At 36.2% G+C, this 102,150-nt stretch overlaps 4 protein-coding genes across 4 annotated transcripts; 3 read left to right on the top strand and 1 right to left on the bottom strand.

Moving 5' to 3' along the window:
- The first annotated feature begins 8,393 nt into the window (after nucleotides 1-8,393).
- On the top strand, nucleotides 8,394-23,909 carry LOC139117537 (testis-expressed protein 9-like). Its single transcript, XM_070680743.1, is given in 12 exon segments — nucleotides 8,394-8,526; nucleotides 9,634-9,722; nucleotides 12,432-12,495; nucleotides 13,599-13,745; nucleotides 15,537-15,622; nucleotides 16,364-16,533; nucleotides 18,133-18,215; nucleotides 19,635-19,644; nucleotides 19,647-19,807; nucleotides 20,981-21,115; nucleotides 21,508-21,642; nucleotides 22,222-23,909. Coding segments are annotated over 12 exon segments (1,188 nt in total). The 5' UTR covers nucleotides 8,394-8,493; the 3' UTR covers nucleotides 22,297-23,909.
- Nucleotides 23,910-31,166: 7,257 nt separating this feature from the next.
- On the bottom strand, nucleotides 31,167-36,977 carry LOC139117531 (protein CDV3 homolog). Its single transcript, XM_070680733.1, has 5 exons — nucleotides 36,614-36,977; nucleotides 34,526-34,611; nucleotides 33,052-33,197; nucleotides 32,211-32,388; nucleotides 31,167-31,851 (listed from the first exon to the last, which is right to left on the bottom strand). The coding sequence occupies exons 1-5, from the start codon at nucleotides 36,848-36,850 to the stop codon at nucleotides 31,728-31,730; spliced, it is 771 nt and encodes a 256-aa protein (XP_070536834.1). The 5' UTR covers nucleotides 36,851-36,977; the 3' UTR covers nucleotides 31,167-31,727.
- A 250-nt stretch (nucleotides 36,978-37,227) lies between these two features.
- On the top strand, nucleotides 37,228-85,084 carry LOC139117530 (DNA-binding protein RFX7-like). The gene is made up of 7 exons (XM_070680732.1): nucleotides 37,228-37,687; nucleotides 67,359-67,392; nucleotides 70,807-70,901; nucleotides 81,921-82,046; nucleotides 82,757-82,873; nucleotides 84,047-84,128; nucleotides 84,605-85,084. The coding sequence occupies exons 1-7, from the start codon at nucleotides 37,602-37,604 to the stop codon at nucleotides 85,070-85,072; spliced, it is 1,008 nt and encodes a 335-aa protein (XP_070536833.1). The 5' UTR covers nucleotides 37,228-37,601; the 3' UTR covers nucleotides 85,073-85,084.
- Nucleotides 85,085-85,190: 106 nt separating this feature from the next.
- Nucleotides 85,191-87,422, top strand: LOC139117736 (uncharacterized). The gene has a single exon (XM_070680977.1). The coding sequence runs from the start codon at nucleotides 85,191-85,193 to the stop codon at nucleotides 87,420-87,422; it is 2,232 nt and encodes a 743-aa protein (XP_070537078.1).
- Nucleotides 87,423-102,150: the final 14,728 nt, after the last annotated feature.

Below are 102,150 nucleotides of genomic sequence, written 5' to 3'. Positions count from 1 at the left end.
AAATATTAATAACTTAGTAAAGTTCGCTGACTTTTCATTTCACAGAGACGCATTGGTTTGCCTTACAAATTACTTTATGTTATCAAGATAAATATCAGATATCTCGTCTAGGACGAGATTAACAGTATTTCTCGTGTAACTGAACGTAGATCGAAAAATCGATGGAATGTAAATTATGAACAGAAAGGAAATTGCTCTTGAAAGTTGACTTGAACTGAAACACCGACTTGATGACGCAATTAATTTTCTTTGGAGGTCATTTCATATCTAGACAAAGGCTGTTCTGAAAATTCGCATAGAGTTCTAGGAGGACTTTTGGTAGGAAGTGATCATAAACCTTATTGATTTAGTTTAGTCGTTGGCAATGTACGACCGATGTTTGCATTAAATATACTTGATCTTATACAGGGTAGGAATCAGGGGTCAACACGAGACTCAAAGACTACCCATCTATTCTTATCTATCTATCTATCTATCTATCTATCTATCTATCTATCTATCTATCTATCTATCTATCTATCTATCTATCTATCTATCTATCTATCTATCTGTCTGTCTATCTATCTATCTATCTATCTATCTATCTATCTATCTATCTATCTATCTATCTATCTGTCTGTCTGTCTATCTATCTATCTTTCTATCTGTCTATCTGTCTATCTGTCTATCTATCTATCTATCTATCTATCTATCTATCTGTCTTATATACCCCATACATGTGAACCACAATAATTAAATAATTCATTCATTCATTCATTCATTCATTCATTCATTCATTCATTCATTCATTCATTCATTCATTCATCCATTCATTCATTCATTCATTCATTTAGTTATGTGTCTATCCATTCATAGGTTCATCCATGTATCCATCTGTTTATTCAATTATTATTCATTCGCTAAGCATGGGACAACCTTACCTGCAGACTGAGAGTGGGAGATTGAGGAAATTTTCCCAGTTGAAATAATGTTATGGCGGAACTCGTGTTGTCGTGATTTCAAGTTTCACGGTTCGTGTATTTGAATCAATATACAATATACAATTACAATGGGCACAATCATGTATTAATTTCTTTGTGAACACGCACATGAATTTAGGGACACTCACATGCATACGCATGTACATGTATATGTAGGATGATTGTCAACACACAGTAGGTCAATTCAATGTCTGTACTAGTTTAATTCTATAATTCACCCGATGTTGACTGTACCAACTTCCCTGTAGGAGCCAACGTCAAATCTCTGAAACACCAAAACAGTGCAAAACTGCCATCTTCATCAGAATCGACAATGGCATATAAATACCAAATGTACCGACGGAATAAGGGAAAGTTGAATGGGAATAGAGTCTTTCTGTGCAGCAACCCGCTCCTAACGAGCAAAACCAATTTGCCTCTAACTCTTTGTATTTCATTGAAAGCCAGGAATGATTCATCACACATACTGTATCAAAAGCTTAATTCCCAGGGCATTATGGAAATGTCTTTACTTTCTGATATTATACCTTTCTAAACCTACACAAAGCGGTTTAATGCGTCATAGTTTGGTCACAACACGCTAACTAGAAAGTCAATCTTTTGTGCGCCCGTCTCTATTTATCCTGACGCTATAAATTACTTGTCCATTTAGCTCCATGATTGGCGTCGACATGCACTTTCAATGTCTATTACTTAAATATATATGGAAATCTACAACCCCATGTATCTCGTGTTTAATTTCTTCCTCCCAGCCGATAATCGAGAGTGCGGCGAATGGCAATTCCCTCGTTGGTCTAATAAAAACCCTGTTTCTCATGTCCGTGTACACAGGACGGACATTAATTGCATCTGAGTAATATGACTTGAATTCTCACAGGATTCGGTGAATAACAATCCTTCACAATTTAAATGCTAAGTGTGTTTCTGATTGTTGTTGTTTGGAAATCGGGGGTTTTGAGCGAGAAGCATTCGAGGAAAGAGGAGAAATGCCGCAATATGCAGAAATTTAGAGTCAGGGTAGATGGAACTGGTGAATGGTGAAGTGGAGTAGAGAGACACAACAATAAACAAACACAGAATGACAGGCATTATAGTTCTATTGGGGTGAGCGGTATCATTGTTAAAAATCACCAGCCAACAATATCATAAAAACAAACACAATTATCCTGCCTGGAAGTTGTTGGTTGTTATTCTGTTCGTCCAGGGTAAGAAATTGAAAAGCATTCCTAGATATCAGATACGGAAATTCATCGTACGGTATGTTCTTTATGATAATTCTGAAAGCATTTGAACATCGAATTCGCCGCTTTGTTCATTTAATCTTTTCCGTATACTCTGACTGGTTTCCACATTAAATTAACCTTTGAAACGAACAGCTGAGAACTGATTGGACCGCGATGGGGCAGAGTAGTCCGAAGTGGAACTACATGGCCCAGTCTTTCCAGTACATTACTGCCAGCCAGACTCCATAAATAATACACAACCTCTGCAAAGTTACCGAAGAACAAAAGTCGAAGACAGGGATTAAAAAATTTTCATTTGGTTTTGCGTTCTCTCTAAGTAGCAAATACATTAAATACACGACAGATGCCCGTAACGGGTTTCAGTTATTGATTCAGATTATCTGTTTTAGCGCCACTAATTATTTGAGTAGGACCCCTAGCAATTAGTCTACACGAAATCAACAACATATTTATTTATCCTGGAGAAAAAATGCTTCACTACGCCTAGCCTGTGATTACTCTGGTAACATACCATTATAGGATTGGTGATTCTACATTACAACTTATGATGCAGTTGGACATTTCCGAAGTATTCACAGCATATTCCGGGTGTAGCTCTCCCTTCCACCTTTAGTCGGCGCCGATTCAACGGATGAATCAACCAATCAAACCAGTCGACGTAACCTACATCAACTGGTTGATGTTTTCATCGGCATACTGTGTTATCAACATGGACACTACACTTTACCTGATCGATTCACTAGCATACATCGAAAATGTAGTTTCTGATGGGTATTTCAAACACACGCACACACAAAGACTGAATTTACCTATCTTATCCAACATGCCTTACTTTTGAAAGTAATCTGCAGACTGTGAAGAAAGGGTAAGTTTTCGGGGACATTAGTCTAACCTGAAACCTGTCATGGTCTAATCATAGGGAATAGAGTAATCCAGGTGTTTAATATTGTTGTGGGAATGAATCAACAAAAAGACAATACTTGTGTTCTTCAGTGTTATTACTCAATAACAACATAAACAACAACAAAACAGCAACTTTTATTACAGCCAGATTATTCTTTTCCCGGTGGTCTAACTCTAAAAGTACACGCATTGATTCGATTATAATTTTCCTGTGAGTACGTGAGTATTCGTAGGAAGGAAAGCAAGGAGTTTATGCGATTTACAATCACAGGATTAGCTGCAATAATTGTAGCATTGGTGTCGTGCACTAGCTTTTTACAGGCCTGGCCAGCACAAAAACAGCCAACACGAAGCATACAATCACAGTCGCTTGTGGTCCTCACCTTCTTATGCTTACAAGGACTCTCGCCTTGTATCGAACCACAAGCGACTGTATGTGGCTACAACAATCATCGACATTAGAGGGGGGGGGGGGGAAGCTGGAATGAATCACAGTCGCTAGAGTCGCCTGTTTCTAAAATTCCGCTCTGTGCCTACGAGCCTTACGAGCCTACGAGCCCATATACGTGTGTACATATGTCTGAGAAGAGACGAAACGAGTGTTTTCGATCAGATTATTATAAGTATATTTGTGGAGGGACCGTGGTATCAGGTGTGAATTTTCAAAATGATAGGGAACGATCAACGGCTACAAGATAGATAAACTTGCTCATTTTCACTGTAAAATCGAACGCGGAAGATGACATGGCACAGTCCTTTATAGCCATTTAGTTTCATGACTATCTTCTTCTCAGGCATAGACACACACGTCTATAGGGTGGGATTTTAAGAAAACAGGTGACTGTGGTGAATAGCAGCTGTGGGTATTGCTGGGTCCATAGTTGTGCTGGTGTTTCCTGGTCGGTTTTCTTTCTTTTACGGCCTACCACCAGGCGACAAGTCGTCGAAGTCAAAATCAGCTCGTAAAAGACAGAAAACTTGTCAGAAAGCTTCAACCAGTGCCGCTTTAAGGCTGCGTTCACAAATAACGATTGGGGGGGGGGGCTGGAGGAATCTCGATTGAAATCTTATTTTTTTTCAGATCCCCCCCCCCTAAGTACCCTAAAAAATTTTCAAATGCCCCCCCTCTATATGGTCAATTTTTTTCAAGTCCCCCCCAACTATCACAGGCCCGCATATTTGTAAAGGATGTGAGCGCAGAAAAAATAAACATGTATTGCGCCGTTCTGCTCACAGGTGTTCAACATTACCTGTATTAGCATTTTGTATAGTCATATTCCAAAGGCAAGTTCTTTAAATGCATCAGTTAATTTTTTAGATTTATTGGTCTAAAAGCCAACTTGAGTTATGCCAACTCTGGCCAGGTCAATTGCTCCTGTTGAAGAGCACACAAAATGACAATCATGAGAGAGTAGGAAAATTGTAAATTCTGGCTAATTGGCGTATTGCACAGTGACCTCCCAAAAAATTGTTTCAAAACTACAAGACCTATATGAATTAGATGCTACTCAAAATTGACAATACCGAAAGGTTAAAATATTCCATCAAATAAATGTTTTAATCTCTGAAATTTTGGGTGTGATAATTGCAAATTTGGTTAAAAAATAAATAATTCCATTTGGTCACATATTTTTTCTTTTAGTCTTTACTATTCAAAGTTTTACTTCTGTATCATTTATAAGGCCAAAGTAAGTAAATTCTTTGTTTTGCGTCCACTCAAAATCCTAAAAGGTACGCGGGTAAGCGGTTAAAAAACACACACAGAAAATTTAACACAAAATCTGTTTGCCTTTATTGGACAATTTTTCTCAAACAACATGAATACTCCTGTCACAGTATGACATACTGTATGATCACTGTATGCATTTTCATGACAAATGGATCAAAATTAACAGTCATTCTTTGACGTTTGCTTTTCTTTTATTAGTTTTATATTTCTTTCTTGTGCATTCAAAGTGTCAACATGTCAATACCATTGCACAGCAACTTGACAGCCTCATCAAATTACTTAAATATGGACAGTTTGAGGAATGGGTACACTATAACAGTATACAGTAGCAGTCTTTTGTCCTCAAGTTCTTGTACGTTTCTTTCAAGTTTCTTGTAATGTTTATGCTGATGGGTGTCTGTTTTGAAAGAAAACACCAAACAGATTGGGTAACTCGTAGCCTCTGCATTCAATTTTAGAAAGATGGGGCATCAGAGAGAACAAGACATTGGTGATATAATGACAAAAGCATTCTCTGTAGCTTCCCTGGGACCATCCGTAAAACCAACACCTTTCCTTTCCATCAAATAAAAGAAATCATTTCGCAATTGTCAGTCTCCACACACAGACTCATCAGACCCAAATTTAAATGGACGCTTCACATCTATATTCCTTGCACTTTCAAAGTACCACACTCCAGATTGATTGAAAAGATGGAGTATCATGGCATAAATGGAAATATTCAACAGTGGGTCAAAGCTTGATTGACAAATATAAAAGAGCGAGTAGTCATAAATGGAGCATCATCTGAATGGAGAATACGTCACAAGTGGTGTCCCACAGGGTTAAGTTCTTTGACCATTACTCTTTCTAATCTACATCAATCATACTGGCGGTGAAATTAGTTCTGAACTCAAAAATTTACTGACAATACCAAGACATATAACCCCTTGCGAAATTGTATTGATCCTGAAATTCTACAAGCTGGTTTGGACAAGCTACAAAAAATGAGTGAACACTGGCGAACGCATATTGGCTACAACACTCCCTTCCATAAATTCTCAATGAACAACATTTCACTGGGACGTACAACTGAAGAAAATGACTTCGGCGTCCTACGATTCTACCTTAAAACATTCAAGCAAATGTGATAAGTTTGCAATAAAGCAAACAGAATGCTTGATCTCATCAAATGATTATTGTCGATCAAATAAAAAAAATGTCATTCTTCGTCATGATTATTGTCGATCAAATAAAAAAAATGTCATTCTTCGTCTTTACAAGCAACTTGTGAGACCACACCGCTTAAATATGCAGTACAAGTTCGGTTACCATGGCTACAAAAGGACATAAAAATCTTAGCACGGCAAATAATACCTAAACTCCAACACTACAATTATCAAAATAGAATTAAACAGCTTGATTTAATTGAACTTGAACAAAGAATTCGCGGCGACATGATTCAACTCTAGAAAGTTATCAAAGGCCATGACCACTGTAACCTTTCACTTGAGTTAGCAGCAGACTCGAGAACTCAAGGACACTGTCCCAAACTTCATAAACTAACCGTTCGACTTAACACAAGGAAGTTCTTTTTTCAGCAAGAGTTGTGCACATTTGAAATAAATTGCCAGCCGATGTCATTAATGCAGAAAGTGTGACCTCCTTCAAGAGCAGCTACGGACCGCCTGCTACAAGTTTGAACTTTCACACAGGGATTCTAATATACTTTCCCTTACCCAAACTGAACAAAAAAGTACGTAAAGGCCTTTCGTTTATAGGCCTGATCACTGGTTTGTTTTGTGTTTCAAGTTAAAATGGACGAATGAACCAAATTTTTGGCAAACCTGGAAGACCGATAAACTAGGATAGGCTTCAACACTTTCCGATTTTTCCGTCTGCTATATTCTCCGTGTCGTGGTACCCAAGTCTAAACGGCCGACTTAATCTCTCTCTGTTCAAGTCCCGAATGCTCGCAATGACCATGCCTTCAAGTTACCGTGCAAAGGTTTCCTGTTTTTTAACTTCGATTATTTCCCTGCTTCCATCCATTTTTTATCGTGACGGCAAAGCCACAACAGGCAAAGCCACAACAGACAGCGAGAACGTGAGGCCCCGGCGTGAGGCAGAGAGGATCGACAGGGGTAAATGTGTATAGAGTACTGTTTTACGTCACCGCACGGTCTGTCAGTGAAATCTGACTGCCGTAAAGGAGTATTTCATCGCAAAGTTAAAAGACACGACTTGTTTTTGCGACAAAATGGCGCCACCAACGGCGAAATTTTGAAAGGAAAGTTTGTGTTTTTTTTCCGAAAAATCTCCAAAAACCTAGGCGCGCGCGGACGCAAAACAAAGAATTTACTTACTTTGGCCTAAATGAATAGTGTGAAAATTTAGAAAATCAAGCATGGTGACCCCATCTTTTTTCTTTAATATTTGATTAGTCTCATATGCCAGAATTCAAACATTTCTATGTTTTCTTCCATGTGTTGCTCTCTGGCCTGATCTTGTGTACAAGTGAGTTTCACTGTCATGAGTGTCATTTGACCAAAACTCTTCTTCAACTACCATGTACATCAGAGTCAGAGCTGTCTCTGTCACTGTTCAGGTATGCAGTGACAGTGACACTGCAGTAGCAGGGTAGTATCTGATAGTGACACTACCCATAGGCAGTAGCTGTATTAACTTTGATAATTTTGACAATATTTTGTTCAGTTTTACGACTGCGTTCTTGTTCTACTCTTACAGCATGTTGAATTGTCCAGTATTCAGCTTGCTATCACAGCCTATGTATGTGTACCATCCATTTAAATCACTGACAACTGACTGTCAGTCTGGACTCCAATTAAATTATCACCAAATACATATTTATATTTATATATACAGGCTTGTCGACAAACTAAATATTGTGTGTTTGAGCATGCTGTAGGGAGATAGCAAGAAACTGCAGTTGCTATATTGCATAGAAATATTGCAGAAATCATTAACAGTCGCAGCTTCTGCCCTGTTACAAGGCTCAAGTTTGTTTTTTACGACAAATAACACGTTAAGATTTTTTCGAGATAAAAGTCATATGTGACAAAATGGTTCTAGATTTTGTTAAATTATTACTAACATTACAACATTTTGATGACATAAAAAATGGTATTCATTTTTCATGAATTACCTACAAAAACTTGGAATTGGAAAATGTAAAACTCAAAAGGGACCCAAAAATTTTCAAGTCCCCCCCTACAGGTAGAGCAAAATTTTCAAGTCCCCCCCTCCACTACCCCAAAAATTTTCGAATCCCCCCCCTGAATTCCTCCAGCCCCCCCCCCCCAACCGTTTTTGTGAACGCAGCCTTAGATCCACTGCTTCAATTATGCAGCTAGCAAAGGAGTTGAGTCGCAAAGCACAGTCGCTTGTGAACACGGCGGCCACTGTGTGGTATCCATTAACTAGAGGATGATGCAAACATACCACGCGACCGCTGCCGTGTATCAGTTGACAGGTGACTGTGGTGCAGAGAGTTTTACCAGGGCACAAGGACTCACATGCTCATCACTTTCAACTCGTTAGCGCCCCCACACATATATTGGATAACGTTATATTTTGCACAAGCTGCGCGGTCTTTCGAGTTTAAATTTCACGAAGATAGAGGATCATAAATAGCAAAATGGCGGAACGCTCGAGCAGACCATCTTCCCAGGTAACGTAGTTTTTTCATACTCTGCTTACTTTGTTCAGTTTATATATCTTTCGAAGACCGAAAGTAAGTTGGAGACGAACTGATGAAAGAACCCTGTTCTCTTTTCAAATGAAAGCTTAGGTGTTAAAGCAAGGATGCAAATGTTCACTGATGATTACGAACAACTGGATACTGTAGACAGTGTAGTACACACTGAGCGTTTGACAAGTGCTTGAAGTACATTAGCTCTGCATGGCAGGGCTGTGTGTTTACCGGCGTTATACGGCCTCCCATCACATATGGTGGGAGGGGAGGCCGCATAACGCCGGTAACACACAGCCCTGCCATGCAGAGCGAGAAGTACATGTACCATTCGAAAGGGGCGAGCACAGACACGTTTTTTTTTCACGTCTTGTCATCTATTGTATTCCCTTCTGTACGGTACGTACATCATTGTGATGGTACAAGGAAAAGAAGTCGTGAACCGAATGCCTCGTTTCAATTCATTCAATCTGCAATCTCATTGTCCAACCACAATCAGGCAGCTTGGCAGGCGCGTGACTCCTAGCGTTGCGAAGCCCTAGCCCGGCGTTGTTCGGTCTTGGTGGTGGGAAGCCGTACAACGCCGGGAACACACAACATTGTACGCAGGGCTACGCCACAGTCCCTCTATCCACTGTGTCTACGCGCGAAGCCGCTGCACTGTGCAGTCCTGTAACGCGTTGTTGCCTTACAGAGGCTTCGCGAAACGACGAGTTACGCACCTGTGCTGTTGCTTGTGCAATCAAAACTTCGCGCTTTTGCTTGGACTAGATATTTCTTGCCCTCATCAAACTTTGTGTACATTTTTAGCTGGTTCAAATTATATTCTTACCAGTGATACATCTCCAGACTCCAAGAACATTTTCATTTAAATAATGATATCCATCTTGGGAATGATAGGCTTTCCCTATGTTTTTGTATGTAATTAACTTTCACCCAAACAAATGGATTTTAGAATGAATTTACATGTTACATGTACAATCTGTTTATGTTTGTACCATAGCACTTTGAAAACCATTTTTAATCATTAATGCTTCTTTAATACTGAAGTCTTTGTAAATTAATATATATTTTTACCATTTAAAGGCTCGGAGACCTGGATCAGGCAGGCAGTCAGCAAACAACAAGAACAAAAGCCCAACACCTGACCTTCTCAGCAGGGAAGAAGAATACAAGTGAGAAATCTTTGTTCTTTTTTGTCATAGCCACAATTAATGTTACACATGCGATAAGATGTTGATAGGGTTTTTTTATGATTTGTTGACTGGTTGTGTAGCTTCCTTTTGATAATGAACAAATCTTAGTCAAATTAATATAAGGTTCAAATTAATATGAGGTTCTATTGTTCTTTGATGCAAATATTAAAGAGGCACTCCCATTGGTAACATTTTAAAAAACATTTTTTTTAATGCCAACGGTCGATATTTCACATGGCGACTGTGCGCGGATCGCGAGATATCGATAAAAACATGTCCTCAAAAAAGTTAAAGTTTGAATTCCGGTGGCCCACCTGAATTCAGCTTCCGAACATAGAACGTTCAGCACTGGGGCCATTGTCAACTAAGCTATGGAGTACAAGTCTACGCTGACGCTGCTGTACGCCACAGCAGTACCACTCGCGTCGGTGAGCGGTCATGTCCCATGGGAGAAAGCCGAGTCCTACTGACTCGGTAAAAAAACAAAAAGCAAAGTTTGCTTATTCCACCAGAATTCGCATAGGTGACTAGCACAGATAGGTGCGGTTGATACATAGTATGCATAGTGGTCGCCGCGTGGTATGCGCGCATACCACACGCGGCGGCCGCTATGTATCGAACCACGCGTAACTGTGTGGCAGACGACAAAATGTAGTCATCAGAGGCAACTAATATTTTACACGTAAAAACTGATATCTATGTGGTATTGTTTAAAAATTTAATACAACTGATTGAGAATAATGAAAACGACAAAAACTAAGGAGAAGTTTTAAAAAAGAATTACCAGAGGTAAAGGCATTGATAATGATGTATATAAAGTCATCGCAGTAGGAGGTAAATTAATTGTGTCATTCGAACGTTTTTGGACTCCTTAGAATATCGTCAATCAGCACAACAACACACTTTCGGGCGATTTCGGGTCATAACCAGAAATGATCGTAAAACTTTGGGATGTGAAAAATACGCTCGGGAAATGACATGTTTTTATCGATATCTCGCGATCCGCGCGGAGTCACCACGTCAAATATTACCGTTGGCATTAAAAAAATGCGTTTTAAAAATGTTACCAAGTGGGAGTGCCTCTTTAAAGTGAAATTTATTTATTACACTTTATTGGCAGTGGTACTTTGATACAAAAACAATCAAGAAATGGGAAATACAGTATAAAAGTATGAGGTAAAAAATAACAAAAATGCCAACTCAAATTCCATCCGGTCAGTGGTGGAAAAAAGACGATGAAAAGCTCCTTTGCAGTTGTTCCAAGTTGTTTAAACAACATAAAATATGAAAAAAAGACAAGTAGCTTACAAGTACAAAAAGTAGTATTGATAACAAATCTGAAAGCATTTAAAATTAGGAGTATACTTGTAAACTGAAGATCTGTTGCTTGAGGCAGGGCTATAGTCTACCTTTCACATGTGGTTACCTAGACTGTCGACAGTCCCTCGTGCCTTTTCTGTCTCTTATTGGTGTAGTCTCTTGCACCTATGACGGTGGAAAAAATCGCAAGCGTAGCGCTGAAGGCATGAGCTGCAAGTGCCAGGGACTGTCCTCTCCCGCTGCGCCCTCATGAACAACAACAGGGAAAACCCTGTTGTAACCTAACGCAGAGAAAATGATTGACAGCTAGGTGAAGCAGGTCCTTATGTCAGCCAGTCATGGCATGGCGTGGAGCCAGCTGAAAATAATACACAAACACAACATACTATAGCAAAACCTTGAAGGATATTCTCGCTGAAAAGACTTTCAGAGACAAGTTACTGACGGCTATGCTTTCTCTTCCGTAAAAGATGTCTTTCCCAGTGCACCTATTAGGGAGTGGCACATCCAAGTGGCTCTGCCAAACACAGCATTTCCAACTCAATTACCTCTTACACGTGGTAGTGACATGCTGTAACCTATATGTGTTTATTACAGAATCTAATAAAGTCATACATTTCTGATAGTAAAAGGATCAAAATGAAGTTTTGAAATGTGACATTCTGAGTTTAGGAAACAAAGTTGTACATGCAAGTGGTTCCAAAGTGAACAATTCAGTAGTAATACAAACATAAAAGCCAATTTGTTTATAAAATATTTATGTCTACCGTACGATGATCAAGTTCACAATTATGAAGAAGTAAAGACTTCTACTATTTTCCCATCTTATTGTTGGCAAATGATTTTGCCAGTTTGAACTGTTGACTAATGATTTCAGTTCAGCCTGCAAAGTCACATATCAAGACATAAATTCAGAGCAAGTGTTGACTGTTCAAGTACTGAGATCATGCCTATGGTACTTCCCTATCATTGTGTAATACACGCAGAGTGCATACTTATGGTACTTCCCTATCATTGTATAATACACGCAGAGTGCAAACTCATAGCAATGACACTACCAGGTAGTTTAAACTTATAAATGCAAAACAGACTATCAAGTCTTCTAGCATTCTCCTATGAAGATTTAGTGTAATCACAATGCTCTTACCTCAAACTATTTTTTAAACCTTGTAAAAGGTCATAAATGGCAAATTTTTCTGTTTTATGAACATAGTATGTCTTAGCTGTGCAAAACACCTTTTCAATGCACTACATGCCAGGCATGGCAAGTTGTGTTTCTCAGTCCTCAGTTATCAGAGGAGTAATAAGGTTTATTATTTCTGAATGCGGTGAACAGAAGTATATATGTTTGTTTGTGTGTTGTTTCAGACGTCTCAATGCTGAGTTGGAAGCCAAGACAGCTGGGTTAATTCTACAAGCAGAAGAAGTCATGGTAAGTGGCAGAAAAGATGGCAATGAAAAGTATATTTGCTTCAAAGCCTGTATGTCATTCTACTGTATTAGGGTTCTCAATATTACACTGTGCGCTAGAGATTGATGGATTTCAAGAAATGACAAGAACTTATCTGAAACAAACTCCAAAACTGAGAATCTTGTGAATCAAAGCTACATAGCTACACATGTCAGTGTTATAAGAGATGGTGATATAAAAGAAGATGGATAACAAGGAATGGAGCCAATTGTTTTTTGCTGTAAATGTTTTCTTTCATCCATTTACTGATTATATCATGTGATCACTGAGTGGATTGTGTAGATTACAGTATTCATCCGACTATAGCACTCGGTTCAGCAACATGAAATGGATGTAATTATAAGGGGGGTTTTATAATCAAGCAATCTCCATGTCTTCCGCCCAAAATTCTAGCTGATCGGCAACAGTTAACATGGTGTGAACATGCATTTGCTGCACATAAAAATTACCAACCTTTCTGAGGTCAAAAGGTCAGTCTCAGGTAAAATAACGACATGATAGTGGGATTCACCAGTCAGGATTCTTCTGAGATAAAAAATTAATAACTGCAAACAATGAAATGGAATCCCATTTATCAAGCAGCAATGCAAACATCATGGAGCAGCAGAATAGAAAGCAAAACTTATCATTGTTCTCACTGCCTTTCCATCCCTGAATGGGAGTGTCAATGTGACATTATTTTGGTATCATTAATGATTTACTTTTGTCTGGAAGGAAATTTTATCCACTCAGTACTTCACAACACCTTGTTCCCATTGATACTCCCCTTACAAAACATAATATTGCCATTACATCTGTCCATGCTCAAACACAGACCACATGACCTTTTTGCATGCAAAGTGTTTGAAGGCATACCAATAAAACTATCATTGTTCAAAACATGGTCAAGTGAAGACTCTTCTAAATGTAAATCATTATTCAAATATTTTTGTCCAATTGTTATCATTATCAAATAATGATCATGTGTAGATATTAGGTCTCTCATAAGATCCAGTCTTGTACAAAACACATGATTAAATAACATGACTACCAAATTTATTTTGATCTGTTTCATGTCTTGTCAGCGAGAACAGGAGAGTATGCTAACCAAAGCAAGTCGCTCAATGTTATCTGATGATGATGAAGATGTCAATATAAATGACGTTGATGATGATGACGAGTTACCTCTGTATGAAACAGAACCACCTCTCATCACAAACAATCTGGCAAAGGTGAGTTGAAATGTATCAAATGTTCTGTCCCATACTATCAGTAAAATGAAACTCAAGCTAGTGGTAGTGGATCTTACTGAATACTGAAAGTAATCAGTATTACTCCATACACACTCTGGGCTGTCACCAGCAACAACGGTGAATTGTCTGATGTGAAAATTTTATGAACCGTGTCGCGTTTTCTGCTTTTCAAACATTCTGAACAAAGGAATAAATGAAGATCACACACTTTTCAAGAAGAAGTATGTTCACGTTTCACAGAATTCCTTTTCCCAGTTTTAACACTTGTGCATGTTTTTACCCTCCACTTTCATTAAGTTAATCTGGAAAGTCTTTAGAAAACAAACAGGGCTGAGCAAAAGTCAGTGGAAAATGGTTTAGGATATATTTAAAGCAACTTAGACAAGTCAATGTTGAAGAAAGCCATCTCATCTATTATCATGGTATAACTTTTACCTGTGAAAAATCACTGAGGGAAACTTAATTGGAAAGAACAGAATAGCTTTTTGACATATTGTGCCTTTAACATTCACAACAGACAACTTGATTTATCCACTGATTTAGACTACAGGAAGTAGTGAAAGCTGTCTCTAACTCATGTGTTATTGTGGTTAAATTTTTGTAGCGAGGATAACAACTTTCAAATTATGACACAAATTAGAAACTGAACTCAACAGAACAAGCACACTACAACAGGTTTTCTGAGGATCCCAGCATAGACTTTAACTGGATCCAAAAGTTTTATTGAGGTCATCAAAATAGTTTACAATCTCAATAGTTGGAGGGTACATAACGTCTATTACAAAAACTACAATGCAATGATATCAATAAATGTCAGTCAAGATGTCTCAGAGACTACATATGAAAAAAAAAAATAGAATTATAAGATTTTCCAACTACATGTAATAAATTCACTGTGTTGTGGTTGCAGGAATAAGAGTTTTTAGAATACTACAGTGACCCCATTTCTTGTTGTGTAAAGTCAATCTGGTTTTTTTTCACTGCTATACAATATTATACTTTCTGTGTCTTTTGTAGTCATCTTTTGAAAATCAAATGATTTGGTTTTCTGATTTTCAAGCTTTGTCAGATAAATATGACGTTTGTCAATCAAAATTAGAAAATTAACCAATGTGGAGAGGTTCTTATCGACAATAAGTATTTGTTTTGCACTAGGAAAACTTTATGAAAAAACCATACCAAAACTCTGTTGTAAATTCGCAATCATAGAAAATAGGTTATAATGTTTCAACTTCATTTTTACAAAAAGTACATTTATTTGATGGAACCCTTGGTGGTGTCATTTTAAACAGAACACTATTGGTAGGTAGAATGTTATGTAGAATTTTAAACTGGAATTCACAGAGTTTGATATCGATTGTAACCTTGTATTAGTAATCTATAATGGATTTCGTGATATTTCTTGTAGTATATTATGCATTTGTAGCAATTTCCATAAATTAACTTAAAAATGATCTTTGATCTGGCAGAGTAAAATTCCTAATGGAATCATTGTTCTTCCACTTGCTTAGAATTGCTTTCATCAAACCAAACCATTTGAGAATGGAAGACTGGGGAACACCCCTGTCCTTCAACTCATCCCAGTTCAAAAAATTACCATTTCATTCAACTGGATCCAAAAGTTAATAACATTTACTAATAATTGCTTTTTTCCGCTTGGTACACAGTTCTTAATGCTCAGTTTAACAACACAAAAAAATCATGGTTAGTAGAATGACTTCTCATGTTGCATGAAATTTTAGATTATGATATCCATGCATTGTATTGCAGGAAAGATCTGAATCTGTAAAGGAAAGACGACCTCCATCACAAGGTAAAACTCCATCCAGACCAAATTCCAGAACCAGAAAACCAAGGTAGGAAAATGGTGTTATGTTGTTGATAAATAAAGTGACTGGTTTGTCAAATTGTTTGTCAAATTGTCCTACTGAGGAAGCTATTAGAGTCCATCTGAACCCACTTCTGTCTGTTACAGTAAACTATTCTTGTAAACTTGTTAGAATCTACTTCTGTCTACAGTTCCAGAGGTCATGTGACATAACATTGCCTTCGTACTTTCCAACACTGCTGAACTATCAGTGTTATCAGTAAAGTGATATGCTTAGTGATAAGTAAGCATCTGCTACTGTGTTCCTTTCCAGTGCCTGGAGCTCAATGAGATTAGGTGCATCACTGATAAATTCCCTGTAGTATTAGTATTACTATACACACTAAAGGATTAACCAATTGATAATCAGAAGGGAAGTAAATGAGTTAAGTTGAGAGTGAGGACAATCCAGTGAGTTTGCAGTTAAGTTTATTTGATCTCAAACTGGTTGTTTATTCTTAAAGCATCAAAATTATCCTTCATGTTGATTGAATATGAAGTTTTTAGAGTTGTCTTGGCTGAAAATAAGTGCTCAACAAGATTCAACTCATCCACATTAGTATTATTTATTAATGTCCATCACAATAAAGAAAAGTTGCTGATCTAGCCAATTTAAGGATTTTAATATTATTTATAAGCTATTAGTGTTTTATGCACATTCATGTTTATTGTTTTTATTTGCAAAAATCGTCCTGCTACAATCAAAATCTGTTATTGTTACTGATTGCAGTTCAAGAGCCAGATCTAAAGCCAGCAATATAAGTGATGATGTTGCAGTTCCAGATCTGTCACTGACTCAGACAATTACTAACATAGAGGGTCAAATTGACAGTGGACAACTGCATGCTGATGATATTGATGATGATATACTACCACAAGCTGCCCAAGATATGGGAACAGGTAAGGATAAACTAGAGTAGATCCATGGATCAACTTGTGTGTATTCTGGATCAATCCATGGTACCAGTAGTGTTACAGGCACAGTTCTGCTTCTTGTCAGCATTACCATCCTATCATATAGGCTGCTCACTGATTAGCCTCCCAAAACAATACCCTTCATTATAGAAATAACGAGCGACGCGCTGACCATTAATGTTTATTTGTGGGCAAGGGCGAGAGGAAAGCCAAAAATTAACAGGCGAGGCTTGCCAAGCCCATTAATTTTGCTTTCCTCGAGCCCGTGCCCATAAATAAATGTTAATGGTCAGAGCGGAGTCTGTTATTTCCATTATATTATCAGCGAACCCATGAAAACTGTCAAAATTTCCGAAAATTTCAAGAGCAAACGACAACTGGGCCCCAGAAACTGAGCAATACATGTCATGCGTGCTGTAAAAAATTGACAAATCTGGAGATGTTTTCAGAAAAAAGTATCTCAACTTGACCTACAAGTGCTCCATTTTATTTTGTGATTGATTATGATTATGATTACGATACTTTGAGTTGTTAATCTTATTATTCATATTCATGGGCATGTAAACAAACCATTACTGCATATTTGTTGTCAGTCACGTGGTTCAGCTGGACCAATCAAAATGTGACGGGCAGGGCATGGTAATATAATCCTGAATAGCAAGCTTTTTGGCAGTGTATGAAATTCATAGAAAATAATAACCAACATGTGGGCAGGTAACAGAAGTCCCTTCTCTGATCAAAATAATGCATGATCTAAAATTATGTCTTTTATAATGCATACCTGGCATATGCATGGCTTACCTCTAAGCAAACCAAAAATCAGGAATTATTTCCACCTCCAGCTTCTCAATCTATCCTAAAATTTCACCTGCCTAACAAAAATGTTTTTTTTCTTACTCTGCCTTCAGTACCTACCCGTAAACCATGTAGTACCGTACAGTTATGAAATTGTGTAAACTCAGTGTTTTAGGCAATAGAACAAATATACAAAAAGCAAGCTTTAGATATGTGGGATAATTCATAATTGTCAACTTGACTGAATGTTAAAGTGTCCTCTTTGCATTGCCTTCTAGAAAATAAGCTCAATGTAATAAAATGACATATTATACATTCAAAAGCCTTTCTATTCAAGTTTATTTGAGTCCTGTGTTCTTTAATCTTGGTGTTATGCAAGATAGGACAAGTGGTATTCCTGAAGTGACAACAGTGTAGAGTGTTTGAAGACATCCGTCCCCAAGATACCCAACAAAGTAATAAATTCAAGTTTGAAACAAGTTAATCATGTTATGTATGAACTTCATATTTCGAAAAAGGGAACTAAATACATTTTGATTATTAATGGAATTCAGACGGGTATGATCTCAAATCAAACGGAACTAATTACACTGTAATTTCATAGAGCGTCAGATTCACCTTTTAAAGTGAACTGTAACCTTTGTGTAAAGAGGGATAATTTTCTCATGTAGTTGTAGTGTGTACCAGTACAATAAAATGTCAAGATATGCAATGTTTGGAAATCTACTTTTATATGTTTAGTGTGATATCATCTTCAATCCGAAATTGTCGGTTATTTTCGTTTTTCAGAAGCCACAATTCGATTTTTAAAAGCAAAGTTACGGGTTATGCAAGAAGAGTTGGACAGACTAGCTCATGAATGCAGTAAAAGGGTAAGTTGAACTGTATGGGTCAGCTTATAAATGCAGTAACGTGGAAACTTGAACTTGACAGATTGGCTTATGAATGCAGTTATGGGCAGATTGGCTTGTAATTGCAGTGAAAGAGTAAGTTGAGCTGTACACAAATATAAATTGGCTTATGAATGCAGTGAAGGGGTAAGTTGAACTAGACAGGCTGGTCTATGAATGGAATAAAAGGATAAAGTTAATTACCAATCCCCTGTGGAATTGAGATGACATTTCCATTGTCACTTCCCTGCACTCTGTCATTCCAGAAGAATTACTGATACAATCGTTCCAATGATGATGATTATTTTGTACAGTCTAAAAACTGTCTTCAGGGACAGAAACATTTGATGAGGTACGTAATACTATATCAGTTTTACCCATGACCAACCATTGAAAATCATTGAATGGAAAGTTTTAATCTACTGTAGACAAAGCTGTCATGAAAGGTCACGTCAATCAATTCTATCAAATAAATGGTAGGTCAGCCCATCTGTCTGTATTATCAGTCAAATTGTCACACTATTTTCTTTTTCTATTATTATCTCTTAAAACTAATCAATTTTTTATTCAACAGAGTATTGCCAGTAGGGAATTTTTGAAGGCTTCTGTATGTTTATATGTGGTTTGTACTGATACATGTGGATTGCTCAATTTAAAATCCTTTAAGATCATGACATGATATGATGAATGAAACCTAATTATCTAATCATCTTACGGTAACAGCTGATAACTCTCAAGAGTGTCATGATAATTATTAAAGTCAAATGTGAAATAGCACTGGATAGTGAATATATGCATATCTGATATCTGAGAATGTATTTGTCTTTTTATAAATTGATAATGTTAAAGTAATTGCGATGCAGACCAGTTAAGTGATGATGGTTATTACTGCTATTTAGTAAAACACTCCACAGTCAATTACTCAGCGCTGGTGAGAAAGACCGATCAATGTAGGCAAAGATGCAGTCATCGCCTGGGAAACAAACTCCTGTGTCATACAAGGTTGACATGAAGTCTTTCCTTGTACAAATCAGTTTTTGTTGTCTTAGTGTCATTTGACTCTATAGACTTACAAACATGATTGAATAAAATATAAAACAATTCCTATCTTTGAAAAGGTAATGTTGTCTATTTTGGTGCTCTTTCTGTCCAACTGATGTAAATTCATTATTTTTTGCATATTGAATGTCTGAAACCATGAACTCTTAGGAACCCTGAAGAAATGACTGCACGACATTGTATCAGTGTCTGCATCAGTTGTAACGTAGTAAAGTGTCTTGCTGAATGCAAAGTGTCAGTGAAGTCACAATCTGCTGTCAAATCCCTACCAACAAAACTTCATCAAATTTGAATGAAGGAATGTGAATCATGTTTTGGTCTCTTTCTCTTGTCTGTATCTAGGATGATGAGAACAAAATCTTGCAATGCACATCAAAGATGTTGAAGATGAGAGAAATAGACTTCAGAGAACAAACCAAAGTCAACAAACACAAATTGAAAAGTATAAGAGACTATCAGAAGAAATCAAAAGTAAAAGTGATGGCCTTGAAAATCAACTTAGTGCTGTGAGAAAGGTATGTAAGGGTGACATTTTTTATTTTTTTGTTTCTCATCTCCCGACCGACTATAAATTTCAGCTCCGGCATGAAAATAAAAAAAAAACTTTTTTATATTCGCCGCCTCTGAGGCGGTCATCCTAGCAACAGCACCACCATCATCAAATTGTGAGATTGCAGCGACTCAGACTGAAAGGACAGAGAGTACAGAACACTGAACTGAAAGACAAGAATTTGCAGTGACTGAATGGACAGAACATTGAATTGAAACAAGTACACATTTTTCTGTACTTAAAAATTGTAGAGACTGAATGGACAGAATATTGAACTGAAACAAATAAATACAATTTTTTTGTACTTAAAAATTGTAGAGACTGAATGGACAGAACATTGAACTGAAACAAAAAGGTTTTTTTTTGGTACTTGTTTTTTTTATTGCGACCGCCTGCCCTGCCCGAGTATTCCTCTTGAGATGAGAAACAAGAAAAATAAAAGGCTCACCCTAAAGTATATTTGTATTCAAACATTGAACTGCAAAAGCACACTATCGATTTTAAGGATCTCTGAATGTTTTCTGAATTGCAAATATGTTTACCATCGCGAACATAATTTGTCACAAAATTGACATGTCCTAATACAATGAATGACAAGTCTTCTTTTGTGAATATTTGATTATTATATTAATTTCCAAATTCTAACTTAGTGCAAGTGATATACACACATTTGTAACCTGTTTGAAAAGAAGGACATTTTGTTTTAATTATCTGACGCTGTTTCGTTTGTGGTTATTTAGCCGATTACAGTAGCTTATTATTTCTCAAAGTGTTATTCTGTTTTATTTTGTAACTTATTGATATTTCATACATTAAAGAAAAACATAATCAGAGTAGAAAGTGAGTGTGAATTTGACCAACTTCTGACAGAACTGCAGCTTTTACTCTCACTATGGTCAAGTTTTTCAAATGCCATACAGCAATCCAGTAGATGGCACTTCCATTCACAGGATTATCATCAAATATCCAGTATACAGTTTGTGTTTGTAAGTTTTACAACGACAGTTCCCAATTACTTTCATAGGAAGTACAGGTACAAAAAAGACAGTAAACAGTGATAAACAGAAATGGAAACAATGGTCATCTAATGAGTGATCTGTTTTAACAACTATCTTCTGTAAAATTGTTGACTTTCTAGGAATTGGATTCATTGAAAAGAGGACAGAAGCAAGCATCGGCTACCCAGAATGCAAAGGAAGTTAGATTGAACAGAGCTTTGGAAGAAATTGAAAAACTGAAATCACAACTCAGTAAAGCTAAGCAAACATCAAAGGTAGGTTAATAAATTATTTTGTTTTCCAATGGTTCTACTCCGGAATAAGAAGGACGCGATGCGTTCTACACACTCAGTACGCCAAAATAATCACGTGATGCCGGTATAAACAAACCCACATGTGTACTAACGCGTATGGAAATACACGTACGTCTATACGCGTTTGCGCACATGGCTTTGTTTGTACCGTGGTCGATTCGAATTTCGGGTTTGGCCAATTCTTGAAAATTTGGATTGTATATTTTGATCCATGACTGTTGAAGAATTGTGATGATTGGTGTCCACATCCTGAATTATTGAAGTATAACTACCATTGTTGTGTGTTTCCTATCAGGACACCACGGTAAAAATCATTGTATTTAATAATTTTCATGATTTTGTATGAAATACAGGACTCAACAGATCAAGACAGAAAAAGGATTGAACAGTTACAAGCTGAAAATAAACGTCTTGACAAACAAAAATCAGAGTTGATGACTGGATTTAAGAAACAATTGAAATTGATTGATATTCTTAAAAGACAAAAGGTAAGTATCGAGTGTTCAAGAAAACTAACACACATGAATTGTAAGTAGATATTTTTTTGAACAGAATTACTTGTACTATTTCCCAACTGTGCAGTATTTCATGTATGTCACTGGCTCTGATGAATTATTTTAAACGTGCACACAAAAACAATAGTTTCTTTTGATCATTCTCATCACACTGATTTCAGTGATGGGAAGAAGATGCAATTCTTTGAAAACTGCAGACAAAATAACCAGGTTCTATGTCTGGTGGAAGGAATGAACAAATAATGGAAGAAGATATCGAAATGAACAAATAAGTTGACCTTACATAGAATGAATGGACCTTTTAGTCTGATCTGTGTAAACTTAAAAAGAATTATTATTGAAATTTTATCAATTAGATATGTTTTCTATGTAAATGACAGTTATTCTGCCCAGTAAACAGCAAATGTAGACATCAAAATAAATGATTTTCAGTTTACAATGATATTGTTGTGTTGTATATAATCAAACATACGCTATATTATTGACATGGCATTTCTGTTGTATTTTCTGAGGGATTTATAATGATTCATGTTTGTATTTTGTCTATAACAGATGCACATAGAAGCAGCCAAGATGTTATCTTTTACTGAAGAAGAGTTTGTCAAAGCCTTAGAATGGGGAAATTAACAACATGTTGTTTCTTGTAAATACTTTTATATATATATATTCCTGTTGGACAGAGTGATCGTTTCAAAGGAGATATCATTATTTAGCCGAGCGGTTCTCTCTGTGGCCTCTCCGCTAGGCGACTGATGCCGTATGTTGTGGGTTCGAACCCAATTAAAAACTAGCCGTATATTATAAACTCCACAAAAATATTTTCACAGAATTGAGACATTTTGTAAAAGTGTTTGACAAAGATCCTGCACATCCACATTGTGTAAGACTTTTACATGACAATGGACAGGGAAACCAGGTGGTATGTTTACATTAACCAATCAGTGTCTAGTATGATATTTGTAAGTCTATGCAAAGTTGAGAAAGCCAAGTTGCAGCATGCCTTTTATGTAATATAGGTTATTTTGTGCTCTTCTACCAGTGGTTGTACCTGGACTCACACTGTTGGTAAGCTTTTCCCTTATTCATTCATTTTACATAGCATGTCCGTGAAGGCATCAAGTAATTCTTTCCTTTGGGACAAAGTGTTTCCTAAAACCAATAGGCTTTTTTTCTTGAAACACAACATTACCTTTTTATGACAACCTCTTATAAAACTGCAATTCAAGTCTGTTTTGTGTCTGAGCTGAGGTAGATGAATGCACAACATTGAATACTTACTGAGTAATGAAATACAGTAAATGAATACCATCATGTTACAGTGCATATTTGAAATACTCCATATGAATGACACGTCCATTTATAGGATGTATCTTTATTGTCAAAATCTAATGAGTATTTATTACATCAAGTGAATGGTTGACATGAATTGTAATCTTTCACATTTGACATTATTTTGTAATTAAATGAGACAACTTGATGTGTCAGTGTGTATTGGAATTGTTATACATGTAATTGGAGAATAATGAAAAGCAGTGGAATTTTTAAACCATGAAACAAAATGTTTTGTACAGGCTTTGTAAGCTTGCAGTTTTTGTAATATTGAAAGGGATTTTTCCCTGTAATTGGCAAAATTGAGAAAAAAGATATCTGAAGCCACAGAGACTTTTATGCACTATGCACTTTTGCCAATTTTTGTACTTTGAGATTTTCACCGTCAGAGGGATGATGTCAAACATGAAGCCAGGCAGAATCAATATATATATTGAAATTCATGTCTTTCTGTATATTCCTTCAGATGTTACAGACCAGCAATGTCAATATACTGTTAGATAATTTTGATATTTAGCTTCCAACACAGCTGTCAATGTAGTTTTGTTCATGAATCACAATGATACTCGTGATGATGTTTTTGTGAAATATCATGAAGTATGCATAAATATATCTGCCAATAGGGCAAGTAATTTCAAATACTATCATGCATCATGTCAATCTGATAGTGTTACATTGTGCAGTATTTGCTTGATGAGGGAAAACCTGGTACTGGTAATCATTCAAAAGTATATCCCTGAAATTCCATTGAGCACAGACAGTTACGGTATTCATCAACAGGTTATATCAGGAATGGATAAAATGTTTAAATGTCATGTATAGTACTGTCAGACAAATTAACATTTTTTCTTAAATGTGAAAAATCTCAACATTTTTGTAAAGTAAATATACCAGTGTGTATTGTTATATAACTCTTGCAGTTTATATTTGTTATTTGCTCGTGTGTAATGCATCAGTGATTGGAAACCCCTTGAACCATATGAAGGGATGTCAGTGACATTTCACTCATGGCATTGTGTCTGAGGGTGAATTAGGTACCTTGAAACTGTCCATTTATGTTCTATTAGGGTATGGTGACTTCCATTCTATTAGGGTATTGTGACTTCCATTGTTTCTGACAGTAAATGTCAAGAAATGATATACTTCTCAATAAAGTTAAAATATTGTCTAGTCTTGTCTCTTTCCGTTTACAATAAATGTTTTGTTCACAGACTGACCTGTGCTTTTATTGTAATGGCAGTGAAGTAAATACACTTCGTACATTTAATAAATCAAACATTTTCTTACTGTCAGTCAGAAGACAAAAAGGATAAATGTTCATATTAAAATTTTTATTGTGTACTAACATTTCTATTTGATTGTGATACCAATTCACTGCATTTATTCTTATACTGCAGCTGTTTTCTGTACCATGTTTAATATTTATGAACCAGACATGATTTGATGATCAGGATGTTTGATAAAGGATTTCTCAGGATTTCAATTGTATATTCTGTGGTTAGATACGGTGTGAAGGGACTTGCTTTCCCAAATACAGAAACCTTATTACATGCCTCAATGTGAGTGAAAATTATTACATGCCTCAATGTGAGTGAAAAACCTTATTACATGCCTCAGTGTGAGTGAAAAACCTTATTACATGCCTCAATGTGAGTGAAAATGAGTGCATGATTTGAATAGGAACATCTGCCAGTTAGACGGCAGTGTGAACGATATACAGACCGGTTTCCATAGTTACCCAGTCTGGTGAAGCCCTTTCATGTTTTCAATGTCAAACTAGACACTTCAGGCTAGATGTAAATATCCATGTGCGCACTGCTATTTTGACTTTAGTTAAAATCTGTTTGATAAAATAATCGCTATCATACCAATCCCTAATCCAATAACACTAGGTTAAAATTTGTAAGACAATAGTTGTAAACATAGACACAAAACAGCACAGAACAGACAGTAAATAGACGGTACAAAAACAAAGTCAAATTCATGAGAGAAAGATATATGGACCTCTGATGTTGGTCGATAATTTTAAAATTGTTTGAGAATGCCCTGCATGTAACTAAATGTCATATAGGGTTAAATGTGGAGAGGCATGTAATAAATTATTATTGCCTGAATACATAGGTTTATGTGCTCTCACAACAGGAGACAATTTGCCCTCCTGGCGTTGCGCAAATTGTCACCTTCTCTGAGGCACATAAACCCATGTATTCAGGGAATAATATATAATATTATTAATTTGATCATTTCAATGTGACAGATATTGACTAACAGCACATAAAGTTGTAATATCTAATTTAAATTTTTTGTTTCGTTTACTTTGTTGTTAGACTGGTTGGTATTTCATAATTTGTTATAAGGTTTAAGGACCAGAGAAAGTGTAAGATGTATGATTAAAGGGAGGAGGTTGTCCCGTCTGCATCTGTGTGATTTTTGTTTTGATAAACATTGCCTCTTTCCAGAAATATAATTAATGTCAAGCAAATGTGAAGCAAATTCAGCACTTGATGCATGTTCATAGCTCATTCCTTTTGTATTTTTGTATCTGCAGTCACCAGTTTCATATAGCCTGCATTTAAAAATTTTGGATATGCTTAAGGGATGTTTGGATATGTTGTGTGTAGCAACAGACCAGTAGTGTAGATCCTGTATGCACAGCTGCAGATTGGATGACCCCTATGGATTAACTTGGTCTTGATCTAAGATCCATTGAAGTTCAAGTCCAAGATGAGCTGACCAAACATGCATGCTAATTTGTTCTGCTGGCCATGGTCCTAGCTAGAGATTGGCCATATTGTTATTGTTATTGTTAGCATGGTTATTGTGTCATTCCTTGGGCAGGCACTAAAATCAAGTGATCAAGTATGAACAGCATCCTGTTCATTAAAGAGGATAATTTGATCCTTGCTAAGTCCCAGTTGAGTTTTTGCAATATGAAGAGGTCTGTAGTGACAGCTGGCATTTGTATATCATTCCATTACCTGGACCACCAACAATTCAAGATGTAGCAAAACAAAGACAATGCTCTGCAGGTTAATACACAAACAATCAATTCTCTGATGTCTTCACATAGACTAAACATTTTACCATCTTGTCTTGTATGAAGTGTTTTACAAAATGTCCGAATTTAAAGGGCATCTTACGTGGATAAAACGGTTCATTACTAAACTGAAAGACCAGCATAAAAAATATCTTTCAAAAACTATTTGTAAACCATGCATTTTAAAATGATGTATGATTAAATGCTAGGATTAACTGCTAGGATTTGTCATGAGTCCTCATCTTTGATGCTCATATGTATGTGCATCTTTTCCTAGACAGAGTGCCAGAATGTTACAGGAATGTTTGAGAAATTTTCTGACCACAATTGTGAGACACGTACATATGCATGTTAATGAGATGATTTTTCTCTGTATGGAATTAATTTTTCCATGACGAGTTGAAAATGGGATAGGGTTTCTGATGTAATCGTTACCAAAAAAGTGAAGTAGTAAAAAGATAGTGAGGTTTTAGTTCTGAGAATAAATGATCAATCTGTGATGTACGTCAATTCTGAAACTTACAGAAATCTTGTATTGAGAATCATGTGTAACAATTTTGGAGACAGATTTCAATCCATCATATAACTTGTACCATAAAATTTGGTATTTGACATTGAGATTTTGCATATTCAGCTGCTCTGCATTCCATCATTAAGGTATTAGTTCACAACTTGACGATTCAAACATATCCTGCGGAGTGTCAGAGACTGATCATGTTATGACCATAATAATAAAACTTATTTTCTTAGTGTTTGAAAAAAGCCGTAATGAAAGTATGCCGTGAAAGACTGCATGTTGGAACGAAAGAATGGAACACGTCATGCAGATGTGACATGAAGAGCTATGTTGTAGAATTGTTCAAGTGAAGTTTTTATCAATTGATTCTAACACGGTACAATTATGCACATTACCATTGTATTGATAACATGGTCAATCGATACCGTAAAAACCCTATCAATTCGACCACCCTTTTAATTCGACCACCCTATTTTTTTCTCAAAACATAATTTTATTTTGCCCCTATCAAATCGACCACCGACGGAAACTTGGACTTTCTCAATCCCTATTAATTCGACCGAATGACATACCCTTCAAAAAATTCCTTCAGTTGGTCGAATTGATAGGTTAATACAGTAACCCAATCTGATATCTATACATGTTCATTCAAAGTTATTTTTTAAATGTCAGAACTAAGAATTCAGTGACTGATTGGAACACAATTCTCTTATGAAATGTCTTTAGTTAGTTACCATTTATTGTTGTAACCAGTGTGAAAGTTGTCATGGAAAAGACATCAGGTCCTGTCGCTATGGAGACAAAGGTAATAAACCACTTGAACAGCCTGATAGAAAAGTTTGGTTTTAACTTGTAATTTACATATGGGCACACTTCTAATCTAACACTCACTTTTCATTCTTGGGGGATGGGAAATTGACTGTTAGGTAACTTTTGGTAACTTCTATTTTCAGCCAGGCTTCTTTTAAGTTCACTTCAGTTCAGTTGCCTTTTTCAGTTTCCATGTGGTGCATGACTTTTATGCAATCAGTGCTTTTTCTTGAAGTATAATGTAAATGATATGTTCTAAGAATGAAAGCTTTATTTCCAATTCAGTGTACTGGCAGCAAAAGAGATCTGTGCTCAATGTATTTTTGGGGCCGCCTGTAGAGGGCGCTGCCAATAACACTTCCCTCACATTCCCGTGGCCCCTAGAATACAACTACAGTGGGTATTGATTGTGGTTTTCCTGAGGTTGTACTCTATCTGATATGAGTTACAGTAAAATTTTACTCATCACAAGTACATGTATCATGCCTATCTGGAGATGAATAATAAATACAACTATTTGGTTTTCAACAAATGTAACTTTTACCGCAACAATTATGAATTTCACACAACACACATCCTGCATGTACACAAACTCTTTGTTCCTTGACAAATTAGATACAGTTAATGAGGTACAGTTAAGCATATTGTCCTACATGATAATCATCCTGCTTATGTTCTGGTGGTATCACAGAATATGTTAGATCAAGCAGTGTTTAATTTGCATCAGTCTTTACATGAAGAATTAGAGATTTCTTTATAACCAAAGTCTGAAAAACAAAATATGGGACCAACAGAATCCCTGAAATTGACCAATTTGATGTTCAAAAGATTTTACCATTTGTAAACACAAAAGAAACTTGATTCCGAGACATGTCAGTTTTTTTTCTCTGAAAGTTTATTTCTTTGTAATCAAAGCCACTATTTATATCTCCCATTTAGCTCATGATGTTCTGTTAAGAATGTAGAATGTACACAGAGAGAATAATACAGGAAGAATAATCATAGATGTCTGCAGGAATTCCTTTTTTGTCTTAAGCAAAAAATTCACACAGCCATGGCAAAGTGAAAACACAAACACTCTACACAGTGATTTTGTTCAGAATGACTTCAGTGTTTAAAGTTTGTATCCACTCCATTGTGAGTTCCATTCACGTATTTCACAACCCCCCACCCCCAACCTCTCTATCAGCTTGGTATATCCAACTCACTGTTATTGTGAGTTCCATTCACGTATTCACAACCTCCCACCCCAAACCTATCTATTGGCTTGGTATATCCAACTCACTGTTATACAAATTGGGACTAAACATTTCCCCCAGTGGGTAGATGCCTTCAAACAAGGTACATGAAATGTTACATTACTCATGTTTGGAAATGTCCTGTGACGTTAGTGGAAAATTGTATGAACCCTACTGACTTGATAAAGCCTCACTCAAGGAGGTGATATACCAGGAACTACAAGTTAAGTCTCTATTACTGAGAAAATGGAATTCATACAGAGGTCCACTGACAGCAAATCAGCAACATGTTCAAAATATACCAAGGGAAACTCTGTTTGACCAATCAGAAGTGAGAATCTGTATAAGTGAGAATGTACAAAACATCAGGGCAAGCTTTGGTTGTATTAATTTGTAATTGCAAATTACAATAGGATTACCACAGAATGGACAATATCTGGCCAGCACCAGTGCATTATGGGAGTATTTTCTTTGCAATAGGTTATTGTACGCGAACAAACCCGATGTTTCATAGGTCCAAATGTGGAATGATGACAATGGAATTTCTAATATCCATACAAAATATTGCTGCTATCAACATACAGATTCTGACCTCTGTTCTGAAGAAATCTTTGATATGCATTTTTACCACAATTTAAACTTGAAGAAAAGCTTCCACTTTGACAATGTTAAGAATGGATCTTGCAGACTCAATTTTCTCTAACTACTGATGCTTGTAGTACTCATTGGCTTTTCAGAAAGATCTGCTTTGTAACAAATGGTTTTCTGGTAGCATTTTCTTGTTCTTTAACTGCAAAGTTTGTTGTTTTGGCTTAGGAACTCTTACAGATGGAATTGTGGCCATAACAAATCTTTATCTCAGTATACACTGTAATTGACAACGTCTCATTCTATATTGATATGTTCAAAATATTGAACAGGGTTCCCTCGTTATCTAACAATGATAGTAAAACTCTGATGAGGAGAAGGATTCCATAAAGCTATATTTCATAGTTAATATTTGTAAATAAAATGTGTTCATAAACTAATAAAAATTCTGACTCTCTCCTTTTTGTTATCACGATATGCACTTTTATGGTGCAATTTGCTCTTGAATTTTGTATCACCTGAGCAGTTCTAGAAGGATGGGTCCGACTGATTTGTTGAAGTTGCTAATTATGGAAGGCTAAATTTGATTGGTTGGTTCAAGTGGCAACAAACCTATTTGCCATGAAAAGTTGAAGGTTTGATAGCAAAAATAAATATGCCCTTGTTGGAGGTATGTCCTCAAATTCTTGAATTTGTCAGGTAGCTGTGTGCTACTGTATATTACTGCCTCTTTGATAAAGCCTTATCACCTGCAGACTTTGGCCATTCTATTGATTTCAAAAGGGTAGGTGGGATGTGTAGGGATGGGATACGAAGGTTAAACATTGGCCCACTTCCCAAAACTGATCCCCTGTATTGTACCAAAACCTTTACACACGTATGCTGGCCTCAATCTAATAAATTTAAATATGTTGAACACATACGTTCTATCTTTTGATAATAAGTGCCTACTGCAACAAGAAAGGGAACAAAGGAAAGAAAAATGAAATCAAACTGGATGCCCTTCAAAGTCTAGGAATATTTGCAAGACCTTTTACAGGTTGAAGTGGGTAAACATTATATTCATACCAGCAAAGTCACTACATATCTGCTCGCTATTTCCAATGCAGAATGACAGAATGAAATGAATGTTCCACTGGGTAACTATATCTGTAGCATTGTACTCTTGCATGTAACCAGTTAATTGCTGCTATTCATTTGATATTATTTACTTGAAATCATCATGCACCATCGCCTCTGTAATATTGTGAATGCTCTATCTAGAAATTATCCCAAGATATTTATATCACTTTAGCATGTAGGTGAAGAACATGCATAAAATATCAACCTTACAGTGGCACAGGTACCCAGCAATGTTGGTTGTTCACATTTTTATCCGTCTTCTAATCTTCATTCTAGGTGTCCTTGAAAACAAATACGCTGTCACCACAGCTGAAACAAAACACCTATGATTGGATGAAAGTCAGAACCTTGATAAGGTTTTTGAGCTGATCATACTGGTATCATATACTGTATTAGCAACCTTTAAATAAAATGCATCTTCATTTCAAAGAGATTTTGAGGCATTTGAAAACTGAGTTTGGACATATATGTATAGTTGCCTTTTGTCACTATTTATCCAACATGACAGTCTCAATATCAATTTATGAAATATTTTCATATATGAAACAGTGATAAATCTATAATGCCACGTAGAGAATATGACACCAGCTGTCATATGCTTCTTTGATACTATCTTTGAATATAATTACATTTATTACCAATAGCTGGAGAAAATCTGAGATCACTGTTTTCTATACAATGCAAGATCCGAGGTACATGAATATTCCACATTGATTAAGGGTCATTAGCATAGAATTTAATACCGAAACAATGCTCATTAATGTAATCTGCATATTTGAATATCATTATACCTTGCATCTTGCACTAATAGATCACTGTTTTCTTAATTAATTCTAATTGGGAAATTGCAAATAAAAGTGGTTGTATATTTTTAATACAAATGCATGTACTGCTGTACAAGCAGTATTACATTTCTCAGCCAGGATTATGAAGATTGTATGAGTTAGCCGGAGCAACAGACATCTATATGTATACTATTCACTGTTAACTATAAAAGGCAAATACGGAAAAAAATACAAGTTATTCTGTGGAAGTATCGGTGTCTTTTCAGATAGTAAATCTACTGTTGTTGTTCAACCCTACCTTACACAGGAATTAGTAATAGCAACAATCTTTGTCTAGGACTATTCTATTCCGCAGAAAGGGGTGAACATACAACAAAGAAAAGACAACTGTTATGATATGGACTGCACAAATTACACTGCTATATGTTGTGATGGATGATGTCAATCTGCTGGATAAGCTGGTCAATTCAAATCATCTAGTGCAGATTATCTCACTCTCTGTTTACCACTTGTAGTCAAATCAAAGTTCAACAACACATCTCTTCCAGTTTTTAATTCCACAAGAATTGTTTCTTCAGTTCCTTGTTTTGGTGATCATCACATTAATGTTCAAGTTCCGAGATATCCCTGTCTCAGTGTTTACTAAGAGCTGCATATTTGTTTTCTAAATCCAGTTTAGGGCCTTGGCTTCCAGGAATATTGTCTGTTGCTCTACCTCCTCTTGTAACTCTTTCAAAGTATTTATCAGAAGTATCACTGGAAGTAAGTAAAAGAAAAGAAAGCAATAGATATTTTGTTGTTACAAGACAGACATACATGCTGTAAAATTCTTCCAATGACAATACTAGGGAGTGGTTAACTTCAGTGTTTGGGTTGTACAGGATGTAAAATGTGCCTGTTTTTAAATTTAGAGAGTACATATTATAGAATAAATTCATGGATGTTCACAGCCTTTATTGTTCACCTAGGTCAGGAGATTAGATGTCATCAGTAGGTTATTGTTACACATTGTGAAAATAAAACTCAGTTTTGAATATTCTCATTGTCTCCTGAATCAGCAAATCCTGCACATCTGTGTATTGATGTTAAGGATTTATAATGTTTTCATTTTTTACCTTGGTTGTTTTTCTAGACTAGCCAGTAATGTTGGAAATTGTTGTTCACTTTGAAGATCTGGTGCTTTAGCCTTTACTCCCCTCCTTGGTAGTGGCATTGGTTGACTTGCTGCTAATCTTGCACCTGGTGGCCTGTATACACCACTGGGTTTACTGACTGCAGGTTCTGGGGCTGTTTCTGATGGGAAAGACAGCATGTCAATAATTATACAATTGGTTGAGTTATGACTAGAGAGGCTAGCATTTATCTATGAGTGTATGGGTGTACAAAAACACCTACATCTGAACATTTGTAGAAAATGGTCATGACAAATGGATTGTATGGTATGATGGCCAGTGTGCCCTCTAACAAACTATCTTTCTGAAAACTTTGCATGAATTTGCCAAATTGTGGAAAATTTTTTGTGTCCGCCCTATATTTTTACAAATAAAAAATTTGCTGGCGTCACAGGCATTTTGTTGCATCATGGCAAGTCATATTGGCTTAGAGAGCACACTGATGATGGCAAGTCTAGTTTTTTATTGTGATTTGTGGAAGTGGTGATTGTCTTGGTTACAGCTGTACTATTTTTGCTGTCTTGTCACATGATTGGTTATTACTGTTATTGCTACTTGCCAAGAATTCAAATACACTGACTGGGTATACCAACAGACAATTCTTATGACAACATTGTATGTTACACTTTTATAAAATATTCCAAATGAAAGATTTCATAATTACCTGTCGCACTGATGGTACTAATTTATGAATATGAAAACCGTACAATTTCCTAGTTCAATCGTGACATCTTGCTGTGTCTTACTTAACAATGAGAAATCAAGACATCATTACACATATTACCTGTTGGTGTAGCTGGTGCTGGAGCTGATGTAGCTTCAACCATTTTCCAAGGTCCAGTAGCTGTGTCTTTTGGTTTTACAATCAATTCTCCTTCTTCATCGTATTCTTCTGGTTCTGCTGCATCTTCATCCTGCTCTGCACCAGCACTATGGAAGGAAAAATCATAAATATTCTTGATTAGCAGACCATAAGAACATTTGTTTTGCTTCTATATTTACAATTTCTATTCCAAACGCAATATTTTTAAGAATCAGATGTTATAATAACATATCACTGGGCAAACACAATAAATTAGATTCTATTCAATCTGTACCTGTTACTGTATCGTAACAGTCCCATGCATTGTGCACACTGTATGTCAATTTATGTGCTTGATGAAATAACATTTTACATATTTAATGCATTGTGCTCAAAAGAAATTGAGAAAAACATTCTACACTGACGAAAATAAAATGAAGGAATCTCAGTCTACATATTGTCTGCCTTTTGCATTTGCTATTCTGTTTTCCTACCAACCTAATACAGCAAAAAGAAAGTAAACAATCTTTACAGCTCATTTTAATCAGTCTATTGATTGAGTTTCATAGATGAATTTATAAAATTAGCTGTACCAGTAGCTGATGTAAGATTACATATGATTATCATATCTTTTGTAACATAGAAAATAACTATTATGTAATAACTTCAACATAATCTCTGCATTTGGAGGCAATGGTTACTTTCTATTGTTTAAAAAACATGTTAGCATATTTCAGTTGTAAGTCTTTCTACTTGTACATAACAATTTTTCAATATCATGAAATATTACCGGAAATTATCATAAATGCAATACCTGTATTGCCATTCTCCCATTGTTAGAGAGTATTTTATATTGATATAAACCAATATTTTGACATGTTAAAATATGAATCATATTTTCACTATGATGAGAACTACTTGCAGCCAGGTGTACATGTTGTCACATTGGTATGTTAATATACATAAAACGCTGAGCAAACCGAAGTTGTGACACTCTGAAATTTAATTAATAATTATAGTCAAAATTTGATGTTAGCTTTCAGCTTTTGGCCATTGCACTTACGTTCAAGTTAGCATAGTCTTACTGAAAACAAACAAACAAAATGCATTGAAAATTTGTATGTATTGCATTTGACATCTTTCATAGCCATTAGAAGGTACACATGTCAAATGTTCATGCTGTGACTCAGAGAGTCACGTTGGTATTCCGTGTTCGTGTCAGTGATACAGAATTAGGTTACATACTGAGTCGCCCGCAATGAGTCAAATTGCGGACAAATCACAAGAATAAGACGCAATACCAACCAAGCTTCATGTGATAACCCTTAAAATTGTACGCCAGATAATTCATAATTTGAGTATTTGTTTCAAGAAAAAGGGCCTGATGAATTTACTTCAATATTTTTTGTGAGTTTTCAGTGAGATGTGACAAGGATCAGCATACTAGGAGTCTTACCCAATTTGTAGCGCTTGTATTCGAAGTCCGCTGTAATCTTTTTCTTCTGGTTCATCATATTCTTTCCATTCCTCTTCATCTTTTTTCTGTAAAAGCAAATCACATCACAATTTTGATAAAAATAGTGTCAATGACACTGTAGCTCCCATCCTGGACTATTTAGTGTTTGTTCTCTGGTCAGATATTTGAACATGTGTGAAAGAGATATAGCTCAAAAATGCAATATGCAATTTCACCACGATTTGCCCAAATTTGGGAAAGGTCACTCCTATGCACTTCCATACCAAGTTTCACATCAATTGGACTTGTGGTTTCAGAGAAGAAGATTTTTTGACCAAAAATGGGAGAAAATTACAAAAAAACTCATGAAAAATAGCAAGTCCAAGATACTGACCAAGTTTCACATCCATAGAGACTTGTGGTTTCAGAGAAGAAGATTTTTGACCAAAAATGGGAGAAAATTACAAAAAACTCATGAAAAATAGCAAGTCCAAGATACTGACCCAAGATGTGCACAATCATTTTAGGTCAGCCCAAAGTACTTACATGCAAATTTTTCATGTAATCTGCTCAGTGGTTATTGAGTTTTTCAATTTTGACTGTTTTTACATTTTTTTCACTTAATTTGCATATTTTTGGCAATGACAACTTCATTTGAACAAAATCTCATCTACAGCCCATCATCCATGTACACACCAAATATCAAGATGAAATGTGCAGCGGTTTTGGAGTTTTTGATGTTGACGGACAGACATACAGACAGTTCCCTAGCCTATACGAATAGCTTCCATTGCATATATACATATGGCTATGGGAGCTAAAAATGAGTGTGATGATTTAAAACTTAATCCCTATACCCTAATAATACATCATACCATTCACAGTGAAATTAAGTATTACCATGTTTATAACAATTGTAACTAAAGCATATATTGCATGGGGGTATACTTGTTACAATACAATAGTATCATTTGAATGAGAAATAAACTTGACAAATGAGGATTAAAAAGCCAGCAAGACGGTCAAATCTTTATATCAAGTATCATTGATGACTGATTAATCATTTATACTGAATACTGTTCCCTGTTTTAAAGTCAAAGTTGAAAACATCACATATCAGAACAAATAAATTTATTGCAAATATTAAAAACATCACTAGGCGAGAAAGGGTTACAATTGCAGTAGAAATTGTGTCTGTCTCTTTCACACTTGTTATAATATGGCAAGATTTTTTCTATGATACCACATTTACACACTTTTTACTGCATTTTAAAGACATGGTATCACTCCAGCAGTCACATGCAATCAAAGTAACACTGTATCCTATATTGGTACAGTAGATTGATAATTAGATCAAACTTTATGGTACTATACATGTTCACTCAACAGCGTAATCCTAACTTAACTACAATCATGCTCTCCATTGGATATGAAATGAGGATATTTTAACTTTCATACTGTTGGAGAGGTTTACATCTATTAAAATGAATAAATTTTGTATTCATAAAGTTGCACTCCAATCTTACTGACAGTCTACAATAGCTAACAATTAGTAACATAAAATGGTGGTAGAGACATTATACTGAGGGTAAAATAGAAAAAATGCACATAAACAATTAAGAGATATGTCATATAGATATGCTCAACAAATTTCCATATGAATGCTGCATAGGTTTTACGACAGGGGCCATTTTAGGTGAAGCAATACTATCTTCCGTTGCATAGTGTTGTCCATTTTACTTTCATAAGGTGAGGGCCCACTACGACCTTTGACCCGAAAGGGCTTCAAGCTGACCACAGTCTTGTTTTTAGGGTATCGATGCATATTGTGCATAAATGAAGTAGATTTTAGGTACAGTGACGTTGCTATTTGATTGCGAATACAGGAAATCACTTAACGCCATGAACCATGGCCATTTCAAATCTCGGAAACTCCAGACATGTCAGTCACCACACACCGTGACTACACATGCCACACGTGGTCCTATGTGAAACGATCGGGTACAACAGTTTTGCGCAACCCCTAATGACAGTGAATATAATCCTGTAGTAACTATTAGAATTATGGCCTTTCATAATCAATCTTACCTCTACAACTTGAGGGCGTTCACGTTCTTCTTGTGTCTGCTCTGTTTCTGAGGAAGCAGCTGGTTGAGATGTCGATGTCAACGTACTAGATTTTTCCTTTTCCTTCTTTTTCCTCACCGGCTGCTGACCACCATCCTGTAACTTCTTGGCAATCTCGTCTGTGGTTGTGAATTTAGCTTTGCTCTTTTTCTTTTTGTCCTTTTTGGCAAAGAAATCATCAAGTGCTTTATCCTCCATGGTGTTACTATTAAAATTTCCCAATTTCTTCAACGTTAATGTCTTTCAAATCACATGAGACGGAAGACTCAGCATACACTGGTGACCCGACGAGTTCCCGGAAGTCAAAAATGCGCACGCGCAATAATCAGGTTCCCTAGATTTCTCAAGAGTTGTTAATGCTGTATCGAGAAATGATTATTAAAAAAATTGAAATTTATTTATTGTTTCGAAGAAAGACAGCATGAAGTAAAGGATGTATATCTGATGCATTTTTACTCATCGAAACTTCCCGGAAATCGAACTTTTTAATGATTTAATTCAAACATTTATTTTCTTGTCATCCCATAACAAATTAGTTGGGGAGTCTTTCACATGTGGTCTATGGATCCTGGGATATCCCAGGCTGTGTGTGCCATAACTGGCTCGCGAAGCGATAGCACCAGGGCATGCATGGTGCTGCAAGGTGTCAGAGTTGACCCAGCACAGTGCCGCTTACCTTGAGGCCAGCGATCACGCCGTGGATGATCAATGCAGCTAACAGATACTGCCTCTTCTTGTAGACATGAAGTGCAAACTGAACGACCAGTAATCACAGAGACCCAGCGAAACCGCTCGATCGCTTACCTGACAGCAAACTTTTTAAAAACCCGAACCATGCGAAGGCAGTAGCTCACAACATTGAACTTCTGCACCGCGGACAACTGATACTGTCCCATCTTGCTTAACAAATCCGATGAATGTTATTGGCAACTAAGCATAAAGACAGGCCATGGAAGACAACAGCAAAGTGCAAAGCCCAACCAGAGTCCAAACGAAAACAGAATCGTGGAAGAAAGGAGTTGAAAGTATGGTTAGGTAAGTCATCTGTTCTGCTAATGTAGTAATTGTATACCCACAATGCAGTGAGCATGTAATTTAACTAGCAAGATCATTGCAAGATTAGGCTAACATTTCAGTTAAACTGCTCTTTCAAAAGGATTTCTTTTCTACCAATGAAGCAACTGCAGCTTATTAGAGGACAGTGTGTTAGTCACTTGAAGCAAAATAATGAAGATCCAGTCATACTTGTTGCAATGATGAGTGTTTTCAACAACAATAGATCACGTTTCCTTTGGTTATGTATAGTACTATACCAGTGAATTGTGCAAAGTGTAGTAGTTACGTACATTCAAGAAATTGAAAGAATTGTGAAATTGTGAGTGTTTAGTGCTACCAAAAGTTATTTCTGACTTCCATATCTCCCTGTTTAGTTTTATTTGTTCATTATTTGGTTTATTTATTTATTCATAAATAATGCATTTCACTTTTCCCAGTAAGTACTAAGACTGTCTGCTGCAAAATTCCATTGGGTTAGGTACCGTGTAATGGTAAAAAAAGAAATTTCAAATTAAAATATTATTGAAGAGGGAGACTAACTCATAGTAGTTGAGGTACATGTACCTATCATTAATCTTTTCTAGTAAAAACACATAACCACACAGAAAGGGCAACTTCATTCAAGTCTGTAAAAGAATGTTCTTGAGTAATTCGAAAGTCATTTTCTTCGTCCAAATTGAAGTGAAGGGTAAAATAAATTAACGTCAAGGCGATTTCATGACATCATTATCTAAATTCAGAACCAATACCAGTTCGTTATGCTTACATATAAACAATGAATAATCATTTATATATGTACTTATTTGAAAATAATGCTATCACAATTATGTTTCACACTTTCTAATCTTATCTGAATCTAGTGCAATTCTAGTTTAGGTACTGTAGTACTCATATTGAATCCTGCTGGACTTCAGGGCAGATCTGTTCTTCTCTCAATAAGTTTCACTGTATACATTTGCTGTCAAGTGACACTTTACATCTGTGCAGTGTAAGTTAAGGTGTGATTGTATGCCTGTACGTCAATACGATTGTGAGGTACTAGTGTGGTAATTGTGTTATTTTGGTGAAGTTGGCAAATAGTAAACTGTAATGAATGAAAAATAAACTTTAGTGGAAAAGATATTTTAATTAGTAGAGTCACCAAAGTATCCTGAAATCCTGCATTTGCAAAGTTTATACTTGAAATGCTTGACAAAGTGCTTGTTTCAAAAGAAATGAAGACAGTATAGTTTTATTCTATGGGTAGATATCTTAGGTTTTAATGGCCTTTAGGTCCAAACTAAATATGATTGATAAAATCAATCTACATATGATAGTGCTGTTGACTGTTCGACATCACAAAAACTTTGCATTGAGTTTGTTTCCTTCAGGTTAGATTTCCATGTATCGGCCTGAACTGTTTTTGACCTTGTATTTGGTCTGTGAGAGTAGTAGCAAGCCCTGTCTCATTGTTGAACATTTTGTAATCACCATTACGGTATGGCAAGTTGTCTTTTGATATTACATTACCCAGTATGAACCATTGCAATGAACTGGTCTAGTACATAGTAGAGAGTTAATAAATTCAATGCACTGCAGTTGGTTTATGTGTGACTTGAACTGGTCCATTTTTTGTTGTACGACCCTGTCATGCAAGTTCTTATCAACGCAGTGTATACTGCACATGTATGTACCATGTACATAGACTGAAGGTTACAACATGTGCACAAAGCCTGTAGCCATATCTTTCAAAGCATGGATTGGTCGCCACGGTTAGCCTTAATTAATTTGATTCTTTGAGAATTCACCATTAAATCTTGTCTGTATTAGGGGGAATTCACTAGTGGTTGTTGAAACATGTCATGATGTTTGCGTTTTGTATTTTTTTCCTGTTTCTATCAACTTTTAATGTTTCTAGGTACTTACTCTGTTTACTAGTAAATGTGAAAACAGTCTCTGAATGTATGCATTACATTGTGACAGTACAAGGTCTATCACAGTAGGATCTAAATGCAGAATGATGAAAACTGATAGTTATTAGTTCAGTGGCACTATTGACTTTATACCCAGAAGTAATGCAAAAATCTTTTTTACTTCAATGACACTTGATAAACACAGCTCTATTAAAACAGCTAGCATTAATTCCCCACTTGACTCAGTGAGAAACTTTGGGAAAATAATTATTGAACATTTTAAATATTAAGTGAAGCTGATACCTCAGTAATATCTTTTTTGCCTTAGTTTGGTGGGTCATCATTATTTTCTTTACTCTTTTAAGCCAATAAGGTATCGGTGACAATGGTTTGTCCAAATACAGGTAGGACAATGGAAATGTAGAGAAAGATGGCCCAATGGGCATAGTTGTATCACCAATGGACTTCATAGGTTCTATAAGTTGTTCTAATATGAATTTGTTCCAGGTGTTGTAGTCACTGTTTGTTGCCATAAGCTTTAAAGGATTTTAAAGCCTGACTGCAAAGATAATATTCAAATTTAAGATTCCTCAGATTTAGTCTCATTTTATGTCTTGATAGATTTTCTGTTATACAGTAACTGGTGATTTGCACCACCTGAAAAGCAGCTAAATAATATCAGTTTTCGAAAAAGTCAAGTCCAAGTGTGCTGTAAAGGTTTATTGTATGTTCTTTTTTGAATTATTAACATTTGATGACCTTGATATGTCACTTTAGCTGCGATTCCGGAGTATTTGTGACCTATTTTTGTCATTGTGGTCTGAGTAATGTACCGCATGCAGCACATGGCAGAAGTTGACTTCTCTATTCATGATCCTTTGGTAAACTTTGTTGAATAGCGTGCATGTTGGTAAGTGCTTGCAAGTGCCCTCAGCAAGCCAGCTTACTTGATTGAAGCCCAACTGACTGATGGTGCAAGGAGTATGCTTAATGAAGAGTCAAAATTGTTGTCTCTCTTGGTCCGTTAATTTCTTCAAGCTGTTATGAATAATAATTCTTCACACTGCTACAGTTGTATGTTTACTCTTGTTCATTTCAATTATTACTCTTTTGGTCAAGTTCATTTTTTGTTTGGAACACCATGGATGTAGAGTTCTTGCTTAGCTGTGTGTAGTATAACTTTTAAAAAGCCCTTACTGACTGTACTATGTAATGAGGTACAAAATGTACTCCTACTCTGATTTTCTTGAATGAAAATATTCCTTTTACACCATGTGTAAAACTTTTCTCATTCATTGTACACTTTTTTTCAATTTATTCATTCCAACAGGCATGTACTGATTTCTGATTTATGTCTGATATGTTTTCCATTATTGAGTTATACCCAGACATTCAATAGAGGAAGTGTCTACTAATTTTGGATTGGAGATAAAATTTGCAGCACATTTCTCTTGGTGGCATACACTCCAATGATATAATAACCGACACAGTATGATATAACTAATGCATGTTGAATTTCATTATAATGCTAATATACATATGTGCAGGTACTAAACCATTTATAATTTGCAGAATCTGAACCAAGAAGTCCGTGATAACAATTTCTTGCTCAAGGAGATGTATTTTATAGGTAAAATTACTTTTCGAACCCTTTTTTGCATAGAGTTTTAATTTTATCCCATAAATTTTAGGAAATACTTATAATATATCTTGTATATGGATATATAGTGAGACAGCTGAACAGACATGTATTAATGTCAGTTCATGTACATAAATGTATGTATCTACAAAGATACCACACATGTTGTATATCATTAACTTTACTTTTGGACTTTTATAGCTTTGTTGTCATTGATGTCACCGCCTTCTTTTCCTCCACAGTGCATGTCATGAATATAAAAGGAAACCACTTTTATATCTGTTTGAATTGCTATTTATTCAAATGTTCTTATTGGTCTTGAAGATGTATGGAATGTTTCAAAAAATCATAGACCCAATTAACTGCATATATTAATGATGACTGTAATTGCAGAATAATATTTATGAGGAAATTCGTCAAACATTTATGACTAGTGAGTTGGGTCAAAGGGTGGGAATGATATTTCAAAACAGAGATCAGATGGCTGATGTAATACTGCTGGGTTATCACTCTGTGGTATAGCTATGATATGTTCCATAGTTAAAGCTTTACAGAAATTACAGACATCTACACTTTATGTCCCATTTTGTTTACACAGTTTATGAAACGTTTCATAATCAAGCAATATATCAAAGGCTTCATTGTTTTCAATTTATCAAACTGTTATGATTTACCTGTCATACAGAACAAATGAGAGTGTTTAAGGAATCAGACAAACGATGAACTTGCTGGCTGTGGTCATTAATTTGTGAATTTTGCATCATTTGAAAAGTCGTGTGTGTTTCTCGTGTGATGTACTTAGAGTACCGGTAGTTGACAAAACATACTATGTACATGTAGCTCAATCCTGTGTACACTACAAACAGATAAGACAGACAATGGTGTATTTACATGTACAGTAGTTGTTGCCTACCAGACACGTATTGCTATTATAACCTTAGTTCTAACAAACAAACTTTGGTTTTAGGTGGATTAAGTAAAGCAATTATGATGCACATCATGCTGTGACAAGGCAATGTTATTTTAATTCATCATTGATTTAAGAATTGTATTTCAGTTTTTTATGTGCAAAAGCTTTAGAAAAACAGTGACTTTAGCATTTTAATGAAAGAAATCGTCAGTTTGACTACAATGTCACATGTGTCAATTTCTCTACCTCACACACATTAAGAAAGCTAATGTTTGACGGCAGTGAATATTTTAGTTGCAATGTAGTTGATATGTAAGTGAAATAACTGCTACTGATATATGCCACAAAGTTTAGATTAAATATTTCTACATCATTATCCTTGTTTGTGTAGACATCAAGCATGCTATTTGATCCCAGGTGCAAAGATCATGAAAAAACTTACATATTAAAGAAAAGATGACAACATGTACACGGTTGCTATCCTTCTATAGCTTTCGTTCATTACACAGCTTATAAATATTCCATCCTTTAGTGATGTGCATCAGTACTTTCTCTTGACTGAATTCCTAGCAGACCAACATGGAGATCTTTATACTGATGAAATTTTTTATGAATTTGAAGTCTGCTGTCTTCCTTAAAACCTTTTTCAAATGCAATTAAGAAAAGGTAGTTTTTCAAATGAGTTCAAATATTGACAAAAAGGTCAAGATTGATAAAGTAAGCTTGTGTAGAAATAATGATGTATGATGTGTAAGAAGTAGGACCTACATGTATACAAAGTGATTCATTTACCCTTGATATTGACCAGGGACAGTCTTCCCAGCATGCATGTCCAAGACGCAAATATTGATTACATTCTTTGGAAATGATGTTCAACTTAAATGTGGTGTATTGGCATGGCCTTTTGTATATGAATACATACATTTACAAGACACCCAGTTTCTCAACAGGTGCCTGAATTCGGTGTTATAGGCACAGTGAATTCAAGTGGAAATGCCAGTTGTAGCCTGCAGCATCTCCGTTGTCTGAAATCCATAAATCATGTCCAAATTAAGCCAGCGACGGAAGCTACCTTTCCCTACAGTAGTATCTTTCATCAAGTGGAGTTTTAGTCTTTGGAAATCTCTTTCATCAAATGGTAATTGTAGTGTACTATTGTGGGTTTCATCATTGTCACGTCATTAAGCAAATCAATACGTTTTATGTTGCACGTACTGCTACATAAATGCACATGCACAGCCACTCTGGTTTGACTCTTAACTTCCTTTAATTTTACCAGGTGAGAAAGATCTATATTAATAAATATAACATGAAAGTATAGTATAATATCATATTTATTCACAAGAGTCGCGTTTGTGTCAATATTTAGAGCAAATACTGCATTCACTTCAGTCCAACACAATTTTTACCAGTTCTTCTGCATAAGACAGAGTAGAAAGACACACCTGTCAAGGCTGATTGGTTTTACAGACTGTCACACCATACACCATATAATAGCCATCCTATCAAGAGATTCTATCTCATTAATTTGTGAGAGCTTTTATAGGGTGACGTCTTTCACTGTTTGACTTCAAACTCCACCCATCATCCTCTGTGAAACTCCATCTTCCACAAGATATATGGTTGTTCACAGATACAGTTGGTTGTATGTACAATACATTGTCATCAGGGAATGCTGTCAAATGTCTCCACCTCTTTCAGTTTCATCCCAGCTCCAGCTTCAGTTGAAGTATCCCATTCTTTTAGCGGATTCACTCAGTAATCTTGCAAATGGAATTTTCCATGTTGAACTGCTATGTTTGAACTTTTTTACTGATTAAAAAGGATTGTTGTGTCTTTGATATCTGTAGAAAACATGTCCAGTATGAATAATTTGACAAAAATTTTGCAAATGCTTTGAAAGTAGATGACTCAATAGGCACACCTCTGACGAATCTGGTAACTTTACTTATTTTTTCTCAAATTGTCATAATTCATAATTACCAGACAGAATACCATGGTTGAATGTTTGCCTTGTAAGTTCTGAGTAGTATGAGAGGTTCTAATCAAGGATTAGCTGGCAAGTAAGTTGTCCATACATCCAAATTTTTGAAAGTTATATCAATATTATCTTTTCATTTGCATCCAAGTGCTTTGTCAATCATTATAGGTTGATTATTCCTCTACATCCACATAGCATGTGTGTGTGCTTGGTACAGTATGTATTTAAATTGATATATGTGAAATAAAGTTTTGACTTAAAAAGTATTTACTAGGCGTTTGTTGCTAAATTTCATATACTTGTGAGTATGGTTTTGTGATAGTAACTCTGATATTGTTTGCTTTAAACCCTTTTTCTGCCAAGTCGGTGAAAAATCCGCTTGAAATTCGGTGTAGCCAGAATCTAAGCACTGGTGACCGTTATTCTACCAACCCGGTGGAAATCGGGCTCTTTTGGGTACCCCCTTTCCTGCCAAGTCGACGGCACTACGTTTTGCTATCCCCTGTGCGTTTAGGGGTCATCCGAGGACAGGTTTTCTTACAAGGAACGCCTTTTCTCCTCGAAATGGGTTCGCAGGGAGTCGATAGACAGGGAAAGGTGCAGAAACCTGTCCGCCAGTCCGGCCCCACACCCGAGGGGGGCTGGTTTTTTTTACCGCTTTTTAGCGGACTTGGCAGGATAGCATGGTGACGTTTTCTGGCGGAGTTGGACGTACTTGGCTGCCTGGCACTATAGAGATTGCTGCCGAACTTGACCAACTCGGCATTCTCAACTCGGCAATGCTAATCTAGAAGGCTACCTCTTGCAAACGACTTGGCAGATGGTGCCGATGGTGCGAGACGAAAGTCACTTATTCAGTTGTGCGTGACTGAAAATGAGAACGTATTTTTGACGGGACGGCTCGACTTGTTCCTCCCATGGAACGGATATGAACGACTCGGAAATACCATTACAAACGTTCCGACGTACTAAGCTGGGCTTCAGCTCTGCAAGTTCAAGCCAGGCAACGTCCTTCACTGCCTTGGCCGTGCCATTCAATGGACGTGGCTTTGGATTTTTAGCTCCGCTGTCAGCGACGCGGAGCTTATCAAATAGGTTGATTTTCCGTCGTCGTCCGTCGTCGTCCGTCGTCTGTCAACAATTACCTTCTCCTCTGAAACTGCAAGTCCATTGCTTTGAAATTTTATATGCAGTTCACTTGGGGTGACCTCACTTGAGTTTGTTCAAATCGTTGTAAAATTTGCATATTTGTATTTTTGGGGCATTTTTTGCTGTTTTTGGTAAAAAATCTTCTTCTCTGAAACCGCTTGTCCGATTGCTTTGAAATTTAATATGCAGTTTCCTGAGGGTGACTACAGTCAGATTTGTTCAAATCGTGGTGAAATTTGCATATTTGTATTTTTAAGGCAATTTTTGTCATTTTTGGTAACAAATTTTTAAAATCTTCTTCTTCAAACTACATGTCAGATAGCTTTGATATTTAGTACATATGTCCTAGGGATGATCTATTTCAGATTTGTTCAAATTGTGCAGAAATATGCAAATTTCCATTTTTAAGACAATTTTTGCCATTTTTGGTCAAAAAATGTTTTTTTCAAAAAGTACTGGTCTGATAGTTTTGAAATTTGGTATACAGGTTTCTATAGATGAACTTAGTAATATATATTGAATTTCTGATGAAATCTGTAATTTTGTATTTTTGGGGCAATTTTTGCCATTTTTGGTCAAAAATGTGTATTTCCAAAACTCTCATCTGATAGCTTTGAAATTTGGTATACAGGTTCCTACAGATAAACTTAATGATATTTATTGAAATTATGATGAAATCTGCAATTTTGTAATTTTGGGGCAATTTTTGCCATTTTTGGTCAAAAAATGTGTATTTCCAAAACTACTCATCTGATAGCTTTGCAATTAGGTATACAGGTTCCTACAGATCACCTTAATGATATTTATTGAAATTATGATGAAATCAGTAATTTTGTAATTTTGGGGCAATTTTTGCCATTTTTGGTCAAAAAGTGTGTTTTCTCAAAAGTACTGTTCTGATAGCTTTGAAATTTGGTATACAGGTTTCTACAGATGAGCTAAGTAATATATGTTGAATTTCTGATGAAATCTGTAATTTTGTATTTTTGGGGCAATTGTTGCCATTTTTGGTCAGAAAATTTCATTCTCAAAAAACTACTCATCGATAGCTTTGGTTGACATGTTCTTAGGGATGATCCGATGTGAATATTCAAAGTATGATGAAATTGTGTATTTTTGCAGCTATTTTAGCCACTTTTTTCTGGCCATTGCATTGAGCTATCAAAGATTTCCACCTTCTTCATCAACATGTGTCAAAAATAGTTATTCTCTACATAAACACAGCGGAGCTATATCGGCCGCTAGGTCGCTTGTTTATTTATTCCATCGTCCGAAGTATTGGCTCTGGTTTGCAGGCAAACATATCCTGTTGCCGACGACCTTGGTTGCTATGTACGCTGTTTGCGTACCGAGAATTAAGGGTACATGAGGTCAATGCTACGGGGATACCGCCTGTACTGAGCAGGGACTGCTTTTGTTATGCAAACCAGCTAGCTATACAATGGCTGCCAGGCATGGAGACGTCAATGGCTAGAACAATGGAAGCATATTGCGTTGTACCCGTGCATCGCAAAAGTGAGACTGACAACTTGGGTGTAGTGACTGGTTATCACTTGTTAGCTGCAGCCCAAGCCATGGCGGTACAAACCGCGTACCTGACTGAGGACCGCTCAATTAAGTCGGTAATGAACGGTAACACTCGTAAGCCAACTCCCAAACGAGCTGGCAAAACTACGTGGAAGCTGTGCCTCAATGGCTCAGCCAGTCGTTTGTACAACGGCAAAACGTAGTTTTTGTGCTACACTGCACTGCCAAGTCGTTGAAGGTACGTATTCAATTGACCCTACCCTGGGGAAAAAGGACAGGTTTGCCGGTGCTGCCGCACCCCTAGCACGACCCCAGGATCTCTGACTTACAGACGAGCGAGGTGATGTTTGTGCCTAGCGGACGTGCGCAATACTGAAGGAGCTTATTTTCGTAAAAGTAAGCATGAAACAGCAATAAAATGACGCACCCCTGGGGCAAACAAAGCCGCTGACCCCAATTTTTTTCTGCAGCAACCCTTGAGCTCCTTCCCCTGTATACGGGCATGTAGAAATTATCGAAGTCTAACACGTATAAGTACGGCTAAAACTACCCTGAAAATGGGCGGTTTCTGCCAAAATGCCTGCAGGATAACATGCAGGAAAGCCAATCTTTTGCAGGCACGGAAAAGGGGGCTGTTTTCTACTGACTTGGCAGGATAACGGACAAGGGCGCTCGGCAGGAAAAGGTTAATGACTAAATCATCAATGAGTTACTGATGATATATGATAAGCTAGGCATTGCATTGTGGGTACTAATACCTTGTTCTGAGTTTACAAACTGATTCGATCAGCATCCACAGTATTCAATTCTGAAAATAAATTTTTCTGTTCCATTGTGATCTCTTTCTTGTGTTTTTATGGCAAATAACAGAAAAGCAGGCATTCACAGGAAGTTGCGTGTCATACAACACCAGCTGTAAGTGAGTGAAATTATAAGAAAGTTAAATAAGTCTAAAAATGTTAAACTAAGATTTATTTGAAATTTCTTTACTATATCCTATTTTGTCTTAAAGCCGCCGTTCTCAATCCCAGGTTCGCGCATTAGTGGGTACTCCACCCTGTCAACATAGTATCGTTTTCATCGTTTTGCGTCAAACGCCGCTATATTAGTAGATTTACAAACATAAATTCACGTCGAACGTCGCTGAGCACGTCGGAGAACGTACATTTTGGCATGAGGTGTTTTCACCATACCTGGTGCGTTCGAGTTACAGATTTCACCGATTCCGGCAGTGTGTCGCTTGCCGCCGGATGCGGACAGTGTCCTCGACCATCTTCCCCCCATACTCTCTATGCCTCGATCCACAAAATTACAAGTAAATATACTGGTATGTAAAAAACTCAATCTGCATCGTTCGAATCTCTCAAATTCTTAGAAGTAATGTTTTATTAAATTTGGAAACATCGGTGTCGAAATAACATAAAATGAGTATTTCCTGAAGATTGAACCATGATCCCGACGTACTCAACCACGCGCCCAACGTAAAACTTTTATGAGGCCAAGATGGCGGTCAGAAGTCAGAAAACAAGTCCAGATCATCGTGTATTACATTATTTGCCAATTTGTGTTGCGAGACGTCGTTTGAATTGTAACCAAAAAAGTACAAAAATCAGATGCATTTCGAAAACTCGGACAGGAAATCTCGTAATTTAAAATTTCTCAGACGTAATGAACTTTGATCGATATGCAGCGGAACTGCATGGCGTCGGTTATCGATAAGATGGCACTTGCTCACGAGGCTACGTACACTCGAAGTGACGGCGGAACGAAACAGAGGAAGTCAAATCATCCTTTTTTAGCTCCATGGTCAAATAAACATTTCGTTTATTAGTAGACTCACAGAGGTACAAACGACACTCCATGGGAAACTATACACGGATACCGTACCGCTTCACACCTCTGTGCCGGGGTATTGAACATTTCTTGATTTGTCATTCTGAGTTTAGTATCATTAGTTTGGCAATGACAACGAGTCTATCTGACTCTGACTCTGTCGGAAGTATTGGGATATCCTTGACCGGACACACGCTTGGCGTGATGAGCGATTTTTGGCCCGAAAACAGCATCTGATGCAGGCCGATGACGTACTCGTCAAAAGAAGAGAACTGATATGCCATTTTGCGTGACTTTTGTTGTCCGATCGTTATATCCAAATTTGCCCGGCGTACCATACACATTTGCCATCGTTGGGTGTACGGTAGAAGCCACAAAACCAAACCAAACGGCCCTTTTCAGGGCCATCAAACTTTCCAGTAAGAGAGAACCCGATAATACATTTTCTTTTTCACGGCACGTTTTGTGGAGGGACCGTGTTCACGGTTACTAAGATGTAATCGACTTGAATGTAGTCTGATCACGTTTTTATCCCCAGCAATGCGGCGGGTAGGTGCAAAAGTTGGAGAACTGTGAAGAAACTATTGCGCACGTCTTTCGACACTGGAAATCTTGACACATATTTTATTTATTTCAGTCACCATTAGCAGATAAGGCGAATGCTAATCGACATTAGGTACACATCCAGCTGACTCGTGTCTTACTTTGCACAAGGTTTGATTGACAGTGATATTCAAATCCCAATCGGCGTCCCCTGGGTCGACGTTCTCACTGGCCACGCACAATTACTCACTAAAATTGTACCGAAAACTTATCGGTTTAGAAAATATGGAGTCGTTATGTATTGATCAGGTATTTACCCTGCTGTAGAGCATTCCCATTTCATAAATTTTCATAAAAAACACGCAAAAAACCGCAATCTGTGGAGCTCTCAGTTCAAGCTACTCGCACGGCGTCTCTTTGCATAATGAGCGTCCTCTCATGTAATCCGGTATTTATAACCAATGGTTGTCTTTAAAGAAGAGATACACTGCCTACCACATTTTCACGAGAAACCGAATATAATTATAGATACAACTTCCTCACAAGTTTCATAGAAGCTGATGGCTTAGCCTTAAATTTAGTAACACTGTGTCACAATGTGTGTATCGTTATGAACATAAAATTCAGTATTCATCCAGAAAATACAGATGAATATAATCTATCTCCAGTTGCCTACTTCAGGTTTAAAGGCCTATGTCAGCGTCAGATTGTCTTGCAAGGAAATTTACTGACTAGATTACAATTTCAATGGAAAACAAATGGGTACAACACCTCTATAATCCTCTTACAGACTAGAACACACTTGATCCCAGGGATCAAGTCCCTGGCCTTTAACTATGTTCACACATTTGTGCTCTATGTTTTGTTTGAGGAGACATTTTACCAGAGATGAGTGTAAATATCCAACCAACTGTAAAGCAGCAATCTTCAATCCCTGGTTCTCACATTGGTGTATATTGACATTGACTATACTGTCAATCATGTATTCTCCATTGAAAGTGAGTTTTGTGAATTTGTTTGGAGATAGAGTTAGAGAATTTGTTTAAAGATAGAGCTAATAAAAAACTTACCCCTGTAACTTTGTGAAGGGCGATATAATTAAAACTGGATTTGATTGTATTGATATTTAATGTAGCAGCCATACATGTACAGGTATGTGTTTTTGTTGAGAATCTGTAACTTCAGTGCAACTTGTCCAATTCTTAAATTGAGCTCACACAGATACTTGCTAGGAAGGAAGTGGCTTGCTATAATGAGCAACACTGGTGTCATTATCAAAGTGTTAACAAAGTAATTCATATTAATTACGTCTTCTCAAGGTAATTGAACATGACCTTGATGAAAACACCAGGTGTTAGTCAGTGCTGAAAGGTCTGTTATTGTCAACAACTCTTCTCAAAATAAAACGCAAGGCTTGCAAGGTGTAATCTTTCCAAACTATCATCCTGGTGTAACATTCTTGATAGTTCTATAAAACCCTTTAATCGACCAAGTTCATCTGTCACTATCAGGTCAAGTTGAATAAAATCGGTGAAGCATAACTTGTCCTATTGACATTTTAAGGCCCCAGAAAACAGAGATATTGTAAACATGATTTTATTGACTTGACCCTCTGTGCCAACTATAGGGCGAAGATGAAAATAAGCACAAGTTTTTGCTCAATACTGCTTTTTACAGACTTAGCAGATTGGGAAGTGATAAATCTTGCAGGCAAAGGTGAACACTTTCACCAGTACAAATGTACAGTCTATGTTTGTACTTTTTCTTTAGATTTGGTCAGCTATGATGACACGTTTTCAGCCATGGCAGTGTTATAGCCGTAGAGTTCACTGCAGCCAGGCCTGAAAGTTCAAAGTTGATAAATGTTTTATGTCTGTTTTAACATTCTCTCCCCGGTAGGTTGCCAAGACTAGCAGGAAGATAAACCCCTCTTGAAATGGAGATGCTAAACAACCCTGTTGCAGGTTTCTGATCATTTGATGTGGAAATTTTAAATTCTGTGTGTTGTTTTAATTTCTGTACAACTAAATTCCAAAGATTGAATAGAAATTTCCAGTCTGAAACTGTGTTGGGAAAGGAAACTTATCAAGTTTGAACAAGAAATTCTAATTCAATCTAATACTACACTGTAAGTTATACACTCATAAAATCCACCTTTCTCAAGAATGGTTTGATATTTATGAGCTTTCTCTAAATGCTTTATGTAGGTAGTGTGAACAGACCCTACGGATCTAATCCCCTTGTTCCGGGCCACATTTAACATTTCAAATCCTTTGTCTTCATTAATAGTTACTTTAAATAATGTGTTCCAAAGAAGTCATAAACTGTGACGTCAGTTGTCGCTTCTTTGAACATCAAGCAGTTCAAAAGACCAGTCCTACGCATGACTACTCATGTACCAGATCACCTTTCTTTTAATAGATCAACTGTAAAATTAGTGCCTTGCCGGATACTCCTGATTTTTGACCTACTTTAATGAAAAGAGTCGTAGTACAATTGTTTGCAAATATTGCGGTATAATGCTATTTCACTGACATGTACCACACGTAATCAATTCGTGACTTGTATGCTGATATGATCCCAGTTTGTAATCAACAGGTGTACATTGCATTGAAAGGTCAAGTTTAGCTGTTTTCTTGTTTTGTTTCATTTTTCAGTTTCATTAATAGAAGTTATTTCACTTTTTTCTGTTTTTACAGGAGAAATAGTATCTAACTTTAAAATTTCATGAAAGGCGAGCACTGAATAATTCAATTTACATATCAGGGACATTGTTTTCTGAGCTGCATTTTTAATCTAGAACCTTGACATTTACGTACAGTTCTGCCTTGGTAATCCTGACTCTGCACAGTTTGTGGAAGTTAAAATGCATGTCATTGCTAAAGCATTTTACATGTAATAAAACACACTAAAGGAAATCACCCTTTAACTTATTTCTGTATTAAATAACTGACATCAACAGCTGCAAACAAAAATGTTAAGAAGTTGGTGACTCTAGAATGCAGCATCAAAGTAGATCTTGTGGTCATGGACATGTTCCTACACTACAGTGTATGGCAATACACTGTTCTGTCATTTACAGCTGTGATAATTTACGACATCAGTGCAATGCAATAGAACACAACCACTGAGATTATCAGGTATCCAATACCATTCATTACACATGTATGGTGTAATGTATGTACATGTACAGATCTAAGAGTGTATGTGCTTGCATACATGTACATCTGTTACTTTGTGTGCAATGGTATACATGTACATACTTTATGTCTGTACATGTTTCTAAGGTGTTCCCACCATAAGAACTTGAGAATTGCTACTTTTTTGCATTGTACCCTTTTCAGTGTATGGATACATTATAGAGTCAAATAATATTCCAGCTTAGAAAGTGAAAATTTGCGATTGATATGTACTTGTTAGAAACTTTTGAACTGACTGCTGTATTCTTGTCAAAACTGCTCATGATTTATTAACATGCAGTAGCAGTGATTTTTCAAGGTTAAACTTGCACTCATACCAGTGCTGTTACAAACTAAATGCTTTAGAGAAAATATTGATCTTTAGTTGGACCTGAGAATAAAGGATCCTACAACTCTTGATACTGTTGTTTTGAGCAAAATATTTGTGGTAAGCACTTCATTGAATAGGCTAACCATTTTAGCAATGCACTCTGGCAGAGGTATTCATGCTGGGACGTCTGTCAGTTCAAAAATATGATATGTTAGTTTGGCAGCAGGTAAACTCACATTATGTCCCTAAAAAGTTGGTCCTATATTGGAGCTATTGACTTAATGAAATGGTGGAGTATACCATATCGGAATTCATTACATGCTTTAGGTTAGAAAATTGTGTAAATCAGTTGGCTGTACCTGTATCCCATGATTCTATGTCATGGCCATCAATGAACTTGTTATCTGCATTTAACGTGTGTGTAACAATTTCAAAATAGTGATAAGTACTTTAGAATCATCTTTTACCAACAAACCTAGTGTACAAACATGTGTTTAATCCTGTCACTGCCACATGACCACTTCTATTGCCACTTCATTTATGATATTATAAATATTTGACACTTCTATTGCCACTTCATTTATAATATTATAAATATTTGTATTTTGTGACATTGCATGTAGCAATTTAAGGCTTTATTTAGGTTTAGAAAAGTATCAACATGTTAAATCATCATACTGATTCACTTTAACCCTTTTCCTGCCGAGCGCCCTTGTCCGTTATCCTGCCAAGTCAGTAGAAAACCGCCCCATAATATGTGCCTGCAAAAGATTGGCTCTCCTGCATGTTATCCTGCCAGGCATTTTGGCAGAAATCACCCATTTTCAGGGTTGTTTTAGCCGTACTTATACGTGTTAGACTTCGATAATTTCTACATGCCCGTAGACAGGGGAAGGAGCTCAAGGGTTACTGCAGAAAAAAATTGAGGTCACCGGCTTTGTTTGCCCCTGGGAGTGCGTCATTTTATTGCCGTTTCATGTTTATTTTTTCGGAAATAAACTCCTTCAGTATTACGCACGTCCGCTAGGCACAAACATCACCTCACTCGTCTGTTAGTCAGAGACCCTGAGGTGCTAGGGGTGCAGCAGCACCGGCAAACCTGTCCTGTTTCCCCAGGGTAGGGTCAATTGAATACGTACCTTCAACGACTTGGCAGTGTAGCACACAACATACGTGTTTGCCGTTGTATTAACGACATGGCTGAGCCATTGAAGCACAGCTCCACATAGTTTAGCCAGCTCAGTTGGGAGTTGGTTTACGAGTGTTACCGTTCATTACTGACTTAATCGAGTGGTCCTCAGTCAGGTACGGGTTTGTACCGACATGGCTTGGGCTGCAGCTAACCAGTGATAACCAGTCACTACACCCAAGTCTTCAGTTCACTTTTGCGATGCATGGGTGCAACACAATATGCTTCCATTGTTCTAGCCATCGACGTGACCACATGCCTGGCAGCCATATTGTACTGCTAGCTGGTTTGCATAACAAAAGCAGTCCCTGCTAAATGCAGGCGGTATCCCCGTAGCATATTGACCTTATGTCACCTTTTGAATTCTCTGTACGCAAACAGCGTACGTAGTTACCAATGCGTCGGCAAGAGGATACGTTTGCCTGCAAACCAGAGCCAATACTTCGGACGATGGAATAAATAAAAAATCCAAAGCTACGTCATTGAATGGCACGGCCAAGGCGATGAAGGACGTTGCTTGGCTTGAACTTGCAGAGCTGAAGCCCAGCTTAGTACGTCGGACACCAGTTTGTAATGGTATTTCCGAGTCGTTCATATCCGTTCCATCGGAGGAACAAGTCGAGCCGTCCCGTCAAAAATACGTTCTCATTTTCAGTCACGCACAACTGAATAAGTGACTTTCGTCTCGCACCATCGGCACATCTGCCAAGTCGTTTGCAAGAGGTAGCCTTCTAGATTAGCATTGCCGAGTTGGTCAAGTTCGGCAGCAATCTCTATAGTGCCAGGCAGCCAAGTACGTCCAACTCCGCCAGAAAACGTCACCATGCTATCCTGCCAAGTCCGCTAAAAAGCGGTAAAAAAAAACCAGCCCCCCTCGGGTGTGGGGACTGGCGGACAGGTTTCTGCACCTTTCCCTGTCTATCGACTCCCTGCGAACCCATTTCGAGGGGAAAAGGCGTTCCTTGTCAGAAAACCTCTCCTCGGATGACCCCTAAACGCACAGGGGATAGCAAAACGTAGTGCCAGTCGACTTGGCAGGAAAGGGGTACCCAAAAAGGGCCCGATTTCCACCGGGTTGGGAGAATAACGGTCACCAGTGGCTTAGATTCTGGCTACACCGAATTTCAAGCGGATTTTCACCGACTTGGCAGGAAAAGGGTTAATAATGGCAACAAGCGTCTTTTAAACCGTTCAGGTTCATCTAACAGTAATTTAAAACATCTGTGACTTGCCTTCCATTGAACAAGCGCTTGGATTTTCCCTGCACTGAATTTCATGTGTCAATGACAAAAGATTCATCTTCATTTATTAGTATTATAGGGTCTGTGGTAAACTTGTAACGGTACACCAGTAATGGCTTTGTAAAACACCATTTACAGCTACCAGTAATGGCAAACTTCTATTTAAAGACAAGAAAGAAGTTTATCAATAAAATTAGTCTTCTGTAACAAACAATAATGTTTCACTAGTATTTAGAGTCTTGTTTGGTTACTTAAACATTAATAGCTTAAAACCATCGTAACAGAATTAAAGTTCACTTTTCAAAGCCATCTGAGGAGATATGTGTGAATTTTCAGGTTGAAAAGTTAAATCACGACATTCCCATTACAATTTTCAACTCACCTTTTGCACCCGTAAATTACAAAGAATGCTGTTCATGTCGTACTCGTTATATTTCTTTAACAATGTCCTTTTATATGTGTCTATATGCAAGCATCATTTGCCATGACGTACGGAACTTGCAATTAGAATAATGAGAGTATGTCGTCATCATAGAGATTGACTGATAAGGTGACTTTTGTTTGTGCATTGTGACCGAGAAATTACCGTGAAAATAAAGAGAGTTGTGTTGTCATCAGATAGATCAACTGATAACATTGTTGATGTTTGTTTGTGTATTGTGACCAAAAAATCATCATGAAATTAAAGAGGCTGTGTCGTCATCAGATTGATCAAGCGATGAGGTGACTTTTGTTTGTGTATTGTGGCCCAGAAATATCACCTGTGTTTCTTATTTTGGGGTGTGTTCATGCTTTCTTTTGTAAAGTTATGAAAGATTGGTCTATATTTAGGTTTACTCCGTACCAAGCTCACTATTCGATTTCATGCTCACTCGGTGCTTACTACTCCGTACCATGCTCACTACTCTGTACCACGCTCATTTGCAATGGCCAATAAGTAGTATCATGGCCACTACTTAATACCATGGTCACCACATGTACATAGTCTCATGGCCACTACTTTCCCAGGGATGCTCTAACCCCACTATGACTTATCCAGGGATACTCTACCCCCTCTATGACTTATCCAGGGATACTCTACCCCCACTATGACTTATCCAGGGATACTCTACCCCCACTATGACTTATCCAGGGATACTCTAACCCCACTATGACTTATCCAGGATTACTCTACCCCCACTATGACTTATCCAGGGATACTCTACCCCCACTATGACTTATTATGGATACTCTACCCCCATTGTGACTTATCCAGGGATACTCTACCCCCACTATGACTTATCCAGGGATGCTCTACCCCCACTATGACTTATTAGGGATACTCTAACCCAACTGTGACTTATTATGGATACTCTACCCCCATTGTGACTTATCCAGGGATACTCTACCCCCACTATGACTTATCCAGGGATACTCTACCCCCACTATGACTTATCCAGGGATACTCTAACCCCACTATGACTTATCCAGGATTACTCTACCCCCACTATGACTTATCCAGGGATACTCTACCCCCACTATGACTTATCCAGGGATACTCTACCCCACTATGACTTATCCAGGGATACTCGCCCCCACTATGACTTATCCAGGGATACTCTACCCCCACTATGACTTATCCAGGGATACTCTCACCCACTATGACTTATCCAGGGATACTCTACCCCACTATGACTTATCCAGGGATACTCTACCCCCACTATGACTTATCCATGGATACTATACCCCCACTATGACTTATCCAGGGATACTCTACCCCCACTATGACTTATCCAGGGATACTCTACCCCCACTATGACTTATCCAGGGATACTCTACCCCCACTATGACTTATCCAGGGATACTCTACCCCCACTATGACTTATCCAGGGATACTCTACCCCCATTGTGACTTATCCAGGGATACTCTACCCCCACTATAATACATCCAGGGTTACCTTACACCCACTATGACTGACATACAGAGTTAGTTATGGTACATGTGCCTGATATTTGAATCACATGATTGCACACATTGCAATACATGCTCCGCCCAAGATTTGCCTCAAGTGATGTCTTCCAATTTTAGAACAGGGACATTACTCATGACTTCAGGTATATGTTGTAGTTAAAATTGGAACCAGGAGAAGCAAGCAGTTGTGTTGCATTGTATGAAATTTTTTACAAGGTACATTTTGACTGTTTCGCTATTGCTTTGTTTATTCTACAAGATAAGTATCAGTGTGAAGGGAAAAGATTAAGCGATTGCATTCAGTGCCTAGAACAACCAGCAAAGCTATAACTGTAGGATTTATGAAACAATGTATTTGTCAGTATGGTAATTGGTATGATGACACAAAGTACCAAAGTTTGGATGCACTAGTACTTGTTAGAACCTAGCTATTCAGTGTAGCTACCACCGAACCAAGTAACATACTGTATGAAATAAGATTTTAAAATTGTATGCATGACACCGTGTCAATCAATCAGTAAGATTTATAGAGCACTAAAATCCAAAAGTGAAGGTTTTCCTGTGTGATGGTAATAGCTCAAACCACACTGTATTCTCTGTTGAACAGATGAATTTGCAGTTTTCTTTTGAAAGTCTGCAAAACTTGTGTATTCTTTGGTATCTACTGGTACAGAGTTTCATGGTCGCCATGGTAGTGGGTGCAACAACAGCATCTTCTGAAAGTATTTCATGAGTTTGAGCAGTAGTTTTTGCATTTAGACATCATAGGGTGCCCATGATACACCCCAAACAATATGCCTCAAATAAATGTGTAAAAAAATGTATGAATCAAGGTCTACTTGATAATGTCACATGTCTACAGTAGTATTTGTGAATAATGACAGTGGCAGGAAGGCATGGCCTAAGACTAAGTGGTTGTATCTTTTCACACTATTTTCATGAGTTTAATTTCGAACTGAAGTAATGTTGTGAAATGTTACTCACTGAGAACTGACTGTCTGCTTGTTACTACACTTGTACAAGACACATTAGACATGTAAGTTTGAATGTAGAAATAATATCTTCTGGTGTACTCCAAAATTTGGCTGCCAGTGTCAACCTTCGTGTTAAAATTTGAACAATATTTTCAAGCCAAGTGAAAATAATAGAAAATTAATAACAAGACAAACTGATTGTTGACTACTTCCTTCCCTACTGTCACTCTAATTTTTTTAAACTTTCTAATAACAGCAGGTTAATTCTGTGTGTTGTAATGAGGGCGCTGTTCAAATGACAGTTTGACTTTGGTCAATGTCTTCATATCAGTATTGGTAGGTCATGTTGCATACATCTCATCACCAACAAAAAGTTACAGACATGGGAGAAAATGATATCCTGGGAAAAGAAACGTACACCATAAACACAACCGTCATAAACGCAACATCTCATGATCGGGACACTGAGATCCAGCGAGTTTTGCTCTCATGACTCAAGACATCCCATTTTGTGTTATCGTTGGAATGCGTGTTAATGGTTTTCTTTTACTGACTAACTAAAAAACTGAAAACTGAAAACCGAAAACGTGATATGCCATTACACTAGTAGTTTAATAAGCATTTCATTTATTACAGTCATTCAGACTATCAATGTATGTCTGGTGAAAAAAAGGGACTCGAACTCAACTTGACTGACACAACACATGACTGCACTGTATACATACGTACGTTATGTCATTGCTCACGTTCTCTATGTAAACACACAATCTGTTTATTTCATGGACAATAAATGACAAATTGTCTTTCATTTACCTTGCATATATATTAAATCAAAGGTTTGAAACTATGCTATGACGCAGTTCATTCAGGATCACCACAGCTTCAGTGTTGGATTTGAATAATGACTCTAGATCGCCAAAATTGTGGCAAAATTTAAACTCTAATGTTACTTTCATTGTTTATTAATGCCATATAATCCCATTTAGAAGAAATGCAATGTTTCTTTGTTTGATCTAGGAATGATAGCAATCTTCATGATGACGGAATCCGACTTCAATCAGAACAGTTTTATGCTGAAAATAAGTTAAATGAAGTTTTTTCACTGTGAAGTACCGGATGTCGAGCTGCGGCTATCGCCCAGCTGACAATTATGCAAAAATCGATTCACACATTTCGAATTATTCCAAAGAGGATAGCTCATCACTTCTTCACAGTTCTTTTGTTCTTTATGGTAGCTTCCCATCCCGTTTCTCTACTGTCTATGTCACATCTAATCCATGTCTGCATTATAAGGTACCCTCCTCAATCGCTGGTTCTTGCATTAGTTGATGTGTGAAATGGTTGTTAAGACTATCACAATCTTTTTTGTTCTCCATTGAAGTTTTTATTAACTGAATGAATTTTCTGTCAGATAAATCTGATAATAAAATGGAACTTGTTTAATTATGGCTGTTTCATTTTAGATGAGTTTAATTGGTGTGATATATTTAAATACAGCCAATTGTCAGTCAATATGAATAAAACGGTGCAATAAGTCATAGGTTTTGTAAACTACATAAATACACAACCATGCTGATTTGCACAAAGTGTGTATTTTATACTACCTGCCTTTTTTGCCATGAGAAATAGACATCCTTGTAGCAACTCCTTCTCAGACACAAGCAAGGTGAGGTTATTATACGTACATTGTATTATACACACTGGTTTACACTGGTTATAATTTATTCTGTTGAAGACTGCTGACAGGCTGCCGTGTACCTTTTCACCTCTCGCATGTCCTCATACTCGGGGTTCATGGTCTTTTGCGGTCCCTCCCAATTTTGCATTCATCGTCCCTGGGGCAGTGTTTCGATATTACACCCAGGTGACTGAACGACTCTGTAATTTTCCCAAGTCTTTGTTAGTTCAGAACAAGAGGCGCTATCAATCTTTGGTCTTCATCACACTTTATTCTTCCATTTCCCTGACAAAGTTTTCACTATCATTCTACTGTCTGAATGTTAAACCAGGGATGTAAAATTTCACCCATTGGTTTGGAAGTGTCTCTAGATAAATTCTCCTAGATAGACATTTTAATGATATTTGTTCATTTGCTACATGAAAAGTATTTGTCTCAAGTTGTCACAATTGCTTACTTTTAATAAAATATTTTTACCTTTTATCAAGTTGCACTCAGTCTGAGGATTCTCAAACTTTTTTCAATACTACATTTGTAGAGTTATTCACAATATGTTGCCTTGAGGCCATCCACAAAACAGGCCACAGAGCTTGACTTTTAACAACTGAAGTTGCTGCCTCAAAGGAGAAACCTAAGTCTGTATGAAGGCAATCTTTCTGTAAACTTTAAGGTATTTAAGTATTGCTGCATGACCACCTTACCCAAAGCATAAAATGCCTAAATTCTAGGGGTACCATACAGTACATTTAGACGTTTTACGGTATCTGCCCATAGAAATATCCATAAATATGATAATTTTGGTATTTTTCTGAATGATGTTGCTGTACTGGATTTTGCTTCTCTTCACACTGCATGGATGTTGCTGATAAAGTCAAACCATGCATGCTTACAGAGTACACTCAGCGAATTGCCTGGAAAGTGGTCATGATTTCGTGTGTAGCAATATGACTTTGAAAATATTTTGGAAAGACACAAATATCCTCCATTTTAAGTCAGAGTATGTACACATGCTACTTTAACTTGGCCATTATTAATGGTTGCCTACTTATACTAAACAGTTCTGAATGGTCAGCTATGAAATTGATGTTTAACCCTTTTCCTGCCAAGTCCATATTTCACCACCAGGTCAAGATGGTTAAAATTAATGAAATACAACGTATTCCATATGATGTATTTTAACATAATACTGTACATTTGAAGGCTGTTGAAAACATAATACTGTAAAGTTGATTTTTTTTGGACAAAAGATGCTATAACATACCAAGCCAAGTGGGTTAAAATACGTCATGTTTTGGCTCAATACCGCTTTTTACTGACTTGGCTGATGGGGAAGTGATACAGTTATTACTGTCTGGCAGGAAAAGGGTTAAGTCTGGTGATAGAGTGAATTCAGATATTTAGTGTAGAATGCTCCTTGGAAAAAGATATTCAGACTCAGATTTACAATTTTTATCAGATCTACCACTTGTTGAGTTCATTTTATAGCTCTTAGGGTTCATTGTAAAGCTGTTTGGGTAAGAAGAATGTCCACGGTCTTAGTTTTTTTAAAATCAAAAATGTTATTTTTCTCCACAGATTTAACATAGAGGTAGCTGCCATTTTGAAAATGTTAGGTAATTTGTTTCTCTAGTACCGAACTTTGCATGCTGACCATTAATTTTTATTCTCGATTTGCTACGAAATGGCTGAAAGTTTCATTGAGGAAAGTTTGAGCAAAAGTTTAAGTCTTTCACGTTGGAGGGGCGTATTACCTTAATGAAACATCCATCACTTTGAACATCCAAGGTGCCCAGTCCCTAAAAGTTTTTGAATTTTAAGGCTAAGTGGAAAGTCTTGGAAAAGTTCTTGACAATGAAATTGAGTTCTGGAAAGTCCTGGAAAATTGGTAGTCCAATCATAGTTTTCAAAAATCACAGGATGATCAGTTCTGATATTGTAAAAGTGTAAAATGATAAATAAAATTGATGTATTTTAAAAATGATATCTGGAAAATGCTATTGTGGACCTTGAACAGTCCTTGGAAATTGTTGAAAAAGTCCAAGAATTTTGATTGACCTTGAGTGCATGGACCCTGATACCAATCAAATACCATTCTAAGACATTTGGAGAGCATCATTCAAAGTGCTGGCAGTGATTGACTGTAAAAGCGCAGGCTTGAACTCAAAATGAAAATACTACAAAATGATTTGCATATCAGCGAAAATAGACCATTCATACTATGCTTTCTTGGTGGAGGAGTGCTGGAACAAACTTGAATTTTTTGTTTTAAAAAACACAACAGTCTGTACTATTCAGTTTGACTTTGCAATACAGGAATAATAATCAATGAGCAGTATCATATGAGTGAAATCAGTACATGTACAATATATGTTTGTGATGTGACTGTTTGGGCAAGTACTGGCCATTACAAGACAGTGTAATAGCAATAAATAGCAATAAATATGATGAATACTGGCTGTGAAGTATATTTTGGGATGAGACTGTGTTAAGTTTTGTATTTGTTTTTGTATGTTGTGTAGGTAGAGTGTGGTCAGGTAACAAGGCTTGATCATGACTCATTTACAGTTCACACAAATGGAACTCAAATTTTTTCCATCACATCCACCAGTCTGTGTTGTTCAATCATTTAGTAGCTGGATTTATGTGTATGGTTGTGAAATTTTTGTATGCTTTGAAACACAATTAGTACCTATTACCGTAGTTTCTAATTGAATTGTGTAAGATGTAGGTGTAATGATGCAATGAATGAGTTTTGTATAAGAAGGTACATTATTTGAATGTGGACAAAGCGGTAATACAGCAATTTACTGGGATTATGAAATTTATGTGTTATTATTATTCATAATCAACTTGAAAATGGATGCTTATTCTATGCCCCTATTCCCTGTCCCAACCCTGTCTTTAACCCTCTTCTTGACCCTGTTCCCAACCCTATCCCTAACCCTGCCCCCAACCCTACCTCCAAAAAATGTCCCCAACCCTGTTCCTAACTGTCAAGTTGCAAATGTCAAGGAGGCCAGTGTCTTGATATCTTGTTAGTGTGTAACATAGTGGTATGACTGATGTTTAAATGTTACAAATTATGAATGAAAGTCAGTGTATAAACACCAAAAGATCTGATTGGCCAGGAGATATTAGCCACTGTAGTGATGTAAACCTTGTTGAGATGGAAACCAGATAAATGTATGAATAGGTGTGCATGTCTGATATGCTGATAATTTGTATGAATTTTTCCCACACAGTAACCTTTGTTATATATGCTATGATTTACTATATATGCATGCTGTTTAAGAAGCTATGGGTGATATCTTAATATTTTTCATTAGAAAAACAGACAGTAGAGTTTCTTTTTGTAGTTTACCAGAAACTACTCTGTATGTCTCTTATTAAACATTTTTTATTTATTATAGTTTCTTTAATTTCTGTGTTGTTTTATGTCCCAGACACTTATTTTTCCAAATTTGAAATGCAATCCATTGACTTTCATGCTGATAGGAATTTAAACAAACGGGAAATAATGCCAGTGACACGGTGATTTTAAAGCATTTTCATCAAAAAATGAGTTCAAACTCAGTACAGTGGTTTAGACTGAAGGAATGATTGCTAATTAACAGTATTGTAATGCAGACATTTGTGGCGTGTTATAAAAACCATTGAAAATCTATGTTGAGAACTCTGCAGGGAGATGAGTTCTTTCAATTTAAAAGTAAAGGAATGTTTCACATCCACAATTGAACACAGATAACGGAAGTAGCAGGAAGAAGACAAATTAACACACAATAGAGAACAGGGGGAAGGCTAACATAACAAAACAAAGGAAACAAGGAATAGTATTCAGTGATTTAGAAATTGTGTATTCTTACATAATAATGACTTCTTAAATGTGTGTAATTTTACAATTGCCATGCTGCTGAACATTCTGTGTACTGTGTCTATTTCTCAGTGCTTCTTTTTTGTAGTATTAGGCCTAATATTTTGTATTTTACTGTATAAGGCCTAATATTTTGTAAAATACACGACAGATTACATAAAAGTCAGGATTGTTTTTCCTCTTATTATATTAAACTTAAGTTGATGAAGTTGTCAGACAAAAAGGTAAACTTTGCAACAGTGCATACAAATTATTTGACACGTGGGAACTCACAAGAATCTGATGAATGCTTGGTTGGGTTTCTTTGTGTGCCAGAATTAACCACAGCCTATACACTGAATATAATCTAGAATTGTTGATGATCCCCACAGGTAACACATAAAACATGTGCATTAAACCATCGTAAAGACGTCTCTAAAAAAAGAAGCAAAAAAAATTCAAGGATGATGTGAAGGAGAGCAATTGTTATCTTAAGGTGTAGAGATGTCATTTGTTAGTCAACTTGTATTCAAACGAACTTTCTCTATTCTGACATAATTATTGATGCGTGTCTGTGTTTGAAACATATCTGAAAAGGGGTTGTAACTTTTCAAATTAACTGTCACACCATTGTCTTTTTTGCTGTGTTGAATGTACCGTACATGCATTCTTAAAGTTGTGCCTTTACAATGTTTGTAGATAAATCAGAAGTATTCCATTTTGAGAGGACTGTGTTCTATTCCAGGTGAGAATTAGCAAGTGTAAAGTTAGGTGCTTTGACACTCCACTGAATTCCAATTGTAAATGAGATTTTGATAGTGTTGCAGGCTTTGTACTTGTATGTAGCTGAGTGTATAAAGGCAAATTGTATTCTTCACATTGACACATACCTATAACCAAAGATGTGACAAAATCTAGAAATAGCAATCAAATACTAACGTAGAGTTGGTGTGAAGCAAGTTGTTTGTTCAGTTATGGCAGGAATTTTCTCAAGACAGGCCAAACTTCAGATGTGTTGTGTATGTTTTCTAATGTATGACTGCACCATCATACTGTACATTCAGGAAGTAAGTTGTATTGAATGAAAAATCAGAAATCATGCTGCTCTCATGATGTTATTGAGGAAGAAAAATTATTTACATGTTTGTGACATCTGTGAGGTAATTACATATCAGACAGTGGTCAGATAGGAAACAGAAAATTTTATTCCAGAGATGGCCAGTTTTATATCTCAGGTACATAGCCACGTGCCAAACGTGTCTCCAGGCACAGGTAACCTCACCCCCTAATAAATGCTGTTGATTGATTGTTGAAACGTGCCACCTAACCAAATTATGTTTAGCTACCAATAGACTGATTCTTTGATCTTTCAGTCATGTCCAATCAAAGTCATCTAAGTGTGACTATCTGTCGTCGTGATTTATATGGGGCAGGTGTTACCTACCACGGCTTGACCATTTTCAAGGGATTATGCAAATTCAGGTCACATGATGATCAAGCAGAATGATTCTAGCTCCAAGCGTTGATCTCTAGTATCCAGTAACCACATCCTCCCACAGATAAATCATGCCTTGAAATATTAGGTAGTGTCAAGAAAATCTCAAATTTCTCACAGAGGCCTGGTTGAAGGAAAGTGTAACAGGTGACCTTTGAACTTAGCAAATTATGGTGAACGCCGTTCTCAAGGGAAGATTTGGCATTTCTTAAAAAGTAGTCTCTCTGATGTGACAGGCTGTAAGTGTGCTGACCATTGTCAGTGAACAGAAGTTACAAGTTTCTCATAGACACTGAGGACATAATTGTACACACCATAACTATAGTCCACTCTCATCTGACGTGTGTCTTCCCGCCAAAATGTGTCAGACAAAAACCAATTTTTCCCTTTGCTCCAGCATGCAAAAATATAAAAAAAAAGATTATTTTTCTTTTCACTGTGACTGGCATTCTTGTAATTAAAAACCTGACAATTGAATGGATTGATAGAGGTAACTGAAGGACACTGTTGTGTACTTGTAATGGCATACAAACCAGCTCCATTTCTTGTTTGACTGATTGTGGTACATGGCACATTTCATCATATGCATAAGTTTGCTTTACTCAGCTATTTTCAATTTATCCTGTGATACTTCAATCCCTGTAACAGGGAATAAAACATTTTCAATTTTAAAGGTTTACACTCTTTTTTTTTGTTACACTCACAGAATCCTACCGGTACATTAATGCTCGGGCCGACTGGCAGCGATTTCGAAGCTGTTATCCAATTGGTTGGCAGAATCGTACCGTTATAATGAAATAATACAAATAAACTCCCTAAGTTGCTGTGAATAGTGACAATCGCCAATCAGATATAACCTTGCAAACACGCTGCGAGTCAGCCGTAATGCTCCCCATAACCCAGATTCATCTGTTACTGTAGAGTGAAATGTCAACTTGCATGAGCTGTTTCGAGTGGAAAGGGGCCCTCTAGTGTTAGCTTTCAGAACAATGATCCCACACTCTGCAGCATTGCAGTGTCACATGACCAATTTGAGAGTGAAGATTCTCTTTCAATTTTAAAGTAGAAAAGCAAAGGAATACCTAAGATTTCAGTAATTTGCTTTTAAGTTGTATAACTCAGTGGCAACTTGATATCCCTTGTAGAATTAGTGATCATAGCTAGACTCAGAAAATATAGTCTAAAATTGTACAAGCATTTCAATTAGTTGTAATAATACCTTGATTTAAAGACTTATTGTATGATTCATTTCCACACAAAATCCTTATCAACAATTGGTAAAATAGTTTCTGATTTGTCATAAAAGTGTATAATGGTCATCACTTGATATGAGGGTTTGGATCCAAAAAAATATCAAGACACAATGAACTTAGAGAGAGATGACAGAGTGTGTGAGACTCTTCCATCAATGGTTTACATTTGTTTGGTTTCATCAAAAGCCTCATGTTGAATTTCACTTCAACACTTGATGAACAAAATTATTTTGTTGCAATAGTAGGGTGTTGTTATGAAATATCCCGTAAGGTGACATTTATCATATAAGTTATGTGTCTCTTCAGAGAAACTTTTAACTTTCTTTAGAGTTTTGTAGCTTTGAGAAGAATCTCTATCTAGACTTACATGTAACATACGGATGGTGGCCATTTTGATTTTGAAATGTTGGTAAATATTGGGTATTTTTTTTTCTCAAGTATCAAAATTTGAAGGGTGACCCCTGATTTTTATTCTTGACTTCAAAATGGAATAGTTTAAAGTTTTCATATGGAAAGTTTGGCAAAAGTTTTAGACTTTCAATTTCAATGAGCATGCTATTTTAAAATCCAAGTTGTACATTTGTCACCAATGCTCAAAGAACATCCAACAGCAGGGTGAAATGCCAAGTGTTTAGCTTCTCAACAAAGGCAATATGTGTGCACATAGCATTCTTGTCCAATCAGTAAGCATTTTTTCATAAGTCGCATTGAGTGATTAACCTTTCACAGGAAAACAAAAATGTAACCACCATGTCAATGTCAATAAGAACTAATGTAAAGACCATCGATCGGGGACAAGATTTGTCTTGAACATACAAAAAATCCCCCCAAGAAGTTTTACTTTCAAATAAATTCATTATTGTGATGCTTATGTGTTGCCTAATAGTAATGTAGCCTATTAATTCAGGACATTCAGACCATACTGAAAATGTATCCATTTTTTACACAAAACACAAAGTCCTATATTACTTGTAATATCTGTGTAGTATATTGTACAAGATGCACACTTTATATTTATCTTTTTTCTCTTTTCAGCCAAGATGCAAAGAAGAAGATTAACTCAATACTTGTAAGTAGCTAATATCTTAATGTTTGTGATTTCTGTAAATGATGTCAAGGAGATAGTCTTATCAGTTACAACAGTATTGTGATATCATCAGTGAGCAATGAGATCTGTGTTTTTTATCTCATATACTACCATCCTTACTCACATTGATTTAGATCCAGCAATTACCATTTTCATGATATCATGAAATAAGTACTGTACTGGTACTTGATATTCTTGAATCAATATTACTCTGGTGATGGATTACACAACTGAAACTACTTTGATTGTGAATGAAAATGAAAATGAGTTTTATCTTTGACATGTGTGAGAGTAAACCAGTAGTGGGAGAATATAATGTCATAAGGAATAAAGAAATGCTAGGTCCTTTGTAGTTATCCGTCCTGCCAGTCTTTACCTGTGTTGTATGTTCAACACCATCAACCAGGAGATTTATTGAAAACTGGATTCATGCATTTAATGAGCGCATAATCGCTCACATTCTCCACTTATCCAACTTTGATGTAGTCTCATAATTCCTCACACAGACATAGATGCATCCTGTCATATCAACAACTCAGAGGATGATATACCGGTATGGCCGTTACAGAGGAATAACTTATTCCTTGTAAAGCCACACTCATCAGAATAGGGAACTCTATTGTGAATGTATCAGTTTCTTGGTGTAGGTTTGCTTCAAATGAGAAATCATTGGTGAAACCTAGCTGAGATCTTCCTGTCAAAAACAAGTCATCCTGTAAGATTGCAAATATGAATCCAAACTTGGCAAAAAGCTGAATAAGAGTTAATGCAGTCTCTGATCATTTTACGCTTTGTTATGTACTAGTACTGCCACCAGTGGCAAATCTTTGAGTCAAACTTGTGTGTTTCCTACTAATGAACATTGCCGGGCACAGTCAACTTTGCCAAATACATCAAGTTTCCTTTCCGGAGCTCAGCATGTAGAGTAAGATTTGTGTTTTTTAGGATTGACAAAAATATGTAATGAGAGAAGCAACGTACATCAGTACTGGTCTTTTCTTTGAAGCTATATGAAAGTGTCATTCCTAGAAATAGAAAAGTAATATAGAACGTGGTTTTAACCTTCTCATTCTTTTATTCCTTGTTAATACGAGAATTCAACAGGGCATTTTTATGCATATCTGATTGTATTCATTCAATTGTCCATTGTTCAAGTTACCTGATTGAGCAAAACAAGAAGCACAGAGAGTTTGTCATCAATGTATCATGTACCGGTAGATGCTGTATAATTTAACATTGCAGCAAATTATAAGACTGCCTTGATATTCAAATTGCAGAAAATTTCAAACTGTAAGTAATTTAGCCAAAAGAAGACGAGGACGTTTGTACTACCAGTATATAGAGGAGATGTTACTAGACATTAAGACACATTATTGTGAAAGCTTGGATGAGCTACAGAAATGAACCAGACAAGATGTGATCACAATGCACTTATATGGTTGAACAAGATGAGACATGACGACTGCCGCCAGTGAAATCAACACTTTAGTTACTTGTTCTTTCAATTGGGAGATGTTTGACATCTTCCACACATGGTTGAATTTTATAGATTTCTCTATTAAGGGGCAGTCTGTCACAGGAACCTCTATTCCAAGAATTATTAATACTGCCTGTCAGTATACATATTGGGGATGGTTGAAATCTTGGGTAACATTTACCAGGGCATGGACCTTAACAAAAACACTAAGCTGCTAAGCTGCCAAAGTCCTTTCTGGTACATTAATTGGTGTATTGCTCTGTGCCTGTCCTTTTGAAGGATGTACATTAGAGGGCGATGTTCATGGGTTAACAGTGCTGTCTCTAGTACATAGATAAAACAATAACTTCATTGAATATTTTAATTTTTCGCCCATAAAGGTAACTTAAGGATAGTTGCCATTTTCAATTTCAAATGTCAGTAAAGATGATTTATTTCTCTGATACTAAAATTTGCATTGTCACCCTCTGATTTTTATTGACTTTGAAAGAAAATGGTTGAAAAATTCCATGAGGAAAGTGTGAGTAAAAGTTTAAAGACTTTCAGTTTTCAAGGTGCATACCATCTTAATATTAGGAAGACATCTCTGCCGTATTAAAATTGAATTGTAATATGGCGTTACATATCTTCCATCTTGCCCTTTTCTTTACAAATTATATTTATTAGAAACATGAATAACAAGATAGTATGACGTACTGACTTCAGCGTCATTAAATTATAATGAGTGGAACATTTTTTTAGAATTATCAAAAAAATTCAATCTACAAAGGGCTATCTATTTGTAAATTGATTCAAGTTACTATCTCATTTGAATTTGCCTCATTCATGTTGAATATTATAATCGTAATGATTTCCTCACCAGTTTTAAATTGTGTTGTAGGTGTCATATAAATTAACCTTCTAGATTTGGGTCTATGCCCTCATCAAAAACACTATTTATTTTGACATAAATTGTACTGTTAGAGTGAGCAAATCATGACGTATAATGTGGTGAGTAAGACATTATCAGTGAATTTCTTTCTCTGAATAACTTCTTAATGAATGAATCATCTGGGTTGGAAATGTCTGGTGCTAACACAGTGTATCAAATCATAAACTATCTCTAGAATCTGATACTTTTTGCACCAATTAAATTTGAGATAGATGTTATGATATTATCATCAGTCAAATTGTAACATTAATTTATGAATTCAAGGCAGCATGCAGAAGGTTTCACTGATCAAGTTATAAGAGCATAGGGCATAACTTTATAACAGGAAAAAGAGTTTTGACCAAAATTATCTTACATTGATCCCTAACAGGCTATCTTTTAATCACATAAATTCAGAAAATTTGCCTTGATGTTTCATCTTCCAACAAATTTTCCTACAAAGCATTTTATTAAATGATGAAACAGGGATAGAGAAGTACAAGTATTTAATCAGTAATTGTTAAAACATTGTACATGTAGGACGTATCAGGTATAGTAATAACCTTACAGCGATAGATATGGGTAAATGTACTCAGGAAACTGTGCCATGTATTGAGAGGATCCCTTACCTTCTACAGGCTTCCCTAAGTGAGATGAGGTGATGTTATCATTGTTTTCCTATTCTAGTGGAGGAAATAAGTAATTTTATCCTGACTTCACCATCTTTTAATTCAATTATTCCTAACAGCTTATATTCTGCATTCACAGTTTAGTCTGTAGCACAGTGAAGGTACAGAAGGAAGGTTGGTGATGTGTTTCTTGTATAGAATCACAACCCAATACGTGTGCCAGTTTTTTCACTGGATTCACGTCTTCATGTCAGCAACTTGGCTCCATTAGTTGAAATCAAATTCATCAGCAGCAATTGACGATGGAATCCATTCACTTTCTTTCCACTGCACTCTAACTGTAATACCATTTCATCACACACAACTCATTCCTATTTTAGATTGATGTGGAGAAGTTCTCGGAGTTGGAAAAGTTATTTCTTTATCTGAAGCTTCCCACCGGGGAAACGGAAGACTATGCAGTCCGTGATTCAAGGTAAGTAATGAGTACAGATTTTCCTGGCATAGGCTACTGCTGTGCATGTTCCATGGACACTAGGCAATTTACAAGGTGAACTCATGGGATACAAGTACCTACCAGGATTTACTTCAACATGTTGGAATATATTTATTTGTTATACTCTCTTTCTTTTGTTTGTAGTCTGCTGGTTGGAACTATAGATTTACAATTTTATGCATCATTGTTAGGGAAAGAAACTGTTTATTATTCCTGCTTCTCTGTTACTGCACTGTTACTTTACCCAACACCATGGTTATTGTAATGTTTTGATCTCATCTCCGAAATTAATCTTGTTGAGTGCTATGGTTTTTAAGCCGGGAGATAATCTTTTTGATTGCTGTGGTTTTTAAGCCAGGAGATAATCTTGTTGAGTGCTATGGTTTTTAAGCCGGGAGATTATCTTGTTGATTGCTGTGGGAAGTTGTTACAACAAGTGCAGCACACAAAATAAAATATCTGCTTGTGATATAAACTGCTGCATTTTAATCAGTTTTTGCTTTGCAATTACAAGGCTTATCGGTGAGATTATCTTAAAGAATCTCAATATCAAATTGATTTTTAAGATTAATCATTTTAGTCATCCATGTTGACTTCCCAGACACAGTAATACTTCTGCCAAGTTACTGTTGCAATCCATCCTTTGTGTACATCTTCTATGACTTAATCATGATGTTGAGGATTTGATATTTTCCTGCACTGTTCTTTCAACAACATACTGGTAGTACCATCCCTCATATTTAATCCTTTCCCTGCTACCTTGACGCCTATTTGACACCATTCTCTGTCTCTCCAAAATGCATTCACATTGTACATTCTTCTCTACAGGGGCTCACCAACATAATAATCGCCTTGCTGAAGTGAAACCATTATATGTCGTATTCTGGTCTCTTCCATACAACTATAATTCTGTTTAAATCCCAGCACCTCATCATTTAATCCTTTGTTGGCCTGCCTTGTCAATGGTACATAAAATTTTCCACAGCTTTATTTACATTCCTTTAGAATATTCAATCCTGTCACAAGTCATTTCCAGTATGAATTGTTTCGATCATCACCTGCCCCTCTAATCAAGCTCATGTCCAATAATCATTCTGTTTAACCCTTTCAATACAATGATTTAGTCCAATACTGTTTGTTTCAATGGCTTAGCTTGACCTGTACACAGGGAAATGGTGTGAAAAATTTAATTAATTGATCATTGCATGTACACTTACATCGTAGTATTTGCATGACATTAATTCAAAATTATGGAGTCATTTGTGATTGGTTCTTTCTATGGGTTTGCTTAAACTACTGCAAAGTTATTCAAGGTTGTCTGCTGACTGGATAGTCAGTGTGTGCCATGCATTGTCTGCATGGATCAAAGACTTGTTAATTAATATTTATACCTGTAGTATTCCAAAGTTATCTGTAACCAGTGCTGTATCTTTCAATTCCTAAAGAGGATATTAGAATTATTACATTTAAACATAAGGTATTTATTGAGCAGGAATTAAGAAACTATTGGGTGGCAGAGATATTGGTTCAATTTCTATCTCATATTTTCTTGTCACATATTTCTTGGCTCAAATTCAGGCATCAGAAATGCAACTGATGTCATCATTTTTGTCTTACTAAGAAGTAATGTGTGGCATTCTAAAACAGGAGTTACAAGATGAACAGGACCATGTAAGTTATGCACTTTTCATAAAGTATCTGTTGATTTTCACTTCTATCGCACCGACATATGCAGATGAGTTTTGAAATATTTGTCATCTTTCTTTATGGAAGATGATGAAATACAGCACATACAGTGTAGTCCATTAGTTTTCCCAAGGACAGAACCAAAATTGGCAAGTCTTGTGTGGCATTCATCAGGTTGGGAGATGAGAATCACATTTCGTGCATGGTTGTGCCCAGGCAGCAGCAATTATCAATATTATTTTTATGTGGACATTGTCAGGAGAGGGACATCAGTTTCACTTGAATGAGTCACAGTGTGAGATGGCCAGACTGATTTCTTACACTAGAATTCCACAACGTGGTATCATCATACCTTCACAGCCATCGTACATTGCATATGTCACAGAAGGCATAGCACAGAAGCCATTGCAGCACCGTCACCCACGACACTGACTTTATCTTGCTTGCTTCTGTCTTGTTTTATCCACACGTACACAAAGCCTTTTACAGAATAGGATGTTTGGTACAAGGTTGCTTCTGGTAAGTTTTTGGTCTGTTTCTCAGTGTGGAATAGTTTGTTTGTGGTTGAAAAATGATGATGTCATGTTCATATTTGGCTCAGTATCAGCATACGAATGGCAATACAACTCATGCTTGCAAAAGTTTGTTGAACACTTGCTGTTCACTTGCGCCTTTGATCTCCATCAAGTGTTTGTGGTGTTATGATAAGCATAACTTCATATAATATTTTGGAGATTTTAACTGATCGCTTGGATCTAGAAACTGGTTAATGCAGAAGGGTATCGTGTATGCTGTGTTACATTGCTGGAGTGAAATGACGGTCATTTTGAGGCTTTGTCAATTTCACAATACTTCTACTTTGATTTGAATGTTTTACAGACTGTCGGTAATACGCTAAGATAATTTGGAAACCTGTTTGTAGTTGTGTTTTATAAGGCCCATCATTAGACCTAGGTATTTCCACAAAGTTGATAATATTATGATTGAGTAATTGAACATAAAATTTGCCCGAAGGCACATTTTATTGAAAGCAGTTCTTTCAAATGTATATCAATGCTCTGTTTTAATTTGTAGACTTTCAGACCCTGAATATCAGTTATTTAAATTTCAGTTGGTAGAGTCTTGCTCTTCAGTAATCCTGAGACACAGACATGTAACAGTGCCATTGGCAAACAATGAATTTTCTGTTGGTTAAAGATCAAATCAAAGCAAAATCAGTGTATCATATATTTTGGCGGCTTTCCTTTTGGAAGTTGTCTTGTCCAAAATTATCTTACCTGTAAAGTTTAAATTATTGATTGATGTATTCAAGAGAATTTTGTTATACAACAGAAAGTACACTGACAGTGATACTGTACTCTATGCTTCATGATAGCTTTGGCAGCCATGTTGCTTTGTAAAGACTATTGCTTTGTGATAGCTGTGTTATGGTGGCCATATTGCCTTTTTCCCCAGCAAAGTACAACTCAAATTTCCTGTTTGTGCATTGGCTGTGTTGTTGCCATGACGTTACATACTGATTTGCTACCTGATTGCTTTTCATTAAGGGGTAGCTGCTTTCTCAGAGGTCAAAATGAGAAATAAAAGTTATTGCTTTTCTTGCAAGTAATACCACTTGAACGGGCCTGTTGAAACCCTAAGAATGCAAATTGTTGTCTGTGTCTGAGACATCAGGTTTTAGCAATTTTTTGAAGCCTTGAAGAATCAAAGATGGCAAGGTCAGTGAGATGTTAGTGTAAACGGCTTAGGAATAAGGTCTTCATTGCTTCAGATTGACTGCTCAAAGAAGGGGTGTGGGTTTTATTACAGTAACATTAAAAAACATACCAAGCGTCCAAACAGATTGAGTATGATGTCAGTAAGTCCAGTTGCAACTTCTGTTTAGGATGTGGCCTAAATCAGTAATTTTATGGTTTATGGTATATGCTGTCAAATATTTATTATTTAAAGCTTGTTTGAATTTTTAACTGTACATTCATTTAGCGTGAAAATCATTACTCAGATTAATTTAATGTTTAACAGACAACTATTATCTTTAAAGAAGATAATACAAGTACTTCATAGCACATCCATGGCAGAGGCACTGTTTCTAGGCAAAAATCAAACTGTCATAAGTTTTATAAAAAGGTTGTTTTTCATTCATGATATTTTACTGTAATATTCAAGACATATTCAACTGCATTAACAAAGTTGGTATGGCTATTAATTCATTCATACAAATACCTTCAGTGTTAATTCTGTCAAAGGAAGTCTGTCCTTGCATTCTACAGTAAATATCTATCTTGTACACAGTTTATGCAATGCTTGGATCACACAGAATAAAACCATGAAAATGAAATGAATAAAAACTATGAAAATTTGGTATTTTGCAGTGTTATGTGGAAACTCAGAGAGTATTCTGTCCAGACATTTGTGTTATTGGTGAACCAATCACCAGGAAGCCAATGTAATATCAAGAATAATTTTGTTTTATTTACTCCATTATTCATAAATATAAGTATTATTATTATTGGATCAATCATGTAATCTTGAGGTAATGCAAGTTAAAAAACTTGCCATCAGTTTGAAAGATTGACTTAGGGGCCATTTATAATTAAAGCTGATGCACGGCAAATGTAATTCCTTCATTTAGGGGAGGGGGGGGGGTAAGAGCTCATGTGGTTTGCCGTAAGATAAGGACTTGTCATGAGTTGTACAGTTTGACTTTATAAGTTGCATTTTTTGAGTGAAAGTTTGTATATTGTTCCTGCTCTATTTTGTGACGTAGCTCAGTAGTGACGGCTAGTGATGTTTTGTCTTTCAAATTGCAGGTATAGTTGCTGTGCATGACAGTAGTAAAGCAAGAATAAACCCGTTGAGGTTTGATGAAAGTTTTTGATACAATATATGATCAATGATATCAGAACACTATATTTGCATCAACAAACTATTGCATTGATGGCTTATTCATGGCAACTTGATAGTGTTACATTATGTTAAAATGTTAACACATCACACCCTCTCCTAAAAATTATGCTTTTCTAATTAATATTTTTAATCACTTTGAAGGTGTTTACTGATGACTTGAGATGTGACCATCGAAACATAATAATTTCACAAAGTTTTTCAACTTGTAGTAGTTTCATGTGTTTTGAGTTTCAATGACACTTAAGAGATGATAGATTAAAGATTTATTTAATAATTCATATAACAATTGGTTTGTATTCACTTACTATTGGCCATCAGTTTCTGTGTTACCACAGGGCACTGCAATGTACCATTATCCTACCAGGTCACAATCACATGATAAGTTTTTACAAGTAATTCAACATACAATATCAGTTTAATTTCCACCAAATGTATGAATACCTGCAGTTTAAAAGAGAAAATGACAAACTGAAAAACATACAAAGTGAAATTTCTAGTTTCAAAGCTATGAAATACATTAATGCCTAGACCTCAATTTTGCAGTATTAGAGCAGCAGATGTGAATCTACAACAGAATTATCTTAAATGATATCGGTTACTTTCGACTGTTTTGCTTTGTAATAATCTACCCTTCAATCTATAGATTTTAGACCATCATCAAATTTGACATCATTCATTATTCAGGCAGGAGTAACCTTATAACCAGTAGCTTTATAGATGACTTCACTCAGATGTTACTTTGCTTAGCATCATACCACCTTTCTCTCTCAAGTTGATTTTACAGCAGAAATGTGACAAGCACCAAGCTCTTTCTGAAAAACAATGGCATATTTGTTTTTAAATACTTCAAACTTTATATTTATATTCTCTGGATTATTTTCGTTATAGGAAAATGAAAATATTGATATCAAGGAAACTTTGCAGGCCTACCGTGTGATTCCTAAACACAGCACTTCAGTGTTGTTGCATACTGGCAACTGTACATTTGTAAATAGGCATAAGAACCATGTTGTGATAAACTTGAACACAAAGACTCAAAAATCATTAGGGTATATAGTTTGTTAAATTGTAATAATTGTAAGTGATTATCACGAAATCATCTGGTCAAACTCAAATTTGATTTCAGGAAAAATTTTTGTCCCCATGTTGTTTGTTTACATAACAAACTGTAAACACATCAAAGATCAGTGCAAAAAAGTTTGTGCAGAACGACATTGATAACAACAGGGCGTTATGACATGTATGTATCAATACTGTATTTTTGGCCGGGAGAGGACAATCTGGGCTTTTGCAAATAGTACACTTATCTCAGCATCTGATTAAGATAGAGTGGATCAATGTACAGTAAATGTAGTTGTTTGGTGAAAATGTAATTTCAATGAAAAATTAGCTAGCTAATCTTTTCAATTTTAGTATTAATTTTGGTCTGATAATAACTGCTTATAATTAAAAAGAATTTTGAAGATGCATGTATGTGTTGGTGTTACGGTTACGAAGACAAGTGTAAGGGTTATTAGAGTAAGGTACGTTTCACACAAGGATGAATTTTTTGATCGTAAAAAATTCGAACAAATGTTTTCAAATGCAAAAACCTTTAGAACATTGATTCAGAAGTAGTTTTTCGTATGTAGCAATTACCGTAAAAAGTATTTTGAGTTTTTTTTGAAATGGAAATCAATGTCATCTGCAGTGTCCTGATAGATGTACCAAAGACAGTGATAGTTACATTGCTATCAGGTGTGACCAAAACCTGTTAATCATTGTGCATATTAAAGATTGTATGATATATGACATATGCTAACAACAGTTACCATTAGGCTAAAAATCTGTCAGTGATACTGTGACCTTTGGTGAAATGACAGGAAATGGTAAGTTCAGAGAATGGCGGAGTGTTAAACTACTATCTCAACGTGAATTAGAACAGTAATGGATATGGTCAACAAATTGACGTTTGATAACAAATAGATTTTTTATAATGTCAATGCTTTCGTAATTTTCAATTTGTACAGCAAGGTATTCATATGTGCCTAGCGTAGCAACCTTTCATTATATTCACCAATTGGTTTTTAGCAAATCTGTCATTATGGTTTCCTGCACCTGGTACATGTGTGCATTACATTGGATTCTTGGCCTCCCTAGAATAGTGTGAATCAATAATATCATGTTTGGTACAAGTCATTTTCAAAATTGTAGTGAGATGTTTGTTTGAGGCTTGCACTAATTTTTCCATGATTTTGCCTTTTGTTTGTGTATTTGTAAGGTCAAAGATAAAACATTGGCATTTAAATAAGATGTTTAAAGAATAGTACTGAACATTTTATGAGTAAATATTCTCATTTTGTACTGTTAATTTATTTGGCAGTGTATGGTAATGTAAATCGCATTGATTTCTATAAAGTAGAAGGTGTAACTTTCTTATCTTCATCAACACCTCAAAAATTTTCATCATTTTAATTTAAACATATCTTTGGACACGTGCATGGATGTAAGCTCTCATCCTGTACTGTTGATTAGCAGAAAAGGTTAAGCTGCAGGTAGTTACCCAGTCCACCTTTAACCATTTGCAAATTGCATCAAATATGTTTTTTCCCGTGAACAAAAAGTCAACCACAGACCAATGCACTCAAAATATGCATTAAGAAATGTTTAGAAGCCAATTCTTTTTGTCAAACTAATGAAATCAGTATTTTTATTTCTCTTTAAAAGGAATTATGCAATTTATTGAGCTGTATGTGTGTGTACAAGTTACTGCTGTACGTGTGTGTACAAGTTACTGCTACACTGACACATTGGTAATCAAGAGTAATGAGTTCCGTTGTCCTCACTTTTGTACACTTGTTAAAAGGTTAAAACCTGCTCTAGACATACTAGGGCCTAGCCAAAGATGTAGGGCTTAGCCAAAGATGTAGGGCTTAGCCCAAGACTAATATAGGGCTAAGGAGAAGCATTGTAGTGCTTTCAAATTACCAACATCATTTCAGTTTTGATGTTTATGAAAACTGGTTCTTTCCAGACTGAACTATTCCATTAAAGGTTGCTGTGTGTATATGAACAGTTGTGACAACACATTTGGGATATTGACCATTATTATACATCTACCATCGAGAACAACAGAATTTTGCGTGCGCTAAAAAACCCGTACGGAATGCCTGTTCCTTAACACATACGGTTTCAACTGAAGGCATCCAATCCCCCGCGGCTGTATCTGCGCATTCACTGTTGAACGGTTTCAAGGGACTCATTGGACGAGTGCCAGAACATGTCTCACGCGCTCTGTACATGTATGTACGTGTGTAGTGCACACACACTATCCAGAACTTGCAGAAGCATGTCCAAGATAGCATTCCACACTTGCGCTATAAATCGGAAGAAAAATTGTTGACATTGTACGAAAACAGTCATTACTCTGACAATTTGATGCCCCACGAATGTAAGATGTATAATAATAAGGTTATTACGAAAATACCGCAAAGGATGCACTTCGACATTGGCACCGCGCATCACCCTCCGCTTTGCGATATTTTCGTAATAACCCATAATATTGTGAGATTGCAGGTGTTTAATCATGTATGAATATGCAGTTCATAATGCTGATGATGTTAAACATTTCATTTTTAAAAAAACTGGTATCTTACTGTAAATGCACAGTTATCACCAACATACATGTATCAGATTTGTTTGCATGCACAAAATTACCGACATAAAATCTTCATTATCCTTCAGGTATTGTATGATTGTGCATTCATGTTAAGGAGACTGTAAAGTTTTCTCCTTTACAACTTTAATATTTGTAATATTTAGACAAATTTGTGACTTCAAGGAAATAAAAAGCTATGAAACTTAAAACTGAACCACACACAATCATTAGTCATAACCTTTTTGCTCATACAATATCTTTATCTAAATAGACATGAGTAGACTTGTTGTAGACAGCCTAGTAGTGATAAAGATCAAACATTTTCACTTTTTGCAAATTGCATTAATTTCAAAATATGATCACTGTAAGAGTTTATAAGATTAGAAAGTTGTTTTTTGCAGGTTCACAGGAGTTTCCTATCAGAGTATGAAACAGCTAGAAATCTTTTTTCATTTGAGTTTTTGACTGAATTTCAAGGTGCAGATATAACCACTATAGTCACTTTTCTTCAGGTTTAGTACTGACAAATTGTAGCCATTATCACTTATTATGATATATTCAGTTCTGTCTAAATCAACGTGTCAGACTGTGATTATATTGCGTGATGGTCTGTTCAATTTTCCATAGATGCCAGGGAGTTTTATTTGGATATGTAGTTTACCAATACAGGTATTAGCTCTGCAAGAAGTTCTTTAATTCTTTGAGTGCTGTAATTTTTTCCACACAAATGTTAGTCCAACACTTTACCAATTTTTATGAATTTTTCAGTAATTCTTGTGATAATTTTGGACCAAATGGGCATTAACTTTCAATGGCTACAGTTTTTGATCAACATTTTGGGAAAAATTTGAAAAAATAAATGCTTGGAACTGAAAAAAATTGTTTCGATTATATTTTAAAGAGGGATCAAAAATTGACTTTGTTACTCAAATGTTAAGATTGAATGAGGATTTTCTAAATTATCAAATTATCTGCTTTTCTTTATTTCTTAATTTTTCATCATCACTACGATGTATCATGGAAAAAAGAGTGTTGAAACTATAATACTAAAAAAGTAATTTCTGGGTCCAACATCAACTATCATCATGAGTTATATTAAAATTAGAAATTAGTGAATATATACTGTTGGCTCTTTGTAAATCCCCTAAAACTGATGAATGCATACTTCAATTCCATATTGGTCTGAGCATCACTGTTATCATGGTAAGACAGTGTCTGGTTATTGTAGTTCTCACAATTTGTTCAAGACTTAGTCAAAGGTTGGTAAGACTGTGTCTGGTTATTGTAGTTCTCACAATGTGTTCAAGACTCAGTCAAAGGTTGGTAAGACAGTGTCTGGTTATTGTAGTTTTCACAATGTTTTCAAGACTCAGTCAAAGGTTGGTAAGACAGTGTCTGGTTATTGTAGTTCTCACAATGTGTTCAAGACTCATTTGCTTCCATTTTGTCATGTGAATGGTCACCTGACATCATACACACACCATTATGGTAATATACCTGTAACATTGCTCTTCATATCATATCACCATTGAAATAAAAGGGTAGTATTATACATTATGTTTCTGCCAAAAACTTTGGACCAGTTACAGGTTCAGTCTACTCCACTTTGATTAAAACAGCCAGTCATCTCTGTGACCCGAAACAGTCACACTTCAACAAGCAGTGCTCTTTCAAACCAAAAACCTGTCAACTCTTTGTGGAGGGCATGTTTCATAAATTCCTGAAATGACATGCCAGTATATCATTTCATCTGTCATAAAATGTCATGACCTTTGATCCAGAGCAGATATTTAGATCTTCAGTTTGTATTAAACAGAGTTATGTCAACTCATTATAGATGACAGCGTAATATGGTCTGACATTGTCAGTATTTTAACCAGGATGATATTGCACTATTCAAGAACAATTCTCAGGAGTGTTATGCTGGACAGTGTGCATCTATTTATTATAATTATCTCAAGAACATCTAATTTATTAGGAGTGAAATGTAATATACAAATGTGTTGGAATGAGTTGAAATGGTATTTTGTAGCTGTGGTTTGAATAATGAAAGCTGAATTGTGGAATGACTGATTATATTTCCAGAATATCTCAATCAAATGTTATCAAACCTAGAAGGACTTATTATGGTAATGCTTAATGATTGTGAAAGGAACTCAGATGTATAGATAGATATTGCAAAAAAATGGTCATGATACACTAAATAATACTGATCGGCATAAATGGGAGAGTTTACAGTAATCCAACATATTTCACAAACATACTTATCCAAATTTCCATACTACAAAACAGTTAGGGATGGTTAGGCTGTGATTAAAACATAGAGATGCAGATTTAGATGAAGAAAACAACAAAGAAAGCAAAAGTTTTGTGAGCCAATCAGCACAATTATTTTTTGTGAAATTTCAATATTTCAAGGAATTTTAAAAGCCTTGTGAAATGTTTAGCTGTCATTTTGATTTCCAAAGGGAACATAAAAAAATTCCAAATGACTTCTTTTGTTTTTCCAGACTGTTTTACTCTGTGAAAATAATTCCAAAGTTGCCAAGTATTTAGACTTTTTTAAAGCACTGACGAAACATCAAATGTATGCTGATATCTATGACTTGACATATTAATGTCGTGTGGAGTTTGTGACAGATTGAAATATTTTATCGTTGTTAGAAGGCTGTAAGAAAATAATTCAGAAATTTTTAACTGGTCATGAGAAGGGAGCCAAGTGTTGGTGGCTTTGTCATATCTCTGAAGATGACCTTTTATCTTTTCAGATCCGGTACTCCTACGATGACAGTGACGCGGGCAGAACAGACACATGCGTTTAATTGGATTCGAAGTCATCTTGAAGAAAGTCCAAGTACATCTCTACCAAAACATGAAGTATATGAAGATTATAGGTAAGGTTTGTCAAAGACAGGGATGTACAGATGCTCATGATCTTACCCCGTACACCCCAGGTGCCTATGTAGAGGCCCACCCTTCTACAAAACAAAAACACGTAGTACCAAACTTTGGTAATGAGTGGTTTACTAGAGCAGCATAATCAACATTACAGCATTTGATGTGATGGCTGCTGCATCTGCAGATTACACAGCATGATTCTCATGAAAAAAGAAGATGAATTAAACATTACATGATGCAATTATTGTAAATAAAACCCAGAAATATGTTTTCCTGGGTCTGTCATTGCAACGAAAACATGCTGTGTATATGTGATGTGTGTTTGCATGACTTCATAACACGTAACGGGACATTGAATATCACAATTTCAAAATGTCCCTTAATATCAGAAAGCTGTGTGACAATGTGTCAAGATATATTTCTATAAACTCAACTTGCCTGGAAAATTAACTTTTGACCAAGTTTTTAAGTAAAAGCCATTTAAACTAGGACACTGTATGCTGTTATTTGCCCATGTGCTTTTGATCATACAGAGAAATATATCTTGATATATTGTCACACAGCTTTCTGACATTGTGATATTTGATGTAGGGTCTTGATTGGAGAAGAGTTTCTTTGATTGAACTGTCTTGACTGCAAAAAATCTAGTACTGTAGCTCCAAATCATGTATTGTAATCATTATTTTCATATCCTTTTACGTAACAGGGCATTTTGCGAGAGTTCTAATCATAGCGTATTGAGTGCTGCTGACTTTGGTAAAATTATCAAGTGTGTTTTCCCAAATATCAAGGCAAGAAGACTTGGTACAAGAGGCAATTCCAAATATCCTTTCACAAGTCATTTCTTTACTTTAAAAATTCTGTTGATTGTGAAATTTTGGCAGTGTGTTAGAAGTCACCTTTGCTTGACTAGGGAAGATGTGCAGATTATATCTTTCAGAGATGTGTATTGAAGCTGCCAACATCACAATTGTCATACCAGAAATATTGTTTTTGCTGTCAGAAGTCGTGCCTGTGCATAAGACTACATATTTACTTGAAGGTTGCTTTTTATATCAACTTTTTACGTAGTGTTTTAAATAGGCTGAAATGTATTGTGAGTAATACGTTGGATAAAATATTCATATTCTTTAGGTGCTGCAATGAATTCAAAGATTATTCTACATTTCATGTCTTAATTGTCAGCAGGCATTCACTGGCAGAAATGCTGCCCTATGAATTATTACATGCTGAAAGAATTGCTTGAAGAATGCCAAAGTTAATGTTTACAACAGTAAGTCAGTGTGTTTAAATAAGTAAATGCTATGTGAGGCCAAATTCTGCACATTCATTGCTGAAACTAATGCTTTAGGTCACACTTCTTGCAGTAGTCCTGCACAGTAGGAAACTGTGAATACAGTGAAATGTTCGCTATGCTGTGAATTAAAAAATGACCTCTATGCATCCCATTATGAAGGAAATAGTTCAGATATGGTGGTTGGATTTTATGGAAAGAAAATTTGATCATTGAGAGTTATGCCAATCATGTTATGCCTGGCAGCTTTCGCGGCACACTTATGACAAGTTGAGATAGATTTGCCAGTTGTCAACGGGTGGTTCCTGCCCTCACTTTTGAAATATGTAAATGGAGAAATTGTTGTTCATTTGCTTGAATGCTTTGTCCTTGAGGATTATATCCAATCACTATCTTTGCCATTTTCTATGTCCTTCATCTGTTCCTTTCTTTGCAATGTTATATTGACTCAGAGGATGTTGGGAAAAAATTACAATTTCTACATCTTAGCCAGAAAACTACTCAGACTGTAGAAATTTGAATGAAAGGACCCCATGTCCTTAATTGTATCTGTTAGTTGACTTTAGGTAGCTGAAAAGGCTTGGGCAACTGGTCAAATCTGGGCATGATAATGCAAATTATCTTCTTCAGGGCATAAATGTAACATGCAAATTTACAGGTACATACTGCTGAAGATCTTTTCCTTAACAAATTTGGTGATACGTATTGTTACAGTGGTATTCGTAAGAAAGCTGAGATCAAGCCTCCGTCATTGCCAAGTCTGGACCTTACAGATCAAGATATGGTAAATACAGGATTCTTGTTTGAATACAGTTTACAGACATACATGACAGCAGTAATGTGACAATATAAATCTGATACATGTATTATCAACTTTACTCAATAGACCATTTCCATGCTGCACTGGACTTCAAAATATTCTATGGCTATTGGCTTTTGAACTTTGTCATGCAACACAGTACTACTGGCACACCATCTAGTGAAGTCAGTGTTTTCAGCTGTACAATAAAGATACCAACAGTCATACAAGTCTTGACTTGCTTGCCAATAACCCAGCCAGTGTACAGATGATGCAAAGCTTGTCATGCTGAAAATAATTTGTGTACTTTCTCTGTCAAAGAAACAATTTTCTGTTTCTCAATTTTTATATTCATTTTCAGAGTCACATATGTTGCATTGAAATTTAAGAGAAAGTCACCGCACCTAACATTTAGTGCGTGAACATATTCTTCATGTTTTTCTCTCTTTCTCTCTTTTCAGGCTGATTCAGGACTCAATTGTGTGTGCAACTGTAATCACCATCCCAATAATAGCCAAGAGGAAGACCAGACCATGTCTGCAGCTTCCTTCCTTGTTTGTGAATGGGCACAGAAACTCTTAGGCCGTGCTTTTGACACTTTGCTAGACCTAGCCCGTTATCTGGTAGGAAGTAATTGTGTTTCCACTAAATCCATGGCGGCATTCACGGTGCTAGCTGATATGGAAATAAACTGCAGAAGCAGCAAGTCCTCAGATTATGGTTTAATTCGACGACCAGCACTGGTGCAACCTCATCAAGAAGCTAGACGACAGCTACAGAGGAAAATACAAGAGAGAAAAATTTTGAAATTCCAGAAGGAAATGAGTGAGCACCAGTCCAATATTGAATCACATTCTAAAGTAAAAAGTGAGGTAAATAACGCAGACAAGGGAAAAGTGCTAAGATGTCCTCTGCTTCCAAGGAAGTAGTTGATCAAAGCGCAGAGAAAGTCAGCAACAATCAAATGGAGTGTCATAATGTTACTTTCAAACCCATTGATAACAAGTGTCAACGTCACAAGTAGCTGCCAAGAATACCACAGAGGTAATGACTGTTAAACCAACCAATACTACAACAGACAGCCTTCCTTCTCATGGTAATTCACCAAGAAACCAGGTAACCGTAGCAACTAGTGTATCTGCATCAGCCACATGTCAAGTGACCGTTTTGGAGGGTCAGGAAACAGCAACATCATCAGTGACATACCAGCCTACCACTGCCACAGACCAGTACTCCAAGGTAGCTACCTCTGAAGAGAATACTGTTCAGGTAGATAAGACACAAACATTAACTTCTTCAGTTCCCATCAGCCAAACTGTGATGACCTCAACCATGTCAAATCAGCTACAAACAAGTAAGTTTCCTGATGTGCCATTTTCTCCTACACCAGTACCAACCCAGCAACAGCCACCAGTGTATGACAGTGCTTGTGTTCCAACAACACCACAGCAGCAGAGAAATGGTCCATATAGAATACACACTTGCACCTCTGTGACCAACACTGCTCAAAGTATATCAACGCAACCAGCAAACAAAAATTGCAATGAATCAACAATGTTAACTCAGTTGAATTCACAGGGAATTGATGCAACAGATGGCATTACATCAACCACACCATTTAACAGTCCACCATCTAATGATTCAAATGCCGCAAAGCAAGGAAACACAGGAAGTGTTCTGATGGCAGCTCTCTCATCTCAGAGTTCTGGTAATCTTACAATGGGCACCCTTCCACCAATATCAACAGTATGCCGCAGAGTCAACATGGCTGCATCAAATGACAGTGCTGCATCAAGACCCAACCACACTGCTATTCATTCTAACATGGGTTTGTGGAATGACACCGCCAGGGAAACAACGCAGAATATTGGATATCCAGTAGCATTGTCTTCTGATCACATGACTTCAACTGATGTTGTTCAGAGTGTATCTAACATCAACACTACTGCCAGGAATTATCTTGATGCTACGGCACTTGCACAACCACAAAATGGAGTTAGTTCATCTGTATCCATGGAAACAGCCTCCAGCAGTGTCATATCAGTGTCTCCTGCCACAAGAAGTCTGATGTCTCCATCCCAGCCAGACGGTGTCATGGCTGTATCCCCGATTCCAACAACCAGATCCAATGTTGGAATTATGCATATGGTATCACCGTCTCCAAATGCACTGCGTAGACCAAGTGTTGGCAGCACTCCTTCTACTACTCCACTACCTGCAGGTAGTGTTCCTTCAAGTCCATTGGAACATTGCAACAACAGTAACCCATTTGGCTTCACTCCCATTCAAAATGGAAGTGGATTTGGTACAACAAACGTGACTGTCAATAATTTAAGTCCAATCAAACCAACACAGCGAGTGCCAACCACTAGCTCAGTAGGTATGCCAAGCCAGAGTCAGGCTACCGGAGCAACAAGAAGAAATTCTCTATCTCAACAGAGACAGCAATCTTATCCATACTCTGTGAATAGAAATGGTAGCAACAATAGGATACAGATGAACAATGCACAGTCCGGCATCAGGAACACATACTTGAATATCAGTAAGGATTCTCATAACAATGGTTATGGATCAAGTTATGGGTCAAATGTCAATGTTCCTTTCCAGCCGAGGTCCAATCATCCTCCAACTACAGTTTCATGTTCAAATGTCAACCAAGCATTAACGTTTACTAGTCCGCCAGATCAGAGTCATATGTCTGGTTATGTCAGTGGAGGTAATCAACTACAAACTAACACTTGCAATCAGAACACAGCTGGTTACAGTAGTCATGGCATTGCAGCTCTAGGCTTGGCAACAGCCAATCGTAGTCATTCAGCACCTTTGCCACAGGTCATTCCCGGTAGTACCAATGGGCAAACTCCATGGCAACTAGAACACCAAAATCCCCAAAGCTATGCAGCCAAACGTAATCTGACCCAAATCCTGGAGACAGATCACATGGAGACTCCATTGCGAGAGTTGGAATTGAGTGATGCGGATTTTGAAATTGACACAGTGTCAAGTCACTCAGTAGGTAACAGTCTACCAGCAGGGCTTCAATCCAGTTATGGTCTTCCACATCCTCTGACCCAGCAATACCTATCAAATCAACCAACCTCTGCGTATGATACCACCATGGATGACATGGAAGCTAATGCAGTATTTCAGGATTTTTATCACACTCCAAACCGGAGTGGGACGACTGGTACTCCTCCCAGCAATATGAACTTTGACCTTCGCCAATGGCAAGTAGGTAACAATGACAGTAACAGTGCTCAAACAAGCATGTCTTGTTAAGTCAGGCAAATCAAACAAGTCGTTCTAACTGCCTATTACTTGGTATAAACCAAATGTTTTTCTACAATTAGACTAGACTCTAGAACAGCATTTGGGGAAGAAAAGGCAAGAATTTATGTCTTTATATTTCAGATATCTTTCAAATATAAGCAACAGTCAAACATGCAGTTCTGAAATGGTTGTCATTTTGTCCCTGTACAGTTTCAAGAAACAATGGTGACATAGAGCCAATGTAAGACAAGACAGGTTTAAGGAGATATGTCATGGATGTCAGATTGGAAAACCTGAAGTAATTTCAGTTTTAGGCTAACAATGAGCAGAGCATATACTTTGTATGATGGCCCTGTTGTATTAAGTCGTTAACTTACTTGATTGAATTTGAAAGATAGAGAAATGATCTCAGCCAATCTGAGATCAGGTATCTCACGTGTATAGCAAATGTCACCAGCTGATAATAGCTTTTAAAACAATGTTGGTGTTTACTCAAACAGGAACCTTGATGTAAAGGTTTGCAACCACAACAAGCTACAAGGTCAAAATGATAATTGTATATACTGTACTTTTTATAAGTGGGAATCCAGATATTAGCAAAGAAAAATTAGGCTTTCTACAGAGAGATGCAAAGATAAAAAGTACTGCCAAATTTTTTGAGAGCAAATTTTAAAAACTTTATTCTTTAATTTATATATAAGTATCATATCTGCCAATATAACTTGTGTGAATGAAACTGCCAAACATAATTCAAGTACTTAGATGAACTTTTGGTTTAGCTATTGTTGAACGTAATGGACAAAAATTTGGATTATAAATTTTTGTCTCAAATATACATAGTCAACAGAAATTATTGTATCATACTGGAAAATTATAAGTTGTACACTTCAATCTTTGATGCTGTTTGTGAATATTTTGTATTTGGCACATTTTTAGACTTTCACTTTGAGAGAGAGAGCGAGCGAGTGAGAGAGGTGGGGGAGAGGGGTTCACCTCATAGCATTTTCAAATTGGTAGATTATTCAAATTAATTGCGAATTCATAGGATTCATGCCCTATTTGCTTACATTTTGCCATATAAAAATTATCTATCAGCTGAATATAATTTTTGAATTATCACACAAAGTCAGGAATGTGCCATAATATTTTACCATATCCAAATTTGACCTTGTGTATTAGTTTTCTATGTGACACACTTTCAATAGTTGAGTAGACACAGTGGATATTTTGTATTGTCACTATTGTATAATGTATATCAATTAATGTTCCAATGTTTGTAGAACTGAGTAACAATCCCTGTGAACTTTGAAAGGAGGTCAAGGAGAATTTTCAGAGGAAAAATTGTTCAGGAATAATTTTTATAGCAAAAGTTCAAAATTTTTCTCAAAATTTCACAAGCTATTTTGTGATGCAGATTTGTATTTTGTAGAAATGTGTAACAGTTTGATTGTATTTAAGAATGTATTGAACTATGGCAGAATCTGATCAATTGACAAATATATATGATCATTTTTAGCCATTTAATTTTGTTAGGAATTAATGAATATCTTATTATTGTATAACCTGTGGTCAATTCACCCACAATATTTTCATGCAAAGAAATAATACTTGTTTCTGAAATTTCATGTTAACAGGATTGTAGACAAGATGAAAATACCCGTATTATTCTTTGCTTTGACAGTCATACTCAAGAATATAAACTAGAGGGAATGTTTTATTTTTGTGTGTTAAATTGATAAGATATATGATAGTACTATTAATATATACTTAAGACTTATGTAGTGTTTTGAAAGATGCGAGTTCTTGTTTTTGCAGTATATTACGTATATTCTGGGTTGATGAGTAATTTAGACAAGTGTAGGTTGTTTGTTTATGTACTCATTTGTGAAATTATCTACTTCAGATGTCAGTAACCTAACTGAGCAGTTTATTTCTAGATTGAAATATTTTGTATTTAAACCACAGTTCACCTTTTGAATTCATTTGATCCTAATTATCGTATGCAGATTTGTGTGAAGATGGAAACAAGGCCATATCAGACATCAAAGATTTTTTTCTCAGTTTTATGTATTTGAAAATTGCCTGATACTCATTGTCTTTAATGGAATTTTTTTTCTCAAGTGCCAAATAAGGTGCCTTGTAGTCATAAGTTTATCGTACTAATATTTCATTCTAATGTACAATTTACATATATAAGAAAGATATATACTGTATGGGCAAAAGGGTAAGACATGTTGATGTGCCTTGTTGTTTAGTAAGACTTTCTTCCCAAGTTAGCATCCACTGTGCCATTATGTTGTACTTTTTCATCTAACAGTCTGCAGCCATTTGTGTGTTTTGTCATATGCTGTGAAATAACCAGGACTTTGCACCTTGATTGGTACAAAGTGTGAAGAACAACATGTCTTTGTAAATAATTGTTTCATCAAGGTTAAAATGTCTCTGTGAAATTAGCAGACAGTTGAAAAAGAAACACTGCCCTGAGTCAAACAATGTCCTTGTGTGGTATTGTTGACGTCATGCTGTGAATATTTTCAAAAGTATTGCTTCTATTTGAAGGGAAGCATCAGTAGCGTTTTGAAGATCAGTGTAGGTCTTTAGTTGGCTCAATATAAAGTCCTTTAGCATTGCAAACATTCCAGAGTATATGTGATGTTCTAATTTCAAATGGTGCCCATGATTTCCACAGTACTTTAGCATATTACAAAGACAATGTTGTGATGTTTCTTTCTTCAGTGTGTGTGCCCAAGAATTCTGATTAACCTCGTGTTTTCTGCAAATTTGTACATTTCAAAAGAAAAATAGGAAAATGCTGCAGAAAGCATGCAGCTGCAAATCCAAGTATCCAAGGTAGTTGATCTTCAGAACTTAGACTATGATTGACTTGCATGTGAAAATGAAAGAAAACACCATTGTGATGTCATTTTGAGTTTTAAGGAGACTTATTTAAGAAACCATTTTTAAACAAGCGTACTTGTGTTTAGTTTTTTGGATGAGACCATTTTCCAGCACCTATCATAAGTCATCACACTCAAGTTCTCTCAGATGTTGTACCTAATTTCTTGTTTCATATTCTAATTGAATGCAGATTTGCCAAATTAATTTTACTCAATGAGATAATAGGTACATACACACCATTCTTTATTTTACTAATGTACTTTCCAATTATCATTTTGGTACGTATTAATTTAACTAATTGATATTATTACTCAACAGAGATTGGCCATTTCGCTGGAGCTTCCATTGTTCAGAAAGTTCAATTCCAAATCCAGAATGTTATTTTACTGCCAACAGTTATAGAAACAAGCTTTGACTTGTGACCTCAATGTCATGTAATTAGGATAGTTATCAACAAGTCAAAGATATTTTGTTTGCAACCTTCTTCAGTAACTGCTTTAAATCCACACCATACTTGTTCAAGATCAACTTTTGGTATCTACATCTTTTTTGTGTCCACTTGGGATCAAGGTTCCTAAACTGACAGATTTAATTAATTGCAGCAAATAGATCTGACATGAACCAAATAAAAATGTACAATGGAGATATTTGTCTCAGGTTTTAAAGATAAGGTTCAGAAATCAGGTTGTATCAAGGTGTATCATTGTCATATGAAGAGAGTTGGGTAAAACTTCATCAGATATTGTCATGTCATGAATGTATTGGTGTCACCAATATTTATGTTAAATAGTTGTTGTTTCAAACGTCACATTTTGACAAATTAATGTCTGTTTCATTTAAAATAACACTGTCATACAGGAAAGGGCAAATCTTTTCATCACTGTCAGAGTTAGTATTGAGGTAAAGCCAGTTGTCTTTGCATAGATTTTGTGGTGTACGTCTCACTTTTTTACAAGTCTATCAGCCTTACAAGCAAAAAATAGTCACTTGACCTTTTGCCATTGTCCATCCCTGGTATTTGATGCAGAAAACAGTGAATTCTGAAAACTCAATTGAAATAGAGATTGTTATTTGTATTTTGTTTGTTTGAACTTGATCATGAATTTCTTGTACAAATCAAAAATGAGAAATTGTCTGAAAGAAAATAACAGGTATGTCACCTTTGTATATTGCGCTGCTTCAAGCAGTTTTGTGGAGAAGTTGGGATAATTTTGCTCCAAACTGTAAGTTACCTGTAGATTTCATGGCCTTCTAGAAACAAATCTCTTGAAATATTGTGATATTTCAGGAAATACAAGGGTGTCTAGATACCATATTTATCAAAATTGCAACAAAATCTCATATCAGCCGTAAAGAGCACCAGATTTTTGAGAGTGATTAGCACTTGGGCCATTGAACTTTTTTCATCAAAATTTACACCAAAGATGACAAGTAGATCAGCTGTTGACTTTTAATTAGTCAGTTTTCAAAGAAAATAATGACGATATGAACAGAAGACACATGACATTCCAAAATAATAGGCAGATAGAAGGAGCTTGCAAGTTCTTTCAGAAAAGGAACTAGCATATAAAACAATATCTGTTTTTTGTTTTGATGGTCATTTGCAAAATCCTTGAACTTAAATTTGGTTAAAGCTTCACATGTGTATGGATATCTGAATAATGTCAAGTTGCTGATGAAGTGTTTCTTTTGATGATTATGTTGACAGTGACATTGTATTGAAATGTTCTTTATTAATTTTCACAGTTTTGCCAAAGCAGGGTTTGCATTTTATGGAAAGCTTTGAAATTTCACATGTCTTTTCACTGTCTTGTTGGAGAGAATTATGTTGTTTATGTCCAAGATAAAATCTGGAGAGCATTCTTTTGAGAATTCATTTGCAATTTTTCCTATGTCTACAGCCTGTCCTGTTTAATTGTTTAAGATCATTTGAGGTGAAACAACACATATCACACTTGAAATATGTAGTAATTTCAATTTGAACAGAGGTTGAGGCATTTAAAATCACAACTTTCATTTTCATTTTCAAAGGGTAGTCCTCTCACAAAGAGAGGGCATTGTCATGTCTGTATATTGTCAGGTCAAGTTCACATTCCATGTCAGAGTCAGAATATTGTACCAAAGTATAAGATTCTTTATTTTCAAAGGAATTGGAGCATGAAATGATTTTGCATGTTTCATGAATTTATTGCCAGATATTTTTTGGAAAGTTTAAAGTTTTCTCTTGGCATTTTATAAGGCTTGATGATAATTCCTGTCTCCTAAGTGGGTTTTTATTTCAAAAATTAAATGTCATTTTCCATAGGTAGAACTGGTGCTCAGATAGCAGTAGACAGTCCTGTGATTTCAGTGTCTGTAGTTCGATTAATTTGTGCTCATCTTGAATTCTTTATCATCAAACAATATTCAATTCACAGACTGATGTAAACAGAGGTATCAAGAAGTAATCAAGGTACAAACTTTTACTTTTTAGAATATTCAGAAAGAATTAGAATGAATATCTTTGTATAAATATCCATGCAACGTTGCTGTAACAAGAATAAGTAGTCTCTTTCCTGTTGGTTTCAACTCAAAACAATTGAGTGAAATTATGGCAGAATATGTGTCAACAAATTAGAAGGATGCTGAGACAGTTTTCAGAGTGTCTTTTTAACAACCAATGGTTGCACAAATTCAAAAGTAAAGAAGTCACATTCAGTATAAACATGATAAGTTACATGGATGTCACATTACAGATTCTATGTAGGCATGTCAAACATGCCAGTACTCATTTATGATTCACTGTCAAGAAAACAAGAACTTACCGGTAATTGAGGTTAGTTCATGTAATTCATATTTCAAAGCCATCTTAACCATCAAATATTTCTTGCAAAATTAATTGTTTGCGAAAGTTTTAATTCACAGAAGATGGTAGAGGCAAGCTTCATTTCTATTAGCCCAGGAATTTCAAGTTGTGAAAATATCAATGACATTCCAGGTTTAGTAGTTAGAGTCTACATAAATAGATGTATATCACTCCCATGCATGTTGCCTACTGAAAATATCAGCAGAAAAAGAGAACCAACCAGGTAAATTTTCTAGATAAGGTTTATAAATCTAAAAACATACTTGTAACTTTCTCTCCTCTAGTGTTCATTTAGTGTACTGGCATAATTTGCATATGGTCAGCATTTGCTGTTACAGTGCCATGCATAGGCTTTCAGTGGTTGGCATTGACTGTCAGTGGTTGGTATCAGCTGGCATTGACTGTCAGTCTTTCAGTGGTTGGCATCAGCTGGCATTGACTGTTAGTGGTTGGCATTGACTGTCAGTGGTTGGCATCAGCTGGCATTGACAGTCAGTGGTTGGCATTGACTGTCAGTCTGTCAGTGGTTGGTATCAGCTGGCATTGACTGTCAGTGGTTGTCATTGACTGTCAGTGGTTGGCATCAGCTGGCATTGACAGTCAGTGGTTGGCATTGACTGTCAGTCTGTCAGTGGTTGGCATCAGCTGGCATTGACTGTTAGTGGTTGGCATCAGCTGGCACAGATGGCATTGACAGTCATTAGTTGGCATTGACTGTCAGTGGTTGGCACCAGCTGGCATTGACTGTCAGTGGCTGACATCATCTGTTATGGATAGTATTGACTGACAGATCTTGGCATTGACTGTCAATGGTTGGTGTAGGCTGTTATTGGTTGAAACAAGCTATTAATGGTTGACTATGTACCGGTAGATTGGTAGTTTGCTTTGCTGTCACCATGGTTGATGTTAGTTGTCAGTATGGCTATCTAGTGACTTTGGTTAGTGTCGGCTGAGAGTGGTTTTCATGTGTTAACTATGGATTTCTGACAATACTGTTGTGTTTGTTTAGCTTGTTCCAGATTGTGTCATACATCTTTGAAATGTATGTTTCATGTTAGTCATGCTGGGTTTTACAGATTCTACTTAATACAGACTAACATTTTAAGCGAAACATTTAGACTTAGTTGCTATAATACTTGAGGGTGCCAAACTGGTGGTCTTTTTCATATCATTATAAATAATAGAATTACTGTATTTACATCAATATTTCTAATAATGGGAGTAATCAAATTTACATAATCTTGAGTAACATGTTTTTTTTTCAGAAAATACTTAGTTGCATATTCTTATTAAACCATCACCCCCGTTTGTATTGATTGGTGATGTCTCTTGTAACAAAGACAGAACAGATATTGTAATTTTTGGGTACTAGTGTGTATCTTAGTCGGGCAGCATTTCAAGAGCTCATTTACCTTTGAAGAATTTACAAGTGGTGGTTTTTAAAATGTGGTAACAATATTTCTGATGTAGCTCTATATTTCATATATTGATGGCAAGTATTTGAATATTCAAATGAGCGATTGTTTCCTGAAAGGACAAAGATTTTAAAAATACTTTCATGATGATGATATGTCTTTTCAAGATAGATTTATACAAGATTGCTACTGTTGTAATAAAACTATTGAATTATCATCAGAATTCTTGTCCCCTTGTCTTTCCCCCCCCCCCCCCCCCCGTTATTTCGCCATATAACTATCCATGACACTACTGTTAAGCTAGTACATGCCTCAAAATTGAAAGACTTCCATGTGCTAAGTCACTCTTTGTTGAGCTTTTTGTGATATCAAGAAAACATGAAATAGTTGCGTTAAGTCACTCAGTGTAAAAATACTGACGTTAAATAACTGCAGCTGTGTCAAAAAATACCATTCTACTGAATGCAAACAAATAAGTTGTTTGTGATATCTAGACAAACCAGATTTTGATATTCTGATTTGTTTTCTATGACTACAATGTAAGGGAAAACTGTTATCCTTATCTATATGAAAGGCACCATCAATTAAGATTTCATTAGAAAAGCTTGCATTAGGCCCAAACTTTATATATCAATGTATATTCAGCCATACCTGGTAACGCTTTTGCACAGAACTTTGTTTTTCAGCACAGCCCGTAAAATAATTTACTTAAATGTTTGATCTTGTATGGCTGCAAGCAGAGTTTAGGTTGTGCATATATTTCATGAAGTCAAACAGGACAAACATATTTCTTTTCAAATCAAAATAAAATCCATAAATACTACAGCTTCACTCACCAACTACACATCTCCGAACACAGTGCAAATTAAGGTATTATTTGGCCCAGAACAGCATGATATACATCAATGTCATATAGAAATAAAGGGCTACACCCTGACCATTAACATTTATTTATGGGCAAGGTCAAGGCTTGCTGAGCCTGTTAATTTTGGCTTTCCTTTCGCTGGAACCCATAAATAAACGTTAATGGTCAGGGTGGAGTCTTTTATTCCATTATATTATCAACAAACCCAAGAAAACCATCAAAATTTACAAAAATTTCCCATGTGAAAGACAACGGGGCCCAAGAACTTGTATTACACAAATGGTGTATTCATGTATGTACTGTCCTGTATGCAAGCTCAGTGAGTAGTACAATACGCAACACACTGTCACGTGCACTGTAAAAATTTTGCAAATCCAAAGTTTCTTGGGAAAGCGGCGACTAAACTTGGCCAACAAATGCTCAATTTTACTTTGTGATTGATCATGATATTTGTACAAATTACAATTTACGTTTTATAGCTGTAAAGTTTCAATGTTTAAGATACTGTGAGTTGTTAATATTATTATTCATATTCACAGGCATGTAAACAAACCATTACTGTGTATTTGTAGTCAGTCACATGGTTCAGCTTGACAATTAAAATGCAATGGACAGGGCACGGTAATATAAGTTCATAAATGATTTCCTCTGTACTGAATAACACAACAACATGTTACAAAGTTCCATGTAAAAGGAATGAAAACTGGTGTCAAAGTAGTGTTTTCACTGCCAGTTTGGCAGAGTTTCATAATTAATGCACATGCTAGCTAACGTAGTATGGGAATTACCGGTGTATGAGTTACATGTACTGCCATTCTACCTTGCCTTGGAAGAAAACACATAAAACTTCACCGATTAAACACTGATTATTTATAAAAATCCAAGTTATTCTCCATTTCCTGAATAAATACAATGGTCACAGAACTTCACAGAAGAATGATACAACCTCTTTAAAAAAATTCAACTTTTTGATACTATCAATTATAAAATATCAATGTGTCCAGTACATCAAAGCTGCATTCTTACTGGCTGAGAGTGCACAATGGCTGTGGTAAAATTGTTATACAACCAGTTTTTAAACAGGATCCATAATTAGCATACAAGGGATAATTGGCATTTAGAACAAATTAAATTATTTAATACATTAAGATAAATGAAATTACAGCATGGACATTTTGAAATTCTGCTAATAGACTACTTTGATTGAACGTCGAATGAGCACTTACACAAGCATTGGCACTTTTTTGTCTGCCTCACTTCCACTGCTATAGCTAAGTATATCTGCTACAATATTATATCCGCTCAATAATAATGCTCAGTACAGTTCTGAGTACTCCTTTGATGATTGTCCCTCAATTTTAAAATCTGCTTTCTCCCTTACATTTGATACTAAAACTATATCACAGGGGAAAGAAATCAGTCCCCTGGGGTGGGGAGGGTTTTTTTGTGCAACGGTTTACCTTATTTGATTTTATGAATTTTGACTGTGATATTTCAAATAAAGAGTTCAACTCCAAACTATCTGACTGCTTTCTTATTATTTTGACTGTGGTATTTCACATAAAGATTTCAACTCCACACCGTCTGACTGGTTTATATATTACCGACGAGTCGTTATCTCCTCACCACAGCCGTCACACACATGTAGTAAAATTTTTTTATTTTTACTGCATGTGGGACGGCTGTGGTATTGACTCAATCAATTAATCCGCTGATACGGACAGCGGATTAGCAAGATGGCAATGTTTTCGGAGCAACTACAGTGATGTATACACAAGTTGGAGAGGAGATAACAACTTTTCGGTAATATATAAAGCAGTCAGACAGTGTGGAATCGAAATCTTTATTTGAAATACCACAGTCAAAATTAATGAATTACTTGTAGTAATAATAAAAGCAGTCAGACGGTTTGGAGTGAGCTCCTTTTTGAAATATCACAGTCAAAATTAATAAAATTAAATAAGGTAAACCGTTGCACCAAAAACCCTCCCCACCCCAGGGGACTGATTTCTTTCCCCTGTGACTATATGGAGAAAACCGTTTTTATATACAAGGAACACACATGTTGATGTAATACATTTGATATCAAATGGTAAAAGAATACATCAAATGGTAAAAGTAATAAACCTCTTCCCAAGTGTTTATCACTGTATCATGGTACAATTAACATATAATTCACTCCACATAGTACTCAACTGGGGGTTTATCCTATTATTTTTCACTGTACAACTATTTTCCTTTTCTAACTAGTGCTTTCACATCAACTTTATCAGTTCGATCCTTGCCTGGCACGTAGCAATATCTGTCTCTATTGTCATAATTGGATATCATGGGAAGACTTAACAGTTCATCTTTAAAATCTGGGAGAGTGTAGCACCACACCGATTGTTCGATTGTCTCTCCTGCAGCATGAACTTGAATTTCTTTCTTTTGTACCAGTCTGGATGTTGTTCAAGTTCATCAAAAGACTTCAGCATTGCATCATCAATGTCATAGAGTTCACCTTGAATTCTCTGTTTTATGAATAAATATGATTATATTAAGCAAAACAAAATACGCTGCAGCTAGGTTACAGGGGACAGCATATAGATACCATTGTATGTAAGTTTTGAACACTGATCTCTGATCAAAATTTTCACTGAGAAATGTGTTTGTGCATTTTGCAAAAGCTGTAATTCCAAACTATTGCCATTCAATAGTAGTAACAACATACAAACTTTGGGAACATGAGGATTATTCGAGTACAATTACACAGCCTACCTCAAAATTAAGTATAGGATAAAGCCTGAGTACGAGGGCTCTTCTGGTATATAAAGTCCAACCCAACGATAAAATGTCGAGGCCGCAGGCCGAGACATTTTATCTGTAGGGTTGGACTTTATATACCAGAAGAGCCTGAGTACGAGGGTTTTATCCGACTTAAAAACTATTGCCCCTAACTGATATATTTTCGTTTTCAATGTGTTTACGTCAACCGTCCCCTTTGTCAATGTAACATGTTTAGGATATGAATTAAAACTTTTATTTGTGAAATAGCCTTCCAATGTAATGGAACATCCTATAAATGCCCTAGGGCACATTAAATAAATGCCCTAGGGCACAGCAGATTTTGTGTCGCAGCTGGTTTCCGCTGTGTTACCAATTTTGAATATTAAAAGGTACCAGATGTCTACAGAATATGACATGTTCACTTTGATTGGACAGTACTTTACTACGGCGCTGTCATTCGTTTCTGGAATTTGGTGACCAAGGCTTTACGAGTAAATAAAACACCCTGAATTGAGCACTCTGATTGGTCAAAAATAGTACATAGTTTTTAAGTGATACATCGTGTTCAACAACAGCTGAAAATATCCCAGGATTCCTGCTTTCATATTTTGCACTTTGATTTTGCCAAGTTTACACAATATTAGTTTGTCCTACCTAACTACTAATGTCCCAACCACACTTGTCCGTCTTCAAAAGTCCCTTCATGGGATTGTGTCCTGATAGTAAGGCTGCATTCACAAATAACGATGGGGGGGGGGGGGGGGGCTGGAGGAATCTCGATTGAAATCTTATTTTTTTCAGATTCCCCCCTAAGTACCCTAAAAAATTTTCAAATGCCCCCCTTTCTATATGGTCAAAATTTTCAAGTCTCCCCGAACTTTCACAGGCCTGCATATTTGTAAAGGATGTGAGCACAGAAAAAATAAACATGTATTGTGCCGTTCTGCTCACAGGTATTCAACACTACCTGTATTAGCACTTTGCATAGTCATATTCCAAAGGCAAGTTCTTCAAATGCATCAGTGATTTTTTTTAGATTTATTTGTCTAAAAGCCAACTTGAGTTAATCTAACTCTGGCCAGGTCAATTGCTCCTGCTGAAGAGCACACAGAATGACAATCATAAGAGAGTAGGCAAATTGTGAATTCTGGCTGATTGCCATATTGCACAGTGACCAACCAAAAATTTGTTTCAAAACTACAAGACATATATGGATTAGATGCTACTCAAAATTGACAATACTAGAACGTTAAAATATTCCATCAAATAAATGTTTTCATCTCTGAAATTTTGGGTGTAACAATTGCAAATTTGGTTAAAAAATAAATAATTCCATTTGGTCACATATTTTTTCTTTTAGTCTTTACTGTTCAAAGTTTTACTTCTGTATCATTTTATGACAAGAATGGAAAAATTTAGAAAATCAAGCATTATGACCCCATCTTTTTTCTTTAATATTTGATTATTCTCCTATGCCAGAATTGAAAAATTTCTATGTGTTCTTCCATGTGTTGCTCTCTGGCCTGGTCTTATGTACAAGTATGTTTCAGTGTCATGAGCGTCATTTGACCCAAACTCTTCTTCAACTACCATGTACATCAGAGTCAGAGTTATCTCTGTTACTGTTCAGGTATGCCTGAGTGACAGTGACACTGCAGAAGCAGAGCATTAATTATACTGACACTACCCATAGGCAGTAGCTGTATTAACTTTGATAATTTTGGCAATATTTTTGTTCAGTTTTAAGACTGCGTTCTTGTTCTACTCCCTACACCATGTTGAATTATCCAGTATTCAGCTCGCTATCACAACCTATGTATGTGTACCATGCATTTGTATCACTGACAACTGACTGACTTAGTCTGGACTCAAATTATCACCAAATACATATTTATATTTACATATACAGGCTTTGTCGACAAACTAAATATTGTGTGTTTGAGCATGCTGTAGGGAGATAGCAAGAAACAGTAATTGTTGTATTGCATTGAAATATTGCAGATATCATTAACAGTTGCAGCTTCTGCCCTAGCTGTAATTACTAGGCTCAAGTTTGTTTTTTTTACGACAAATCACACGTTTAGATTTTTTCAAGATAAAAGTCATGAAATGTGACTGAATGGTTCTAGATTTTGTTATATTATTACAAATGTTACAACATGGTATCCATTTTTCATTGAATTACCTGCAAAAACTTCTAATTGGAAAATGTAAAACACAAAAGGGAACCAAAAATTTTCAAGTTCCCCCCCCCTACGGGTAGAACAAAATTTTCAAGTCCCCCCCTACTACCTTCAAAATTTTCGAATCCCCCTGAATTCCTCCAGCCCCCCCTCCCCAACCATTTTTTGTGAACGCAGCCTAACCATGGAGCTGGAAACGGATCAGTTTCTAGCTCCATGTAGTAAGGGATGATTCAGAATTTACTTCCAGGGGGAGGGTGGAGGATTTTCTATTTTCTCGGTGATTTTTTTCCATGGCCCCCCCTAGTAAATTATAGAAAAAATCTATGGCCCCCCCTCATCTTTCCTGTTTTTTCCATGGCCCCCCCTAATATATACATGCATGCTTATACGGTACATTATAGACATATCTAGTCTAACAAGTTGCAGGAACTGTAGGGCCTTGTGGACATTAATCGATGATATAACAAATCATTTCAGCGTTATGTGACTATAAAAGAATGATTTGCAGGGACTGCAAGTGGCACACTTTTGGAAAGGGTAACAATAAACATATCTGGTTGTAAATTTCTGAAGAAAAGTTAATTACTAAATATGAATACTTTTTTCGTTATGTCTCACTGATACATATGATGCACACAAAGACAAGCAAAGATGTCAGTTAGAAATGGTGAACAGAAAATCAGAGGAGCAGATAATTGGCAAAGTGATATATATCTTGAAGTTTAATGGTACATCTCATTTGCAGATATCCAGATATTTCTGGAAAGTGAGATGTACATGTACATGCACACGTTCAGCATACATTTTCATTGATGATGCTGAATATTTGCAGACTCACGGTGAAAGTTTTAAACATTAGGAATTAAAATTGGTGAAAGCCAACTTGTTTTTAATTTTCTCTTTTTTTCTAATTTGGTTGTCATAAAACTAAGTTGCTGCCACTGAAAGCAACAATGCTGAGGAATATTTTAGAACATTTCTTGAACAAAACACCTTATCCAAAACATGAATTCACATGTTATTCTGCTCATTCCATTAACAATCCAATGTTCATATTAAAATGCAGATAACCCTGTGTAAGTCAAAATTCACATTTTGTCAGCAGTATTTTTCAAAATTGACAGAGCATTCATATTTCAAATTTTTTTAACAAACTTTAATTTTAGAATAGTCATGATGCGCATGTTTTCAGATGACGTGAAACAATACATGTTAATTTGTTTTTTTGCCTTTTCTGCCAGCCGCCACTGTGAAATCTTTGATTATACATATCAGAATGAATGGGACACAAAAGTATTAGCATCAATACACAATGTGTAAGCCTATCCACATTTCTCCTAGCCTTGAATTGCATACACACTGAGATCACTTCTTGGACTACAGCAAATTTCTTGTGTACACAATATTTCAACAATCCGACACCATAGCATTGGTGCAGTGCCACATGATCTTCTGGATGCACATACAGGATTATTGGAAAATCAACCCTTTTGTAAATTTTTCACCATATATTTTTGAATGTAATACATAATATTTTTATTTTCAACATTAAAACCTATTCGTTGAAAAGCACCTTGAAGATGAGACGGCCATAGATGTAAGCACTGTAAAAAGTTATGTAGAACATTTAAAAAATTTAGAAAGGGTAAAATTGATGAGAAATAAACAATGCATAGAAAAAAGGAGCAGAAAAGAAGAGTAGCAGTAGCAGTAGTTTACTCAAAGGATGAAGTGGGTGTATATTTGGGGTAAAAAACCT

The sequence above is a fragment of the Ptychodera flava genome, chromosome 18 (assembly GCF_041260155.1).
Source record: "Ptychodera flava strain L36383 chromosome 18, AS_Pfla_20210202, whole genome shotgun sequence".
Lineage (NCBI taxonomy): Eukaryota > Metazoa > Hemichordata > Enteropneusta > Ptychoderidae > Ptychodera > Ptychodera flava.
The sequence above is the reverse complement of the archived record's forward strand: the minus strand, read 5'-3'. Positions and strand labels throughout refer to the sequence as shown.

What these genes read in the sequence shown, in the direction of transcription:
- LOC139117531 (XM_070680733.1), bottom strand. Translation starts at nt 36,850, where the DNA reads ATGGAGGATAAAGCACTTGATGATTTCTTTGCCAAAAAGGACAAAAAG. An exon ending in AACGCCCTCAAGTTGTAGAG is followed by an intron (nt 34,612 to 36,613) that starts GTAAGATTGATT and finishes TTGCTTTTACAG; the next exon opens with AAAAAAGATGAAGAGGAATG. An exon ending in ATACAAGCGCTACAAATTGG is followed by an intron (nt 33,198 to 34,525) that starts GTAAGACTCCTA and finishes TTCCTTCCATAG; the next exon opens with TGCTGGTGCAGAGCAGGATG.
- LOC139117530 (XM_070680732.1), top strand. Translation starts at nt 37,602, where the DNA reads ATGGAAGACAACAGCAAAGTGCAAAGCCCAACCAGAGTCCAAACGAAA. An exon ending in GGAGTTGAAAGTATGGTTAG is followed by an intron (nt 37,688 to 67,358) that starts GTAAGTCATCTG and finishes TTCTCTTTTCAG; the next exon opens with CCAAGATGCAAAGAAGAAGA. An exon ending in TATGCAGTCCGTGATTCAAG is followed by an intron (nt 70,902 to 81,920) that starts GTAAGTAATGAG and finishes TTATCTTTTCAG; the next exon opens with ATCCGGTACTCCTACGATGA.
- LOC139117736 (XM_070680977.1), top strand. Translation starts at nt 85,191, where the DNA reads ATGACTGTTAAACCAACCAATACTACAACAGACAGCCTTCCTTCTCAT.